A 144,179-nucleotide genomic window follows, 5' to 3' on the forward strand; every position below is an offset into this window, starting at 1 on the left:
AATCGTTGATTTTGTGACTAGTATGCTTATTTTGTTGTCTTCAGCTAGGAAACGTAGTGTCCATCCATGACTCAATGACTTGCAACAGTGGAAATCACAATTTCATTCACAACTTTGCCAACCCTGTTTAAAGTAGAGTGTAAATTGAAAAAATGTTTGTCATTTGAAAAAAATGTTTGATGTTATATTGTTGGATTATTGTTAAAAAATGTTAGAATTGTTGGTTAATGTTAAGTGATTTTGAATAAAAAATGTTGTGTTTTGAAAAAAATGCCTTTGTGGTTTGTTTGGTTATAAGAATGTTGATTTATGCTCTTTGACTTCTTACTATCCCTCTCATGACATCCATTGAACATTGCGGCTCGAAAACCGTGGAGGGATGTTTTCCTTCACGTCCGCGCTTTGACTTTAAGAACCGGGGGGAGTTTCCAGTCTAACCATCCATTGTCGACTCATCCTCCTACGAAGATGTGCTCCAAACTAGCTAAGCTAAACGAAGCCTACGTGAATTTGCATAGAGTCAGACACAGTCTGATACCGAAGCCAGAAGAGATAGAGAATGTGAGAATGTTAAAAGTTACTGAAGACCTGATAGAAGAGCTCTTCAGAGAAGAAGTGAACAGGGAGAAAGAAGAATGGACAGAGAAGTACAGACTTCAGAGACAGCAGCAGCAACAGCAACAACAACAGCAACAGCAGCAGCAGCAGCAGCAACCTGAACCTGACAGAGGCTTTGTCGATTGTCGTATCGACACCAAAGAGTTCTTCTTCTCTTTCCGAAGAAGCAGACCTATCGCCAGAAAGTCTATCCTCAGAGGACATCGCATTCTTAGAAACTAAAAGATTTCCATAGCAAACAAAAAAAAAAAAAAAACAGCCCTTTTCAGGGCTACCCAATACTCTAGAAAAGAAATAACCATCAATTTGCCAATGTGTGTAGGTAGAGTAGTGTGAATATAAACACTGACTCTTTTTAGTGTAAGGGTATGTGTTTGTGTATAGGATTGTGTGTTTGTAAGTGCTCACGTACGTTGGTGTGAATAGTAGATTAAGATCATGTCTTTTTTTTTTTGGTGTTTGAGGTGTGGGGAGAGTAGATTTGGGGTTGGATTACTTTGAGTATGTGGATAGTATATTGAAGTGATTAATGAAAATTTTTTTTAGAATAGTGATGAGCAGTATAAAAAAAGTGAGTGAGTGTTTCTTTTAGGTCCGCGCGTTGTTTGGTCATAATCTAGGTAAGATCAATTTTATGTTTTTAGGGGGATGTTTTCCTTCACGTCCGCACTTTTAGTATAAAAAATTGAAACTCGTTCGGCAGTCCAGCTACCCTTGTTGATTGATCAACACCAGAATGAACACCAGACTAGCGAAACTGTTGGAACTTCATGTGCATCTGGATTATGCCAGGCGCCTGTTGAACGAACTGGCCGCGGAAGCCATTGTGGAAGAGGGAAGAATGAAAGAGGAGGAGAGAAGAAACAAAGAAGAGGAGGAGAGAAGATACAAAGAAGAGGCGGACAGAAGATACAAAGAAGAGGAGGAGGAGAGAAGAAACAAAGAAGAGGAGGAAAAGGAGAGAAGAAATTTCAGAATCCCAGAGACAGAAAATTGGGATTCTGAAGCTATTTATTCTCCCTCTGCTCTCTGCCCAAAAAAAGTAAAAAGCAACTGGAGAACAAGATGTGTATGTGGCGCCAGGCCTGGAAGATGCCATCATTAACCAGGTGTCCATGAGGTTCCAAAAAAACAGCCCTTTTCAGGGGTACCCAATACTCTAGAAAAGAAATAACCATCAATTTGCCAATGTGTGTAGGTAGAGTAGTGTGAATATAAACACTGACTCTTTTTTCATAGTGCGAGTGTATGTGTTTGTGTGTTTGTGTTTGTAACCGCTCACGTAAGTTTGTGTGAATAGTAGATTTGGGGTTTGTTTATTGTTTCTTAGCGTATGTGGAGAGTATAGTTTGGGTTTTGTAACCGCTCACGTACGATTGTGTGGATAGTAGATTATGGATTTTGTTTATTGTTTCTTAGCGTATGTGGAGAGTATAGTTTGGGTTTTGTAACCGCTCACGTACGATTGTGTGGATAGTAGATTATGGATTTTGTTTTAGTGATTTGCGTGTGTAAATAGTAGATTTGGGGTTTGTTTATTGTTTCTTAGCGTATGTGGAGAGTATAGTTTGGGTTTTGTAACCGCTCACGTACGATTGTGTGGATAGTAGATTTGGGGTTAGTTTATTGCTGATTCACTTATGTGAATAGTATATTATATGAAATGAGAAAGTAGGGGGATGTTTTCCTTCACGTCCGCGCGTTGTTTGGTCATGATCTAGGTAAGATCAATTTTATGTCTTCGGGGATGTTTTCCATCACGTCCGCGCTTTTCGTATAAGAACCCACAGTATTAGTCGTTCAAACCATTCTACAGAGAAGATGGCTTCAAACCACCTGGATAAAATGCAAACATTGCAAGACGTCCTGGACAATTTGGGCATCATGGAACAAATGCTAGTGAGACTAAATGAAGACCACTATTCTTATAGTCCCCATCGAGTAAAGATGGAGATTAATAACTTAAGAAAAGTAAAGGACATGATAAGTGGTGTGATGAACGAAATAAAGGAGGAGAAGGAAGATGAAGAGGAAAGGATAAGGATAAGAGAATGGAATGAAAAAATTGAAAAAGAAGAAGAAAATGAGAATTGGAAGAAAGAAGAGGAGGAGAAGAAGAAGGAAGAGGAGGAGAAAAAAAAGAAAGAAAAGAAGAGAAAGAGTGTAGGAGAGAAAATAAGAAGTTGGTGGAGAAAAAGAAAAAATTAGAAGCAGAAGAAACCCAAAGGCCCTTTTCAGGGCCACCCACATTTCTCGAAAAGAGATAGCCTTTCGATTGCCTACCCCTTTTTTAATTTTTTTTTCAAAAAAAAATCCCATGTTCAATTCCCCTTGTCCCTAAAGTAGTTTTTTTTTTCTAACATGTTCAATTCCCCTTTGTCCCTAGACAAACCCAAACTCTATTCCCATGTTCAATTCCCCTTGTCCCTAGACAGACCCAAACTCTATTCCCCATGTTCAATTGCCTTTGTCCCTAGAATCGATATTTTTTCCATTGTTCGAATGCCTTTGTCGCTAAAATGGATATTTCCTTTTTTTTCCTTTCTCCAATGTTAAATTCCATTGTCGCTAATCTTACCCAGGGTTTTTTGCCCATGTTAAATTTCCATTGTCGCTAATCTTACCCAGGGTGGTTAATGTTAAATTTCCATTGTCGCTAATCTTACCCAGGGGGTGTTTTTAATGCTAATTCCCATTGTCGCTAATCTCACCCCATTCACTACTGAAGCGTGTTTTCACTCTTTCTTATATCACGATTTATATTTGTCTCATTCTGACCACCAATCAAGAAAATTTCGATTCTTTGCCTCCCCCCCCCCCCAAAGCAAAATATTCTTTGATGGGAATTTTTGACCGTATTATACAGGTAAATTTAAAAGACATGTCATAGACTTAGTGCAGTTTTACTATTTTATGATCCTTCTTTCTAATTTTTCTTATAATTTCAATAGGGCATGGCAGGAAACGGCTCTCAGGTAACTGACGAACAGTTCACCAAAACGTTGAAGCAGACGTTTCTGATCTGCTGCGTTTGCATTGAGGTTTTCGATGATGAATCTCGCCATCCGAGACTTCTCCCTTGTCTTCATTTCGTCTGTTTCACATGTCTGTAGAGCCTAGTCAAAGATGAGACGGTGAAGTGCCCTCTCTGCAATGACATTACTTCTGTCCCTGGTGGTGACTTCAGCACCATTCGAAAGGACAACACCAGACGTGATCTTCTGGACTTTGTAAGCGTCTGAACACTGAGCAGTTGAATAAAATGTAAACAGTGTGAAACGGACGTTGTCATCTCCCGACGTGCCAAATGCAAGAACTTCCTCTGTAAACGCTGTGCGCATGCGCACGATGTTACTATTGTGACGAAATCTCATTCCATCTCAACTATTGAGGAATTAAAGAGTATCTCACTGACGGATTTCTGCGGGAAGTTAAAATGACGACTGTCTGGACATGATCAATATACTCTGGATCTATACTGCTACAAGGAGGGATGCATACTCCCTATATGTACATTATGTGCCCTGACCGAACACAAAGAGGGATGCAAACTCCCTATATGTACATTATGTGCCCTGACCGAACACAAAGAGGGATGCATACTCACTATATGTACATTATGTGCCCTGAGCGAACACAAAGATGGATGCAGACTCCCTATATGTACATTATGTGCCCTGACCGAACACAAAAAGGGATGCAGACACCCTATATGTAATTATTTGCTTTAACCAAACACAAGAAGGGATGCAGACGCCCTATATGTACATTATGTGTCCTGAGCAAACACAAGGATGCTAACGGACATACAGTAAGAAACTGCATTTCAAAAACGGATAATAAGGATTACATTATATTTTATTTTATTTTATTTTATTAAAGTTTTGAAGGGTAAGTCAGGTGATCTAATTATGCAAAGCAGACCTGAATCCCGTATAAAGCACATATCTTCGTGAATTCATGAGCAGGGATAAGGGAAGTCATAGGAACATCAGTCAACTTTTCTAATTCATCTATTTTTATAAAGTTTTAGAAGGATAACGAACTTAGTTTACAAAGATTTATGTTGGAAGACGATGATAAATAAGTATGTCTAAGACGACGATGATGATGATGGTGATAAAGGAAATAAACAGAGTCACATAATACTGTTCATGTTTCAAGGGACATTTTATGATATTATAAAAGCATAAAAGTGGTTTAATACTTCTTTAATCTTTTTTTTATTTAGATAAACGGCGACAATTCGACTTATGAACAAGAGAAGAGAGAGACAGATGCGTTTCTGGCTCAAGTGAAAGAACGAGAGAAAGAAGTGGATAAGATAAAATATTGGGTCAAATATGTGAGTGAGTTATAAGCTGCGTGAAACGTCCATGCACTTGAAGAGAACATAATAATAGCTTTCAGGTATGACTGCAAATTTTATTTTATATACTGACCACCCATTTTCATCTTATTCAGGAATGTATGTGTTCGACAAAGTCACAGCCATTTCGTCCAAGTCTATCAGCACCTTGTACAAAACAAATCTGTAATTTTTCTTCAGTTATGTGTCACTGGCAATCGCCATTGTATTTGAAAGAGTCCTCGGAATAAGCAGGATGTTACCTTTCTGGTTCGTTATCCTAGATAATATAGCAGAGAATTGATTTAATGAATAGTTGTTCTAATCTTCGATAAATTCTCCTTCTTTTAGTATACATTTAACTTTTATTTCTGACTCTCAGGTTTCATGAGAGCCGTGATGAAAATTGCTTATCGTTAGATTTCGATAGAGTGCAATGTTACCGATTTGGATGATTTAATAGGTCAATCCTTTCAGCAACTGCAGAGAGATTTTGGACAAGCGAGAGCAAGAACTGATTCTACAACTCAAGCAGCACTGTGAGAATAAGGTGAAGGTCATCAATCAACAGAAAGCTCGCTATAAAGAAATTCAAGACGGATATTGAAGGCTTACATCTCTTTCACAGATGGTGTCTTTATGGGATATAGCAAAACAGGTTTTTTACAGGTGAGAAGGAATAAAATGCAAGTGGCGATTGTAGATGTTTGATACATTGCAGAATGTTATGTTAAACACATTGTTCATCATGTTCAACCTACATGTGTTTGGAGAAAGGTTTGTGCCTATGATAAATACTGGTCATAATGTTTGCTCTTTATTCTTCTTTTTCTCTGAGCCCTGATGCCTCTATCTCACTCATCTTGTATCCCCATTTCTCTGTCTTAAATTTTTCCTTGCTGTTCTTATTGTTGGTTTATTTTGCTTTTTCCACAACATTCCTTTTAATTAGCAACGCTAAATTAATTTCTCCTTTCATGTGTTTGGGTGCAGACTAAGTTTACTATCTTAATTTCTTTACATAATCATAAACCTGAGAAGCTATTTTATCTTGGAAAGGTCCATGAGGAGCCAATAAAAGACATGAGAATTTATATGCGAGACGGTTCGACCAACGTCCACATGCAACAGCCAAAATGACTTTCAACACAGTCAACATGGGCGCAGATTTTCAAAAGCACATCCTTACCCTAGGAATTAAGACCTCTACTGGCCACGTGGGTCAACCATCCAAGGTTATCAATGATCCTTATTCGAAGACCATTCCCAGAGGAGAAGGCCAATGTACAAGTTAGGATTCTAGATACACCAAATCATCCACTTACCCCTTTTTATAATGATGTACACTCCGATAAAGACAACTCCTTCTTCCAAGAACTGATAAGAGACGTGCCTGGAGTGTTTATTGCAGAAGTTTATGTGTGTGGGATTGAGATAGGAGAGAAAATAAAGTTCACAATCAAGGATAACAAGCCATTTCCTGTAGAAGAAGAGAAAGGCCCTCATGCAATAGAGACCGGAAGAAAAAAGACCACCAAAGCGGAGAATACCAATATGTTTCCAGAACTAATTTCTGTAATTGTTAAACATAACGAAACGTTTGGAAATTTCCTACTGCTTCTAATTAAAACAATTGGATAAAATGTATTTCAAAATATTTATATGAAGTGCTACCGAGACTGATTTAAAAGTACACAATTTAATATTCTTTCTCGACTGTTATAACTGTCTAATTTTAGGTACCTATATAGGTCAACTATATTTTTATTTTCATTTTTGGGTGGATAAAATAGTCGAAACAGCCTTTCTAACTTTTTATGAGTTCTACTAATGTAAGTGATGACAGAACTTCAGTCACATTGATGGGCATCATTAATCCTGCTATTACAACCGTTATCCTATTCAAAGGTTCAGCATCCAAAAAGAACGGTAAGGTTATGACAGATAATCAGCCTTGAGGTAGTATGGAAATACAAGTGGAGAAGAACCTAAGTCTCCCTGGAAACGACGGATGTGGAACTATCGTAATAACTTACACATTCCAGATTGGCATACTGGCGGTAGGAAAAATTTCTTTAGAATATATCATTTTCCTAAGCTTACACAATTTAGAGCATGGAGATTTTCAGTTGTTATATAGACGGTCCCTTCATCTAGAGAGATAGCGCATTCGACATGCGTATATATGAAATATGGTGCTATAGTAAAAACAAACATCTCCACTTCACGTCACATAATTACAAATATTACAAATGCTGAAAAAGCATTAAAAACACAATGTATAACGTATTAGAACCATGTATTGTGTGGCGTTAAATCAACTTAATACATCTTTTCCTAGTTAAAGGTCACTTGCAACCTATATTGTACAAACGTGTGATATTATTAGTCATAAAAGAAACGCATAGCCTATATATGCGCACTATAAAATGTTTAATTAGACTTAAAAATCTTCTATTTTAAATGAGAAAAAGTATTCGGCAATTTCCGTAATCTATCTGTAGTTTCTGCGTGCCAAACACGAATATGAGGTCCCTTCTATTCAAAATAGCCATTAAGGTGTTTAATTTCCCCACGTAAATGTCTATTTGATATATCTTATGATCTTGATTAGGTACAGCAAATATGGTGCACTATTTTGCACATGGATGTATCCAAAAGAGTGATTATGGGACAACGGGGTTCTTTCTTTTTACGAAAGACCCTAGGACAAGTTGTCGGATCAATTCAATTCTCCTAAATTCCATTGAACGCTCTATAGTGTGCATGAGAAGAACGATAGAAAGAGCGTAATTAAATGGTATCAAATAAAAGATTATATACAGTAACCTTGCTGCACATGTAAAACATTAATGTTTAAAATAATCATAATACTTTTTTGAACGTGCATAGTCTACTCCTTTGATCAACCTTTATATTTATCCATATTCTAACCAAAATAAACTCAAAAGGATTTTTTAAAAAGAAATATGATGTATTACTCTGTGACTTTTATCATTAATAGGTGTCAAAAAAGTCTGTAGAATCAGTCATATATACCATATTTACCGTCATATATATTCCATATTTATTACCGTATATATCGGGACACGGTAAAATCATTTTGAAAACTTCCTGTTCCAGTTCTTATGGTTAAACTTTTTTCATCAAGGTATATGTCTCAAGACATAAGAAAAGCAATAATAATGTATTGAATTTGTAACCCCTCCCCTTCACGGTACAATAAAATAGATAAATAAAACTTGTATTTGAAAATAAAAAGAAAGAAGATCATTTTGCATTGTTATAATTTATTCCTTTATTTTTCATCATGAGTAATTTAATAAACAAAAAAATAGATATCCAAGAACTCAGTATATGTAGCAGATGCCGGCTGGCGTATGCATCCTTACTGTAGTGTGAATCGCTTATGTCAGATAATAAAATCTCGAATGAGACGGGAATATCACCTATTGGTTGAAGACACCTGCCTTTCACGAATGATACGTTATAATGTGCGAAACGACCAAGATTGTATTGTATCAAGATTAGCTGACGATGGTATCTCGCAAATAAATATTTTTATTTGAAATACATTCAATTTGAGTGCAAATGATAATCTTTTCGCTAGCATGGTTTACAGATGTATTGTTAATGCAAATTATTGCTGTGTATACTATCTACATTATGATCATCATCGAACGTGTTAATCGATTATGATTGCATATTGTAAACAAATAGAAGCCTGGGTGATGAATAAACCCAACAGACAGCGAGCAATAAACTCCTTAAACTTGTCGACAGGATATCAAATACAAGGTTTGTTTTATCACAAAGAAAGCGAATCTGGGACACTGACTTTGTAATTGTTTAGTGTGCTGATTTTTGTATGAAGTCGGACGACATAAGGAAGCCAAATTTTGTTTCCTTTGAATTCTTTTAAGTTTGCCGATTTCAGATTATTTACAAGTCGGCCGACATAGGAAAGCCACCAACGATGCCTTTCTGCCTGTATTAACGGGAGTTTTTAAAAATAATGGAAACAACGGAACAGTTTTAAAAGTGACACGAAGTGAACGCATATCGATATAAGGTTGAAGGTAAATGTGTTTTTAACAGTTTCATCTAAATGTTCCGTAGTCATAGTGTATAGTGTTTTATTTTTCGACAACATGAACCGTGTACTTCGTCTTGTGGGGTTGAAGTCTTCGATAAGTTGGAAATCGTAGCTAAGGGGATGTAACAGCGTTGTATAATTCTATTTATACTAATTAAATTATTTGTTCTTTACACTTGCTTAATATTTTTTATTCATTTAGTGCGAATATAAATACTTTTAATCATGTAATGCAAATCTGAAAAAAAGAAAAATGTTAGAGTGTGGCCAGTGACCTTTAAATGTCGAGTTTGCTCGTAAAAGATGTATTCTTATGTTAAAACAAACAAATGACTGGTGTCAGCAATAACAGTTAATGGTCGGCGACAATAAATAGCGTGACTGGGCGTACTGTAATTTTTTTTATATAATAATTATTAAATATTATTAATATATGGGAATTTAGTCTCGATTTAAAAATGTGCATAGGGCGAGATTATTTATTGAATCATTAGATGCCTCATAGATCTCGAGTATTGAAGTATTTCGTTGTAACACCTATGAAAATATAAATTCACAGTGTATCCAATATGCACAAACAACAATAAAAATGTTGCGATTCTATAAACTTAGTAACAGAAAGAAGCAAAACCATCAAGTTTTTTTTATAAAAATAAATAAATAACTTAGTTATGAAAGTTGTAAATGAAAATATGAGAGAAACTTAGGTATTATTAACTAAATCCAAAATAACCCTGATAAACTTATATCGAAGTCAAAAGGAATACAAAGGTCCGCATAAATTTCAAAACCGAAAATGTACCGGTCCGCCAAGAATCGTGAAAATGCCAAAATGGCGATGGAGTTGTCCAGAACTCCTTTGAATAGTTCACAACAGTTCCAAAATGCTATTATAGTCCAAGAAAATAAGCACTTTTTATCTACACTGAACAGAAAAAACAAATATTTACCTCTCGAATAATATCTAAGTACAACATAAAACATACTTGAAGACTTACAACAGGAACAGAAGAAATGAGAATGACTAAAATCGGAATGAATCTGATTATTTAGTTCTCTCTTTGTATACACCCTATATTACTACTATGGTTCACAAATAATCCCACGTGACAGATCACACTACTCACTCTATTTTGAAAATGCCTATTCATGTGACCTAACCCAACCAAATGGAAAGTGCTTAAATCTCCAAGAACCGTCCAAATCCCACCAGTCAATGAGACTTTAACCCAAAGTCGTCAATAAGTCTTATTATTTGTAATTCCCAACACATACGGTAGCATCTATTTATAGATCCTACGTAATTTTAATTTTCCTAGAACCTACCCTAGTCACGTAGGCAAAATATAATTAAGGATAATATGAAATTACTACAATTTACAGCCATGAATGAAAATTGCAAAGTTAGAGAAACACATGTAACCGGAGTTACAGACGATATAGATCTTCATATTCAAAAGAGATACAGAATATTATAAATGACTAATATTATAAATTTTAAAGCTTTACTACTTTGCAAACGAATGAGTAGGTACTATACTTAATACTAGCAAGAGTAACTTATCATTGGGTAAGATGATAATATCATCTACACAGGACAATTAATTTTCGATTTGCTATGCGGTTGAAAAATAAAATTCATGTCTAAAATTAGTCACATGATGCCAGCCACTGTGAATGCATCTAGAATGTTCAGATTTGTTGAAATATAATTCAGTAATGATTGTGCACTAAATGTTAAATGCAATAATGTTGCGTAATAACCAAACAATCGTACCATCTTCAAAATGACATAGATATATAGATAGAGGTGGCTATAGCTATATCTTTAGTTAAAAGTACCGCGTGAAATCACAATGTCTCACTCTTATTAGCCAATGTCCAAGATCATGACAAGTTTAATAAATGAGTCAAAATGATGGATTAGTGTTTCACACTTAGCTGGTAACAAATTATAATTTCATGCCAATGAGAAGAAACTAGACTGCATCACAAAGGCATCTGAAAAAAAGTCAATTCATAGGCTGTCGGATTCATACATTGACCCAATTCAGGCATGAAATATCCTCTTTGTCAATAACCACAGCAATTCACAAAGCCACACACAATTTAGTTTGGAAGTTAATAATCTCATAAGCGCATTCTAATAAATGTACCTCTATTCGCAAAACATTGCGAGTGAAAAAGCTGAGATCATAAACAAATATATAATTTTAACAACTGTAACTTTGTTTACGAATGCTTGTAAATTACATTATTATCTATAACTTTCTATGTACATGAAAATCTCGTGACTTTTAGAAATTATTTCAGTTTTGAAGTTGATATATATGCTTAACACGAGAACCAAGATAAGCAATCGCTGATCGTGGAAACTGTCTAATCTTTAACAATACGTCCTTTCACATTCCATTTCGTTCCGACATCATACGTGGGAGTGGAGATGATTGGTATGTTTGAACTGATTATACATTACGATTGTACCATTCATAGTCTAGGATATAGTAAACATGATATATTTTACTTGATTAATTTGCATCTTAACTTCAAAGTATACATAATATAACCTTAACCTCTACTTCTTTGTCTTTAATATGTACTGGTTTGTCGCGTGTCATTTTACACAGCCCTAATAAATTGCATCAGTTGTATCTTTGTTGACTATTTCAACAGGGGACATTGGAAGAAAACATGTAAACTTGTTTAAATAAGAGATTTGTTCTTTGCACAAAACTTTATATATATATATATATATATATATATACATATATATATATATATATATATATATATATATATATATATATATATATATATATATATATATATATATATATATATATATATATATATATATATATATATATACATATATATATACATATATATATATATATATATATATATATATATATATATATATATATATATATATATATATATATATATATATATATATATATATATATATATATATATATATATATATATATATATATATATATATATATATATATATATATATATATAAGCAGCATGTTTTAAAATGTGTCTCAGTTGATGAGATACTGATTTGTTCAAGACTATGGTGGCATTTGATGTAATGTTATTATTTTCTTCCAGGAATGCAACACATTTTCGTAGCCTTTCTTTTGGTGCAGCTAATGAATGCGAAATGGCAAACTCACGGTACGATCTCATTTTTCATACAAACAAGATTCAAAATTGATTCCAACACAAAATGTATTTACTTTACAAAAATACTTTATTAAATTATATTTGCAGTAACAATATTAAATTGTAATCTGTCATTTATGGTCACTTTCAATATTAGTGTCGGTGCATGTGTCCATTGGTGTCTTTTTATAAATATAAGTAGAAGACAATATAGATTTTCCATATTCCATTCAGCAAAACAAATATTGTCGACCGAGAATGACAGTGCTATAATTAGCGGATATCAGCGGTGGCTTCTGTATATTGCTTAAAAGTAATGGTTAAGATTTAATATGAGATATCTTTTCCCTGTATTAAAATAACAAACTCTCATATTAACTCTATATTGAAACCTGAAATGTATGTTTGCGGTGGGGACGGGGTGTGGATCAAGAAATATGTTATGTTAATGTGTATCATGTTTTCTGTCCGTGGAATATGTTTTATATTACACTAGGCTGAACGCATCAAAGATATTTTACGACAAAGGTAAAGTGACACTTAAAAAATTGTCGTTATAACAAAACTGCCAGATGAGACAAAAGACGAGAAATGTTAAATAATCATCTCTCTTTCTGCACACACTCACACAAATATATACACAAACACGCACACACACACACACACACACACACACACACACATATATATATATATATATATATATATATATATATATATATATATATATATATATATATATATATATATATACAAACCGCTGGCACCGAACAGTACATACTAGAACTAGTCTTCAACAGGAAAAGCGCATTATATTCACAATGAGTCTTTGTCAAAGTCAAACTTGCAACAGAGAAACAGAAAACAAAACATGCACACTAAAAACGTTGACTTTGCTATGTTTTATGAATAGAAATGCTATTTCAAAGTTTTTTTTGTCCCCAAGTATCCACACTTTTGAACCTATTTCAAGTTCGTTGTCCGTTTGTTGCATTATCGTAATCGATCACTTATACATATATGAAATTTTATCTATTGTATTTAAGAACCATATACGACTTAGGTGACCTGGAATCATTTCATGATTTTAAAGAAAAAGAAAACGAATCCTTAACATTGTGTTTCTAGCGCGGACCGGTGCTTATGCTCGCACATATTTTATTCATTGTAACTCTGTTACAACTTAAGTATTTCTGTTTGACACGACATTTAAGCCACTGATCTAGCTTGAAGAACAATGACCTTATATTAAATCAGAGTTACATCTAGGTGCTAACGAAGACCCTTTGCTTCCAGCTCTAACCTGTCTTCAGTGTAGAGAAATATTTCAACCTAGGCATTGCCACGTGGCCGTTGAATGTGCACAAGATGAGGTACGTTAACCCAAAATTTATTATTGAAGAAAGGACAGCAGATTCTATCGAATAGATATTTACTTTGTTGTATCAACATTCTTTCAATTAAAGAAGAGAAAATAATAGGTTTCGATTTCTATCTATGATTCGTGCCTCTGTTTGGACGGCTATTTAGAATGACTATGTATAAATACCAGATATTTCAACATAAATGCATGGAAATATTGTTGCAATCAATGACGTAAAAGCCATTACTCGAGAGATCGTTTCCATTACATTCGTGCATTTTATTTACTTTTCTTTTTCAAATGACAGTACTGTGCAGTGGAGAGAACCCTAAATCTTCAAGACGAAATCGTCTATAACATTGGATGCAGGACCAATAATGTATGTAATAAAATTATCATGACTCTATATATATATACCACATACATTAAAAATATCATGGCCTTTGAAGTGTTGATATAAAGCAACTTGATATACCAATAGCATTGGTATATCAAATTGTGATTTGCCCGTGTCGTATGAATACGCATAATGAGCATGTTTTTATAGCTATTATACTCTCTAAATATGGATATGAATTTCTTGTAATATTATATTTAAAAAGGAAACAATAACAAGAAAGTGATTTTCTTGTAAAATATTTTTAATAGAAACTAGCATTTTTATACAACAATAAAAACAACCATACTCAATCCAGGAAATAAATATTATTGAGATCAACCCTGTGTTATCTACTGTCATCTCTGTCAACACTGCAGTTTCCAGTCTCTCCTGCTGGCAAAAATCAAACACTGCAACTGGAAAAAAGAAAACAATGACATCAGATATGGAGCAAGATGATGGAGCAACAGTTAATTGGAGCGTTTGATAGAGACATGGCTGAGACACTTGTAAATGAAAATGATCATTGTGTTAGAGAAGACATATTTGTACACCATGAGCCTGACGATATGCTGAAATGTATCGAAAGTAAGCAGAATGCAAATACTTTAGAAAAGGCACTTTGCGATGTAAGGCTAGTGACAGAATTCGTGCAGTCAAAACATGAATTCAGAAATTAACACAAGATACACCCATCTGAATTGGATCAGCACCTGGCTGGTTTTATACTCAGTGTTAGGAGAAAAGATGGATCTGAGTTTTAACCGAACAGCTTAAGAAGCATCATCAGCTCCATTGATTGCCATCTTAAAATATATTTTAAAAAATGAAAGAAAATGCAAATATTACAGAAAGAAAGAAAGTTAAGAGACAAAAACATTCCCCCAACTGATATCATGCAAATTTCAGGCGACAAAAACGTACAGTCTATAAACAGCTACTCAAACATTAGTGAAAACAACAAACAGACGTACTACAATTACCTGAGCAACACCGGTCACCAAAGCAATGATGCTGTCAACCCCCACCCCCACTGCAAGGAAAATTCCAACTGCACAGCAACAGGCTGTAGTATATCAAGTTCCCAAACGTGTAATATCCAGCAGAATCAGATTATGAGCAACCCATTCTACGGATCAAATATCACCGTACAAAATATGCTTGTTATGCACCTAACGGAAAACATGAACGAGATCCCTAACTGGGTCAACTTCTTTCAACAGGCGAATTCTCAAAAAGGACCTACACAGCGGAAACGTAAGAGAATTATTGAAAGTGACACTGACACTAAATAGGAATAGAGAAATATGGACATAAACGATATCAAGGAAACGTAGTTAAGGTTAAATTGTTTACTTACCTATTGTTCCTTCATTATTTTGATGTTTCTGGCTCGAATCATACTCTTACTATAGATGCAAATGGCCGCCCTGTTACTATTCATAATAACGAACGCAAGCCTCGTTTCCTTTTCATGGAAAATGTATACATCTCGTGGTATATCATTGATACAGCGCAAATACTATACACACACACACACACACACACACACACACACACATATATATATATATATATATATATATATATATATATATATATATATATATATATATATATTCGCAGTGTTCTGTATAAGTATTACGGATACAGATGATTAAATAGGTAGCTAGGTCGGCAGGTAGATGACATCATCGATATTCATAATTATTTTATGATATGGCTGAAGAGATAAATAGCTATAACTCTGAACACACGTTGATCAAATCCCAAACTACATCTTGAGATATGTAAAGGACAGACCTATAGTATCCATCGACGCTGGAATAATAAAAATACAAAGGTGGGTTAAGAAAAGGACGTTTTTAACTTTGATAATGTTTAATATAAACGTGTTTGTCAAGAGATACGTAATGCTGTATCTTACAAGGGGCTAACATCGCAACTACGATTTGCAGGAACAACGGTACTGTCAAGGACTTATGTACTTCTAAATCATAATTACGATGCCTTGGCTACGGTTTCCACTTTAATAAATTGCCTTCAACAGACATGTGCAATACCAACGAATATACTGTTATGAGATATAACGAGATACACGTTATCTAATACATAAACTTAATATATATGATATGACTTTAGAAATATGGTAGCATTATCTGTATAAAAAAATGCATTAGCAAGGGAACGAACCTGTGTATTATTTATGGTACTGCATAATGGCATTGTTACTAGCACTGTGATATCTTTCCAGTGCACCATGAAGATGTAAACCTTTATCTCAGAGGCAGCAGTTCCTTAACAATTTTCTTTTATAACTGAACAAGTTTAACTTCAGTCTTCCTGTATTGCATCCTGTAGTTGCTATGGATGCTGTTGTTAAAATCAGATTGATTTTTCTGCGATATCTTCAATTATGCAAGTCTGTCATGCCAGTATATATATATATATATATATATATATATATATATATATATATATATATATATATATATATATATATATATATATATATATCTGTGTGTTTGTGTGTCCATGCGTTTCTCTGTTTCCACACGCGGTGCTAAGAGCCTTGCCCCTATCGATTCTAATTCAATTCGGAACAAGGTACCGATATCATACGCATCCGATGTACAAGCATATAATACCTAGTATCCTGATCAGGCTTCGTGCTTCGAGTTACAGAAGAATTGCAAGTAATTGATCGTCATAGTGTTGAGGTCCTCTCGCATTTTATGGCACTGGATGATTGTAAATATATTTATACAAAACCTACAAGCTTCGTCTCGTCGGAAGGTTATATAATTCTGCATTTATTAAGTCGTTTTCGCATGAATTAGATTGTTGTTATGGTATCTTCTTCTTGATCGATATCCTTGGAATCATAATTTGTCTATTTCGGAACCACTCATTTAAAACAGCTATATCTTCCCCGAATATATCATGATTTCTGTTTCTGTTAGGTTGTTGAAAAAATGGCTTGGCTTGTTTTAATTCTTCTTCTTCTGACAAGAGTTATTTTGCATCACTTCTCATAACCCACTAGTCTATTTCTTTTCTTGCTTTGTACCACCGCCATGGTTTTCTTCTATTGGATCGGATATTATATATTTTGCAAGTTGTAGCAACAGTCTTAGTAGTAGTAGTTGTAAGAGTAGTAGTAAACGTACTATTAACAAGAGTAGTAGAAGCAGAGGAGTAATATTAGCAAAGGTAGTAGTATTATAAGTACTATTAACAAGAGTAGTAGAAGTAGCAGGAGTAATAGTAGCAAAGGTAGTAGTATTATAAGTACTATTAACAAGAGTAGTAGTAGTAGCAGGAGTAATAGTAGCAAAAGTAGTAGAATTTTAAGTACTATTAACAAGAGTAGTAGAAGTAGCAGGAGTAATAGTAGCAAAAGTAGTAGTATTATAAGTACTATTAACAAGAGTAGTAGTAGTAGTAGATGGCGCAGTAGTAGTAGCAGGAGTTGTAGCAGCGGCAGATCGGTAATAGAAACATTATTTGCAGTAGCAGGTGTAGTAGCAGTAGTATTAGTAGTAGGAGTAGTAGTGGTAGCAGGATCAGTAGCAGTAGTAGCATTAGTAATAACAAGAACAGTAGTGTTAACATGATTAGTAGTAGTAGCAGGAGTAGTGTTAGCAGTAGTAGAACTAGTAGTAGTAACATGAGTAGTAGTAGTAGCAGGAGTAGTGTTAGCAGTAGTAGAACTAGTAGTAGTAACATGAGTAGTAGTAGGAGGAGGAGTAGTAGTGGTAGCATGAGTAGGAGTAGTAACATAAGTAGTAATATTAACAGGAGTAGCAGTAATAACAGAAGTAGTAGTAACAAGAGTAGTAGTAGTAGTAGTAGTAGTAGCAGTAGTTCATTGTATTAGTAGTAACATGATTCGTAGTAGTAGCATGATTAGTAGTAGTTGGAGGAATAGTAGTAAGGGGAGTAGTAGTTGCATGATTAGTAGTAGTAGGGGAGTAGTAGTAGCATGATTATCAGTAGTAGGGGAGTAGAAGTATCATGATCAGTAGAAGTAGGGGGAGTAGTAGTAGCATGATTAGTAGTGATGGGGGAGTAGTAGTAGCATGATTAGTAGTAGTAGGGGGAGTAGTAGTATCATGATTAGTAGTAGTAGGGGAGTAGTAGTAGCATGATTAGTAGTAGTAGGGGGAGTAGTAGTAGCATGATTAGTAGTAGTAGGAAGAGTAGTAATAGCATGATTAGTAGTAGTAGTAGGGGGAGTAGTAGTAGCATGATTAGTAGTAGTAGGGAGAGTAGTAGTAGCATGATTAGTAGTAGTAGGGGGAGTAGTAGTAGCATGATTAGCAGTAGTAGGGAGAGTAGTAGTAGCATGATTAGTAGAAGTAGGGGGATAGTAGCAGCATGATTAGTAGTAGGAGGAATAGTAGTAGCATGACTAGTAGTAGTAAGGGACAAGTAGTAGCATGATTAGTAGTAGTAGGATAAATAGTAACAGCATGATTAGTAGTGGTAGGGGAGTAGTAGTAGCATGATTACTAGTAGTAGGGGAGTAGTAGTAGTTGCAGGTGTATTAGTAGTAGTAGGGGAGTAGTAGTAGCATGATTAGTAGTTCTAGGGGATGTAGTAGTAGCATGTTAAGTATTGTAGGGGAGTAGTAGTAGCATGAATAGTAGTGGTAGGGGGAGTAGCAGAAGCATGATCAGTAGTAGATGGGGAGAAGTAGTAGCATGATTAGTAGTAGTAGGGGAGTAGTAGTAGCATGATTAGTAGTGGTAGGGAGAGTAGTAGCAGCATGATTAGTAGTAGTAGGGGAGTGGTAGTAACATGATTAGTAGTAGTAGGAGGAATAGTAGTAGCATGATTAGTAGTAGTAAGGGAGTAGTAATAGCATGATTAGTAGTAGTAGGAGGAATTATAGTAGTATGATTAGTAATTGTAGGGGAGGAGTAGTAGTAGTAACATGATTAGTAGTAGTAGAAGGAATAGTAGTAGCATGATTAGTAGTAGTAGGGGGAGTAGTAGCAGCATGATTAGTAGTAGTAGGGGAGTAGTAGTAGTTGCAGATGTATTAGTAGTAGTAGGGGAGTAGTAGTAGCATGATTAGTAGTAGTAGGGGAGTAGTAGTACCATGATTTGTAGTAGTAGGGGAGTAGTAGCAGCATGATTAGTAGTAGTAGGAGGAATAGTAGTAGCATGATTACTAGTAGTAAGGGAGTAGTCGTAGCATGATTAGAAGTAGTAGGAGGAATAGTAGTAGCATGATTAGTAGTAGAAGCGGAGCAGTAGTAGCATGATTAATAGTAGTAGGGGGAGTAGTAATAGCATGATTACTAGTAGTAAGGGAGTAGTCGTAGCATGATTAGAAGTAGTAGGGGGAGTAGTAGTAGCATGATCAGTAGTAGTAGGAGGAATAGAAGTAGCATGATCAGTAGTAATAAGTGAGTAGTAGTAGCATGATAAGTAGTAGTAGGAGAAATAGTAGTAGCATGATTAGTAGTGGTAGGGGGAGTAGTAGTAGCATGATTAGTAGTAGTAGGTGCAGTAGTACTAGCATGATTAGTAGTACTAGGGGGAGTAGTAGTAGCATGATTAGTAGTAGTAGGGAGAGTAGTAGTAGCATGATTAGTAGTAGTAGGGGGAGTAGTAGTAGCATGATTAGCAGTAGTAGGGAGAGTAGTAGTAGCATGATTAGTAGAAGTAGGGGGATAGTAGCAGCATGATTAGTAGTAGGAGGAATAGTAGTAGCATGACTAGTAGTAGTAAGGGACAAGTAGTAGCATGATTAGTAGTAGTAGGATAAATAGTAACAGCATGATTAGTAGTGGTAGGGGAGTAGTAGTAGCATGATTACTAGTAGTAGGGGAGTAGTAGTAGTTGCAGGTGTATTAGTAGTAGTAGGGGAGTAGTAGTAGCATGATTAGTAGTTCTAGGGGATGTAGTAGTAGCATGTTAAGTATTGTAGGGGAGTAGTAGTAGCATGAATAGTAGTGGTAGGGGGAGTAGCAGAAGCATGATCAGTAGTAGATGGGGAGAAGTAGTAGCATGATTAGTAGTAGTAGGGGAGTAGTAGTAGCATGATTAGTAGTGGTAGGTAGAGTAGTAGCAGCATGATTAGTAGTAGTAGGGGAGTGGTAGTAACATGATTAGTAGTAGTAGGAGGAATAGTAGTAGCATGATTAGTAGTAGTAAGGGAGTAGTAATAGCATGATTAGTAGTAGTAGGAGGAATTATAGTAGTATGATTAGTAATTGTAGGGGAGGAGTAGTAGTAGTAACATGATTAGTAGTAGTAGAAGGAATAGTAGTAGCATGATTAGTAGTAGTAGGGGGAGTAGTAGCAGCATGATTAGTAGTAGTAGGGGAGTAGTAGTAGTTGCAGATGTATTAGTAGTAGTAGGGGAGTAGTAGTAGCATGATTAGTAGTAGTAGGGGAGTAGTAGTACCATGATTTGTAGTAGTAGGGGAGTAGTAGCAGCATGATTAGTAGTAGTAGGAGGAATAGTAGTAGCATGATTACTAGTAGTAAGGGAGTAGTCGTAGCATGATTAGAAGTAGTAGGAGGAATAGTAGTAGCATGATTAGTAGTAGAAGCGGAGTAGTAGTAGCATGATTAATAGTAGTAGGGGGAGTAGTAATAGCATCATTAGTAGTAGATAGGGAGTAGTAGTAGTTGCAGGTGTATCAGTTGTAGTAGGGGAGTAGTAGTAGCATGATTATTAGTAGTAGGAGGAATAGTAGTAGGGGTAGTCGTAGTTGCATGATTAGTAGTAGTAGGGGAGTAGTAATAGCATGATTAGTAGTTGTAGGAGGAATAGTAGTAGCATGATTAGTAGTAGTAGGAGGAATGGTAGTAGCATGATTAGTAGTAGTAGGGGAGTAGAAGTAGCATCATTAGTAGTAGTAGAGGGAGTATCAGTAGCATGATTAGTAGTAGCAGGGGAGTAGTAGTAGTTGCATGTGTATTAGTAGTAGTAGGGGAGTAGTAGTAGCATGATTAGTAGTAGTAGGAGGAATAGTAGTAGGGGGAGTAGTAGTTGCATGATTAGTAGTAGTAGGGGAGTAGTAGTAGTTACAGATGTATTAGTAGTAGTAGGGGAGCAATAGTAGTAGCATGATTAGTAGTGGTAGGGGAGTAGTAGTAGCATGATTAGTAGCAGTGGGGGAGAAGAAGTAGCATGATTAGTAGTAGTAGGGGGAGTAGTAGTAGCATGATTAGCTTTATTAGGGGAGTAGTACTAGCATGATTAGTAGTAGTATGGGAGTAGTAGTAGCATGATTAGTAGTAGTAGGGAGTAGTAGTAGCATGATTAGCAGTATTAGGGGAGTAGTAGTAGCATGAATAGTAGTAGTAGGGAGAGTAGTAGTAGCATGATTAGTAGTAGTAGGGGGAGCAGAAGTAGCATGATTAGTAGTGGTAGGGGGAGTAGTAGTAGCATGATTAGCATTAGTAGGGAGTAGTACTAGCATGATTAGTAGTAGTAGTAGGGGGAGTAGTAGTAGCATGATTAGTAGTAGTAGGGGAGTAGTAGTAGCATGATTAGTAGTAGTAGGGAGAGTAGTAGTAGCATGATTAGTAGTAGTAAGGGAGTAGTAGTAACATGATTAGTAGTGGTAGGGGGAGCAGTAGTAGCATTATTAGTAGTGGTAGGGGGAGTAGTAGTAGTATGATTAGTAGTAGTAGGGGAGTAGTAGTAACATGATTAGTAGTAGTAGGAGGAATAGTAGTAGCATGCTTAGTAGTAGTAAAGGAGTAGTAATAGCATGATTAGTAGTAGCAGGGGAGTAGTAGGGGATTAGTAGTAGCATGGTTAGTAGTAGTCGGGGGAGTAGTAGTAGCATGATTAGTAGTAGTAGGGGAGTAGTAGTAGCATGATTAGTAGTAGTAGGGGAGTAGTAGTAGCATGATTAGTGGTAGTAGGGGAGTAGTAGTAGCATGATTAGTAGTAGTAGAAGGAATAGTAGTAGCATGATTAGTAGTAGTAAGGGAGTAGTAGTAGCATGATTAGTAGTAGTAGGAGGAATAGTAGTAGCATGATTAGTAGTAGTAGGGGAGTAGTAGTAGCATGATTAGTCGTAGTAGGGGGAGTAGTAGTAGCATGATTTGTAGTAGTAGGGGGAGTAGTAGTAGCATGATTAGTCGTAGTAGGGGGAGTAGTAGTAACATGATTAGTCGTAGTAGGGGGAGTATTAATAGCATGATTAGTAGCAGTAGGAGGAATTGTAGTATGGGGAGTAGTAGTTGCATGATTAGTAGTATTAGGGGGAGTAGTAGTAGCATGATTAGTAGTAGTAGGGGAGTAGTAGTAACATGATTAGTAGTAGTAGGGGGGTAGGGGGAGTAGTAGTAGCATGATTAGTAGTGGTGGGGGAGTAGTAGTAGCATGATTAGTAGTGGTAGGGGGACTAGTAGAAGCATGATTAGTAGTAGTTGGAGGAATAGTTGTAGCATGATTAGTAGTTGTAGGGGAAGTATTAGTAGAATGATTAGTAGTAGTAGGGGGAGTAGTAGTAGCATGATTAGTAGTAGTATGGGAGTAGTAGTAACATGATTAGTAGCAATAGGGGGAGTAGTAGTAGCATGATTAGTAGTAGTAGGGGGAGTAGTAGTAGCATGATTAGTAGTGATAGGGAGAGTAGTAGTAGCATGATTAGTAGTGGTAGGGGGAGTAGTAGTAGCATGATTAGTAGTAGTAGGAGGAATAGTCGTAGCATGATTAGTAGTTGTAGGGGGAGTAGTGGTAGAATGATTAGTAGTAGTATGGGAGTAGTAGTAACATGATTAGTAGTAGTAGGGGAGTAGTAGTAGCATGATTTGTAGTAGTAGGGGAGTAGTAGTAGCATGATTAGTCGCAGTAGGGGGAGTATTAATAGCATGATTAGTAGTAGTAGGGGGAGTAGTAGTAGTTGCAGGTGGGGAAGTAGTTGAATTAGTAGTGACAGGAGTAATAGTAGCAGTTCCTGGAGAAGTCGTAGGAAATTGAGTAGTTGACCATTTTATGATTTTGCCTTATTTAGTGTGCATAATATGATTAGTTTTTGATCGACCTTAAGTAATTGGGATTGGCTGAAATCTATATTTATAAAAGAGCTACATATCAGTAATTTAGATTTAACTCCGTTTACATCTTGCGTTTAAAACGGATTTATACAGATGAAGTAGGTTCATTTAGTTAATAAAAACTAATATTTAGGGAATCATAGGATTTGTCTCTAAAACTAATGTCTTCCGTCATTCATTGACCATTTCACTCTGTACCCTTTTAGTACTTAATTGTCTCCTGCTAAACTGATTATTTGTAAGTTGATGCGGATACGTTACTGTTTTCTACCGTCCGTTGTTAACTATGTGGTTATATTTCTTACAAGTTGTAATCCTCTATCATTATTCTGTCGAGGTTGTGACAGTAATCTCATACATTGAAGGTCTCTCGACACCAATCCCAGAATGTTATTTACTTATTTTGTGTGCGTCTTCCTTGAGACCTGTTGAGTTCACCATACTTATATATAAATATACGTTGCAAACACAAGAATTTTGTTTATTTTCGCTGGAGCCACTGTGGATAAATTAATAAATTCACTCTATCTTACCGCTATGAAGTTTTTAAGGAAAATGTTTGAGATTTGTGTGTAGAGTTATTCATGTTTTCCCATTTCAGCTTTGTGGTAATCGCGTTGCCAGTTCTAGCGGAAGTATCAATAATGCCTGTCTTGAGTGCTGCAAAACCGATCTCTGTAACGCGCAGGGATGTGAACAACCAGGTGACAACATTGATCAGGACCATTGCAATAATGTTTATCCACAGGTCACAGATGGGTATAGTCTGTTGCTAATTATGTTGACTTGCATGAATTTATAGTATTACTGTACAATTATCTCCGATCCGAAATGGTCTTAAATATCAGGTGTAAATTCTACTGGATATAATTTTCCAAGTACATTGTAATCATATGCCACCAACTCAAGTTGCTGTTTTACACATTCATTCTCAAAGAGTGAAAATGTTAACTCTCAGGATAATAGACCAGGAGATCTCATGGGATGGTTTCGGTCTGTTGTCTTTTCTTAGTCGTCCGTTCTTCTGTTTGTCTTTGATACTCCTCCTAACCGGACTGGCGGATTGTCATGAAACATTGTATACACATGCATTATATCCTCAATTGATCCAAAATCAAAATGGTTAAATTCAGACATCCAATGGGGCCAAAGACTTTGTATGATACCTGCTTCAACCGTTATGAAAATGGTGCTGATGTGATCTCAAATATGGTTGACTGGTGCAATTTTTAAAGCCTGTATAGCCGCCTTTCCTGAACACATTTAATATTATAATCCATAGACATTTTATGGTGTCCATATGGTATGAGTAAACTGATCAAACATCCTGTATGGTCGATACAGCGGCCATCTTGAACATCTTATCTCCACAGTTCTTAAATGAACGATCATATTAGCATGGCGGTTTTTGGTCGTAAATGAAAGATGAGACTTCAAATATGCCCTCCAAAAGGGTCCTGTTGGAAATCTTTTTATCACTACGTCTCCTAGATGGTTGGTGTTACGACTCTATGATCACAAAATTTAATTAACAGAAAAGAAGCATAACAAATAAATTATTTAATACTTAACAAACAATTTCAAATAAGAAATGAAAAGTGTAAGGAACTTGCAGCATTGTGAGATGAATCCAAGCTAATCTTTATAAAGGTATATGAAAGCCCTAAATGAATGAAAAGTACCATTTACATTTTAATGCCGGAAATACAATTGTCCTCCAAGAACAGTGACAATGTGAAGATGGCGTTGTCAAGATCTCCTTCATATAATTTATAACAGTTCTAGAACAATGTCATTGCCCAAATAATGAGCAATTTATATCACCACTAAAAAGTCAAAACAAATATTTTCCTCTCAACAAAATGTCTAAGTACAACATAAAAAATAGATCTGCAGGCTTACATCAGGAACACAATATTTGCGAACGACTCCGTAAGTGAAAATGAAGTTGAAAGCTTAATTATTTCTTTATATACTCTGTATATTGCAACTGTACTTCGAAATAGACTCCATGTCACAACATACAAAATTCAGTTTGATGAACTAAGCATATTCACGTGACCTCACGCAACTAATGGGAAAATACATACTTTTTCTCGGAAAATCCATATCCCATCAATCATTGAAAAACTACGCCTTAGGCTCCATTTTAAGTCTTATTAATACAATTATCATTACAACTTGTCAACACATACGTAAACATCTATTTATAGATCCTAGGCACTTTTGCGTTCTTAACATATTAAAAGTACGTACACAAATTATGACAAAAAAAATTCTATACAGTATACAAACTTGACGAAAATTAAATAAAATTAAATATAATGGGGTACTAGGAGTCACAAAAATATAGATATTCATAATAGTGGTCTTATCGATGTATAGTTTTGTCGTAAATGGAAATGCTGCCAATGTGATATTCAATATGGCCACCATGACAGCTATCTTGAATATCTTTGTATCATTGCTTCTTCAAAATGAAAGTCATATTAAACATTGGGTTTCCACCAAAAATTCTTGTTATGTCTTGTTTTAATGTCTTGTTGGTCCTAAATAAAACTAGTGACAACCTGACGTCCAATATGTCCACCACAGTAGCTAATTGTAAAATCGTGTTGTGTTTTCTCCCTGAAGAATATCAGTGATAATTTCAGCAGTCAGCAATTAAAGAAAAGAAAATGTTTTATCATGGACTCCTGCAAATTATTTTCGGCGTTATTAAGGTTAATGTCTTTGATGTACTTTGGTTTTACGTTTACGTCGCTATGATGTATGCTTTCTTGCCTTCTTACTTCGTAACTGTTCGGAATCAATGATGAGCATGAGAGGCCCAAAACCTGTGGGACTAGCCATACGTGTATCAGCAATAAATATTTACATCATGACACTGTCTTAAATTATCTGAAAAATACAATTTGAACACTACATTTGTATTTTAATTGCCTATGTGTCTACAATTAGGTAAAGAGTGCTTTGGCGGTGCATCGACTTAGACTGTGCTTTACTTTGATCATTGGTTGCCTTTTCTGGCGTCTTTGTTGTAGTCCTAAGTTCATTAAGGTAACAACATGGACGATATGTCCTGGAAAATATGAGTTGGATCGTTTGCATATTTTCTATTTAAGAGGGCACCTTAACAACTGAGCCAGGCGTATGAGGAACGAAACCTCCAATGGCGGCCCAGATTCCGGAGCCCATGGAGCTGTTGCATTTTAACCGTTTCAGGGCGTAATTTTAACATTTTAACTGTAACAAAATGAGCTTTAGGAAAACATTTCGGTTGCGTCACTCTCGTTGTTTCTTCTTTTTGTGGTTGTGGAGAGGTGGCAGGGATAATCCCCTCCTCTCTTGTCAGCGTTTTAGAAGCTTTTCGGAAAGAAATGAACACAATCTATATGCAATACATGTCAGCACTGGAAATAATTGGAGTAGCCCCGGGTGACCGAGTATTGTAAGAGGCTCGCCTTTGCAGATCGCATATGTCCACGAGGGTTCAAATATCGGCTCGACCATTATAGGTATGTGATAGAGCTTAGCAGTAGCTTCTCATTCGTCAGTGGTTCTTGCATGGTTATTCTGAGCTTCTTCCTCCACTAAATATACCGGCCGTTGTGTATATCATATCATCTAATTAAACATGGCGTTTAACCGCAAAGCGAAAGAGAACAATTGGGTTGATCATTTACCTGTAAAGTGAAACAGTATTATTCTCATCTACAATGTGAGTTAGGAAAATGTGCATGATGATTTTGATTTGTACCACAGTGTGTCGATGACAATGAAAACGTATCTTTCCAAGGAACAACGAACCTTTCGTATAATATTGATTACGGTAACATCATCGTCTAAACAGGGTCGCATGTACCGGTTTTCTCTACTTCTTAATAACCGCGCCCGGAGTGAATATACAGGCACCAGAATTGACGTTTGGTACAAATCAGGACAAAAGTAGATAAAATATTTCATATCGTGTATACACTGTAACCTTGCTACAATGCACTTTACAAGTGTTTAGTTAAGGCCAAACCAGCAACTGTAAAAGCTAAATGGAAATGAATATTCGTTATGTTAGAATTCAATCAAGTAACGAAATATTTGCAATAGCTATTAAATAATGTTTCATCTAGAATTCGAATATATACATACGTTGCTCTGTCTATTTTAAATGTTACTGAATTCTACTTAATAATTGCCATTTAATTTGGTGGATGCATTTCAATTCACATGGGAATTTGAGCATTTCAAAGAGTTTATAGCTTTCATACTCCATATTCTCTTGATATTTCGGACGTGTCTGTAACTTGAATTATATTTCTACATCCCTTTCCAATTTCAAAGGCTATCCACCTACAAGAGGTCCAGTATGTTATTACTGTGGGCCGACCGGACATCTGACCACATGTCGCACGGTGCAGGCATGCCAAGGTCATGAAGTGAGTTCATTTGTATAATTTATCTATACATTTTGCATTTGAAATAACAAAATTAGATTTGATCTTCATTAAAATATATTTTGATATATAACTCCATTTTCACGTGTGTATTGCTAGTATTACAGTGTTATATACAAACACATAATTTCACATCTTATTTTGTTTATTTCTTTTGTTGAACTGGTATTTCATACGATCAACTGTGTTACTCGTACCAGTCAGGATGGTTAGGACACTTAATGATCAAGTACGGAGACTGTTTTCATTGTTTTATTTACTCTATTGTTAAACATTATGTTTTGATTAATATTTTTTCTGGCTGAATTTATCCAACCCAATTCCTTCAATTCAGCGTTACAATTATTGAATAGTACTTGCTCCATTGCATCCATTATGTAAGTCACGGTGTACGTTTGTGTGTGATGTGATTCTAAAACAATACTTCCAGCCATTAATGTAGAAGTGGATTTGCTGCACGGTCATTTCAAGCAAAAGTTGATGATGATGTGCGTTATAAAATTACAAATTGTGATCAAAACCAAAAAGAAAAGCAACACTATGTATTTGTTTCAGTTTCGAATGAAAAAATCTACTCATGATGTGATTTTGATTTTTAACAAAGCTTTAACAATTTTTCAGTCATATCGCTACGATGTCTGCAAAGTGGCAGTTTATAGTGATGTCTAGCACTGGGACATCATGCCGCAGACATGTAGCATGATGCCCCACCCAGTCACATTATCCTGACACCAGGCCGACCAGTCCTAACACTAACCTCTTAATGCTGAACGCCAAGCGAGGCAGCTGTTAGTACCATTTTTTAAGTCTCTGGTATGACTCGGCCGGGGATCGAACCCACGACCTCCCGCATCCGAGGCGGACACTCTAACCACTAGGCCACCGGAGCGGTCATTATTATAGGAAGTGTTGTAAATGCCTTGCAAGTAGACTTATTACTCATTATGATTTTTTTCTCCAAGCTAATCCTCACAGTAAATGCAAATGGTGATACGGGTGTTTAGACACATCATTTAGGCAATAATCCAGTGAAAATGAGTATGGAAAAGTACTTGAAACCTTCCATTTCACAATGCGAAGGGATAGTTCTGCAAGCACAAGTCGTATCAAACCTTTGCGTTATAGACTTAGGATAGAGAAATGAGAGCAGCAAATATCAAGCAGAACAGTTTCAAATGTTATGCTAAAATATCAAAGGTTACATTTAAAGAGGGTGGATCAAGCATGTACAATTTAAGAGAACCTTAGTTTATTATAGAAGAGTTTTTGTCGATGACTGTGACCGTTGTGTTTATTTCTCACCATGTCTTATTTGATATAACAGAACATACGCCTAAATCGTGCTTGTACATGTTAATGCATGTGGAATCTTGGAAATTGTTTCCAATACATGTCTTCATTTATTTTCATTTCTTCTCCATCAAAAGACTATATTTACCGCATGTGTAACAAAGATCGTTTCAATTTATTAAATATTTCCACAGGATTATTTTCATTTCATAACCTATCACAAATTCACTACTGCATAAACTCTCGGTCATCGAGTTCTTTAATTGAGTAAAGTGTCGTTTCTGTGTAAATATCAGAGGCAGGTAACACTTGCGCCAACTTTTGACAGAGTCTGACTTTTAGCAAAGAAAAACACAAACCAATCAGGCTAGGGCTCATTAGCCTCTTGTTCACAGAGCATCGGATTTTTATCGGCGACATCTGATACTTGATTGGTATGATTCATTTATTTTCTAATATTGTTACTTACCTTTTTGTCACATATAATAACATTTTTAAAAAATAATGAGTCTCTAGTCACACAGGTGATATCAGCCGACACGTAAGCCCGTGTTGGTAAATCCATCGAGAGAGAATATCTAACACACCCAATCTTGCATGCCCCAACTAATCTTCCACTCGGCATAACAATTGCTATCGAGAAGAAAGGTCGAGTTAATCCGTCCTGAATACTCTCAAAAGGAGCACCATTTACCTAAACACGTCCCATCCCAACCCTTCCTGTCAAGAATGTGTGGCTTGGCACCTGGAAACATGGACCTCATGATCATTATGAGCAAACATTACATGGATAAACATATGCTAAGTTCTGAGATTGAACTGACCTTCCAGTCATTTAAATTCTCGCACTTGTACCTGGTGAAGAATTTACGGTATAGTTTACGTAAATAAAATATAAAATGATATCGTGCCATTTTACTATGGACTCTACAGATGGCAGAGAATTATCCAGTATGACTAAATATCATCTTAAACAGATTAGATTGTTGTTATTGTTATTGGGTTTCACGCCATTTTTCGGCACACGATAGGCTATACATGGCGGCCAGTATTAATGGTAGAGGAAGAACCCGGAAAAACCCGGAAAGAACCACCTACCCACGAGAAGCTACTGGCACGCTTTCTCGTATACCTACATTAGCCGAATCCGACACTCGAACCCACGCATAGGTGAGATGGCAGTGATTCGTAACGGAGAGCGCTTTAGACCACTCGTCCACTCGGCGCCCCAAAACAGATTAGGTAACATTCATTTAAATTGGTTCTGAGAAACAAGATCGATGATTACAAACTGAATCTCTTCTTGCAATTGATCACATTTAACATTCGTCTTGTAATCGTTGCCTATATTATTTAATTTATTCAAGCAAAACGTTTGCTGCTGTCACAAAATAAGGGTAAAGATATAAATGGTTGGAGTGACGAAATGTGTATACTGCCAGCACTATCACCACTCCAATATTTTCAGTGGCTTGTGCCTTTTGATGTTATGGATACTTCCCTTCTCAATCATTATACTTAACTAAGCAAATCAAAGCCAATTTGTTCGTGTACTTTCTAAGTTGAAAGTTATGTCCCTTACACGAAATACTAGACTTCAATAACGTTTGGTGGATTCGGCACATACCATCGTTAACGCCGCCTCGGATGCGGTAGGTCGCGGGTTCGTACTCCGTCTGAGTCATACCAAAGACTTGTACAAATGGTACTAACAGCTGCCTCGCTTGACGCTCATCATTAAGAGGTTAGTGTTAGGACTGGTCGGTCTGGTGTCAGGATAATGAGACTGGGTTGGACATGATGTTACATGTCTACGACATTATGCCCCAGTGCTTAGACATCACTAGAAGCTGCCATAATGCAGACATCGTAGCGATATGGCTGAAAAAGTGTTAAAGCTACGTAAAAAAAAGCAATCACACACATACCATCGTTCATGAAGCTGTAGTGAGTCTCTACGGCATATCCTCAAATTGACCATCCAATCAACTATTGCTGGCCGCCCTCTGCAGAGGAGGAAGAGCCTCGAGCCTAGATAAGATCACCTTGAATCAGTACCAGTTTTCTAGTCTGCCGCAATATAATAGCTCCTCCCACCTTCAAAGAAATTACATTCACGTGGGTACGACTAAGCAGCAATATCCACGCGCTCAATATTTGCATTAATGATTAACGCCTACAGTCTGAAAGTGTAAATAAATGCAAATATATAATATGCATCAGTTGTTTACTATACAATACATATTGTAGAAAGACTTATATCCCCTCCCCATTTTGTTCAATTCTGTAGCAAAACTTTTTCTGTGATCTATTTCGATATAAATGTCACCATCCATAACATTACTTTAATCATACACCACCACAATCATCATCATCATCATCATCATCATCAACATCACCATCAACAACTAATATGAGAGCATTTAAATAGCATGTGCTACTTGTATTAAACGATGTTTATTTCAGAGGGAATCTTCCTAAAGATTATTAAGGGAATGACTCTAGAACCCATTCATCTTGAAGCACGTGGGTCTCAAACCCATGCGAACATTTGAATCTTTACAACAATAAGCATGCGCTATATTAAACATTAGCTAAAATAATAATAGACTGATATTCATGTAATATCTTGTAAATTTGCTACATGGGTACGGTTATAGATACACAGGCGAAATGGAAAGGAAGCATATCCTGAACATTGTTGAGGGCCCTCTCTACTATAGCCTCTCTCCCATCTGATTTTAGGAACACTGAGATGACTTTAATGAGATAACCACGCTGTAGCATTTTTTGTTTTAATCAGTCTCATTCTCCACACCTTATAAGGTTTGAATATGTAATCAATCCCGCATTAGCAGCAGTCTATTTTATATATGTGTGTTGACAAAAAGAACCAGAATTACTCAAATATATTTAGGCGCACGTCATTTGGTTTTCCTGTTTTTCATTGGTGTCTCTTTATTCCAAATGGGTCGAAGTCTCCATTTGGATACATTTGAGTCTTGGATGAGTCCATCTACATTGATTTGAGTTCAATAGGCACAGTCTGGGTGAATTGCTGCACCTTTCGCAGCAGTCTTCAAGACACTGAGTTTCCACCATTTGCCATCAAAACCACATAATGCGAGATCAAAATATATTCAGATTGTTTTCTGGAACCTCCTTTTTGGACGCTTTACTATGTACCATCACAAATCGTCTTTCTAAATTGCATTGTCAGAATCCGCATCAGTAAGCAACAGCCTAACGTACCAGAATTGTTTTAGTGAAAATATCTGATCCATTTACTAAGTCTAAATTATTGTAATTGCTATTTTTCGACCTCATCCAAAATGGTTAATGGTTTTGAAGTTTAAAAACGAGTTGAATGCGTTTAAAACCATGTGTTATCAACGTTGCTTCTCCGCTATCATACTTTTGTTGAACCAATCAAACCAATCAAATCAAACGCACACATATAACTTCGACGTTTGTTAGTTACAAATATTTGACCAAATTACTGTTTTCAAGATAGTTAATACCCCTAAAGTATCATAAATCCTCTCATATTTGTTTAACTTTCATTAAAAAGCGATTATGAAACACCGAAAAGAGCTATTATATACAAATATTACGAATAGAAAAAATTGTGGCTTCCAATTCCTACTATTCAAATTGGCAGGTGTGCTATACGGAAATAAACACAGAATTTTCCGACACAATATATACCAGCGGGTGCAGGGACAAGCACGTAAGTTTACTAGTGTTAATAATGAAGCACGAACAGTTAAATGATATCTGTGTGTGGATGATTCCAAAGAACCCTATTTTTAACCGGTCGGGTTTTACTAAATCCTTATTGGTGTTTTTTTTTTCTCGACTTTGTAGTGTAAAACAGACATTGTTTGCGATAATGCATTATTTTTATGCAAGTTATATAACTCACTGAAAGTGTCCCGGATTCATGCTTATCAAACGTTAATACTTGAAATCAATTTTTGTTACTACTTTGAATTTGCTTCTAGGGAATTCGTATCAGCAGCTCATTGACTGCACACATGTACACTAGAGGGTCTATAGTAGCACATATTAAGATGTAAAAAATACAGGTTTTAATAACATATATCAGGGCAGCTATGTTTCTTAAATGGGAAACAATGGTATCGCCACTATCCTCACATCATTTCTCCCAGTGATACATTTTAATACCTCGTTAGGAAACATAATATAAACAAGATTTATTTTCTAATTATAAGGTATATTGTGCACTAGTGTCTTACAATACAGAGAGCTTTATTGTGTGCATTATTAAAACAAGCCGAGGATTAATAGAATTCCACTGATATTATCCTTTCATCCATGTAAGTAACATTCTCGTTTCTGTTCGAGTATATCATATTTTAGAACATTTGCAGCTTTTAAATAAAACTGTGAACACTACCATATAATTGAATTTGCTTTCGCATTTGCCAAGAATAAAGTGATAGCCCTGATTACAAGACGTACAAGAATGTACAAGATGGCCGCTATCGCTTAACCGGCTTGAAGCAGCAGTTCTGTTATTTGTGTCGTTTTTCATGACATATGTGCTTGTTGTCTGTCTTCGTCTGCATTATTGTGTTTATCATGCATTGGCTGTTCAGTTCGTATGTGTTTCTTCATCTCCTTGTTTTGGAAACGAGAACAATTAGACATTTTCTCATCTTTCTTGCTCCACTGCTACAGCTTCCTTTGTTGTTGAACAAACCGCCAACACATCATACTCGCCAGTCAACCTGTTTATGCTATGATGGACCCTCAATGATTGCTTCAAATGACCACTCCTTGACTCTCCACACATCATTGTGCTCTAGACTAAACGAACTGGGACTACATTCATCATTACTTAACTGCAAACAGAAGTGAGAAAAAAAAAAAAAAAAAAGAAAACGCTGTTTCAAAGCTGGCCGGCGTAGAACAGGACGAAGAATTGAAGTTATCTCCCTTATGCCATTTCCGGCTCAACAATTTCAAAATTCGACCGTTAATTCCGATAACCTAATTCAAATCCCCATTAAATCGTCAACGTTTGTGTAAAATATCCAAGAGATATCTCTGCGTATTGCATTAATCAATGCCCAATAAGTAGGACCACCGGAAAAGCACAGATAAATAGTTAATTTTATCAACAATCAGAATATCGACGTCTTTTTCCTGACAGAAACATGACTAAAAACATCAAGTACGCAGATCGAACACACACTGGTTACTCAATCAAGTCGTTCTCCCGCCGCTCTCGCGGAGGTGCAATTGCTATCATCACAAAGAACTCCACGATCAAACGTCTTAACCACACCACAACTTTCAATTTCTACAACACATCGTTTGAACTATTCCAAACCACACTTACACTGGAACAAAGGTCAGTCCATTTTTTCTGTCTATACCGCCCTCCTCCTAGTAGAAAAAAAAACAAGATGACTGAATTTCTCTTTTTGGAGCAGCTTCCGAATCTCCAGGAGTAATGGAACCTGATTATTCTTGGAGATTTCAACTTTCACTTTGACTGTCCCGGAAACCCAAACACATCAAAACTCCTAGATTCCATTAATATTTTCAACCTCAAACAGTCGGTCAACCAAGCCACCCATACACATGGTCATATTTTAGACTGGATTTTTCATAGACCAGATGATAATATAATACGTTCCTCCCTGGTATGCCTAACCCTCCACCTTTATTTGCTACTATGATAAACAGAACCAAACTAATGCATGACATCCAAGCAAACCTAACAACATGCGTATCTCCTACAGCAAAACAACTCGATAACTGCATGCGTTCATTGCTCGACAAACATGTCCCAGCCACCAAGTGCAGAGTATCAATTCAAAAGTGTTCTTCTTGGTATAGCAGTGTTAGGGACCAGCTTTGCACTGCTGAAAGAGACCGCCGTAAAGCTGAGAGGCTTTGGTTTTTCACCAGACTCACTATTTATAAGAAAATCTATGAAGCCGCTAAGAAGAACGTCACAAACATAGTCCATGCAGCGAAATCCGTCCACAACAGTACTAAGATCATGGAAAGTTCCAGCTGCAAAGAGCTCTTCGAGATTTCGAACAAGCTACTGTCAAGAAACAAATGTATACCACTTCCAACTACCTTCTCTCTAGTTGACCATCCAGACCTATCTGCAAATTTCTTTCGTGACAAAGTACAGACCATTAGAGATAAGCTTGACAGCACTATTTCAATTGACTCGAGGTCACCATACAGTTAGGATACAGAATTTCAGCGTCAACTATTAGCAGCATTTGAACCTGTCTCTATGGATTTAGTACGTACAATTGTGATGTGAACTTGATCCAATTCCAACATCACTGCTGCTTGAATGCTTAGATCCAGTATTGCCTTCACTAACTGATGTTATTAATACCTCTCTCTCATCCGGGGAATTCCCGTTATTTTTCAAAACTGCCATTGTAAAGCCTCTGCTGAAGAAAGCAACACCCGATAATAACGATTTAAAGAACTACCACCCAGTTTCTAATCTCCCATTCATATAAAGATTCTTAGAAACGATTGTTCTATCCGAGCTGGTATCTCATCTGAATTGAAACAGTCTTTTTAGCCATGTACAATCTGCATATCGTCCTTGCCACAGTACTGAAACTACTCATCTAAAAGTAGTTAATGGCATTCTATCTGCTTTGGATAACGGAAAGATTACAGTCCTCACCCTCCTTGATTTTTCTACAGCATTTGACACAACAGACCATGATATATTACTTTACCATCTCCAGCACGTATTTGGCATTCATGATACAGCCTTACTGTGTTTCATGTCCTTCGTGGTCAACTGGACACAAATTGTGTCTGCAAATGGAATAAACGTCAGCCCAGTTAATCTATGTTGTGGCGTTCCACATGGGTCTGTTCTTGGACCTGTTTTCTTCATTATATACACTCAGTCTCTCTCAAATGTCATATATCATTATCCAGTGTCTCGCCAAAGGTACGCTGACGACATCCAAATATACAAATCGAGCCACCCAACTGAAGTTGATGCTACCATCCAAGGTGTAAAGAGGTACATTACTGATGTGAAATCATGGATGACATGTAACAAGCTGCAGATGAATGATGATAAAACTGAGGCCATTCTGATCACAACACAAAGACTTTCTCATTCACATCCTTTACCTCACACAATGAATATCAGCAAAACCAACATTAAATTCACTTGGTCAGTATGAAACCTAGGTGTCACTTTTGACAGTACCCTCACGTTACACCAACATGTTATGAACATATGCAAGGCTGCATATCTTGAGCCGAGACGCATCAGCTCCATTCGCAAATATCTTTCAGTGGATACCCTTAAAACATTTGTATGTTCATTAGTACTTTCAAGTCTGGACTACTGAAACTCAGTTCTGTCTGGTTCATCTCAATATCTACTTCAGAAACTTCAAAAAGTTCAAAAGAGCCGTTCTAATCATACTTAGAGTACCACGATCAGAGCAGACCTCCCCGCTGCTCAGTACTCTACACTGGCTATCCATTCGATCCAGAATCAAACACAAAATTTGCTCTATGTGACACGTCTCACTGACGGACTCCAGTCCAACATACCTATCCGACCTCACCCATGTGTACACACCAGCAAGATACTTACACTCCTTTTCTGACAATCGTATACTCATTACACCCACTACAAAAACGAAGTCATATGGACAACGTTCTTTTGCATACCAGGGCCCAGCAACGTGGAATAAATTGCCCACTGAATTTAGACACAAAGACAGTGATTACATTCAAGAGTGCTCTTAAAACTCACTTATTTCGACTGCAAGAACAAACTTAAAGACATATTAATGTTCCGTAACTTAAATAGTTTCAACATGTTTTTAAGGGGTTCTTTTTTTAAAATTTCATGGTGTTTGTTTTTTGTAATAATATCATTATATATGTTTTTATTGTTTTTTATGTTATAGGTGTTGTTTAATGTTGTAAAGCGCTTAGAGCTTCTAAAGATTAGGCGCTAACAAAGTCCTCATTATTATTATTATTATTATTATTATTACTATTAGAAAATGTTTAACACAAACTTCCAGTTCAATTCATATTACCACATATTGATATATTACGTCACCACTGGATGACTTCAGCTATGCTACAATCGACGATCAAGTCGCGAACAGAATGGAAAGCGTCTGAAAAAGTTTATTCTGTCTGGTAATCATGAGAAGGAATGCTGCACAATGGATCTATGCAATGCAAAAGGTATCAAATATTATGATTCAATACGAAATACTTTAACAGTTAATTATGGGCCATCAGTCAAACCGTTTTCACTTGTACAATGTTCGCTTTGTAGCTTACAACTATTTGTATGATTCAGTTACTTACACAGTCTATAACTTTTTATTTTTCCTCTTACAATTTTCCGATAGTAAAACAATGAATATTTGAAGATGATAGCATACTTACATTCCTAAGCTCAATCGCAGATGGTGGCGTATACATGCCCATCCATGATCATTTCTGACCACCAATGTTTCAAAGATCAACGATGCCGATATTATTTTACGTTATTTATTCACACTTGGTTTTAAAACATGTTTATCACTTACTCAAGTTTATAAAACAGTCAAATGTATAAACACTGTATCTCATTTTTGGAAAATCATAACAAAAATACGACTGACGGTAAAATTGTGTTAAAAAGTGGTTTCCTTTTCGATATTTGTTAACAATATGTATCGATATGAAACATTAAATAAATATTTTTATGTATTCTCACTATATCAAATAAATATTCATATGTATGTGCCTCATTTAAAGTTACTTTAGTTATTTTAGGCATTTTTCATTATTATTTTTATTAACATTATTATTAATGTTGTTGTTATTATCATTGTTCATATAATACTTTGCTGCACGAAAGTTCCTTTTTAGACACAGAGGAAAATGAAGTATGATAATCAATGTCTATAAAAGATCATGACATTGTGTTTTCTTTTTCTTTCAGGACGTACAATGATCACTTACACCACAAGCTCGGGTCTTTCTACACTATCCACATTCACAAAATTAACAACTACATCAACTTCCACACCAATTACAATATATACCAACACCGACTCAACAACGACAGGTTCTCTCTCTCTCTCTCTCTCTCTCTCTCTCTCTCAATGAAATAATCAGATGAAAACTAAATCTCCACTTTCCTACGCGAAGATCTGGCAGCGACCGCTTAGATATCATGTTCTGTCGACCTATGAACTAGCCAATGGAAATACAGTTTTTGGAAATCTAAAAGTGAATCAAATCGTTCGGAACACGTTGATGTACTTCAGCCATACTGCTCAGCCACCCAGACGCGAAGATATAAGACTTCCTCTAATTTGCTGATAAAAAAATTAGCGATTATGGTGATAACATAGGTCACCAGAACATGATCCCTAAGAAGTCGTTGTCAGGTCTTCACATATGATAGTGAAGATGCGAGTTTAATCAGATTGGAAATTGGTAGAAAATATATTTATTTGTAATGGGTAAAGATGTGAAATTTGAGACAATGTCATTCAAAATCAAATGTCACGTTTGTCAAAATAAATAAAACACTTTCAGTAAACGATAAAAATGTGTGAAATAGCAAAATTAAATTCCGTAAATTAAGCCAAATCTGTCAATAGCGGCCATTCATGGGAAAATGAAAAGCTAGCATTTCTACGCAATGACCTCTGTGCCTATCATTATCATATTTCTTCTTCATCTTCTTCTTCTTCGTCTTCTTCTTATTATTATTATTATTATTATGAGATTTTGATGCATCAAAATCCCTTTTCAATTATAGAGAAAAATGGATTGTAATAATCCAATTTTATAGAAGACCATAACGTTTTTTCCAGGACGCACAATGTTTACTTGCTATATAACTAGCTTTGGTACATCTATAAACTCCACAATGTTTACTTGCTATATAATTAGCTTTGGTACAGCTATAAACTCCACAATGTTTACTTGCTATATAACTAGGTTTGGTACATCTATAAACTCCACAATGTTTACTTGCCATATAACTAGCTTTGGTATAAACTCCACAATCACAACTTTAACAACCATCTCCACTTCCTGAGCAATTACAATATACATCACCACCAATTCAACAACAACTGACTTCTCTCTCTCTCTCTCTCTCTCTCTCTCTCTCTCTCATTAAATTCTAAACTCGTTCACAATAATATAAGGCTGTATGAAATAACGTTGCAAAATTTGTAATAATATCCTTCCAAATGTTTCATTTGACGAAATAAATTAATCACTGTACTTCCAACTAAAAAGAATGCTAAATAGCGAAGTACACCTTTCTGAACACCGCCTACTGAGGGTAATAAAATTCTCGTAGAGAAAATTATAACAAATATTTATAGTGGTACATCTGATTCAGTTTTGTCACTTGTTTCATCATTGCTTGGTCTTACAACAGTTAAATCAGTTTGTCGGGAGTGATGGATGAGAACTTCATCCAACCCCATTAAGGCCAGTGAAGACGTTTGCAGCTGAATCAGATGTAGATTTACATTATCAGGCAACACAAATTAATATTAATATTCACATTGGACATAATACAAACTAAACTAAATGCTTCTTTATGATCTTTGTTCAATATATAAAGATCTTAAAATCCTCAAAACAGTTGGTGAATACGACATCGATCTAATCTTCGAATTGCCGTCATTCGTTCAGTTAAGACTGAATTTAGTATACATACCTGCGACCAACGCTAAAAAAGATACGTAGACAAGATCTCATCAGTAGAGGTAGATTAATCCAGATCGATAAGTTCAAAATTATATTAGTAGAAGATATCCAAAAATGCAAATCATACCATGTATGTGGGAGGGAGACTGCAGATTACTCCGTTATCACATATTTAAACCACTTTCCCTGTAAATTTTTAAATCCTAATGTTTAAATCCTAATGTGGACAGTTTGCACCCTTTAATGTTATGTCGGTCTTTCTGATGAAGTTATTGCTCTTTTGCTCTTGTTCTTTCTTTTTCAAACAACTTCGTGTTTTTCTTGTAACGTGCACCGCTCTGCTATCATTTTATATACTTCCTTATCTTAAAGTCTGAAAAGTCTAGCATAGATGTAAATTTATTAGGAAGTGTAGGCTTATCTCCTCTTTTTAACAGCGGTTAGACATTGTATATTTACATTTGGTTTTCATCAACAATTATTTGCATGCTATAAGCCACCATCCGTTTCATCATTTTTGGTTTAACTATACCACAGCCCTTTCATTAATCTATACATGTTTCCTCAAATCTAAAGCAGTTAAGTTCTAGTTTCTTATTCTTTCCAAATAGCACACTGTATCAACCTGTACATTTTATATGCTCTTTTGCTTAGGTCAAATAAACCTAAAAGTAATTTAGACTAATTACTTAATTTGCTCACAGCTTCTACTTTGAAAGAATGCTTATTTGGGTTTTTCGGAGGGTTTCATAATGGTCAATCTTTAAAATTTCGATTTGTATTGCATTTAGAGGAGAGATTTTAAAAAATTTCCTCGCAATGCAACTCAAATTTTGACCTAGAAGATGTTGGACACGGGTTGCAAAAAGAAGGAAGGTTCCTACGTGTCCTCAACTACTGGTACTAATACTACTCTGACTAATTACCGGAAGTGCCTTTACAGGCTGTTAACATGACTAACTTCAAAAACGATATTTCCTCAATTCTTCAGAAAGGGTGCAATTTCAATCTAATATTTTTCGTTCCAGGGATACCTAAGACATCTTGCCTCGAGATAAAGAGAACCTATCCGAATAGCAAAAGTGGTGTATACAAGATAATGCCTGGCAGCCGGAATGAGTACATTGACGTCTTCTGCGATATGGATACAGCTGGTGGGGGTTGGACAGTGAGCATAGTTCTCTTACTTGATCCAATCAATATAATAAATTAACAAATACATATCTAAAAGGTTAGCTTGATTTAGCCAAGAGTATTGTAAAGCAAAAGCTCTAGTATAAAATACATCTCCTTGTCACACACACACACACACACACACACACACATATATATATATATATATATATATATATATATATATATATATATATATATATATATATATATATATATATATATATATATATATATATTACGTTCTGAGGCGAGGCTGACTCTATTTGGACTAGACACATTTAGTCAAATAGCTGCTCATAAATTTAAATAACATTCCAAAATATTGATTATGTCACCCTTTTGGTCATTTGTCATACAAAACCGAGGAAAAAATATCATTAATTTGTTACCTGCAGTCAGATAGTACATACGTACATACATACATATTCAACACACAAGGATATATCTCTCCGTCTCTGACTCACCATATATCCCTGCAGTTACACAGGTTTTAAGGCATTTGAGACAACATATGCCATATTGTGTATTTGTAGTATTTACAAAGCTTATACATGTATATTGACATGGACCGCTCCTGTGGCTAAGTGGTTAAAGCGTCCGCTTCTGATGCGGGGGTCGCACGTTCGAAACCTGTTTGAGTCATATCAAAGACTTATAAAAATGGTACTAACAGATGCCTCGGTTGGCGCTCAGCATTAACAGGGTAGTTCTATAACTGTTCGGTCTGGTATCAGGATAACGTAACAGATACGAAAATGTTCTTAAATAATATATCTTTCATTTATTTGCAATTTAATGCAAAATTGGTATTGAAAATGTAATCTTTGAGGTGACTTGAAAAATGCCTCTGAATTAAACTGAAACCTTTGCACTCCTAAGTCCTCATCTTATTGTTCATGTATCCCTGGCATATCTCTGATGTTAATTTTAATCATTTGAATATATGTATAAATTTGATTTAAAAAATGTTTCGTTTAGATTTTGTTACCTGTAAACACTTCATGCAATTTGAGTATTTTTAATATCATGAAAGTTGCACGATTGTACACAGCGAAGTCAAAACCCAAACCTTGTAGAATTCTGATTGCTGAGGATTTCGAAAACTTGCAGTAGTACAAAAGTGTGTCACGTATAGGAATTCATCTAAGACCTGATTTTTTTACCAAGAGCTATCCATGTGTTCTCAAGACCCAGCTCCTTCAGATAATGCAGAACATATATTTCCATGCTAACCACATCTGTATCATCTGCTTTAATCATAAAGACATTGTTACACTCCGTCACGTCAAGTTTAGCATGTACACAAATGCGAATGTCCGTTTTTTATGAGAATAGAAAGGTAATTTGATGTTTTAATTGATTCGGGCAATTTGTCCATTCGTGTCGAATATCGTTTTGGTATTACATACATGGGCTATAATGTCTGAATAAAAATAGTTGGAATTTGTCATTTAATTATCATCACTGAAGATACTTCGCCGATTTCTTGGTATCGTACTTGTTCCTGTTACCCTTCTCTTACCTCCTTGAGTTGGCATGAAACTTGTTTAGGCGATGAAGCTGGATGATAAATCTACGTCAAACACAATGTGAATGCATTTGTATTTGGTGCAGTATACATCTATTGTGGGAATGACATTCGTCTTGGCGCACACAGCAAATATCTTTGCTCTGTTGTCAGACTATTTACCGAAGTTAAAGCATTAATAATGAGAGCATTTACGTTTGGCTCACTGTTTGCTATTTTCCCCCGAGCTTCAAGAATGTCAAGCAGCAGAGATTTGTGACATACGGCGAGCCTAAAATGTGTCGATCAAAGCGACTAGAATTTACTGGTTTTCACACTAGAGGAATTCATGTAGGTCGCACAGTAGCACTCACATAGGATGAAGATTTGAAAAAAGAGTTCGCAGTCTACTATCGTTGTCTTTTGCTTAGGGTGACTGGAAATGGTTAATTATTTGTTGTTCTTGTCGTTGTTGTTGTTGTGGGGTTTAACGCCATTTTTCAGCACACGATAGGCTATGCATGGCGGCCAGTATTAATGGTGGAGGAAAAACCGAGGAAAACCCCGGAGTAGTGAAAGGGGTCACCCTAGCGACAATGGGAATTAGCATTACAGAGACCCCTGGGTCACTCTAGCGACAATGGAAATTTAACATGGAGAAAAATCGTGGGTCACTCTAGCGACAAGGGGAATTAACATGGGATAAAACCCTGGGTCACTCTAGCGACAAGGGAAATTGAACATGGGATTTTTTTAAAAATTTTTTTTAAAAAAAATTTTTTTAAAAAAGGGGTAGGCAATTCAAAGACTATCTCTTTTCGAGAAATATGGCTGGCCCTGAAAAGGGCCTTTGGGTTTTATGTTAATCTATTCATTAACATAAATGGCACTGCATTGGTCTTCTTCTTGTTCTTAGGCTACGTCTCACTGTTGGTCCGTACATCAGCACTCTTTTTAGGCATCCTTGTCTTTCGACGTAGATCCTACGTATCCACAGGCTGGTGTTTGTCCTGTGGACAACGGTCCACTTCGATCGGACATACATGAGCAAGTCTGTCCGAAACATCATGGAAGACACAAGGGTGGATGACTCAACTGTGGTCCACATCTTGAAGCGACGAGAACAGGTGAATCAATGCAGTCAACGGCGCTTATTTATAGGTACAGGTAGGATTGAAACGGATTGAGTTCATTCACCAATCCAAACACGCGTTACGAAATTCAGCCAGCCGCATCCAATCCGAAGAGAGCAGTCTGTGACGTCACCTAGTCAATATAGATCTGCTAGCGCTTGTGTGCAGTCAATCTATGCGACAGTCATTCAACATGACGGAAACTCAGAAAACGATCCATTGGGGTGCACCAGCAGGGGAGACTGCCCAAGGGAACTCGGACTTACTTTCAGAAGAGGTGAATTGGGATTTTGTGGATTTTCTCTCTTCGCAAGAATTTGTTCCGGAACCTGCGTTACCTTCTTCATTACCGCAAGTGGAAAATTTTAGACAGAGACAGAAAGAAGAATTGGAGAAATTTATACAACGACAAAAGGAAGCGGAACAAGCTTTTCTCCTACAGCAACAGCAACAAGAAGAAGAGGTAAGAAAAAAACAACAGCAAGAAGAAGTAGCAGCAAAGAAACAAGAGGGTGAAAATCAAACGGTCACGGTACTGTTGGACATTTTAGCGGAGTTAAGAAGTCTGAAACAAATGTATCAGACTTCTTTATCACGACCAAAGAGAATACGACCTTCCCGAGCTAAACACGTCAACCCTGTGACTAAGCCTACCGTACCACCCTTAGTGATTTCAACCCAATCATTATCATCATCATCATCATCAACATTACGCAGTCCTGAAGTAGGCCTTGGCCGTGGCAAAGGCATAAGGCAGTTAAAGCTGATTGCTTAAACTCACCCCTACACCATGAAGAAAAAGGCCCTTTTCAGGGCCACCCACATTTCTCGAAAAGAAATACAATTTCAATTTGCCAATAACTCAAAAAAAAAAAAAAAAAAAAAAAAAACCCACCCATGTTACCCTTATAGTACGTGTCTGTGTATGAGTGCGTGAGTTTAGCTTCTTATTTTAAAATCACAACTCAAAGACTCTTACCTTATATCATTCATTTATTCTTTTCTCCATTTTTTTACAATCCAAATCACAATTCACATCTCAACACTTTAATCAAAAGTTCATTTATTTCTTCTTTTCTCCTTCTTTAGTCTCTCTGTTTTTTTAATTTCTTCACCGTCACACTCTTTTCCTCTTCTTCTTCCTCCTCACTTTCTTCCCTTCTTCTTTTTTTCTCCTGTTTCTTTTTCTTCACCTGTCTTCTTTCTTCCTCAGAAGAATCCCTCTCTTCCTCCGAAGAATCCCTCTCTTCTTCTGAAGAATTCCTCTTTTCTTCTGACTCCTCTTGTTTCTTTTTTGGGCAATCTGGAGACCAATGTCCTTTTTCTTTACAATAATAACAGGTATCTTGACTTTTGTCTTTTTTATCCCCTGTTTTTTTTCTTTTTTGACGGTCTGGACACTCTGAAGACCAATGCCCTTTCTTCTGACAGATATAGCAAGTATCTTGACTTTTATCTCTAAAGGAAGGAGAGTAGTCCGTAGGCTGGTCTGAAGAGAATTTTCTAATGACCCCTCGCAAAGCTCTGACGAAACGTTCCATCTGGTTAGTCTCTTCCATCGTTGTGCTCGGCTTGAGAGTGAAATGAATAGTGAAAGGACAAGACACACACCCTTTTTATATACGCTGGTCTGCCATGACTATAAAGTAGTTTATGGTGTTTGAACTTGAGTCATTTGACTTTTTGCTTTCAAGATGAAACGATCTCATTCATTCGAGAAGAAAGAAGAAGAAGAAAGTAAGAGGCAGAAACGTGATCTATCGCCTCGTACCAGGGCTGAAATCTTGGCACAAATTCATGTCAGTGATTTTGAAGAGGACATGAGTGAACCAGAATCCGAACCCTCTAAACCAAGTTCATCACCCTTAGTTAACCCTGAAAATTACTATTCCATTCGAGAGACGGAAAAGCGCTCCTCTAGAAAATTTAGAACTACGGCTTACAAATACACGGTGAAGTTTAAAGATTTCAAGGCTGAAGTGCCGTTAGAGAAAGCAGAAGTGTTCATCACTGAGGTGTGGGATTCTTTGCTCACTGCACTCAAGCGACAATGTCAACCCAAAGAAGACGATCGCTTGAGACTTTCCATACAACACGACGGTTTGAAATCCCCTGTTTGGATCGAGTTTAGCACCCCTGCAGAATTGACTGCTTCCAAAGTCATGGACAAGATTCAACACGTACAACAATCTAATGATCAGTTTGACATCACCGATGGTAAAGCCACACTGGACATGACCCACGTCTCTCCTCCTCAAGGGACAGGACGCAAAAAGATGTTATTGGTGGACGACCTTCGCAACACCAAAACAAGTCTCGTCCGAATTCACAACCCTCAAGACCAGATGTGTTTAGCCCGTGCCATCGTGGTGGGACGAACCTATGCCAACAAGAACGACACGGTAGAATGGAAAAGAACCTGGAAAACTATTCAACGATCCGACCGAGCCAAACAACGAAATGAAGCAGAACTCCTGTTACAACAAGTCGGACTGTCCAAAGACACACCCTGCGGCATTCCCGAGATGCAAAAATTGCAAGATGCCCTAGCTCCACGCTACACCTTGAAAGTGCACCCTCAAGAAGTGCGCGGACCTCTGTTGTTTCGAGGCCAAGACTTTAAGGACGGAAAATACATTCATGTCTATTATCACGATGAACATTTCGATACCATTACCAGTATCACTGGATTCCTGCGATATGTTTATTATTGTGAGAAATGTGACTATGGTTATAATAATCGAGAGCAACACAAACATTGTGGATGGAAATGCTCAGGATGTTTGGCCTCTCCACCCTGTCTGAGCGAAGAACCAGTGCCTTGTTCAACTTGTCTGCGCACGTTTGTCAGCCCTACCTGTTACCAACAACATTTGAAGACGCAAGGTTCACAGAAGAAATGCGCTTGTCAACTGCTGAGATTGTGCCCTACGTGTGGACAAGGCATACGTACCAATAATACCAAGGCACACGCATGTTCAGGAAAGAAAAAATGTCACATTTGTCACCACATCGTGGACTTGGAACACGAATGTTACGTGCAGAAATACCAACCCCCACCAGAGAAAGAGGACGGTCACAAGAAGAAAGGCAATTTCATCTTTTTCGATTTCGAATGCATGCAAGAAACCGGCATTCACATTCCTAATTTCTGCGTGGCTCATCGAGCGTGCGAGAAGTGCATTCAAGAACCTATCTTCAGTCATTGCCCTCACTGCAGCAAGATTCCCGGAGGGCGTGAAAAAATCTTTCGGGGACCCAACACGTTAGCCGATTTTGCCCAATGGGTCTTAGACCCCGTCGACAAGACGTGGAGCCAAGAGGACATCGAACGTTACCGAGATTGTCATCGCCATGCCACGGTGATGGCTCACAATTTCTCCGGATACGATGGACAGTTTCTTCTCAGATACTATACGGAACAAGGCACCGAGCGTCCTAAAGTGACTTTGAACGGAGCCAAAATCATTTTCATGCAAGTGGGACAAGTACAGTTTAAAGATTCGATGAGCTATTTGGCCATGCCTTTGAGTCGAATGCCTAAAACGTTTGGAATGACAGAAATGGCTAAAGGGTACTTTCCACACTTTTTCAATACGGAAGCCAATCAACACGCCGTTCTACCCCATTTGCCTGAGGCTCACTATTACGACCCCGACAACATGCGTACCGAACAACGAGAAGATTTCTACGCTTGGTACCAGGCTCACGCCTCGGACCCTTTCGACTTTCAGGAAGAAATGCTAAAGTATTGTCGTTCCGACGTGGACATTTTACGACGTTGCTGTGGAAAATTTCGAGAACTGTTCATGGAACACGGAGGGGTCGATCCTTTGAAAGAAGCTTGCACCATTGCCAAAGCGTGTTCCTTAGTGTATCGACAACGATTCATGCCTGAAAAGACCGTGGCTGTCATCAGTCCTCAAACGACCCACTTTGTCAAACGTCAATACTCGGTCAAAGCCCTACGCTGGTTACATTACTTGTGCGACAAGGAAGACAAGTGGATTCAGCATGCCCGCAACGGAGGGGGCGAAAAGACTATCGGAACGTATTCGGTCGATGGCTGGGACTTAGAAAACCCCAAGATCGTGTACGAGTTTAACGGTTGCTTATTTCACGGATGTCCCGTCTGTTACCCTGACCGTGGCACTAAAAATCAGTTTTTGCAACGAACCATGGAAGACTTGTACCAGGACACTTGTCAGCGGCGCCTAAAGTTAGAACAGCAAGGATACCAAGTGGTGGAAATGTGGGAACACGAGTACGATCACCGTATGAAAACCGATCCCGAGTTTAAACGCCTCGTGGAAAGTTACCAGTTCATGGACCCGCTGAACCCGAGGGATAGTTTGTACGGAGGAAGGACCAATGCCACCTGTTTGCTGTACCAAGCCGACGAAGAGAAAGGAGAAGAAATCAAATACTTGGACGTGTGTTCGCTGTATCCCTACGTGTGCAAATATTGTCGCTTTCCTGTAGGGCACCCGCAATTGTTAACGGAACACATCGACCTGAAAAACATTCGACAATACGAAGGCTTGATCAAGTGTAAAGTTTTGCCTCCCACGAACCTGTACCATCCCGTCTTACCTCACCATTGTCAAGGCAAACTGATGTTTCCTTTGTGCCGTACTTGTGCTGAAACGTGCAACCAAGACCAAGCTTGTCAGCACAGCCAGGAAGAACGGGCCTTGACGGGAACCTGGGTCAGCGTGGAATTGTTCAAAGCTTTGGACATGGGATACCAACTGTTAGAAGTGTACGAAATTTGCCACTTTCCCAAGACACAACAATACCGCAAGGGTGACCCCACGCAGAAAGGCATTTTCGCAGACTACGTGGATGCCTTTTTGAAACTGAAGCAAGAAGCCAGCGGCTATCCTTCCTATTGTCACACTCCCGAAGACCAAATACAATTCAAAGAGAAATACTACGAACAAGAAGGCATCACTTTAGACCACATCGAGAAAAACGAAGGTAGGCGATCGTTTGCCAAAGTGATGTTAAATTGCTTGTGGGGCAAAATGGCACAACGACCGTGTTTACCCAAGACGGAATATTTGACAGAACCTTCCCGCTACTTCCAGATGATTCACGACAAAACCAAATACATGAAACACGTGGACGTCGTTCGAGAGAATTTGATCTTGGTCAATTACGAAGAAGATCTGGACTTTGTACAAGACGACCCTTTTGGAAATGTCATCATTGCGGCTTACGTGACAGCCCATGCTCGCTTAAAATTGTACGAAGCTTTAGAACTGTTAGAAGAACGCGTCCTGTACTTTGACACGGACAGTTGCATTTACATCCATCACCCGATTCAACATCACCCTAACATCGAAGGAGACCGTTTAGGAGCCTGGACAGACGAGCATCCCGACGACAAGATTCTAAGTTTTGTCAGTGGCGGTCCCAAAAATTACGGCTACGAATACCGGGACAAACAAGGAGAAGTGCACACGACGTGCAAAGTGAAAGGACTGACTCTGAATTATCGTACCAGTCGAGTGGTCAACTTTGGGGTATTGAAAGAAGCCTTGCAATCGGGAGAGGATGGAAACTTTAAAGTGACCACCTATCAACCTAACAAGATTGTACGTTTACCCACTCACCACATCGTCAGTCGACCCTTGGAAAAAGTCTATCAAATTGTATACCAGAAGCGAGTTCGACTTCCCAATCATTTCACCTTACCGTACGGTCACGTCGGTATTGGTCTGTATATAAAAAAGGAACCCTAGGCAAGATCGATAGTTCATTGTGACTACCAAGACCGAGCGAACAAGATGAATACTTTGAAAGAGGCATCGTTCCAGTTTGGGGATTGTAAAAAAGTTGTATCTTCCTCTAGTGTGACTAATATTGGATGGATAAGACCCATGCATTGCGACGGAAAATGTCCGGAAGGAAACTGCGATTGTCCATGTGGTTACCATTGTAATTGCGTAACGGAGTTTGCTGACGAGTGCGATTGTGAGCCTTGCGATGGATACGATGCTGTACCTTGTGACCTGAGCGATGCCGTAAAGCATCATGGGAACTTTGTTCTCACTGCCCCTATCATGGAAAGTGATGCTGTGCGTGTCAAACCTGAGGGATGCGAAAGCGATGCCGCTCGTCCTCTTAGACATTTTACCGGGTTTAAAGGGGAATGTCGACCTTCACGTTTACCTCCCTACGGATGTCATCCAGCCCTGAGCAAACTCCTGTTCATGTCACCCAACCCTCATCGAAACGAACCTGTGAAAGACGAATATTCGTTTCCTGTGCGTTTGTCGGAATACTGCGACTTTGAAAATCGTCTTCAATCGTTCAAAGGAAAATGGCCAAAGTATCTGGGAGGACCGACCCCCGAAGAATTAGCCAGAGCCGGATTTTTCTACTTGGGCGAAGGAGATAAAGTCAAGTGCTTCAGTTGCGGTGTGTCACTTCACCACTGGGAACCGCAAGATTCGGCCTACGTAGAACATGCTCGATGGTCACCGAATTGTCATTACTTACCCTTAGTGGGACCGAGACATTGAAGTAACTTCTTACCATAATCATTTGTTCATGGATACTTTACAAGAGAACATTTGTGCTTTGCCCGTGGAGTTGAGAGAACGCATTTATCGAGAGCTGGTCAAAATACAAGTGAAACGTAAAGAACAATTGCATCCGTTACGTCACCGGTGTTTGAACCACTGGTACCTGAAGGCTATACAAGGACTGATTCAATTGAAAGTGTTCCATTGGACAGACATTGATCAACGACCTCCTGGTTATAAAAAGGAATGGTTTGGTATGGACGATTTTATTTACTACATTGTAAACGTACTGCATCGAATTCCAGAGGAAGAGTTAACGAATTACCAACATCTTGAACACAATGTCAACTTGGTGAAAGAGGAAACTTCTGAACGAATTGTAATGTGTAGATTAGTGACTCAACGATTTAAATTCGACACTGAAGTGAAACCATGTTTGTGCAAAGAGTACATTTCTTGTGTCAGACCAAAGAGGATTTAGTATGACCTATTCATGGATACTTTGCTAGAGAACATTCGTGCTTTGCCTGTGGAGTTGAGAGAACGCATTTACCGAGAGCTGGTGAAAATACAAGTCAAACGTAAAGAACAATTGCATCCGATACGTCACCAGATCTTTAACCACTGGTACCTGAATGGTATAAGAGAACTGATTCGTCAGAAATTCTTTCAATGGTCAGACATTGTTCAAAATTTTGAGGTCGCTAATGATCGACATGTTCATGATTATGGTTACTTCGAGATTCACCTAGTGCAACGCATTGAGGAAGACAAGTTAAAGGATTACAAACATATTTTACGTGGAATCTACTTAGAGGAAGAGGAAACACCTAAACGAACTCTGACGTTTCGGTTACAGTATGCAAGATTTAGATTCCCTACTGGAGAACGAAGATCTCTGGCTAGAAAGTACGTCTATTGCATCCGAAAAAAAGAGAATATAAAAACAGGCTGCCATGCCACGGTTTATGTCACATGTCATCCAACAGATTCCGTGGAAGGAACTCAATGACCATATTCAAACCGTGGATCATTACCATCGATTATTGCAAGAACTGTATCCATTCAATTTGGGACGACAAGTGGTGTGTGTCTTAGTGACTTGTTTTTTGGGATTTCGTTTACCAGCCGATTCTTTGTGGACTCTTTACGATCAGTACTTACCACCTCCATGGCCTTAAATGGTCACGAAAAACTCCTTTTGTTCAAAGCCTTGCGTTTTCATCTGGATACTTCTCGACCTCAACAGGAAAAAAAGATTCGTCAACTTTTAGCGACCCAAGACGTGTATGACGATGTGTGTGTAGCTTGTGACTTACACCCTCATTGGACAGATGTTCGTGATTGGAAAAAGGGGGGTTTTGAGGCTTGGACCCAAGAAGTGGCCCAGTATGCACAAGAGTTGTTCAAGGAAAAAAGTTACTTTTCAACCTGTGTTAGTGACGGTGCCAGAAGAACCCGTCACCGAGAACAACCACTCGCTTCAGGACAGGACTGTCATGGACATGCCTGAAAGGTCATTCCGGGAGGACACTTGTGTGACAATACCTCATGTAGAGACTGTAAGAACATTACACACTGTCCCTAGGACATCTTGGTTACCCAAAACATGTTGTACAGACACTTGTTTATATTTCACTTTGATCGCTTTGCTGTGTTTTATATTCCTGTACATCACTATTTGGGTTGTATGTATTTTTGTCTTTCGTGTTCATATTTGAAACATTCAATAAACGTGTTCTGAAAAAGTATATAAACTCTTGTCTTGTTTGTTTTTCGTGTCACAAGTGACATTTCTCACACCATGGCTACCTCTGCTGTCTCTGCTCCCTCTTCCTCTACTGTCAAAGTCATCGACGAACACTTAGATCGTGCCAGTTGGGAGGCTTTGTATCTTCGCCATCCCTTTAACATGCTCATTGCTGGACCTAGCGGTTCAGGCAAAACCGAATTCGTCAAACGTTTGATCGAACATAAACATCATTTGATCGATCGGCCCCCTCAACGGATCGTGTGGTGTTACAAAGAGTGGCAATCGGCGTACAGCCTCTTGCGTGAAAGTCAAGGCGATTCCATCGTGTTTGTGGAAGGCATTCCTAAAGAAGACGACAGCATCGTCTCTGACTCCTGTCTAACCCATTTGGTCATTTTCGACGACATGTTAGGAGAAGACGAAGAAGAAATTAAATTGTGGTTCACGCGCAAAGGGCATCACCGTAATGCCAGTGTCGTTTACATCACCCAAAATTTGTTTCAACAAAGTAAAGCCCATCGCACCATCAGTCTCAATGCGCATTACGTGGTCTTGTTTAAAAGCCCTCGAGATAAATCGCAAGTGCAAGTCTTAGCCAAACAGTTAGGAACGCCTTGGCTGACTCAGGCGTACGACGATGCCACTCAAACGCCACACGCCTATTTACTCGTCGATTTGAAACCTACGACCCCCGAGGATTTGCGATTTCGTACCCACTTGTTTCACCACTGGTGCCAAGACGGAGGGCCTGTCCTGTACACGTCTCCGTCCTCGACTTCATTTCACTCCTCCCATGAAAAAAATCTATAAAAACCTCAGACTCTTTTTCGTCTGTCTCACACAGTGTGAACATGACGTCCCTTCAGTCGCATCTTCCCGTCAAATTGATTCGTGCCTTGTATGGCATCAGTCGAGAAAAAGATCCACAAACACGAGCTCGTGTCTTAGAAGCTAGTCTCAAAGAAGTCTTACGATGGTTCACGGTGACGGCACGTCAAATACTCCAAGGAATCATTCAGATTCCTCATCAAACCCAACGCTTTTTCGATCGAAACAAAGTCGCTTTGGTCCAACTGGCCGATCCCCGCATCGACACTCAAACCAAAAAACAAATCATTTTGAAACCTGGAGGGAGCGGTACTCTAGGAGGGGTCATCATTCGCTCACTCTTAAGATGGGATCCTAATGCCCCCAAAGTTATCCCTAAGACAAAAGTCCAACGAAGCCCCAAGAAGAAAAAGAAAAAGACCAAGTCCCCAAGAAGAACTTCTCCAGTGGCGGGACCCTCCTCTTACCAGACACCACCACCATCACCCCGGAAAAAGAAAAGAAGCCCCAAGAAAAAGAAACAGAGAAAAAGTCCTCAAAAAAAGAAAAGTCCACAGAAGAAAACTAGTCGCAAGAGAGGCACTTCGGCCAGGACGCAACCTTACACTCGCAAGCCACGACCTGCCACAACGTCTCCGGCAGCCTCACGTTTGTCCACTTCTCCGTTGATGTCACCAGGAACTGAAGAGTACTTGGAGACGTTGATTACACCAAGAACTTCTCCGTTGATGACCCCCAAAAGAACTTCCCCAGTGGCAGGACCTTCCCATTTAGCGGCAGTGGCTGCTGCTCACAAAGTACCTTCTCCCAAAATCAAAGTTCAAGAAAGATCGGGCATGTTACAAAGTTTACTGGATTTGTCCAAGCAAGAACTGGCTCGATTTAGTCCGTTACGTACCCCTGCACGACGTGTCATGCCTGTCCTCAAACTGATAAAACGTAAAGACAATCAGTGGCGACGCGTTCCAGTATAAAAAAGGCCTGTGACCGAGTAGGGTATCAGTGTTTTTAGGTGCTCCTAAAGACTCAAAGATGTCACCCTCCAGAAAACCCCAAGGAAAGAAAAGGAAAGGACTACCACCACGTTTAGCCAAACATGGGGACCTGTTATCTGTCCTGTCCAAAGCTTCTCCACCCCTACGAAAAAAACTCATTCAAACGGCCTCCAAAGAGGTCATCGATACCGTGTGCGAATGTTGATTGAACGTTTTGAAAGGCACGATCCCTTTGTCCAAACACCAGAAACAATGCTTAGGCAAACATCGTCACGTTCTTCGGAAAATGGTTCAAAAGAAAGTTCCCATTCGTCAGAAAAAGAAGATGTTGGTCCAACGTGGAGGCATTTTACCTCTCTTGTTAGGCCCCATACTGAAAGGAGTCTTGGGAACCATGTTGGGAGGACTGATGGGAGCAAGATAAAAAGGCCTTCGGAAGTCCCAAGATCTCAGAATCGACCCCTGACAACCCCATGGAAGGACGAAAACTAGCTTTAGTGCCTTACAAACGATGGATGGAATACCATCGGTGGCAAGAACAACGCACCCCGCATTTACCTCCCAATCCCAATTTGAGCGAAATGTCCCAGTTACAACACGAATTGCAGTCCTTGATGGATCGCCAAGATTTGTCCGAAACAGAAAAATCGCAAAAGTACGGTCAACTCTTGCAACGATTGCAACTCTTTCACCAGAAAGCTTTAGACGAAACAGCTCTACCCACTTTGAAAGATTTTAAGACCTTGATGAAAAGTCCAGCACCATCACCAGTACCAGTACCAGTTCCACCACTACCCGTGACCAAGACAGAAAAAGGAAAAGAAGAAGAAGAAGAAGGATTTCAAACTCCACCAGAAAAAGTACGCAAGTTAACAACACCACCTACCTCCAGAATTGGATGGATTAAAAAGATGATGGCCACCCCTTCTTCCTCACAAGAGAAAAAGAAAGTGAAGACAGAAGTGAAGACAGAAGTGAAACAAGAACCGATATCCCCTGCTCAGACATCCTCCTCCTCTTCGACACCTATTGCCGGTCGCACACGCAAAGCCTTGCAATCCAAGAAAATACCCCAAGAGAAAAAGAGTAGCCTCTTCCAAGAGTGGGTGCCTTATTAACACACCAATTCACACAAAAAAATGGAAAAAGTCTTAGCCAGCATTTACTACGATCCCTCGCATCCTGCAGGTTACGCAGGAGTTCAAAAATTGTATCGTGCTGCCAAAACGCGACTGAAAAGTCTCCGTTTACCTCAAGTGCAACGATGGTTACAAGAACAAGCTACCTACACTTTACACAAACCCATTCGACGCAAGTTTGCCAGAAGTCGCACCCGAGTGGAAGGCATCGATCATCAATGGCAAGCCGATTTAGCCGATGTCTCTCATTTGGCCAGCTACAATCGTGGTTACAAATATTTGTTTTGTGTCATCGACGTCTTTTCCAAATTTGCCTGGGTCGTGCCTTTGACTTCCAAATCGAGCAGCGAGTTAGTGCGAGCCCTGCAACGGGTGTTGAAACAAAGCGGTCGTCGCCCTCTTCGATGGCAAACGGACAAAGGCACCGAATTTCTGAACCAAGCTTTCCAAAAAGAATTAAAGAAACGTGACATTCATTTTTTTACCACCGAGAATCCCGAAACCAAAGCCAGCATCGTGGAACGTTTTCAACGCACTTTGAAAGAACGCATGTGGAAATATTTTACGCATCACCACACTCTGAAGTACATCGACATCTTACCGCACCTGGTGCAAGCGTACAACCAATCTTACCATCGAAGCATCGGACGTGCCCCGCAAGACGTGACTCCCGACAACGAAGTGCTGGTGTTCGAGCGCCTGTTCGGTACGTCCCCGACGAGGGCTGTCCCCAAGAAAAGTGGAGAGTTGACCGTAGGAGATTGGGTGCGCATTGGCAAAACCAAACGCACTTTCGACAAAGGTTACTTACCTAACTGGACGACCGAACTGTTTCGCGTCACTGGACGAGTACATGGCCGTCATCCTGCCGTCTATAAATTGGAAGACATGAACGGAGAAGTACTCAAAGGAACGTTTTATTTGCCCGAGTTACAACGTGTCACCAAAAAAGAAGACGACGTGTACGACATCGAAAGCATTCTCGAACGCAGAACCCGTAAAGTGGGCAAACGACGTGTCAAAGAAGTCAAAGTACGTTGGAAAGGATATCCACCCAGTTTCGATTCTTGGATCGACGCTTCGCAAGTCATCGACTATAAAAAGAAGAAGTGACCATCATGCCCTTTCACACATCAGACGCAGCTACGTCGACCAGTCCTTCTTCCCCTAGTTCTTCTGTGCAAGATTTACAAAAACAACCCTTGTGGGTGTGGTGTGGAGAACGTGTGCCTAAAAGGCAAATCGTCTTTTTCTGCCAAATCTTCGTGGTGTATTGTGTCATCGGGGCAGCCATCGCCAATTTGAGTTTGCAACAAGGAGACAAACAATTGTGGACCATTTTATTGAGCAGTTGCATCGGTTACCTACTTCCCAATCCCTCCCTGAAATTCTCCTCGAACGGGAACGTTGTGTCCAGTGCCAGTGCCAGTCACCACTCCAACAACAACCACAACCAGAACCCCATTTTGGGCGGAGACACACCTCTGACATCCACTAATATTCCCTCGGACAGCCACAGAACTCTAGAATTATGAGTCACCAAAACCAATTTTACTTAACCTTACCCAGTGACAGTTCCATGGAGGTGTTTCCCAACAACACGTTGTGCTGTTACACGGCCAAATTACCTCAAGCCATCCCCTTAGATCACGAAGCCCATTGGGAAGTGGCTTTGGTAGAAATGATTCACCCAACCCAAGTCCTCAATGTCATTCCACAGCAAAATTGGTTTAAGGTGGAAGTTCATGACAAACCATTGCAAGAGGAGTTAAATAAGATTGGCACATATACCAATAAAACCTATGATGACAAAACTCAAACGTGGACCTACAACTTGATCATTCCCGCAGGCTATTATTTCAGCGGTCAACATTTGGTCAGCACCATAGCCACCAGGTTTAATAGCGTGTTCCATAAAGCTTTGGGGAATGTCCAAAAAAGTATCACCCTGGAATACCACAAAATAGCTCGTCGCTTTCTGATGAAATTTTCTGAGGGGTCCAAAAAATTCATGTCTTTCTTATTTTGTCCTGAATTGTTTGACATATTGGGCGGTGACACGGAGCTGAGGAAGACAGGAGAACAAAAAAAAAGCCCCGAATTAGCAGTCATTCATGACAACGACTCTTTTGCGAGGTATTTTCGTTTCCCGGTAGAACTGAACCAAGGACTGAATTTGATCTTTGTGTACTCCGATGTGGTGGAGTACAACGTGGTGGGACACACCTCCGCGCCGTTACTACGTGTCATTCCTTTCAAAGTGGATTCTGCCACAAACGCTGACGAGGAAGGTGGAAACACTTACCACGTCCACCGCGAATTTGTCCATCCTCACTATTTGCCGGTCAGCAAGTCGTATTTGGACACGGTCAACATTACTATAAAAGGAGATTTGGGACAAAATATTCCATTCACCAAAGGAAAAGTCACGGTGAAACTCCATTTTCGAAAACGGTTCTCTCACGACTCGTAAGTCATGTATCCAGTGTACCGAGGGGTGGCTCGACAGCGAGGACACGGTTTAGGAGACATGTTAAAATCGGCCTTTCGTTCGGTGGCCCCAGTGTTGAAACCGATGGTGACACGCGGATTGCACGCCTTGAAAGATGCGGCACTGACGCAAGGCAAAGAATTTCTCCAAAATGTCATCATCGACAAACAAAACCCTAAAGAAGCCTTCATGAGGGCTGGCAAAAATGTCTTGCTGCAAACGGGAAAAGACATTTTGGGTCGACGAGAGACACCTATAAATGCCCTGCACGCTACCGAGTCTGGCATTCAGCAAGGACAAGGCAGAAAGAGACGACGAATAAGAAAACACCCTTTCACCAGACTTCAAGCGAGAAAGGCCAAGAAAAGAAGAACCGTTCGAGACTTAGACGTTTTCGATTATTGAGACACAGAGAAAAAATGATGCACCGAGAGTCTTGCGCTTGTTCCAAGACGGAACTGGATCTGTTTGCCATGCCCCCAACCATGATGACGATGCAAGAATCTCAATGGGTGGAATTTCATCCCGTCTCCTCACTGACCGATTCCGCTCCCATCGAGTTTGAAATCAAAGGACAGCCCGAAGATTACATCGATCTGAATAGCAGTTACTTGTACTTGAAAGTCCAAGTTCTAGAAAAAGATAATGGTGGAGTAGATGACACTGACGAAATAGCTCCCGTCAACAATTTCATGCATTCCTTGTTCAGCTCAGTGGATTTGTACTTGAATAACAAACTAGTCAGCAGCAGCATGGATACATACCCTTACCGTGCCTACCTGGAAAATCTCTTGACATACGGAACAGATGCCAAGGATAGTCATCTCAATGCCTGTGTGCTGTGGGTAACTGACGTAGCGGGCAAGTTCGACACAATAGATGGAAGCAATTCCGGCTTTCAGTCAAGAGAAGAAAAAATCTTAAACAAGAAAAGTTTAGAACTGATGGATCGTTTGCATTTGGACATGTGGTTGCAAGAGAAATATTTGCTGAACGGGGTGAATGTCCGCTTGAGACTGAATCGCAGCAGTGCCGCTTTCCATTTGCAGGCTGCTGATCCTGCTAAGGCTCCTAAAAGCATAATCCAGGAGGCCAAACTCTACGTACGACGCGTGGAAGTGTTACCCAAAGTAGGTAACGACATCAGTCAAACGTTGAGCAGAACGACCGCCAAGTATCCCATACGACGTGTGGAAGTGAAAACGTTCACCATTTCTGCTGGACTGCAATCCATAACCGAAGATCATCTGTTTCAAGGACAGTTACCAAAGCGTTTAATCCTTGGTATGGTCTCGAATTCAGCCTTCAACGGAGCCATCAAAGAAAATCCTTTCAACTTTCAACACTTCAACGTGAAGAAAATCGAAGTCAGTCGCGATGGCAAGACCTTGTGTACCCGACCTTTCGAACCTGACTTTGTCAACAAAAATTACTTGAGATCGTACTTGTCCCTGTACGAAGCCACCGGCCAGTTAGGAACCAACACCAGTCACGGCATTGAGTACGACGATTATGACGGAGGCTATGCTTTGTGGGCTTTCGATTTCACTCCAGACCAAGGCAGCGACGAGGGACATTTCCACCCTATAAAATCTGGCCAGATTCGTGTGGAACTTCAGTTTGCAAATCCTCTGCCAGCAACAGTGAACGTCATCCTGTATGCCGAATTCGATAATACCATAGAAATCAACAGTTTGAGAGAAGTCATTCTAGATTATTAGAAGCTATGGAAGACTGTTATCCCTCTTTACCTAGTGAAGAAACTTTGGAGATGGAATGTAAGGAGACCGTGGAAGGAGAAGAATCTCAAGACAAAGACGAAGAAGATATCATGATGAAGTCGAGATGGCCAGAACAAGAAGCCCATTTAGTCTCCTGTTTTGCCAAACACTTGGTCGACAAAATGACGGAATTGATCAAGAAAAATTGTTATGGATGTCAAAACGATCATCCCAGTCAAATTCAACACGATAAATGCCTGATGTTGAGTCAAGAAGAAAAATTGGACGAGTATCTGGACGAAGCTTGGAGCCTCATCTCGAACAAAGACGTGTTGCACCAGTGGTATAAAGACTTGCGTGAACATTCTTGTCCACCATTAACCACTCAAGAGATCCATCGTATCGAAGCTCTCCTGAATCAGAGTGAGGAAACAGAACGAATAACCGTTTATTCGTCAGACATTTTCAAGCAAAAAGTCAGGATCGAATTGACGACTTATTATTACCTGTGAAGAAGAAAAAAGCACACACAAATCAATGGATACCTGGGAACTTTATTACCTTTTGAACCACAGTTCGTATACGGCTTCTTGGAATCCTGTCGTCTGTGCTAAAGATGAACTCCCTCATCGCAAACCTAAAGACCATCAAGCTTACGTGATCAACACGGACGAAAGTCATCTCCCAGGAACCCACTGGGTAGCCGTCTACTTTCCTCAAGAAGGATGTGTGGAATATTTCGATTCGTACGGATTGCCCCCTTTGGAAGACGATATCATCGACTTTATGAGAAGAAATGCTCAAACCACCCAATTCAATAACGTGAAATTACAAGGCACAGATTCCTTGGTGTGTGGACAGTACTGTGTGTATTTTCTGCATCATCGCAGCCTGGGCTATTCCTTAGAACATTTAGTGACTCATTTCGATCCTCGTTCTTCTGCTAGAAACGATGTGAAAGTAGATCGATGGTTTTGTGACCATTATGCTTATCTTTTGTCTCAAGCTAGGAAACGTAGTGTCCATCAATGGCCTAATGATTTCCAACAGTGGAAATCACGATTTCATTCACAACGTTGTCAGCCTTGTTTAAAGTAGATTGTATTTGAAGAAAAAAATGTTTGTGATTAGAAAAAAATTGTTTCATGTTATGATGTTGGATTATTGTTAAAAATGTTGTTGTTTAGTGTTAAGTGATTTTTGAATAAAAAATGTTGTGTTTAGAAAAAGATGCCTTTGTCTTTTGTTTAGCTATAAGAATGTTGGATTGATGCTCTTTCATTTCTTACTATCCCTCTCATGAACGTTGCGGCTCGAAAACCGTGTGGGGGATGTTTTCCTTCACGTCCGCGCTTTCACTTTAAGACCCGGGTTGTTCCCAGTCTAGCCATCCATTGTCGACTCATCCTCCTAAGAAGATGTGCTCCAAACTAGCTAAGCTCAACGAAGCCTACGTGAATTTGCATAGGGTCAGACACAGTCTGATACCGAAGCCAGAAGAAATAGAGAATGTGAGAATGTTAAAAATCACTGAAGACCTGATAGAAGAGCTCTTCAGAGAAGAAATGAACAGGGAGAAAGAAGAATGGACAGAGAAGTACAGACTTCAGAAACAGCAGCAACAGCAGCAACAGCAGCAACAACAGCAACAGCAACCTGAAGCTGACAGAGGCTTTGTCGATTGCCGTATCGACACCAAAGAGTTCTTCTTCTCTTTCCGAAGAAGCAGACCTATCGCCAGAAAGTCTATCCTCAGAGGACATCGCATTCTTAGAAACTAAAAAAGAATGCCATAGCAAAAACAAAAAAACAGCCCTTTTCAGGGCTACCCAATACTCTAGAAAAGAAATAACTATTAATTTGCCAATGTGAGTATATAGAGTAGTGTGAAAATAAACACTAACTCTCTCTTAAAAATGTGAGGGTATGTGTTTGTGTGTTAGTGTGTTAGTGTTAGTAAGAGCTAAAAGTAAGTTGGTGTGGATAGTAGATTAAAATGATTTTTTTGGGTTATTGAGGTGTATATTTGGAGATAGATTGGATTGCTTTGCTTATGTGGATAGTCTATTGAAGTGATTTATAAAAAATTTTAAAATAGTGATGGGTAGCATAAAAAGTGAGTGAGTGTTTCTTTTAGGTCAGCGCGATGTTGTTTTTTTTGGTCATGATCTAGGTAAGATGAATTTTATGTTATTAGGGGGATGTTTTCCATCACGTCCGCGCTTTCAGTATAAATTGAAACTCGTTCGGCAGTCCAGCTACCCTTGTTGATTGATCAACACAGCCAGAAGAATGACTAGCAGAATAGTGAAACTGTTAGAACTCCAGATGCACCTGGAATATGCCAGGCGGATAGTAAACGAACTATCAGCGGAGGCTATAGTAGAAGAAGCAAGAATAAAGAAGGAAGAAGAGGAGAGAAGACAGAGGGAAGAGGAGGAAAAGAAAAGAGAAGAGATGATGTCGTTTAATATTCCTGAAACAGAGGATTGGGGTGCTGAAGCGAATCATCCTCCCTCTGCGCTCCCCAGAAGAAAGGTGAAAGAAGACTGGGGAAGAAGATGCGTGTGCGGCGCTAGGCCAGGAAGGTGCAACCATTAGATAGGTGCATCTGGAGTTTAAAAAAAACAGCCCTTTTCAGGGCTACCCAATACTCTAGAAAAGAAATAACTATTAATTTGCCAATGTGTGTAGGTAGAGTAGTGTGAAAATAAACACTAACTCTTTATTAATAGTGGAAGTGTATGTGTTTGTAAGAGCTCAGGTATGTTTGTGTGAATAGTAGATTATGGGTTTTTTAGCAAATGTGGAGAGTATAGTTAGGGTTATATTATATGAAATGAGAAAGTAGGGGGATGTTTTCCTTCACGTCCGCGCGATGTTGGGTCATCATCTAGGTAAGATCCATTTTATGTTTTAGGGGGATGTTTTCCTTCACGTTCGCGCTTTTCGTATAAGAACCCACAGTATTAGTTGTTCAAACCATTCTGCAAAGAATACAAAGAAGATGGCGTCAAACCAAATGGACAAATTACAAACCTTGCAAGACGTTTTAGACAACTTAGGAATAATGGAACAGATGCTATTACGACTGGTTGAAGACCATTATTCCTATAGTCCCCATCGTGTAAAGATGGAAATTAACAATTTAAGGAAAGCAAAGGACAAGATTAGTGGTGTTATGAAAGAGATCAAGGAGGAGAAGGAGGATGAAGAGGAAAAGATAAGAATAAGAACATGGAATGAAAAAATTGAAAAAGAAGAGGAAAATGAGAAGAGGAAGAAAGAAGAGGAGGAAGAGAAGAAAGAAGAGAAGGAGAAAAAAAAGAAGAGAAAGAGTGTTGGAGATAAAATAAGAAGTTGGTGGAGGAAAAGAAGAAATTAGAAGAAGAAGAAGAAGAAAACCCAAAGGCCCTTTTCAGGGCCAGCCATATTTCTCGAAAAGAGATAGTCTTTGAATTGCCTACCCCTTTTTTAAAAAAATTTTTTTTAAAAAAAATTTTAAAAAAAATCCCATGTTCAATTTCCCTTGTCGCTAGAGTGACCCAGGGTTTTTTCCCATGTTAATTCCCCTTGTCGCTAGAGTGACCCACGATTTTTCTCCATGTTAAATTTCCATTGTCGCTAGAGTGACCCAGGGGTCTCTGTAATGCTAATTCCCATTGTCGCTAGGGTGACCCCTTTCACTACTCCCCGGGAAGAACCACCGACAAACAGACTGTTCTGAAGTAATTACATATTTTTGTCTTGGATTCATAGATGCAATACTACTGTGGCTCTGACTATCCTGCACATGCTGGCAATATAATGCAAGTTATGTCTGACAAGAGGCGACATTGATGAGATGGTGACTTTAACTTTCTGGTTTCTCTTCTGCGTTTATGGCGATTTCCTAACAGCGTCGTTCTCAATATAATTTATATTAACATTTTCAAGTAATTCTTACTCGGCTGAAACACGTTGTCTTTGCAACTTATTACATGGCATCAACAAAACAAAGGGTTCGTGATTGAGGTAAATTAGCAGTATTATGTGTGAAATAGTGTAAACGAAAGTCATTTTAACACGAACAAAATCAGGAACGCTTATGTTCCCCTCCTGCTACAAGTTGGCTTTGGTACCATCGACTGAAATAAATAGATTGGGGGTAACATGTAGTACAGCCATATTTTATGTACACAACGATTACCTCTTTCCTAATTGACAAAACAACAGGAGCGTTTGATGTTTTAGTTTAACATTCCAAAATACTTCACAGTCTTAAAACATATCTAGGTGATATTTGTGGTCGTTCTTTAAATAGATTCTACATTTTAGTCGTACATTCCATTTAGAAGGACTTAACCATCATGTGTGTCAGATAGAAAGTACTTTAAATCCTTTGAGAAAAAGTAATTAATTTACTCTCTTCATTTTTTAACCTTCCTCGAGAAAGAATCACTGCCGTTTTCTAGAAATAAAAGAAGCACAAAAATAAAAATAATGCCAACATGTACGTGGCATTTTAACTTGCCTTAATTCCTGTTTAATGCATGAGTACAAATGTACAGTTTGACTTCTGATATCCTATTTTGTGGGAGTAATTATCTAATATTTGGACCAACGAATAATTATCGGGTAAACTTAACTTTAAATATAAATACTGCTATTGGCATAATGTGCCATCAGTTGGTGGATATGATTCTATGAGTCTAGAATTCGTCATTGCACTCTTCAGTGGTATAGGAAATACCCGTCATTTAGTAAATGTGCACGAAGGTGCTAAATTCTACTGTTTGCAAGAATAAAATCCAGCTAAATTTAGAGAGCGATAATTGGGACTATATTTATTTTCGTAATTTAATGATCCTACATTATTATCGACAACTGACAATAAGACTGCATCGATAACTACAGAGTGGCAAGCGAAGCAATACATATCATTCTGCAAAATGAGTTATTAACTCTGTTGTATTATATTATGGCGTCAAAACTACGTAGCAGCAATATAAGATATGGTGTAGTCCGCTGCGTCTCGGAGGCTGGCGAAAATTCAATACATTCATGGTTTTATTCAACAATATGACAGTTACATTTCTTACATTCATGTCAGTTTTCTCCAAGTTGTATGATGTGCTACTGCAGTCATATTGCCATCGCTTACAGTGAAATTCCTCCAAATGATAACAATTTAAACTCCGCACAGAAATGGATCCTGCTTGAAAACGAGGCTGCCGCGACACTTCGTTGTGTTCATTGCCAAATATAGGTTACATGCTGATTTTGTCTTCAGTAAATCTCCAGATTGTCAAATTAGTTGAATACTCACCGTTATAATCCTTCACCAAAACTAGGTCACAGTCGATGAAATATATATGGGGCACTGCTTGGCCGTGTTGTCTAATGCGTTCACCGTTCGGGATCACTGCCATATCACCTATGTCCGCGTAGGTTCGAGTCTCGGGTTCAGTTCATGTGGGTACGTGAGAAAGCCTGCCAGTAGCTTCTCCTTGGCATATCTTGTGCTGAAAAATGGCGTTAAACCCTACAACAACAACATAAAACCTATAATAACAATAATAGCAGCATCAACCACCTAATATATATTAACGAAACATAGACAGCTATGTTTATTTTCATTGAAATAACAAAAAGAGAGGATTAATACAAATTAAGTTTAATGCAATTATTATTGAATCCTTTTTCGTTTAGGTTAAAGTACTTGATACTTATTCATGTACATTGCATGGAAATTTGTTCTAGAAGTACAAAATCACACGCAGATTCTTTGCTCTAATGAATGATTTTTTTTAATTTTTAGTATCATTATTATTATCATTATGATTATCATTATTATTAAAAACATCTTCCGTGCATTTGAGCAAAGCTTATGTTGTTGTTGTTGTAGGGTTTAACGCCATTTTTCAGCATACAATAGGCTATGCATGGTGGCCAGTATTAATGATGGAGGAAAACCCCGGGAAAACCCCGGAAAGAACCACCGACCCACGAGAAGCTACTGGCAAGCTTTCTTACATACCCACATTGGCTGAATCCGAGACTCGAACCCACTCTGACAGAGGTGATGGCAATGATCCGTAACGGAGGGCGCTTTAGACCACTCGGGCAAAGCTTATGTTGGTTAAATAGTTACTTTATATATTCATATATATGTGTGAGTATGTGTCTTTTTGGGACGTAGTAGCTGAATATTAAAGAAGCAAAGATCGATATATTACACGATGCTTTATTTTTTGTGTTCACATAACTGTAAATATATTCAAGTGTCAGTATGAACGAAAATCATATTGTACTCATTTTGACATGACATATTCCTCTGTATCTGTCCTTCACAGGTGTTCCAAAGGCGTGTTGATGCTAGTGTGTCATTTAACCGGAACTTTGCAGAATACGAGATCGGATTTGGGAATTTGACAGGCAATTTTTGGTTAGGTAAAGTATACAATGTGCATGAGGTTTTGCGATATATCAATGAATTGACAAATCTTTGATTGTATTTTGTTCAAAGAATATATTACTTCCAGATCACGATATAAGATATCTAAGTTTTGCACAAACAAAAAGATAGTCTACATGATGGAAGAATAGGTACATCCCATCATTTTTCAAAACTGCTATTGTAATGCCTCTGCTGAAGAAACCGACACTAGACCATAACGATTTAAAGAACTACTACCCAGTTTCCAATCTCCCATTCATATCAAACATTTTAGAAAAGGTTGTTCTATCCCAGCTTGTATCTCATCTAAATTCAAACAGTGTTTTTAGCAATGTGCAATCTACATATCGCCCTTGCCACAGTACTGAAACTACACTTCTAAAAGTAGTTAATGACATTATCTCTGCTTTGGATAGCGGAAAGATTACAGTCCTCACCCTCCTTGATTTGTCTGCGCATTTGAGAAATAGACCATGATATATTACTTCACTGTCTCCAGCATGTATTTGGCATTCATGATACAGCCTTACTGTGGTTCAAGTCCTACTTGGTCAACAGGACACAAATTGTGTCTGCAAATGGAATAAACTTCAGCCCAGTTGATGTATGTTGTGGCGTTCCACATCGGTCTGTTCTTGGACCTGTTTTCTTCATTATATACACTCAGTCTCTCTCAAGTGTCATATATCATCATCCAGCGTCTCACCAATTGTACGCTGATGACACCCAAATATACAAATCTAGCCACCCAACTGAAGTTGATGCCACCATCCAAGGTGTAGAGAGGTGGATTTCTGATGTGAAATAATGGATGGCATGTACCAAGCTGCAGATGAATGATGTTAAAACTGAGGCCATTCTGATCACAACATAAAGACTTTCTCATTCACATCCCTTTACCTTAAACAATACATATCAGCAACACCAACATTAAATCCACACAATCAGTACGAAACCTAGGTATTACTCTGGACAGTACTCTCACACTGCATCAAAATGTCATGACCATATGCAAGGAAGCATAACTTGAGCTGAGACGCGTCAGCTCCATTCGCAAATATATTTCAGTTGATGCCATTAAAACACTTGTGTGTTCATTAGTACTTTCAAGACTGGACTATTGTAACTCAATTATGTCTGGTTCATCCCAATATATACTCCAGAAACCTTAAAAAGTTCAAAACACAGCTGCACGGATCATACTTAGAGTACCACGATCAGAACACACCTCCCCACTGCTCTGTACCCTACACTGGCTATCCATTCGATCGAGAATCAAACACAAAATGTGTTCTCTGTGCTACGTTTCACTGTCGGACTCTAGTCCAACATGCTATCCGATCTCACTCATGTGTAGAAACCAGCAAGAAACTTACGCTCCTCTTCTGACAATCGTATACTTATTATTCCCACTATGAAAACAAAGTCATATGGACAGAGTTCTTTTGCATACCAGGACCTAGCAACGTAGAATGAATTGCCCACTGCACTTAGACACAAAGACACGGTGATCACATTCAAGAGGGCTCTCAAAACTCACTTATTTCGACTGCAAGAACAAACTTAAAGACCTGATAATGTTTCCTACCTGAAATATTCTCAGAATGTTTGTTTTTTTAGAAATATTTTTCTAATTTCATGGTGTTTGTTTTTGTAATAATATTATTATATGATTTTTATGTTATAGGTGTTGTCTAATGTTTTAAAGCGCCTAGAGCTTCTAAAGATTAGGCGCTATACAAAGTCCTCATTATTATTATCATTATTATTATTATTATTATTATTGAGGAGCCTACTAGATATGTATATATTCCATTTAAACAATAACATTTTAATTGCAGACAGAAGATTTTATTGTTGTTGTTGTTGCTGTGGGGTTTAACGCCATTTTTTCAGCACACGATAGGCCTTGCATGGCGGCCAGTATTAATGGGGGAGGAAGAACCCGGGAAAACCCTGGGAAGAACCACCGACCCACGAGAAGCTACTGGCAAGCTTTCTCACATACCCACATTGACTGAATCCGAGACTCGAACCCACGCAGATAGAGGTGAGATGGCAGTGATCCATAACGGAGAGCGCTTTAGACCACTCGGACACTCGGCCAATCATCGGCCCCAGAAGATTTTAATGCAAATAAAGACGACGTACGACGACTATTTAGACTTCCTTATTTCTATACGACAGGGACAAATTGAAGAAGTATCAGCTACATGTCTCAAAGAGGTTTACTTTTATATCGTTGGTACAATGTAGAGAAGCAATTTGAAAAAGAAATGTATTAATCGCCATGGAGACATTAGAAGTTGGTATATTGTTGGAGCTGCATGTTTCAATTTATAATATATGCGTGTCAACGGGTCTCAAACTTCAGCTAGAAAAGCGACATGAGATGTGAAAACAAATCTATGCTATGTTAGGTTACCTACGCGACGAGACAAAGCTTTCTTCGAGGTAACTCAGCATACTTGAATTCGTAAAATCACAATCAACCGTTTATAACGTAACATCCAGACATGTAGAAAGAAAATCTTGCTAGAGTCACAGACCATGGGTATCAAGATCACGTAATCGACACATAGTTATCGGTATACAATAATACCTACAGAACATTGACTTCCGACTCTGCTGCCGACGAACAAAAAAGACATGGGCTATATATATATTATTAGTGGCTTTTTTCAAACTCATTCACTGTAAGGTAGGCAATAACAGGCTGATGTTGTTGTTGTTGTATGGTTTAACGCCATTTTTCAGAACTAGATAGTCAATACATGGCGGCAGGGCCGGCGCTACCTTATAAGCAAACTAGGCGGCCGCCTAGGGCACTGATTTCAGGGGAAGCATTTCTCCAAATCAACAACAGTTTTGAAAAATAAATAAATAAATTTCAGTTGTATTGATGGTCGTTTTTTACCCTGGTTTATTTCATGCAGGGACAAATAATCGGGTAGATTCATTCTGACCGAAACATCAGATATTCTCGGGGGGGGGGGGGGCCAGAATCTAACCTTGCCTAGGGCGCCAGATAGTCTGGCGCCGACCCTGCATGGCGGCCAGTATCAATGGTGGAGGAAGAACCCGGGAAAACTCCAGAAAGAACCACCGCCCCACGAGAAGCTACTGGCAAGCTTTCCCACATACCCACATTGGCCGAATCCGAATCCGAGACTCGAAAGCACGCAGACAGAGGTAACAGACTGATGAGAGGCTGATTCTGATATAAAGCTGCCTAATTCAAACCATCATTATACAAAACTGTTTATATTCATAATTACAAATAGACTGAATATATTCTATATTTGGGTTACTTTCTATACTGGAAACGATTGCTAACGAAAGTATAGAACGTTATGTCTAAACCAAGACTATTATTATAGCCAATAACTAGTTGTCTTTTCATACATTCACTAAAGTTTGTCCACAGAGGAGCACAATACATAGTGATGCAATAAGATCTGAATAATCTAATTTTGATATTCAATGAACAATTCTTAAATTAACGTAGAAGCATGTTTGTTCGAGTACACACAAATCGGTAAATATACAGCCTACCTGGCATCTTGAATCTCTGCAAACTTAAACCATCTTTGGCTATGTCATATAATCGCTACAAGGATACGTTATTTACCCATTGTGGGTGTTATTTCAGCTGAAGAATGTTTTTCAGTCTGTGAATACGTGAAGGGCATCTTCTCAAGCATGCGGCAGAAATAAACGTGCCCTACAACGAGAACGACTGAGACTTTACAGAACTACAAAACGGTCACACCTATGTATCAGCGAAATAATGTCTTGATGAATCGTGCACAGAGGACAGAATATCTCGCTGAGTAATCTTGAAAGATTCATATTTGAGATTATGGTTCTAACTTTGTGAATTATTCACGAGTAGTCCTGCCTATCTTGTTTATTGATACAACAATATTCTCAACCAAATGTTGCTTCTAAAGACTGGTCGAAGCTTGTCCTTAATCAGAAGCATATCACATCGCTTAATAAATCACTTAATAAATATATTATCCAGCGACTCATATGGCTTGCCAGGAGACTTCATAATATAGAAATCACGTCGTTATATTATCTCCTTTGGATACGTTTTGAAAGTTGTTATTGGAATCGGCGTCGGATTACGAAAGTATCCAATAATACTGGTAAAGCCGAGATTTAAAAATCATGACCTACTTGCCGATATTATGCAGCCTAATATCAATCGCTAAAAATCTTTACCTTGATCTAGCCAAAATAATTCCGTGTACTAAACAGTGAAAGACTGTTTATTCTTTTAAATAAAAGACCTTTAAGCAATCGATCTTAACATGTTTTGTATCGTTGCCAGAGTAACAGAAATAAGTATTCATAATAAACTATCTAACAAATATTGTAAAGTTACGGTTAGTTTCATCAAAGTAACTTCGACTTTGGCTTATAGATACATACATTAAAGAATATATCCCATTTATATAACAAAGCATTTTATCAAACATAGATTTGGATAAAGCATTATATGTTCATTATTCTTTGCAACATACCTATGTAACAAATCCATCCGACGGACTATTTGCCGGTCCTGGTCTACATGATTATCCAGACCATAGATAATATGCAAGTGCATCTCCATTACTATTCTTTTTATTTTCATAAAAATGTGGGTAGAAACAAACCTGCCGAGTGGCTTCCATCTCCATAAACTTCCTCGGATTCAATACGGATGAAATTAATGACGACGGAAGTAGTCTGTCCTTTGGCTTTGGAATGACACACCGAAATGATGATTATGCTCCCTTAATTTGTGCTAATTGATGCCGTGAATCACATAATCATCTAAATGAAACATAGAACACAATTTTCGATATATGCCTTGCGACATATCATCTTGCGACATCATCTGAACATGCCGCATGAAGACAAATCACCTAATAGCCGCAATTTTTTCCGTGAATAATAGTTCTGTCTTTCAGATGAATGCACTGTATAACAAATCTGCTAAGAGCAGCTAACTATTCATTTAGAAATACGTGCTCCTGTGAATTTGAGTTATTTCTTGTCTCAGTCGCAGCTGGGTGCAATATATGGCACAAACCATTGAGTATCGTTAATCTTGGAGTAACCTCACGATTTTAGTGATGAATCATATAAGGATGCTTCGTTGATTTATATACAAGTTTGCGACTTGCAGCTAGAGAAAACAAGTCTCACTGTTGTTTTAAACGTAAATAGTACTATATATTCATGTCTAACATGTTCTTAGAGGCTGGATTATGTAAAGGCGGGATATGCTTAAGTGAGCAAATCGCTCGCACTTACAATTTTGATAGTGGGAATGCAAATGGAATTCCATGCATCGAAAGTAATTTAAAAAACAAGGTAATATATTAGAACATAGAAGTTTAGGCCATCATCTATATCATACGTAAATGCATGTACACTTGTGCAGGATAGGATGATACAGTGTGCCCTTATTAGGTTGCGTATTCGACTGAAATAGAGTACTCCTCGAACCAATATCTAATAATGTATCTAAACATGTCCCCTCTGGTAAATAGTCCCACTGAGTAGTATAGAGGCTTACGCGTAAAAGTAACCTGGACAGAAAATTCATTGAAAGGACAGAGGCTGGGTAAAGCAGAAACCAACGAATTCTCCACCTCTTTTTGCAATTATAGGTCTCGTCATCATATATGGTCTTCACTGTAAATTTGATTCATCACAGGTTTATCGCAACACCTTTTTCACAATGTTGCATGTTAATAGCTTTATTGGCCCTCAGTGAAAATTATTTTTTTAAATACATTTTATATTTTAAATGGATCGTTATCTTGTGTTTTCTTTTCGTATCCTAGTATTTGAATGCTGTCTAGGCATTTTCGATTTACGGAGCTGTGACAGATCAACTTCTTCTATACCTGACGACTTTGTCACTTTTTACCTCGAAGGCCAAAAGCGAGTGCAAAAGTTGGATATATATATATATATATATATATATATATATATATATATATATATATATATATATATATATATATATATATATGTGTGTGTGTGTGTGAGTGTGTGCGAGTGTGTGTGTGTACTCATAATCTGTGTGTGTGTGTGATTTGAATTTTTAATGTGGCTTTAATGTCCCTAGAATGCCTGTAGTGTGTCAGTCAATGGGGCATCATGCCGAAGGCATGTTGTATCATGTCCCACTTAGTCACATTATCCTGACACCAGGACGACCAGTGCCTAGATAGACAGATGTTAGTACCATTTTTATAAGTGTTTGGTATGACTAGGTCGGGGCTTGAATCCGCAACCTTTCGCATCAGTGGAGCACGCTCTAAACACGTATGCCACTGGAGCGGTATATATATATATATATATATATATATATATATATATATATATATATATATATATGCAATATACATATTTTACCATTTTTCCTTATTTCTCTTCACTATATTTAGCCAAATTAAGCTCAAAATCGCGTAAATTGGATTTAGCATCTAAATGATGTTTACTCTGAAATCTGTGTTTCCTAACATAAAAATGAAATACCTTAATATTTTTATCAGATGTTAATAAATATATTTTCCAATAAGCTTTATAAAGATATGTGCACATATTAATACGAACGTTTAAGCTGCTTATTGTGTAAGCATTATGTATTGTTTCTTCAGAATGCACCAAATGATATACTTGCTTCACAAGGTTATTTTTGCTTATGTATGCAAACATAAGAGAGCTTATAACAATAATTGTCGACAGTGAAGGTTAGATAAGATTTCAAAACATTAAGTTCAATATGCTGTTTCAAAAATAATACAGTCGAAATAGAATGTAATTGTATTTTGTTTCACATAGTTTTTTATTTTACGGTCTAAATGTAATTACACTCGTTTATTTTGAAAACAACGATCCCCAATATTCCCAGATTTTTCGATGAATATGTTTTTAAGTCTGCGCAAATACTGTTATATATTTACACCAGGTCTGCGTGCGCTGTACATGCTTACAAGGCAGCATAAAACTCTCAGAGTAGATATGAAGACGGCCAATAATACGAAATACTATGCGGAATATTCCCAATTTTACATAGATAGTGTGCCGCTCTACACAGTTCATTGTCAAGGATATTCAGGAACGGCAGGTATGTATGAGGGGTTAACGAGCACTTGACTATCGCTCTCCCCATTAAAAAAGGAATAGATAAAAATATATGAGAGCATATAATTATCACATTAAACCAGAGTTGTTACTGTACTGTGTCCTCCTTGTATTTCTCGATAATGCGATTGTGTTTAAGATTATATATATATATATATATATATATATATATATATATATATATATATATATATATATAAGACCATTGGAATAAATAATTTGTTTCCCAAGATTTATTTTGAACGCTCAGGTAAACAAATCGCAAATATGTGTAATACTAGCTTGTTAAGGATTTTGTTTCTTTTCATTAATTTACTGAATGCATCCATAACCTTTATGGGTGAATATAAACATGTTATATCAGCCATTACGAGTTTCAATGATTTCCATAATCTTGCTGTTATATTAGCTTACCCAAAACCTACTGTCTGCGGATGTTTTTTTTAGGGAAAGTCTCACTAGTTGTAGTTCAATGTGCTTGAAAAAAAAATTATATTCTCAACAAGTAAATCACGTTCGAATCGGTGCGGGTCTGATCCAATTCATTTGTAGCTTGCATATGAAAACAGTAAAAATGTTTTCGTTCCATATAACCATATCGTAACGAAAAACTGTCCCTCATTTGTTTTTGAACATAAGATGAAACTACGCATCTCAACATAATATTTTGGGTATCAAACACAAAAATTCTACATTTTGTGATTTCTATTGAAGGAGACACCTTTCACTCTCACATATCCAGCAACAATGTTCAATTTGATGGTATGGACTTCACAACACCAGACAACAATCGAGGAAATAACTGTGCTCATAGCTTTTCTGGAGGATGGTGGTATGGGAGTTGTTTCAATGCAAACCTGAACGGAATATATAGGATTCCTGGAGAGGACAATACTAATTCAATAATATGGTATGATCATTTGAGAAACGAGGGTTCTTTGAAATTTGTTGACATGAAATTGAGATAAGGACTTGAAATAATATGTCAAAGTAATCTTTCAAAAATTAAATGTTAAGCTGGTTTCCAAAAGAAATGTTGTTGTTTGGTTATTTTTGCTGATATCTTAAAATCAAGTGTTGTCCATTCTTCTTATATGTTATCTATTTCTCAGGCTCCATATCAGAATGAATATCCCTATGTAAGAGTAATCGCTCTTCACCTAGACTCGGAAGAGCCTCAGACCCAATCCTGTGCAATACAGTTACAGTGGTTAATAGAAACCTAGCTCTGTGTTTTTCCTGTGATACAACGGCTTCCACCACTGAACAAGATTACTCAGCTCGACAACTGAGTCTCCACAAAAGCCACTCAATAAACAGTAGACTTCACGCAACACTCTCTCTCTCTCTCTCTCTCTCTCTCTCACACACACACACACACACACACGCTGTCAGATTTCATGTATAGAAATTTCGTATTTCTACATTAAGCAGAGAAGTGATATTCACCATGTGCGTGCGTTTGTCTTAATTTGAATCAGCATATTAAGTGTTCATTAGCATCTGGTGGTATATGCTTGGTTAACAGCATAATTATCTTTCAGCATGTTTTTGTGTCATTTTCTGATCAGGTAAAAATATAAAGACTAATCGTTGTATTAGGACGACCAGACAATCTTACTCACTACCCATAGACCCCGAACTAGCAAAATGAATACAAAAAGCAATTTTGTTGAGGCAACATAATCGATTTCATCATCGAGTACCTAACTCAAGGACCTATCAAATAAATCATCATCGTCGTCAAAACAGTAGGACTGAAATCAGAAACAATCCCCTTGTATATGAGTAATGCAGTGTTTCGAGATAGATTACTAAACGTTTACCACATCTATTTGTGACATTCAGATAAAATTTAATATATAACCAATCTACAAATTCCACTTTGCTAAAATCAACACTGTCCGACTTTTTATAACCCATCAGAACAAAATCGCTTATCATCATAATTACCCAGATCAGATTGTATGATAATATTAGACTCAATTTTAGGACGATAAGATTTTATTGTGATCATCTCAACAGCCTTATAGTTATCAAAACCGATTACCTTATCTACTACATTTCTTTTGACGCCTTTACCTCTTTTTTAACTTTATTATCTGACAGTTTTTAACGATAGGAGCATCATTTGTTTCATCCTTAAACTTTAGTATAACTGTTGTGTTATTTTCACAGTGAAATAAGCTGTTTTATGGATAATCTGAAAGACCAAATAATTCTCGGCTATCGTAAAACTCTTGATAAATTTCATCAGATTCTATTTTGTTCGTTGGCGAGTCAGAATCTGTAAATAACAGCTCTGCATCAGGCCACTTAACCTTAACACAATCATAGTGAAACCAATAGATCAGGAACTTTGATATCTCAAGTACTGCCATCCCAACATAAACCGGCTTGTTCAACCTCAAGTTTGTCTTTCAATTATGAACGGCTACTAGATTTTCAGTAACATTTTTCATACTAACAAAATCATCAGATGTAGCAAGTATATATCGACGTGCCACGTTATTAACGATCTCAATATTGATTCGCTTTCTAATATGTTCCAAGGTTTTGCTAAAGACGTTGTTGTTCATGAGCTTGAAAAAGTTTATTTCGAAATATGTTGTTGCAACTGCTAATCGGCTATCATTAACATCGATACAATTATTCATCCAATATGACAGATTCAATTTTAAAACTCGATGAACTTTTCTTAATGCAAGATCGTGATCAAGTGCCTGCTTTAGATTTTTGTACTGCTAAACGTATCTTTGCCTGTTAAGGAGATTAGCAACTAGTTTATAAACAAAAGATTTATACTGTGAATAATTTTGTTGTTTTTCTGATAAATTACTGTAGTCGATTAGCCTTGATTCCAGACAAAATGGATGATCATTACGCTTATCATGAACAGGATAGTCAAGATCAACTTAATAAAACAATAACTAATATCGTCTGTTACGATTTCATCAGTTTCGTCAACAACAAAAAACAACTTTATTTGAATGATCCATCTTAAACCACCATATGGCATAGATTCAGACATTGAATACACACAAAGATTATTGTTATCAGGATAACGTATAAAACTTGATGGTGCTGTATTGTCATAGTTGTGTAAATATTTATATTGTTAGCCTTGGTATACATTTTTGTTATGACACTTATTCCGTCTCTGATTTCCCGCTCGATGAAACAGAACATATCCGGGTCTAATAACAACTCCAATTTTATTTGGCTATGTTTCAGTAATCATCCAAGCTTAGTCCAGGTGCTGAATAACAACAAGCTGGGTCAAGTCCGTAAACTGTAAACTATCAATAAATCTTAACTTGACAAATGACATATACTTTTCTGTGTTATCTGGGATGCATTTTCTTTCTATCGTTGTTGTTAATTTTCAGACGATTTATTTTATCCTTATTGCCAAACGCCTAAACAATAATGTGAGAATCATAACCACGAAAATTGTGAAAGACAACAGGAACAATATCTGGTGTGGTATATTTTAAATTACATTTGTCATGTACCGGACCGCGATACTCACCAGTAGCATGACAGTGATATTTTACACAATCTCAAGGCGCAAGCGCAGTCGTAAACGCCCGCTCACAAATATTACATTTTTCTGCTGCAGCAAAATCAGCTTCTTGTTTTAGTGTCAGCGGTTGCATCGTTGTTGTCTTATTGAACAACATCATTATGACATCAACCTCGCTGATAAGATTTTTCAGAAGAAAAGGAACAGGAGGTTTCGCTCCAAGATACATTTGACTTTGATAAACTTTTATCAATAGCACAGGCAACTTTATAAGCTACTTCACAAGGAATATGATCTTGAGTTGTTCTTGTCGAAGATTTATCAGGATTGTTTTTCTGCTCCTTGAACTGGAAATAAGATAGACTCGAAATTTGCGTAAATATTAAAAGGAAATTTTATCTTGTGTCTGTATTTTGTAAATTGTAATATCTCTCTATCTTCGCCAGGCGTATATATATATATAGACACAGAAATACTTTTTCTTTATGGTTGTTGTACTGACTTCCTACTAGCCAGTTCAAGATTTTTATCAACACTTAATGACTTTTATAAAACAATTAGTTTATTATTGTTTATGGGGATCTCACGAGATATAATCATGCTCGATCGCTGATTATCTTGGAGATATCTTTTGTGTTTCGTCATCAACTCCAAACAGGTTAATACATTAAGTAGTCTATGGTATTGCATCTTTCATACAATGTTAAGCTGTAGCACATTCAAGACACTAAACTCAAATTTTGTCAGAAAATAACTGCAGTTTCTTCTCACGAGATATATATATGTGCTTTAATCGAAACTTTTGGAAAAAATTGTAAAACATCTGAATTCAGTTATAATTTTGAAATGCATGGAAGGGCTAATAAAAGCAATTAATTTGTCTATGTCTGTCTTTTATTCTCGGGCTCCTGTTTTTCTGAACCACAAAGTATTGAAGTCTATTCTGCGATGGGATTATTAATTATTTTCCAAAGAAAGAGAAATACGTAAGAAGCGAGCAAATCCATTGGTAGTCCGATAAACCATCCCCCCAAATACTGATGGACAATACCAGGGTATGATGTCGCCTGTTCATTAAATTGTGCTATATTTTGTTGCCTGAAAATCTTTCCTGAACAAACCTAAGTACACTTTATACATATACTGGTAATTGGTAACAGCTATTTCGACCGCGAAATTCAATCTTTCCGTATGACAGAGGGTTGTGCTATTCCACGTGGATTTATAGGTCACCAAATACATTTGGTCCGGAAATATAACGAACATGCCACCAAAAGTACCCTTCAGCCGACAGCAGCACCACAGCCGCGAGAAATACTGGTAAGTGTATTAAATGTAAACCGATGTGTGCAGACAAATGTGTATGCAGACTTTTGCATGTTTTAATGAGTAGGTGATATCAGCCCCTAAACCGGGGGATGGGCTGGTTTATCGGTCTAATCCATTGGTTGTTGTCATCATTTGTATCTTGTAGCCACACTTATTGGATATATGTTACAGACCAAGACTGTGTACAATATAATTAGTTACCCTGCAAGGTTTGCAAATTTGCTATTCAAACTCCGTTCCCTCCCAGATTTTGTGTACAATATCTTCTGCTATCTATTGGACTTTTTTGAACGTCGTTTTTTTATAAGATATTCAATGAGGTTTACAATAAAGCGTCCGGATAATGCTGAAAATGTTTTAAGTATTATGAGCTTATTTAATGGTTCAAATAGACCATATTCCATTTCTGGTATCATTTTATCCATATCAAACAATTTTATCTCCATACCATCGAAACCAAGCACTTTTGCATGAATACTCTAAGGTATTGTCTTTAAAGCATTTTTTTCGATATAAGATTTTTAATGGATTAATACTATCAGTAATAGGCTGTGGATGTTTCTGGTTGATATAAGATTTTGTTACAGCTGGGCAGTACTTCAGAAGATTCAGTATCTGATACAATCTGGTTGAGATTTTTTCATACATTATTTTGATTTATGCAGTAGTGGAGCCATACAGGCATTGTATTTCGTAGTTTGCGAAGGAAGGTCAGAGTTTTTTAGCATTTATATCAATTTTCTGTTTTAACGGGACATTACTCGACTTTTCCTGTCTGTAAATCCACTACCCTCGTTTATGTATATATGTTCTAAGTTCCCTGTAGTTTTCCATTTCCGCTAACACGGTCTCGAACTCAACCACTGTAAACATTTCATTCTCAGTAGCCATGAGAACGGTTTGGTATTCGTACACACACGCGATTGTATTTCACGAGTAGCGCTGTTCTCTTCTCACATCTGTTGTTCCGCTTAAATTTTTTGCAGTGTTGGTATAATTAGGCGTCGATCATATAACATTTATTAATATTGTCATCATGGAAACTATATGCTCAAAATGCTGACTTTAACAGAAGCAATTTGTGTACGCACTTCCAGCAAAGCCCTATTCTTTTCTTGTTCAACCATCACAACATCATAGAAAATATTTCGGAGGTGGGGGATATTTAAGTCTCAACACAACGATTACGTTTCTACTTTTGTGCCTGTACCGAGCGTTTTTGTCTCAGAACTGTTAAACGGACAAGTGCGTTCTTGTTAAATAACATTCGAGATATTTCTGTTCTTAGATGAGTCAATATTGGCTTAACATGTTCAACAGAAAATATATCCCAGTAGGATTCAGGGTTTAAGCTCACTTCTTCGTTTTAGAAACAGTCTTTGGTTGATTTCAAGCCCGACGGTGGTGCATCCTATTATCTGGCATTTTCACGCACTAATACATTATGAGCACAAACTGGCCCCTAGTTGGTAGTGGTACATTAGGGTGGTTCAAAACACCATTTTGAAACATATATTCATCACGAGTGGACAAAATTAATATCCATGTTAGTAACTGCTGTACGCTGGTCCAACACATCGTCGCCAAGTCCGCAACTTCATCACAGCGGTCAGAATTCATCACTTTTATGTAATAACAAATCTTAAACTCAGAGACCAAAGACAGATAAGTACCCGACTGGATAAATGTTGTTTCCTTCCAACTGAGATTCATCCCCGCTGATTAATGATGCTTTGATTGTCAGTGTGAAATAATCGTAAAAAAATACCAAGGCTGGTTTGGTCTATAACTGACATATAAGGTAGCAAATCACGAAGCCAATGACTATTTATTAACATCGCCATTCGACCTCACCAACCTTTATGTCCCATAATGATAAACACGTATGATCCGGACACGCGCATTTATAAAATATGGCGTTTACATCAATCAAACCGTTTTCAAGAGAGCTGAAAATAACTCGACCATTTGCTAAGATTTTCCGTCAGTTTGTTCCTGTGTTTCACATTTTAATATTCCACAAAATCTCCTCCATGAAGTTACTTCACGTGGTGATGGGTGCACCTCTGTGATCATTATAACCACGTATTGTTTCATCTCTGTATTGGCAATATCAACGTAGCCTTTGATAGATGCAACCAATACACCAGAGTCTCTGATTCGCTGATTCACAGTGATTTCCTCAAGGTATCTTACAAAGATTCTTCGCGGCTTCACAAAAACACCTGCTCAATGTCGACATTTCACGTTTGCAGTTTTCAAGTTTGATCTTCATAACTCACAGCTGTTCCCATGTCGACATCAGCGACAACCCGGCTGGTAAATTCGGTCAAATCGTTGGCAGCAAAGCTGCTCAGATCCAAATCAGTTCTGCGTCAGGCTAAGTATGGTCTGTAAAGATTTATTTGCATTTCGTATACTATTAAGTATAGTTTCTAACTGGCAATGGTATCTCAAGAAGCGCGTGTGGTGTTGGTGAATGATCGCGTACTTGCAACGCTTTAATACGATGTCCACATATTGGATGGTCCAGCCGAGTTCACGAAGAGATGGTTGAATGAAACAGAGATTGACCTCCATAGCATCGGGTTAAGTAATCAGCAACTTCAAGAGAAGGTGCAAGCTCGTGCGAGTCAATATACAAAAGATATTTAGGCGTTACTATGCATGCGACACAATGAGTACCACATCATGTTGTTAAATCTAAGTCGATGCTGACATTTTCCCTTGTATGTGGAATCATTGATCAAAGTTCATGACGTATACAGATACATCGGAAGTGCTTGACTGATTTTGCCATAGCTAGTAAATCAAATGGGTGAGTGGCCACGCGGCCTTTTGTTAGGTGTACCGAGAATCGAAGACCTCTGCTTAGGAGGATCACGTCAGTTGTACCGCGTATCGAAGACTTTATTCACCGGTCTATATTTTATAGTAATTCAGGACGCAGTTCTGATGGTCCTTAGCGTATCCATTTTGCAACCGCGGAAGCTGCAGCCGCTAACATTGCTGGGATGTCTGCTAGGAAAGGAAACATTCCACCAGTCTTTTGCATTGGTTTTGCCTCTACTTTGAATAATTTTAATGTCAACAAGTTGGTCCGTTTTCGTTTGGCTTCATTCCGATGATCAAGTTATCTTTGAACCCACAAAACGGGAATACTTCTCGTTCACATTGCCGGAGAATGCTTCAGTGTGATCCCAAACTTGTTTGGTATTCGCTTTGTATGTTAGCAAGCTCCGTTGCGCTAACGCCAGCCTTACAATTTCTGCCTTGTCCTTAATGAAAAGACTAATATTATGGAACTTATTCAAGAAATCGTTTAAAAACTAATTCGTGAGGAAGCAAATGCAAGATTTTTCAAATAAATATTAGTAACATATGTAATGTATATCTATATGTTATGTAATTTTTGTTCATGACTGTAAATTGTCGTGATAATCTATAATGCAAAGGTATTATATTGCTAACTTTTTGTCCATGGGAGTAGGTTCTATTTTTAAAGGTTTTGAGCTATACATATGTGTATACAAGATCAATTCAACCCATATATTGAAGTTTAAAGTAATTTGACATTGGCTAGTGGAGCCAGGTGGGTTCTAAGAAGCTTTCTATTATTCCCAATGTTTGGGTCGGTCAGGTGTGGTATTGTGCATTGTCACGTAGTTCGTAGGTGAGATCTGAGCAACTAATCCATTCCTATTTCATATTATTTTATATATTCTTGTGTTAACATCTGCCTACAGATGTGTTCAATGTTGTGTTTAGATATAATCTGACATTTGTTTGGATTATTCTTTGGACTTACAAAGTGTTCATTGCACTAAAATATTATTCTGGGACTAGTTGGAATTTATTCAAAGGAGTTCTTGACAATGCGATTATGATATATCAGAACTGTTGGCAGACTAGTACATTGTTAAATATGTTCGGGACATTCAATTATTTTGTACTTGTGTGGAGCTTTTACGCTTATTTTCGATTTAATTCATAATACTGTAAATTCGTCTTAAATTTTCATTATATAACTTTCCTAATTCGATTATTTCTTTAATACCTACAAAATATAATTTGTTTTAGTTATATATGTTACGTCCCATATATATTCCAATGCAGCCCTATGCGAGAGCACTGTGTTGTTTGGACAGTACTCTGAGAACAAAAGTTCTTACCCTTTGAAATTCTTAAAACTTTCAGTATCTTTCAACATCAAAAATCAAATGATTAAACGAGCAACCTGTGGTCTCAATATCTCCACCACCCAGATATAAAACATATATTGATGAATTCAGAGAACTTGCCTCGTTTGAAAACTTCTATGTATATAATGTTGTGTAATAATAAACGATCGTGGACGAAATGTGGTACATATTTCATGTAACTCAAATTTATAGAATTCAAATAAGATATCAAAAGATCACTTTACATACATGCATACATACATACATACATACATAACACCCTCACTGACAAGAAATAGGTTATCCATATTCAAACGTCCGGCTACCCAGTCTTTCGTTCATGGCGATAATCAATAACTCGGTTTATTTTCACATAACCCGAATTTTCGCACGATATCAGTCTTGCTTTTAAAAAAGAGCATAACTGAACGTCTAAATACTGAGTTGTTTTCGACAAACTTGGCATTTTACGCAAGGAATGACCCCTTTGTGTCAAAATAGCAAGTATAAAGTTGATTATCCATATTCTACCAATATATGTATATCGTAAGCCGTGTAAGTCTGATGGAGATCCGTTTAAATAAAACGTCAGTGTCCGAGGAATCTTGACTTAATCTGAAAAATAAGCGAAGATAACTTCATCTCAATTAACGTTCTTGAAAACTCTCAAAGGAAATAGGGAGAATCCGTATTGAAGAATATCAAAGGCGATTATAATGAACAAGAACATGAAAAAACGTATCCATAGTTTCATTCCAGTTTCTTCCGTTTTGAAATGAACACAAGACGTAAATGATAGGTAGATAGATAGACAGACAGATAGATAGTGCAGAGCCAGATAAAGAAAGAAACACACGTTAAAATCTTTGTGCTTAAATGGTTGAAGTAGATGTAGTGATTTCTATTTTTGTTAACACTCATGCGGGTATTGTCGACAAAATCTCATATATATATATATATATATATATATATATATATATATATATATATATTGCATTTTTGGCGCAGTTCTTATCATTGTCAGCAAACAGTATACACAATATAGTCTGTTCCTGGAGAGAAAAATACTCAGCTCTCAATAGACTTCTGGACAGGGTACATAAATTATACTTAAATAAGGACTACAGTATTGAACTGATTAAGGACTCATTGTACTCAGGGAAGAATTGGAAATAGTCTTTAAATGGGTGAACATTACACAGAGTAAATATGAGGCAGTCTGGCCAGTATTAGTTGCCAACGAAAGTAAAATTTTACAAACTTGACTTAGAACACTCATTACTGAAAACAGCACCTGATTTGTTAGTTGAGAAACTGAAAAACAACTGTAAATAAAAAATGCCTCAGCTCATAGGATTTTCTCTACACGAAAGCATGCATAAAGAATGAGTCTATATTGAAGAACGTGGGTTTGAACAAGAGCATTCAGCGATAAATCCAAAACAATATATGTGCGTGTTGATTAAAAGGTAATTCGTTAACTGTAACACGAAAAAAGTGATATATCTTCAACAAAACCTCACTAATTAAAGTTTTTCCCATAGTGTCAGTGCAGGTGTTGGCTGCTTAATTGTAAACAATATATTATGTAAATTTACCAAACATCATCAGTTACCATGTAAAATTCTATAAATAATTATACAAATAAGGTATTAAAGTAAATAATAACAACTTCATATAATTTGATAAACTGCACAGCTATTCTTCATTTTTATTGATTTCATTTGTGGTGAAACTATTTAAATTAGCGAAGAAAATTGAAGATATAATTTTCCTCGTTTCATAAATAACCCTGTTCATAGAGAAAGCTTTTCAGTAACTTTAGTTGCTTAAAAAAATCCACTCATGATGTAAATTAGTCTTTTCGTAACGGAATAATGATTTTGCAACGGAATTATTTCCTCGGGGGAAAAATTATTTTCTTGGGGTTAAAACTGGATACATTTTGTCGTTTTCTTCCTAACGAAAATATTTTATGCGCACCTAAAACATTTCTGTTCGCGACCGAAGACAATTTTTACTATGAAAAAAATAAATTATTTTCCACAATGTTTTTATATCTTGTCTTTCCAGCATAAAGTTTTATTTTTTAATTGCAATATTGATGTTGTAATCTATGCAGTAAATGAAATGTGAACCGGCCATGATAGATAGATAATTAAGATTTATAAAATATAATATTAGGTAGAATAGGTAACTAAACTAGAGATTACGGTATTTTTCGACAATTTTATTTTAGATACAAAGAATAGTTTATACTTTCGTTCGCATTAGTGGCATATAAATATGCAAACCACAAGTCGTCGTTTGTTTTCTAAACATCACTTCTATAAACAAGTGGTGCAATAGCTATGATGAACATATATAAAGACATTCTCGAGATTACAAAATTGATCAATTGATTTAACATTCAAGATATACATGGTGCAAAATAATATATAATGATTTATCACACAGTCGGTATAGTTTTCCTATAACATGTGCAGTTTCATATTTTTGATATTGCCACACGTTAGCATATCACTTTATGTGATTCTGATTGGCTAAAAAAAAGACCATAAAATTATTCCGTAGTATTCTCTTTACTGATAGGATGCGACGGTGGGAAAACGTTTTTCAACGTAGCCTTCTGGAATGTTTTGTTTTCAATGAAAGTATTTGGCCGCCATTCGACTCGCGCAAGAGAATTTTGGAAAAATGTTCTCGTCTACTTCAATATAGCTAATTCCACCACCACCCCCACCACCCCACCACCCGCTTTTTTTATGTCGACAAAGAGCTCCTGCCACGCATTCTAGAACCTACTATAGATGCAGAAATGCATACACACACGGCCAACAAACTCTGATTAGCTCTCAACGTTCATTTTGTCAAGGAAAAAGAGTGAGAGAGAGAGAGAGATACTGGGAGAGGAAGAGAACCATTTGCGATAGGGTCTGTCAGGAAACGTTTTCTGAATTTTCACAATTCTTCAATATATACATGGTAAAAGGTCATTGCTTTAAGCCACATGGAACTAATAGTATTCATATTTTAAAGGAACATATCATTTCAAATTGAGAGAAGTAGCACCGACATTGGAGATAATTACCATTTTAGGACGCTTTTTCTTTCATTAATTCCTCGCCACTTCAGTTTGTTCAGATATATTTGATAGTTTAATTTTAAAATGGCATGCAGTACAAGCAGGGAACACACAAGAAGTGGTGAGTTTTAAAAGATATTTTCAATGTTTAGAAAGACAAAAAAATGGGCGCAGGCTTTATCTATCTTCATATCCTGAACTATGACGAAAGTTCTGTGTAATAGGAAACAATTACGTGGTCAGCACATTTTCCGAAAATGACAGTGTCATTTTCGTGAAACACTCAAAGTTTACTTTGCGATGCACTATTGGAGCGAATCTTGTTCATTGTTTAACTCCGTATTGCTCAACATTATTTTGTACCCATCACATGAGGCCACCCTTTGTATGAGGAATCATTGAATTGCACAAGTGGTCGCAGTATTGAATCTTTCTCCATGACCATATACGCCTATTAATAGGTACGTTCTCATCTTGATTTTGCTAATGGCGAGAGATAACTGAATCTTAATCAATGTCTCATTGGTTATATTGTACTCATTACTGAACCTCACAACAATCCTATCTGGATTGTCCTTGATGGAATGCACGTATATTGAATATTGGTCTCAATGTTTGACACTCAGTTCTGGCTGTGATGTTTACATTTAGTGCTTTTAGTTACCGTCTGTGGCGTAAATGTAAATACGTAAATTACGCTGTGAAAATTTAATATTGTTAATAGTCTTGCCCATACATTATTATATTACATTACCCATTCTCGCTTATTCTTCTTCAGATATGTGATGGGTATTTATTCAAAAGAAGACCTTTTTGTTATTTCACTACATTAAGAACATTTATGCATGGACGCATTGCCATGATCCATTTTCATATAACAAGCCGACATTCAATAACTTTTCTATCTTTCCTGCACAGCACAGGCAAACCAAATGAGTCACTGTGCTAATGGTGTTGTCAGGGCTTTAGAAGTGTACGACCGAGAGCCTTTCAGCCTCATCCTGAGGGTCCAGGAGAATAAACTGATTGTCCCTGAGGAAGAATGAAGCAAGCTAGTGAAATACTGAAAAAATGAAGCAAAAGAGAGAGAGAGAGAGAGAGAGAGAGAGAGAGACGGAGAGGTTCAAGTAACATTATAATCTTGGTGTTTTTTTGCAACCGTTGACTTTGGTTTTGCGCGGTAATAAAACGAACACACTGAGATTTCACATACTTAATATAATTTAATCATTATCTATTCCCAAACCAAAACATTTATATCCACTCATGCAAACACAAAGCAGATAAAATTCCAGCTCTTAATCAGTTAGATTATTACGTCACTTTTAGTGCATTTCATTGACATTGTATCCCTGTGTAATGACACACATCTCTACAATATTGTATCAATTAATTTCTCGCGAATCCACCCGAAAAGTACATGCTAAACAACCTTCGCTTCGCGTTTTACAAACAAAAACCCCACAAAATCCCAAGAAAATAACGATATAATCTTGATACATTACGTTTCTTTCTAAATTGGGTAAAGAGGGAGAGTGAGTGCGATTGTGACAGAGAACTTTGCTCTGTTTCGTAGTTAGTGTTGCATCTGGTTTGTATGGTGGCATTGACATAGGTAATACTTCAAGATGGAACAGGTTTTTATGGTATCAAATTAATGCAAGCATTTGCAATCTGTCAGGTCAATTTAGTATAAATCAAGCAAACATGGTTATCTCTGAAAAGATTTCGTGGACATCCAATGTGGTATATGTGGCTGTAATATTGACAATCATTTTACCTATTCGCCTCCGGAGTGGATGGTCACACCAACATGATGTTTTAACGAATAGACTTCTTAAAATATTTGATTATCAACAACTGAAAATGTTGCGAGTATCATCTCTAATCTAAGCTTCTATTACGACCTCATAACAGCGAATATGCATCAAAGGTTGAATCTATCAACAACTTACAATATCTTCCTTACACAGGACAGCCACGTGCAGCAACAGATAAAGTACTTCAGTATTTATAGGGAAAAATTCTGAATCGACGACCAGATGACAAGCAGCGCAGATGCTACTCCATCATCAGAAAGGAGACGATAATCCACGAAAGGTATAGCAATTTCGCCTAATATTTGCGTTATCGCCTGTACAGATTGAATTAGTTGTCTGTCTTACACAACAGATGCACCTGGTGGAATGACACACGTATCAAATGTAAACAAGCAAGTACTCACTAATTTTGTCAGCCTGTTTTTCTGAATTTGTTTGTAATTTTAGGAATAGATCTTCTGTTGTATACGTTTCAGACCGTTTACTTACTATACCAAGTTTTATTCACAGTTGATTGTAAAGAAGTGTTTCCAGGGAATTCGAGCAATTGACAAATCTCGGTTTCAAAAGTTGGAACTACATGATTTTAATTATTAAGGTATTAAGATGGCTGATCTACATATTTTATGCGTAATTTATATTGAAAATATTACAGTTTTCAATTTGTCAAACTTAATATATATACCCAAACAAAACTAGACCACTAAATCAGGATGGATGATAACTGTTTTATATGTGTCTTATTATATGTCTCTAACTTGTCAATTTAATAATGGTCATTTGTTTATCTTTTTATATAATTTTCTATTCCAGAACTTGTGAAATAAACTAACAAGGTATTGCCTGAACAAACAGTTAGTTATGGCTGAAATATTTGTCATCGTGACATGCATTTCTGATGAAGCGAAATTCTGTTCAAGATAGATCACCTTAGAAGTATTAAGATATCTCTCCAGATTACCGAAAATATGAAGAAAAAGCTTGAGTAAGAATGCACAACTAATGTTTACTTATGCGCACAATTATCTCCATTAGCTCATTTAAAGTACTTTTAAATCTCTCCAAACCGATGCCTACGATGAAGAAAGAATGGTCTACATACAGTTCAGTTGCGCGAACCCCAACGTCATATCCGGCGAAAGTACAATAGCTCACCACTGCATTTTCTCTACGTCGTATATGTGAGCTAATAAAACGATGTTGAGAGTACCAGATTCCATCAATTTGACAATACTGAAATTCTTTTTTATGTATTTGTTTATCTGTTTTACTTTATATTATTAAGCTTCGTGAATGCCTTCAGATTATACATAAATTAATTCACAGCTCTGCGTGTCACTTAAACCTATTCAGTGGACTAAATGCAAGTTTAATAAATATGTCTTAACTTTCTGAATGCTGACTTTCATTAGTTAAACTTTCAGTCATTTATCATGTGCCATCATTTTACGGTGCATTAAAGTTGTAAAATGTTTATTGAATTTATACTGTACCACGACACAAGAAATTCCTCATCGCCGCCTCCGGATTAGATTTATGCCTAACCAATTTCAAGTACCTGTACCTAGGTATATAAAATATTGTTTGGAAGCGACTGATGGTGCAACGCAAGTACAAATAAAAACTTAAAAGTTTCACAATCTCCGTATCTAGATCTGTATTATCGGTAACTACTGAGTATAATTTTCAAACCCAAACCAAAGTTTCGAAATAATCAATGTCATGTCTCTCAGTTAGAATAACGTTAAGATAAGTACACCTTAACGATTTTCTAAAAATGGCACCCATATTCTTAACGGGATAAATTTCATTGATGAAAACCTGATTTCATGGTTTCATGTTCGAGTTTGACAATCGCACCCAAAATGTTTTACCAATACAGGGCCAGGTTTGTACACCTAACCTATCACTGTTCAAAAAGTATATTAAATAAAGACAAGTCTGAAACACAAACAGGTTATTATAAAGAATGGAATATGCACATTTTCAGTTGTTACTTCGACGGTCCCTTCATCTAGAGAGACAGTGCACTCAACGTGCGTGTATAATGAAATATGGTGCAATAGTAAAATAAATATCTGCACTTCACGTCACATAATTACAAATATTACAAATGCTAAAAAGGCATTCAAAACACAATTTATAACGTATTAAAATCATGTATTGTGTGGCATTAAATAAGTATAATACATCTTTTCCTAGTTAAAGGTCACTGGCACCTATATTGTACAAACGTGTGATATTATTAGTCATAAAAGAAACGCATTTCTTATATATGCGCACTATAAAATGTTTAATTAGACTTAAAAATCTTCTATTTTAAATGAAAAAAGTATTCGACAATCTCCGTAAACTATATTTAGTTTCCGTGTGCATTTATCCCTTCTATTCAACGTAGCCATTCAGGTGTTTAATTTCCCCACGTAAATGTCTATTTGATATATCTTACGATCCTGATTTGGTACAGCAAATATGGTGCACTATTTTGCACATGGATGTATCCAAAAGAGTAATTATGGGACAATGGGGTTCTTTCTTTTTGCGAAAGACCCTTTTACCTCAAAAAAGTGGACTGAAGTTGTGGGATCATATAGTGTGAGGGATGGGCAAGTCTTAAATTCTCCTAAATCCCATTGAACGCTATATAGTGTGCATGAGAAAAACGATAGAAAGAGCATAATTAAATTATATCAAGCAAAATATTACAGTACAGTAACCTTGTTGCAGTTGTAAATTATTAATATTTAAAATAATCATATAACATTTTGAACATGCAGAGTCTACACCTTTGATCAACCTAGTTATTTAGCATTATTATAACCAAAATAAACTCAAAAGGATGTAATAGGTGTACAAAAGTCTGTAGAATCAGTCATATATATATATATATATATATATATATATATATATATATATATATATATATATATATATATATATATATATCGTCCCGCTTGCCAAAGGAAAGTGAAGCGTCTCTCATAGCCTCTCCTTCCCAGGTGTAGTGATCGCCGCAGGACCACTGTCTCGCTCTGCGGGGCAGGAGGTTACTTGCATATGGCCTCTCCTACACTATTGTGTCCACAGCAGCACCTTCACGCGGTGCCCCCTGTTTTAACAGAGCCTGCTGTGTGGCGCGACCGAGTACCCGGCGGTATAACTGGGTGGGCAGACTGGGCTCATTAGCCTTGGCAGGCAACCAGTCTAAGAGAAGGGAAACTCTGACCCCAAACCCGGGCAGATGAAGCTCGTTAGCCTTGTCAGGCAGTTCATCTAGGAGAAGGAAACTCTGATTCAAAACCAACCAAGTCCCATCCATTGGATTATGGCTCCACTGCCTTGTGGATATCTTCGGGAGAAGGAAAGGCTACGGGAGTAAACCCAGACAGAAAATCAGGAGTGGAGCCCCTAAGGCGGCTGGGGGTCGACTACGACCTCCTTCCGGCAGCTCCTGCATCCAAACTGGTGCCAAATGTCATGCTCAGCATTCCTTTGGACCCCACCAGCAAGGACGAGAGGGGGATCCTGACGTCTGGGCAGCCCAGGATCTCCATATTCCACGCCCAGGCTTGCGCCCTGGAGAGGACACTCCAGTCTCGCTACTGAGTGAGGAAACAACACGGAAGCTGACAGTTTACGGGTTATAAGTCCCACCCGATTGGCGTAGGGAAGGGGCGCCACGGGTCAGCTTTGACGGTGGGAGGGATCATCGTGTCCCACTGGCCAACTATCGCCCGCCTCAAGCCGGGCAGCCCCCGGTCAATAAGGTGTTGACCCGCCATCGTCTGCCTGCTCCAGTGGGTGTCTGGAGCTCAGTGTGTTGTTCAGCATGACAAGCAGACAGTAATTCCACACCAGACAAAAGAAACAAGAAACCAATAAAGAAGACTCCAGCTCTTCGATTTGCAAGCTGGAATGTGCGCACCATGTGTACAGGCATCTCCGACGACCTCAGAGAAGTGGACGACACCAGAAAGACGGCCATCATCGATAGAGAACTCACCAGACTAAATATCAGCATAGCTGCCCTCCAGGAAACCAGGCTCGCCTCTAGTGGCTCCCTCAGAGAGGAAAACTACACCTTCTTCTGGAAGGGTCGAGAACCTGAGGAGCCCCGTCAGCACGGAGTGGGCTTTGCCATCAAAAACAATCTCCTGGCCTCGGTTGAACCTCCAACAGGGGGCACTGAGCGTCTCTTGTCCATCCGCCTCACCACTACTTCAGGTCCTGTCAACATCATCAGTGTCTACGCCCCAACCCTCACGTCATCAGAAGACGTGAAGGATCAGTTCTATGAGCAGCTGGACGAACAGATCAAAGGATGCCCCAAAAATGAACCACTATTCCTCCTCGGCGACTTTAATGCCAGAGTAGGTGCGGACCATGAGTCCTGGCCTACCTGCCTCGGATATCATGGCACTGGAAAGACCAACGAAAACGGCCAGAGACTGCTGGAGCTATGCACCTACCATGGCCTGTGCATCACAAACACCTTCTTCAAGTGTAAGCCACAACACAAAGTGTCATGGAAACACCCCAGATCTCATCACTGGCACCAACTCGACTTGGTCATCACCAGGCGCTCTGCCCTTAACAGCGTCCTCTCCACCAGAACCTACCACAGTGCAGACTGTGACTCCGACCATGCCCTTGTGAGCAGCAGAGTGCGACTACAGCCACACGTGCTACACCGCACAAAACCAAAAGGATGTCCTCGCATAAACACTGCACAGATGTCAGTCCCTGCCAAGGTGGAGGAGTATGTGTCTGCCCTGAACAAGGCTCTCCAGGACCTGCCTGAGTATGACGCTACAGCCAAGTGGAACGCCATGAAGGGTGCCATCTATAGTACAGCTATGTCAACGTTTGGCAAGAAGGAACGACCCAGCCAGGACTGGTTCAATGCACACCTATCAAGGATGGAACCACAAATCGAGGAGAAACGAAAAGCCTTCATAGCTTACAAAAAATGCCCTAATGAACGGACGCTTGCTGCTCTCAGAAGTGCTCGAAGTAACACCCAACGCATTGCTAGACAGTGTGCGAACGAGTACTGGCAACAACTGTGTGAAGGGATCCAGCGCAGTGCCGAGTCCGGACACATCCAAGGCATGTACAGTGGCATCAAGAAGGCTCTAGGCCCTACAAGGAATGGGGTCGCTCCCCTGAAATCCCTGACTGGAGAGAAGATCACAGACCGTGGGCAACAGATGGCCAGATGGGTGGAGCACTACTCAGAACTATACTCCAGAGAAACGTCAGTCACTGATGCAGCCCTCAGCAGCATAAAGAATCTGCCCACCATGGAAGAGCTCGACAAAGTGCCAACCTTAGAGGAGCTCAGCAAAGCAATCGACTGCCTTCCAAACGACAAAGCACCAGGTAGTGACAGCATCCCGCCCGAAGCTATCAAACGTGGAAAACCAGCATTGATTAAACCACTGCACGAGCTACTTTGCCGCTGCTGGGAGGAAGGAGTAGTCCCCCAAGACATGCGTGATGCCACAATTGTGACCCTTTACAAAAACAAGGGCGACCGCAGTGACTGTAATAATTACAGAGGGATCTCGCTCTTGAGTATTGTTGGTAAAGTGTACGCCCGCATCATACTCAACAGGCTGCAGTTGCTGGCAGACCGTGTGTACCCGGAATCACAGTGCGGCTTCAGAGCAGGCAGGTCGACGACAGACATGATCTTCTCCCTACGACAACTCCAAGAGAAGAGCAGAGAGCAAGGTCAACCACTCTACATGATGTTCATCGACCTCACCAAGGCCTTTGACTTGGTCAGCAGGAAGGGCCTTTTTGAACTTCTGAGTAAGATCGGTTGCCCCCCAAAACTCCTCAGCATGATAATCTCTTTCCATGCAGATATGAAGGGAACAGTCCTGTATGATGGATCATCCTCAACTTCCTTCCCAATTAACAGTGGTGTGAAGCAGGGCTGCGTGCTGGCACCAACACTTTTTGGGATCTTCTTCTCCCTGCTCCTGTCCTACGCCTTCGACACGTCCACGGATGGCATATATCTACACACCAGGTCTGATGGGAGCCTGTTCAACCTGGCACGACTGCGCTCAAAGACCAAAGTGAGAGCTGTGCTCATCAGGGAGATGCTTTTTGCAGATGACGCAGCTCTTGTGGCCCACACCGAGGAAGCCCTCCAGAGACTGGGAGACCGTTTTGCTGTTGCCTGCACGCACTTTGGTCTCACAATCAGCTTGGAAAAAACAAATGTCAGCGTGCAAGATACCACCATTGCCCCTTCAATCAAAATCAACGGTGTCACCCTGGAAGCAGTCAACAACTTTACCTACCTAGGGTCAACCATCAGCAACACTCTCTCGATTGATATGGAGCTGGACAGAAGGCTTGGAAAGGCAAACACCATCATGGCTCGATTAACAAAGAGGGTTTGGGAAAACAGCGCGCTGACAGAGCACACCAAGGTCCGAGTCTACCAGGCCTGCGTTCTCAGCACCCTTCTATATGGAAGTGAGACGTGGAGTACCTACATGAGGCAAGAACGCCGGCTCAACTCCTTCCATATACGGTGCCTAAAACGCATCCTGAAAATCAGCTGGCAAGACCGTGTTCCACACAGCGAGATCCTGCAGCGTGCAAGTACCCCCAGCATGTACTCCCTGCTAATTAAACGCCGCCTACGATGGCTGGGTCATGTCCGACGCATGGAGGATGGAAGGCTGCCAAAGGACATCTTATATGGACAGCTGGCCACTGGCATGAGAAGAGTCGGACGACCCTCACTCCGTTTCAAAGATGTGTGTAAGAGGGACATGAAGGCATGCAACATTTCTCCCGATGGCTGGGAAGAGCTGGCTGAGGACCGAGGCACCTGGAGACTGATGGTAAACAATGGCATATCAGTCGCTGATGCGAGGAGAGGCCAGTTGGTGGCAGAGAAACGTAAGAGAAAGAAGAACGCAACAGCAACCACAGTAATGCAGACTTCCCAGTATGTCTGCACCAACTGCAGTAGGGACTGTCACTCACGTATAGGCCTGCACAGCCACAGCAGACGTTGCCAACAGAGACAGGCAACACCCCAAGGGCGCTATTCGCATGGTCTTTCGAGACCGAGTCGCCAATGATGATGATATATATATATATATATATATATATATATATATATATATATATATATATGCGATATATATACCATATTTACCGTATATATCGGGACACGATGAAATAATTTTGAAAAATTTATGTCCCAGTTCTTATGGTGAAACTGTTTTCATCAAGGTAAATGTCACAAGACTTAAGAAACGTCATAATAATGTGTTGAAAATAAAAAGAAAGAGGCTATTTTGCATTGTCATAATTTATTTCTTTATTTTTATCATGCTAATTTATTAAACAAAAATAAATATATCCAGAAACTCCGTATATGTAGCAGATGCTTATGCATCCCTACTGTATTGTGTATCGCTTATGTCAGATAATAAAATCTCAAATGAGACGGAAATATCACCCTTTTGCTTGAAGGCAACTGCCATTCACAAATGATACGTTATAATGTGCAAAATGACCAAGACTGTATTGTATCAAGGTTAACTTTACGATGGTATCTCGCAAATAAAAATTCTTATTTGAAATGCATTCAATGTGAGTGCAAATGATAATCTTTTCGCTAGCATGGGTTACAAATGTACTGTTAATGCAAATTATTGCTGTGTTTACTATTTACCCTATGATCATCATCAAACGTTTGAATCAACTATGATCACATATTGTAAACAAATAGAAGCATGGATGACGAATAAACACAACTGACAGCGAGCAATAAACTCCTTCTTAAACTTGCTGACAGGATCTCAAATACAAGGTTTGTTTTATTACAAAGAAAGCCTACCCGGGTCACTGACTTTGGAATTTTTCTAGTGTGCTGATCTTTGTATGAATTCGGACGACATAAGGAAGCCATTTTTTTCCTTTGAATTCTTTTAAATGTGCCGTTTTCAGTTTATTTACAAAGTCGGCCGACATAGGAAAGCCACCAATGATGCCTTTTTACCTGTATTAACGGGAGTTTTGAAAACAAATTGAAACAACGGAACAATTTTAAAAGTGACCCAATCTAGTGCGTAGTGCAAGCCGATGGATATAAGGCTGAACAGTAAATTTGTTTTCAACAGTTTCATCTAAATGTTCCCTATTCATAGTTTATAGTGTTTTATTTTTCGACAACAAGAATCGTGTACTTCGTCTTGTCTTCGATAGGTTGGAAATCGTAGCTAAGGTGAAGTAACAGCGTTGTATAATTCTATTTCTACTAATTAAATTATTTCTTCTTTATACTTTCTTGATATTTTTGTATTCGTTTAGTACGAGTATAACTACTTTTAATCATGTAATGCGAATCTGAAAAAAGAAAAATGTTAGAGTATGGCCGGTGACCTTTAAATGATGTATTATTACGTTAAAACAATGAAATGACTGGTGTCAGCGATAACAGTTAATGGCAGGCAACAATAAATAGAATGACATACGGCGTAATCCTTCAGGGCGTACTGTAATATTTTTTTTATAACAATTTTTAGTTTTCATGATTTTACGGAAATTTAGTCGGGATATAAAATTGTACACAGGGCGATATTATTTATTGAATCATCAGATGCCTCATAAAAATATCGCAAATCTATAAACTAAGTAACAGAAAGAAGCAAAACCATCAAGATTTTTAAACTAAATAAATAATTTAGTTATGAAAGTTGTAAACGAAAATATAAAAATAATCCTGATAATCTTATATCGAAGTCAAAAGGAATGAAAACGTCCGCATAAATTTCAAAACCGAAAATGTACCGGTCCGCCAAGAATCGTGACGTTGCGAAAACGGCGATGGCGTTGTCCAGAACTCCTTTAAGTAGTTTACAACAGTTCCAAAATGCTATTATAGTCCAAGAATTTAAGCACTTTTTATCTACACTGAACAGTCCAAACAAATATTTACCTCTCGAATAATATCTAAGTACAACATAAAACATATTTGTAGACTTACAACAGGAACAGAAGAAATGAGAATGACTAAAATAGGAATGAATCTGATTATTTAGTTCTCTCTTTATATATATACTATATTACTACTATGTTTCAAAAATACTCCCACGTGAAATATCACACTACTAATCATTTTCGATTTGCCATGCGGTTGAAAATACAATTCATGTCTAAAATTAGTCACATGATGCCATCCATTGTGGATGCATCTAGAGTGTTCAGATTTGTTGAAATATAATTTAATAATGATTGTGCACTAAATGTTACATACATTAATGTTGCATAATAACCAGTTATGCCATCTTCAAAATTACACACACACACACACACACACACACATATATATATATATATATATATATATATATATATATATATATATATATATATATATATATATATATATATATATATATATATATATATATATATATACATATACATATCTATCTATATATATATATATATATATATATATATATATATATATATATATATATATATATATATATATATATATATATATATATATATATATATATATATATATATATGGGGGGGGTGCGTGGGTGGATATAGCTATTTCTTTAGTTAAACGTACCCCGTGAAATCACAATGTCTCACTCTTATTAGTCAATGTCCAAAATTATGACAAGTTTAAGTCTAGCTGGTAACATAAATTATAGTTTCATGCCTTTGAGAAGAAACTAGCCTGCACCACAAAGGCATCTGGAACTTCCTCTTTGTCAATTACCACAGCAATTCACAATTCATACGATGTCGGATTCATACATTGACCCGATTCAGGCATGAAATGTCCTCTTTGTCAATTACTACAGCAATTCACAAAGCCGCACACACTTTAGTTTGGAAGTAAAAAATCTAATAAGCGCGTGAAAATAAATGTCCCTCTATTCACAAAACATTGCGAGAGAAAAAGTTGAGCCCATAAACAAATATATAATTTTAACAACTGTAGCTTTGTTCATTTTGAAGATAGAATTACGAATGCTTGTAAATTATATCAGTATCTATAAATTTCTATGTACATGAAAATCTCGTGACTTTTAGAAACGATTTCAGTTTTGAAGTTTGATATATATGCTTAACACGAGAACCAAGATAAGCAATCGCTGCTCGTGGAAACTGTCTAATCTTTAACAATATGTCCTTTCACATTCCACTGCGTTCGGACATCATACATGGGAGTGGAGATGTTTGGTATGTTTGAACTGATTATACATTATGATTTTACCATTCATAGTCTAGGATATACTAAACATGATATATTTACTTGATTAATTTGCATCTTAAATAAAAAGTATACACAATATAACCTTAACCTCTACTTCGTCTTTAACATGTCCTGGTTACTGTTATATTCTGCACCACATGACACTTTCCGGCTGGTATGTCGCGCATCATTTTACACAGCCGTAATATATTGCATCACCTGTATCTTTGTTGGCTATTTCAACAGGGGACATTTAAAAAAACATGTACACTTAGTTAAATAAGAAATTTGTTCTTGCACAAAACTATATATATATATATATATATATATATATATATATATATATATATATATATATATATATATATATATATATATATATTAGAAGCTGCCGATTTAAACATTAACTATATAAACGAATGTAGAAAATTGATTTAAGCTGTATGCTTAAAACTGTTTCGCAGTTGATGAGATACTGATTTGTTCAAGACTATGATGGTATTCGATGAAACATTATTATTTTCTTCCAGGAATGCAACACATTTTTGTAGCATTTCTGTTGGTACAGCTAATGAATGCGAAATGGCAAACTCAAGGTATGACCTCATTTTTCATACAAACTATATTTAAAATGGATACCAGCAGAAAATGTATTTACTTTACAAAAATACATTCTTAAATTATATTTGCAGTTTCATTACTAAATTTTAATCTGTCATTTATGTTCACTTTTAATATTATTGTCGGTGCATATGTCCATTGCTTTCTTTTTATAAATATTAGTAGAAGACAATACGGATTATCCATCTTCCATTCAGCAATACAAATATTGTCGATCGAGAATGACAGTGATATATTTAGCGAATATTAGCGGTGGCTTCTGTATATTGTTTAAAAGTAATGGTTAATGATCATGAGTCGATACAAATGGTAATTTTAGATTTTAAATGAGATATATTTACCCTGTATTAAAATAACAAACTCTCATGTTAACACTTTATTGAAACCTGAAGTGTATGCGGCGGGGACGGGGTGTGGATCAAGAAATATTATATGTTAATATGTGTGATGTTTTCTGTCTGTGGAATATTTTTTATATTACACTAGGCTGAACGCATCAAAGATATTTTACGACAGTGGCTAAAGTGACACTTTAATGATAAATGTCTTTATAATAAAAATGCAATATGAGACAAAAGACGAGAAATGTTGAATAATCATCATATATATATGACCGAACAGTATATAATAGAGCTAGTCTTCAACGGGAGATGCGCCTTCTATTCACAATTCACAATTGTTCTTTGTCAAAGTCAAAATTGCAACATAGAAAAACAAGACAAAACATGCACACTGAAAAAGTTGACTTTGCTATGTTTTATGAATAGAACTGCCATTTCAAAGCTGTGTGTATCGCCAAATATCCACCCTTTTGAACCTATTTCAAGTTCGGTGTCCGTTTGTTGGATGCATCTTAATCGAACACTTACACATATATTAAATTTCATCTATTTGTTTAAGAACCATAGACGGCTTAGGTTCCTCGTGTGTTTAGCACGCATTGGTGCCTAGGCTCGCGTATATTTTATTAGCTGTAACTCTATCACAACTTTAGTATTTCTGTGTTGCACGACATTTAAGCCACTGATCTAGCTTGAAGGACAATGACATTATATTAAGTCAGAGATACATCTAGTTGCTCACAAAGACCCTTTGCTTCCAGCTCTAACCTGTCTACAGTGTAGAGAAATATTTCAACCGAGGCATTGCCACGTGGCCGTTGAATGTGCACAAGATGAGGTATGTTAACCCAAAATTTGTTATTGACGAAAATGACAGCAGATTCTATAGAATAGATATTTACTTTGCTGTGTCAACATTCTTTCAATTAAAGAAGAGAAAATAATAATTTTCAATTTCGATCTATGATTCGTGCCTCTGTTTGGACGGTTATTTAGAATGACCATGAATAAGTACCAGATATTTCAATATAAATGCATGGAATTATTGTTGCAATCAATGACGTAAGAGCACTTACTCGAGAGAACGTTTCCCATACATTCGTGCATTTTATTTGCTTTTCTTACAGTACTGTGCAGTGGAGCGAACCCTAAATCTTCAAGATGAAATCGTCTATAACATTGGATGCCGGCCCAATAATGTATGTAATAAAATTATTATGATTTGAATTATATATTATAAATGTATGCAATAAAATTATCATGACTCTAATATCTATATATATTCGCAGTGTTCCGTATAATTATTACGGATAGAGATGATTATATAGGTAGCTAGGTTGGCAGGTAGATATGTCCATGACATCATTCATATTCATAATTCTATTATGATATGAATGAAGAGATAAATAGCTATAAGTCTGAACTCACGTTGATCAAAGTTCAAACTACATATTTAGGTATGTAACGCATGGACCTATATTATCCATCGACGCTGGAATAATAAAATGCAAAGGTGTATTAAAAGATAAGGACGTGTTTAACTTTGACAATGTTTAATATAAAAGTGTAGGTCAAGAGATAAGCAGTGCTATATCTTACAAGGCGCTAAAATCACAACTACGATTTGCAGGAACAACAGTAATGTCAAGGACTTCAGTGCGACTAAATCATAATTACGATGCCTTTGCTGCGGTTTCCACTATAATAAATTGCCTTCAACAGCAGTTAGTAATTCTATAGACATGTACAATACCACCTTGTGTGTCAACGAATATATTGTTATGAGATATAACGAGATGCAAATTATCTAATACGTAATTTATTTTAGATATATAAGAGCATTTTCTGTATAAGTAATGCATTAGCACGGGAAAGAACCTGTGTATTATTTATGGTACTGCATAATGGCATTGTTACTAGCGGTGCGGTATCTTTCCAATGCACCATGAAGATGTAAACCTTTACCTTAAAGACAACAGTTCCTAAATCATTTTCTTAAATAACTGAACTAGTTTTACTTCAGTCTTCCTGCATTGCATCCAGCCGTCGCTATGGATGCTGTTGTTAAAATCACGCGAGTTTAGCATTGCTGACTTAAACCACTTTCTTCGCATTGAGACCGTGCCACTTGTTTGTGCACTCAGATTGATTTTTCAGCGATATCTTCAATTATGCAAGTTTGTCATGCCAGTATATATCTGTGCTTTTCTCCTTTATGTTTCCACACGCGATGATTAGAGCCTTGCCCCTATCGATTCTAATTCAATTCGGATGTCAAGGCACCGATATCATAGCAGCCTATGTACGGGCGTATACTACCTACTATCCTGATCAGGAAGTCTAGATCAGGCTTCATGCTTCGAGTTACAGACGAATTGCAAGTAATTGATCTTCATGGTGTTGATGTCCTCTCGCATTTTATGACACTGGATGATTGTCAATGTATTTAAACAAAACCAATAAGCTTCGTCTCGTAGGGAGATTTCTAATTCCACATTTGTTAAGTCGTTATCGCAGGAGTTCGACTGTTGTTGTGGAATCTTCTTGTGAATCAATATCCTTGAAATCATAATTTATCTTCTTCGCAACCACTTTCCCTGTTGCTATGGTGATTCCTCTGTTTGCCAAATATACCTTTTCTAGAATATTTTTGGCATACTTGACATGGCATTTAAAACATCTATATCTTCCCCGTATATATCAAGTTTTATGTTTCTGTTAGGTTGTTGAATCAACGGCATGGCTCGTTTTAATTCTTTTTCTTCTGACAAGAGTTGTTGTACATCACTACTCTTAGCCCATTAGTCTATTTCTTTTCTTGCTTTGTACCACCGCCATGGTTTTCTTCTGTTAAATCGATTGTTTTGGATATTATTTCTTTTGCAATAATAATGATGACAAAAAGTTGTAGCAGCAGTCTTAGTAGTAGTAGTTGGAGTAGTAGTAGTACAGGAGTTTTAGTAGTATTGGAAGTAGTAGTATTAATAGTAAAAGTACTAGTAATAGGGCTAGTAGTTCTAGCAGGAGTAGCAGTAGTAGTAGTAAACGTACTAGTAACAGGATTAGTAGACGTAGCAGGGTGGTAGTAGTAGCAGGAGTGGGACTAGTAGTTAGTATTAGTAGTATTAGTAAAAGTACTAGTAACAGGGTTAGTAGTAGTAGTAAAAGTACTAGCAACATAGGTAGTAGAAGTAGCACGGTAGTAGTAGTAGTAGCAGCACCTTAGTAGTAGTAACATCAGTAGTAGTAGCAGAAGTAGTAGTAATAGCAGGAGTAGTGGTGGTAGCAGGAGCAGTATACGTAGTAGCAGTAGTAACAGTAGCAGTAGTGGTAACAAAATTAGTAGTAGTAACAGCAGTACTAGTAGTAACAAAAGTAGTAGTAGTAGTAGCAGGAGTAGTAGTGGTAGCAGGATTAGTAGTAGCAACAGGAGTAGTAGTAGTAACAGGAGTAGTGGTAATAGCAAGAGTAGTAGTTGTAGTAGCAGTAACACTAGTATTAGTAGTAACAGGAGTAGTATCAGTAGTAGCAGGAGAATTAGTAGTAGCATGATTAGTAGTAGCTGGAGACGTCGTAGGAACTTGAGTAGTTGACCATTGATAGCTGATAGTTGATAGCTGGAGACGTCGTAGGAACTTGAGTAGTTGACCATTTTATGATTCTGCCTTATTTGGTGTGCATAATACGATTAGTTTTTAATCGACCTTAAGTAATTGTGATTGACTGGAATTTATATTTATAAAGGAGCTACATCTCAGCAATTTTGATTTAACTCCGTTGTCGTCTTGTGTTTAAAACGGATTGATAGAGTTGAAGTAGGTTCTTTTGGTTAATACAAACTAATGTTTAGGGAATCGTAAGAAGATTTGTCGCTAAAAAATGCTGTGAACTGTCATTCGTTGACTATTCCATTCTGTACCCTTTTTGTTCTTAAATGTCTCCTGCCAAACTGATTATGTGCCATTTGATGCGGGTAAGTTACAGTTTTCTACCGTCCGTTGTTTACTATGTGGTAATATTTATTACAAGTTTTACTCCTCTACCATTATTCTTTCGAGGTCGTGACATTAATCTCTTACATTCAAGGTGTCGTGACAACCATCCCAGGGTGTTTTTTTACTTCAGTTTTGTGCGCCCTTCCTTAGGACCTGATGGGTTTACCATCCTTATATATGAATATACGTTGTAACCACAAGGAGTTTGTTTCTTTTCGCTGGAGCCACTGTGGATAAATTAAAAAAATCACTCTATCTTACCACTATGAAGATTTTGTGTGTAGAATTATTCATGTTTTCCCTTTTCAGCTTTGTGATAATCGCGTTGCCAGTCCTAACGGAAGTATCAATAATGCCTGTCTTGAATGCTGCGAAACCGATCTCTGTAACGCGCAGGGATGTGGACAACCAGGTAACAACATTTATCAGGACCATCGCAATAATGTGTATACACAGGTCACCAGTGGGTACAGTCTGTTGTTGATTATGTTGTCTTGCATGAATTTATATTATTACTGTACAATTTTCTCCTATCCGAAATGGTCTTAAATATCAGGTGTAAATTCTATTGGATATAATTTTCCAAGTACCTTGCAATCGTATGCCACCAACTCAAGTTACTTGTTTACACCTTCATTATCGACGAGTGAAAATTTTAACTCAAATGATAATAGACCAGGAGATATAATGGGATGGTCTCGGTCTGTTCTCAGTCGTCCGTTCGTCCGTTTGTCTTTGGTACTCCTCTTGTCCTGCCTGGCGGATTCTCATGAAACATTATAGGCACATGCATTATATCCTCTATTTGATCTAAAATAGAAATGGTTGAATTCGGACATCCAGTAGGGCCAAAGACTTTTTATGATACCTACTTCAACCGTAATGATAATGGTGCTGATGTGATGTCCAATGTGGCTGACTGGTGCACTTTTTAAAGCCTGTATCTCCGCCCCTCCTGAACAAAAATAATATTATTATCCGTAGACATTTTATGGTGTCCAGATGGTATGATGAAACTGATCAGACATCCAGTATGGTCGATACAGTGGCCATCTTGAAATTTTTATCACTACATATCCTAAATGAATGATCATATTAGAATGGCCGTTTTACTAAATGACTTCTTATTAAATCTTTTGGGTCGTAAATGAAAGATGAGACTTCAAACATGGCCTCGAAAAGGGTCCTGTTGGAAATCTTTTTATTACTACTTCTCCTAGATGGATGGTGTTAGGACTATATGGTCACAAACTTATTTAACAGAAAAGAAGCATAACCAATAAGTTATTTAATACTTAACAATTTGAAGTAAGAAATGAAAAGTGTGAGCAACTTGCGGTATTACGAGATGAATCCAAGCCAATCTTTTAAAGGTCTGTGAAAGTCATAAATGAATGAAAAGTCCCTTATACATTTTAATGCCGGAAATACATAGGTCCTCCAAGAACAGTGACATTGTGAAGATGGCGTTTTCAAGAATTCCTTCAAATAATTTATAACAGTTCCAGAAAATATCATTGTCCAAATAATGAGCAATTTCTATCACCACTGAAAAGTCAAAACAAATGTTTTTCTGTCAAAAAATATATAAGTACAACATAAAAACAGGTCTGCAAACTTACATCAGGAACACAAAAGGTGCGAACGACTCCAGAAGTGGGAATGAAGTTGAATGCTTAATTGTCCCCTAATATACATTGCATATTGTGATGTACTTTGAAATACACTCGATGTGACAACATACACACTTGAGTTTGAAAAACTCAGCATATTTACGTGACCTCACGCAACCAATAGGAAACGACATAATTTTTCTCGACACGTCCATATCCCATCAATCACTGAAAAACAATTCCATAGGCTCCATTTTAAGTCTTATTAATACGATTATTATTACAACGTGTCAACACGTACGTAAACGTCAATTTATATATCCCACGCAGTTTGCGTTCTTAACATATCAAAATTACTTACACAATTTATGGCAAAAAATATTCTATACAGTATACAAACTTGATGAAAAATAACTAAAATTAAATATAATGATGTACCAGGAGTAACAAAAATGTAGATATTCATAACAGTGGTCTTATCGATGTCTAGTTTGTCGTAAATGGAAATGCTGCCAATATGATATTCAATATGGCCACCATGGCAGCTATCTTAAATATCTTAGTGTCATTGCTTCTTCAAAATGAAAGTCATATCAAACATTGGGTTTCCACCAAAAATTCTTGTTATGTCTTGTTTTAATGTCTTGTTGGTCCTAAATAAAACTAGTGCTAACCTGACGGCCATTATGTCCACCACAGTAGCTAATTGTAAAATCGTGTTGTGTTTTCTCCCTGAAGAATATCAGTGATAGTTTCAGAACTCAGCAATTAAAGAAAAGAAAATGTTTTATCATGGACTCATGCAAATTATTTTAAGGGGTTATTATGGTTGATATCTTTGATGGACTTTGGTGTTACGTTGCTATGATGTATGCTTTCTTGCCTTCTTTCTTCGTAACTGTTCGGAATCAATGTTGAGCATGAGACACCCAAAACCTGTGAGACTAGCAATACGTGTATAAGCAATAAATATTTACATCATGACACTGTCTAAAAGTATCTGAAAAATAAAATTCGAACACTACATTTGTTTTTGAATTGCCTATGTGTCTACAATTAGATATTGGGTGATTTGGCAGTGCTTCGACTTAGAATGTGCTTTACTTTGATTATTGGCTGCCTGTTTTGGCGACTTGTTTGTTGTAGTCCTACGTCCATTAAGGTAACAACATAGAGGATGTGTCCTGGAAACTTGCATTATACATTCCGTTAACGAAAATATTAATTGGATTGTTTGCATATTTTCTATTTAAGAATTGTGGCCTGAAAGAATCTAGTGGTAAACTGGTGTGTTTGTGTGTGTGTGTGTGTGTGTGTGTGTGTATGTGACAGATTTTTTACGTAAATTTAATAATTAAGTATTATTATTATTATCATTATTATTAAGCACTTATTTCAACATTATGTTATTACCACTGCGATTTTATAAGAGAATGAATACACCCTCTCTCAGAGTAAAACCAAACTTTACAAATGTAGACCTAATAAGTATTCCAGACGTTTTCTTGAAATACTGCAAATGTGTAATGAGACAGTAGAGGATCCAGAAATATCGTTGGTAGGATATTTGTGGGTGAGGGTGTCTTAACTAAGCCAGGCTTTTGAGGGACGAAACCTCCACTGGTGGCCCAGGTTCCGGAGCCCATGAAGCTGTTGCATTTTCTCTGTTGCCAGGGCGTAATTTTAACATTTTAACTGTAAAGAAAATGAGCTTTAGGAAAACATTTCGGTTGTGTCACTCTCGTTGTTTCTTCTTTTTGTGGTTGTGGAGAGGTGGCAGGGATCATCCCCTCCCCTCTTGTCAGCGTTTTAGAAGCTTTTCGGAAAGAAAAGAACACAATCTATATGCATTACATGTCAGCACTGGAAATAATTGGAGTAGCGCCGGGTGACCGAGTATTCTAAGAGGCTCTCCTTTGCAGATCACCCACATCTCGCCTCTGTCCATGAGGGTTCAAATATCGGCTCAACCACTGTAGGTATGTTATAACGCTTGGCAGTAGCTTCCCATTTGTCAGTGGTTCTTACATGGTTATTCTGAGCTTCTTCCTCCCTTAATATACCGGCCGTTGTGTATATCATATCACTGCTGAAACAAGGCGTTTCACCGCAGAGCGAAAGAGAACAACTGGGTTGACCATTTACCTGTAAAGTGAAACGGTATTATTGTCATCTACACTGTCAGTTAGAAAAATGTACATGATGATTATTATTTGTACCACAGTGTTTCAATAACAATCAAAACGTATCTTTCCAAGGAAGAAAGACCCTTTCCTATAATATTGATAATATTGATTACGGTAATATCATCGGCTTAACAGGGACGCTTGTATTGGTTTTCTTTACTCTTAATGACTGTTCCCGGGGAAACTACACAGGCGCCAGAATTGACTTTTGGTACAAATCAGGACAAAAGTAATCAAATTTTTCATAGCGTATATACACTGTAACCTTGCTACAATGCACTTTACAAACGTTTAGTTAACACAAAACTGTAAATGCTAAATGGAAATGAATATTCGTTGTGTCAGAATGCAATAAAGTAACCAAATATTAGCAATACCTATTAAATAATCTTTCATCTATATATATATATATATATATATATATATATATATATATATATATATATATATATATATATATATATATATATATATATGCTCTGTCTATCTATTTAAAATGTAACTGAATTCTGCTTAATAGTTGTTCTTTAATTTAGTGGATGCATTTCAAGTCCGATGAGAATTTGAGCATTTCAAAGAGTTTGTAGCTTTAGCTTTCATTCTCGTTATTCTATTGATATTTCGGACGTGTCTGTAACTTGAATTATATTTCTACATCCCTTTCCTATTTCAAAGGCTATCCACCTACAAGAGGTCCAATATGTTATCACTGTGGGCCGACCGGAGATCTGACCACTTGCCGCACGGTACAGGCATGCCAAGGTCATGAAGTGAGTTCATTTGTATAATTTATTTGTACATTTTGCATTTGAAATAACAGAATTAGATCTGATCTTTATTAAAATATATTTTGCTATATAACTCCATTTTCACGTGTGTATTGCTAGTATTACAGTGTTATATACAAACACATAATTTCACATCTTATTTTGTTTGTTTCTTTTGTTTAACTGGTATTTCATACGATCAACTGTGTTACTCGTACCAATCCGGATGGTTAGGATACTAAATAATCAAGTACGGAGACTGTTTTCATTGTTTTATTTACTCTATTGTTAAACATTATGTATTGATTAATATTTTTCTCTGGTTGAGTTTTCTCCAACCCAATTCCTGCAATTCACCGTTACAATTATTGGATATTACATGCTTCATTGCATCCATTGTGTAAGTTTTTGTTTGTGGGAGATTCTAAAACAATCCTTCCAGCCATTAATGTAGAAGTGGATTTGCTGCACGGTCATATCAAGTAAAAGTTAATGATGCTGTGGATTATAAAATTACAAATTGTGATCAAAACCAAAAAGAAAAGCAACACTTTGTATTTGTTTCAGTTTCTAATGAAAACATCTACTCGTTCTTATAGGAAGTGTTGTAAAGAGCCTTGCAAGTAGATTTATTGCTCATTATGTTTTTTTCTCCAATAAAATCCCCACAGTAATTGAAAATGGTGATAAGGGTGTTTAGACACAACATTTAGGCAATAATCCAGTGAAAATGAGTATGGAACCTTCCATTTCATAATGCGATGGGATTCTTCAGCAAGCACAAGTCGTATCAAACCTTTGTGTTATAGACTTAGGACATAGAAATGAGAGCAGCAAATACCAAGCAGAACAGTTTCAAAAGTTATGCTAAAAGATCAAAGGTTCCATTTAAAGAGGGTCAATCAAACATGTACAATTTAAGAGAACCGTAGTTTATTATAGAAGAGTTATTGTTGATGATTGTGACTGTTGTGTTTAATTCTCACCATGTCTTTTTTAATATAACAGAAAATACGCCTAAATCGTGCTTGTAGGTGTTAATGCATGCAGTATCTTGGAAATTGTTTCCAATACATGTCTTCATTTATTTTCATTTCTTCTCCATCAAAAGACCATATTTACCGCATGTGTAACAAGAATCCTTTCAATTTATTAATCATTTTCACAGGATTATTTTCATTTCATAACCTATCACGAATTCACTACTGCATAATCTCTCCGTCATCGAGTTCCTTTATCGAGTAAAGCGTCGCTTCTGCACACATATCAGGGGCAGATAACTCTTGCGCCAACTTATGCGAGAATCAAACTTTTAGCAAAGAAATAAAGCATACCATTCAGGCTAAGGCTCATTAGCCTCTTTTTCTCACAGCATCTGTTTATATCGGCGACATCTGATACTTGATGGGTATGATTTATTTGTTTTCTAATATAGTTAATTACCTTTTTGTCACATATAACAAACTAAAAAAATAATGAGTATTTCGTCACACCGGTGATCTCAGCTGACACGTAAGCCCCTGCTGGCAAATCCATAGAGAGAAATTATCTAATACACCCAATCTTGTATGCCCCAACTAATCTTCCACTCGGCATAACAATTGCTATCGAGAAGAAAGGTCGAGTTAATGCGTCCTGAATACTCTCAAAAGGAGCACCATTTACCTAAACACGTCCCATCCCAACCCCTCCTGTCATGAATGTGTGGCTTGGCACTTGGAAACATGGACCTCATGATCATTTTGAGCAAAAATTGCATGGACAAACATATGAATGTTCCAGTCATTTAAATTCTCACACTTGCACCTGATGAACAATGTATCGAATAGTTTATCTAAGCAAAATATAAAATGATATCGTGCCATTTTACAATGGACTTTACAGATGGCAGAGAATTATCCAGTATGACTAAATATCATCTAAAACAGATTAGATTGTTGTTGTTGTTGTTGTAGGGTTTAACGCCATTTTTCCGCACACGATAGGCTATACATGGTGGCCAGTATTAATGGGCGAGGAAGAACCCGGAAAACCCCCAGAAAGAACCACCGATCCACGAGAAGCTACTGGCAAGCTTTCTCACATACCCACATTAGCCGAATCCGAGACTCGAACCCACGCAGACAGAGGTGAGATGGCAGTGATCCGTAACGGAGAGCGCTTTAGACCACTCGGCCACTCGGGGCCCCAAAACAGATTAGGTAACATTCATTTAAGTTGGTTCTGAGAAACAAGATCGATGATTACAAACTGAATATCTTCTTGCAATTGATCAAATTTAACATTCGTCTTGTAATCGTTGCATATGTTATTTAATATATTCAAGCGAAACGTTTGCTGCTGTCACAAAATAAGGGTAAAGATATAAATGGTTGGAGTGACGAAATGTGTATACTGCCAGCACTATCACCACTCCAATATTTTCTGTAGCTTGTGTCTTTTGATGTTATGGATACTTCCCTTCTCAATCATTATACTTAACTAAGCAAGTCAAAACGAATTTGTTCGTGTACTTTCTAAGTTGAAAGTTATGTCCCTTACACGAAATACTTGACTTCAATAACGTTTGGTGGATTCTGCACATACCATCGTTAACGCCGCCTCGGATGCGGTAGGTCGCGGGTTCGTACCCCGGCTGAGTCATACCAAAGACTTGTACAAATGGTACTAACAGCTGCCTCGCTTGACGCTCATCATTAAGAGGTTAGTGTTAGGACTGGTCGGTCTGGTGTCAGGATAATGTGACTGGGTTGGACATGATGTTACATGTCTACGACATTATGCCCCAGTGCTAGACATCACTAGAAGCTGCCACACTGCAGACATCGTAGCGATATGGCTGAAAAAGTGTTAAAGCTACGTCAAAAATCCAATCACACACATACCATCGTTCATGAAGCTGTAGTGGGTCTCTACGGCATATCTTCAAATGGACCATCCAATCAACTATTGCTGGCCGCTCACTGCAGAGGAGGTAGAGCCTCGGGCCTTGGTAAGATCACCTTGAATCAGTACCAGTTTTTTTTAGCCTGCCGCAATATAATAGCTCCTCCCACCTTCAAGGAAATTGCATTTACGTGGGTACGACTAAACGGCAATATCCACACGCTCAATATTTGCATTAATGATTAACGCCTACAGTCTGAAGGTGTAAATAAATGCAATTATATAATATGCATCAGCTGTTTACTATACAATACCTATTGTAGAAATACTTATATCCCCTCCCCATTTTGTTCAATTCTTTAGCAAAGCTTTTTCTGTGATTTCGATATAAATGTCACCATTCATAACATTACCTTAATCATACACCACCAGAATGATGATCATCATCAGCAACATCACCATCAACAACTAATATGAGAGTATTTAAATAGCATGTGCTACTTGTATTAAACGATGTTTATTTCAGAGGGAATCTTCCTAAAGATTATTAAGGGAATGTACTCTTGAACCCATTCGTCTTGAAGCACGTGGGTCTCAAACCCATACGAACATTTGAGTCTTTACAACAATAAGCATGCGCTATATTAAACATTAGCTAAAGTAATAATAGACTGATATTCATGTAATGTCTTGTAAATTTGCTACATGAATACGGTTATAGATACACAGACGAAAAGGAAAGGAAGCATATCCTGAGCATTGTGGAGGCCTTCGTTACTATAGCCTCTCTCCCATCTGATTTTAGGAACACTGAGATGACTTTAATGAGATAACCACGCTGTAGCATTTTTTGTTTTAATCAGTCTCATTCTCCACACCTTATAAGGTCTGAATATGTAATCAATCCCGCATTAGCAGCAGTCTATTTTATATATGTGTGTTGACAAAAAGAACCAAAATTACTCAAACATATTTAGGCGCACGTCATTTGGGTTTCCTGGTTTTCATTGGCGTCTCTTTATTCCAAATTGGTCGAAGTCTCGATTTGGGTACATTTGAGTCTTGGATCAGTCCATCTGCATTGATTTGAGTTCAATAGGCACAGTATGGGTGAATTGCTGCACCTTTCGCAGCAGTCGTCAAGACACTGAGTTTGCATCATTTGCCATCAAAACCACATAATGCGAGATCAAAAGGTATTCAGATTGCTTTCTGGAACCTCCTTTTTAGACACTTTACTATGTACCATCACAAATCGTCTTGCTAAATTGCATTGTCAGAATCCGCATCAGTAAGCAACAGCCTAACGTACCAGTATTGTTTTAGTGAAAATATTTGATCCATTTACAAAGTCTAAATTATTGTAATTGCTATTTTTCGATCTCATCCAAAATGGTTAATGGTTTTGAAGTTTAAAAACGAGTTGAATGCGTTTGAAACCATGTGTTATCAACGTTGCTTCTCCGCTATCATACTTTTGTTGAACCAATCAAACCAATCAAATCAAACACACACATATAACTTCGACGTTGGTTAGTTACGTATATTTGACCAAATTACTGTTTTCATGATACTTAATACCCTTAAACTATCATAAATCCTTTCACATTTGTTTAACTTTCATTAAAAAGTGATTATGAAACACCAAAAAGAGCTATTATATACAAATAATACGAATAGAAAACGTTGTGGCTTCCAATTCTTACTATTCAAATTGGCAGGTGTGCTATATGGAAAAGAACACAGAATTTTCCGACACAATATATACCAGCGGGTGCAGGGACAAGCACGTAAGTTTACTAGTGTTAATATTGTAGCACGAACCGTTAAATGATATCTGTGTGTGGATGATTCCAAAGAACCCTATTTTTTAACCGGTCGGGTTTTTCTAAATCCTTATTGGTGTTTTTTTTTTTCTTCTCGACTTTGTAGTGTAAAACAGACATTGTTTGCGATAATGCATTATTTCTGCAAGTTCAGTCACTGAAAGTGTCCCGGATTCATGCTTATCAATCGTTAATACTTGAAGTCAATTTTTGTTACTACTTTTCATTTGCTTCTAGGGAATTCCTATCAGCAGCTCATTGACTGCACACATGTGCACTAGAGGGTCTATAGTAGTACATTTTAAGATATACAAAATACAGGTTTTAATAACATATATCAGGGCAGCTATGTTTCTTAAATGGGAAACAGTGGTATCGCCACTATCCTCATATCATTTCTCCCAGTGATACATTTTAATATCTCATTAGGAAATATTTAATAGAAACACGATTTATCTTCTAATTATAAGGTATCTCGTGCACTAGTGTCTTACAATACAGAGAGCTTTATTGTGTGCATTATTAAAACAAGCCGAAAGATTAATAGAATTCCTTTCTTCCATGTAAGTAACATTTTCGTTTATGTTCATGTATGTCATATTTTAGAACATTTGCAGCTTTTAAATAAAACTGTGAACACTACCATATAATTGAATTTTCTTTCGCATTTGCTAAGAATAAAGTGATAGCCACGATTACAAGATATACAAGAATGTACAAGATGGCCGCTATCGCTTAGTCGGCTTGAAGCAGCTGTTCTGTTTTTGGTGCCGTTTTTCATGAAATATGTGCTTGTTGTCTGTCTTCGTCTACGTTATTGTGTTCATCATGCATTGGCTGTTCAGTTCGTATGTGTTTCTTCATCTCCTTGTTTTGGAAACGAGAACAATTAGACTTTTTCTCGTCTGTCTTGCTCCACTGCTACAACTTCCTTTGTTGTTGAACAAACCGCCATCACGTGATACTCGACAGTCAACCCGTTTATACTAAGATGGACCCACATTAATTGCTTTAATTGACCACTCCTTGGCTCTCCACACTACATTGTGCTCTAGACTAAACGAACTGGGACTACATTCATCATTACTTAGCTTTAAACAGAAGCGAAAAAAGAAACGTTGTTTCAAAGCTGGCCGGCGTAGAACAGGACGAAGAAGACATTCCAGTTATTTCCCTTATGCCCTTTCCGGCTTAACAATTTAAAAATTTGACCGTCAATTTAGTTAACCAAATTCAAATCCTCATTAAATCGTCAAAGTTTGTATCAAATATTCAAGAGATACCTCTGCGTATTATATTATTCAATGCCCAATCAGTAGGACCACCGGAAAAGCGCACATAAATAGTTAATTTTATTCACAATCAGAATATCGACGTCTTTTTCCTGACAGAAATATGGCTAAAAACATCAGGCGATGATCCCAAGTGAGCTGATCGGACACCCACTGGATACTCCATCAAGTCGTTCCCCCGCCACTCTCGCGGAGGTGCAATTGCTATAATCACAAAGAACTCCATGATCAAACGTTTTAACCACACCACAACTTTCAATTTCTACCACGCATCGTTTAAACTAGTCCAAATCACACTTACACTGGAACAAAGGTTAGTCCATTTCTTCTGCCTATACCGACCTCCTCCTAGTACAAAAAACAAGCTGACTTAATCTCTCTTTTTTGAAGCAGTTTCCGAATCTCCTTGAATATGGAAATTCGATCGGTGGCAACCTGATTATTCTTGGAGATTTCAACTTTCACTTTGACTGTGCCGGAAACCCAAACACATCAAAAACTCCTAGATTCCATTAATATTTTCAACCTCAAACAATCAGTTAACCAAGCCACCCATACACATGGTCACATTTTAGACTGGATTTTTCATAGACCTAATGATAATATTATACGTTCCTCCCTGGTATCCCTAACAATCCACCTTTATTAAGAGAAACCTCGGTATGATAAATAGAACCAAACATCCGAGCAAACCTAACAACTTGCCTACCTCCGACAGCAGAACAACTCGATAACTGCCTGCCTTAATTGCTCGACAAACATGCCCCACCCACCAAGTGCACAGTATCAATTCCAAAGTGTTCTCCATGGCATAGCAGTGTTAGGGACCAGCCTCGCACTGCTAAAAGAGACCGCCGTAAAGCTGAGAGGCTTTGGTTTTTCACGAGACTCACTATTCATAAGCAAATCTATGACGCCGCTAAGAAGAACGTCACAAACATAGTCCATGCAGCGAAATCAGTCCACTAAAATACTAAGATCATGGAAAGTACTAGCTGCAAAGAGCTCTTCGAGATTACTAACAAGATAATGTAAAGGAACAAATGTTCACAACTTCCAACTATCTTCTCTCTAGTCGACCTTCCGGACCTGTTTGCAAATTTCTTCCGTGACAAAATACAAACCATTAGAGATCAGCTTGACAGCACTATTTCAATTGACTCGTCGTCACCATACAGTTAGGATACAGAATTTCAGCTGCAACCATTAGCGCATTTTAACCTGTCTCTATGGATTTAGTACGTACAATCCTGATGAAGAGAGCACGAAAGTCATGTGAACTTGATCCAATTCCATCATCACTGCTACCTGAGTGCTTAGATCCAGTATTGCCTTCACCAGCTGATGTTAATAATACGTCTCTTACATCCGGGAAATTTCCATCATTTTTCAAAACTGCCATTGTAAAGCCTCTGCTGAAGACACCAACTCTCGATCATAACGATTTAAAGAATTACCGCCCAGTTTATAATCTCCCATTCATATCAAACATCTTAGCAAAGATTGTTCTACCCCAGCTGGTATCTCATCTGAATTGAAACAGTCATTTTAACCATGTACAGTCTGCATATCGTCCTTGCCACAGTACTGAAACTACACTTCTAAAAGTAGCTAATGACATTCTCTCTGCTTTGGATAGCGGAAAGATTACAGTCCTCACCCTCCTTGATTTGTCTGCAGCATTTGACACAATATACCATGATATATTACTTCACCGTCTCCAGCATGTATTTGGCATTCATCATACAGCCTTACTGTGGTTCATGTCCTACTTGGTCAACAGGACACAAATTGCGTCTGCAAATGGAATACACTCCAGCCCAGTTGATCTATGTTGTGGTGTTCCACAGGGGTCTGTTCTTGGACCTGTTTTCTTCATTCTATATACTCCGTCGCTCTCAAGTGTCATAGATCATCATCCAGTGTCTCACCAATGGTACGCTGACAACATCCAAATATACAAATCGAGCCACCCAACTGAAGTTGATGCTACCATCCAAGGTGTAGAGAGCTGAATTTATGATGTGAAATCATGGATGACATGTAACAAGCTGTAGATGAATGATTATAAAAACTGAGGCCATTCTGATCACAACAAAAAGACTTTCTAAGTCACATCCTTTACCTCAAACAATAAATATCAGCAACACCAACATTAAATTCAAACAGTCAGTACGAAACCTAGGTGTCACTCTGGACAGTACCCTCACGTTACACACACATGTCATGACATATGCAAGGCTGCATATCTTGCACTGAGACGCATCAGCTCCATTCGCAAATATCTTTCAGCTGATGTCACTAAAACACTTGCATGTTCATTAGTACTTTCAAGACTGGGCTATTTTAACTCAATTCTGTCTGGTTCATCTCAATATCTACTTCAGAAACTTCAAAAAATTCAAAACACGGCCGCTCGGATCATACTTAGAGTACCACGATCAGAGCACACCTCTCCGCTGTTCTGTACCCTACACTGGCTATCCATTCGATCCAGAATCAAACACAAAATTTGTTCTATGTGCTATGTCTCATTCACGGACTCTAGTCCAACATACCTATCTGACCTCACCCATGTGTACACACCAGCAAGATACTTACGCTCCTCTTCTGACAATCGTATACTCATTATTCCCACTACAAAAACGAAGTCATATGGACAACGTTGTTTTGCATACCAGGGCCCAGCAACGTGGAATGAATTGCAAACTGAACTTAGACGCAAAGGCACAGTGATTCCATTCAAGAATGCTGTTAAAACTCACTTATTTCGACTGCAAGAACAAACTTAAAGACATATTAATGTTCCATACCTTAAATATTTTCAAGATGTTTTTAGTGGGTCTTTTTTAATCTCATGGTGTTTGTTTTTTGTAGCAATATCATTATATATGGGTTTTTCTTGTTTTGTTATGTTATAGGTGTTGTCTAATGTTGAAAAGCGCTTAGAGCTTCTAAAGATTAGGCGCTATACAAAGTCTTCATTATTATTATTATTATTATTATTATTATTATAAAATGTTAAACACAAACTTCCAGTTCAATTCATATTACCACATATTTATATATTACGCCACCACTGGATGACTTCAGTTATGCTACAATCGACGATCAAGTCGCGGACAGAATGGAAAGAGTCTGAAAAAATTTATACTGTCTGGCAATCATGAGAAAGAATGCTGCACAATGGAGCTATGCAATGCAAAAGGTATCAATGATTATGATTCAATAGGAAATACTTTAGAAGTTAATTATGGGCCGTCAGACAAACGTTTTCACTTGTACAGTGTTCACTTTGTAACTTACAAGTATTTGTATGATTTAGTTACATACACATTCTGTAACTTTCTATTTTTCCTCTTACAATTTTCCGATAGTAAAACAATGAATATTTGAAGATGACAGCATACTTGCATTCGTAAGCTCAATCACAGATGTTGGCATATACATTCCCATCCATGATCATTTCTGAACCCCGATTTCTCCATTTCAAAGAGCAACGATGCCGATATTACTTTACGTTATTTATTCACACTTGGCTTTAAAACATGTTTATCACTTATTCAAGTTGATAAAACAGTCAAATATATAAACACTGTATCTCATTTATGGAAAATCATAACAAAAATACGACTGACGGTAAAATTGTGTTAAAAAGTGGTTTCCTTTTCGATATTTTTTAACATCATGTATCGATATGAAACATTAAATAAATCTTTTTATGTATTCTCACTATATCAAATAAACGTTTATATGTATGTGCCTCATTTAAAGTTACTTTAGTTGTTTTAGCCATTTTTTATTATTATTATTATTAACATTATTATTAATGTTGTTGTTATTATCATTGTTCATATAATACTTTGCTGCACGAAAGTCCCTTTTTAGACAAATAGAAAAATGAAGTATAATAATCCACGTCTATAAAAGATCATGACATTGTGTTTTCTTTTTCTTTCAGGACACACAATGATCACTTACACCACAAGCTCTGGTCCATCTACACTATCCACATTCACAAATTTAACAACTACATCAACTTCCACACCAATTACAATATATACCACCACCGACTCAACAACGACAGGTTCTCTCTCTCTCTCTCTGTCTCTCTCTCTCTTATGAAATTGGTATAATCAGATGAAAACTAAATCTCCACTTTCCTACCCGAAGGTCTGACAGCGACCGCTTAGAGATCATGTTCTGTTGACCTATGAACCAGCCAATGGAAATACTGTGTTTGGAAATCTAAAAGTGAATCAAATCGTTCGGAACACGTTTATGTACTTCAACCGTACTGCTCAGCCACCCAAATGCGAAGATATAGGACTTCCTCTAATTTGTTGATAATTTTTTTAGCGATTATGGTGATAACATAGGTCACCAGAAAATGGTCCCTAAGAAGTCGCTATCAGGTCTTCACATATGATAGTGAAGATATGATTTTAATCAGATTGGAAATTGGTAGAAAATAAATTTATTTGCAATGGGTAAAGATGTGAAATTTGCGACAATGCCATTTAAAATTAAATGTTACGTTTGTCGAAATAAATTATTCACTTTCAGTAAACGATAAAAATGTGTGAAATAGCGAAATTAAATTCACTAAATTAAGCCAAATCTGTCAATAGCGGCCATTCTTGGGAAAATGAAAAGCTAACATTTCTACACAATGACCTCTGTGCCTATCATTATCATATTTATTCTTCTTATTCTTATTATTATTATTATTCTTATTATTATTATTATTATTATTATTATTATTATAGTGACATTTTGATGCATCAAAGTCCCTTTTCAATTATAGAGAAAAATGGATTGTAATAATCCAATTTTATAGAAGACCATAACTTTTTTTCCAGGACGCACAATGTTTACTTGCTATATAACTAGCTTTGGTACATCTATAAACTCCACAATGTTTACTTGCTATATAACTAGCTTTGGTACATCTATAAACTCCACAATGTTTACTTGCTATATAACTAGCTTTGGAACATCGATAAACTCCACAATGTTTACTTGCTATATAACTAGCTTTGGTACATCTATAATATCCACAATCACAACTTTAACAACCATGTCCACTTCCTGAGCATTTACAATATACATCACCACCAATTCAACAAATGACTTCTCTCTCTCTCTCTCTCTCTCTCTCTCTCTCTCTCTCTCTCTCTCTCTCTTAATAAAATTCTAAACTCGTTCAAAATAATATAATGCTGTATGAAATAACGTTGCAAAATTTGTAACAATATCATTCAAAATGTTTCATTTGACGAAATAAATTGATCACTGTACATACAAACTAAAAAGAATGCTAAATAGCGAAGTACACCTTTCTGAACACCGCCTACTGAGGGTAACAAAATTCTCGTAGAGAAAATTATAACAACTATTTATAGTGGTACATCTGATTCAGTATTATCACTTGTTTCATCATTGCTTGGTCTAACAACAGTTAAATCAGTTTGTAGGGAATGATGGATGAGAACTTCATCCAACCCCATTAAGGCCAGTGAAGATGTTTGCAGCTGAATCAGACGTAGATTTACATTATAAGGAAACACAAATTAATATTAATATTCACATTGGACATAATACAAACTCAGATAAATGCTTCTTTATGATCTTTGTTCAATATCTAAAGATCTTAAAATCTTCAAAACAATTGGTGAATACGACATCGATCTAATCTTCGAATTGCCGTCATTCGTTCAGTTAAGACTGAATTTAGTATACATTCCTGCGACCAACGCTAAATAAGATACGTAGACAGGATCTAATCAGTAGAGAAACATTATTCCAAATCAATAAGTTCAAAATTATATTAGTAGAAAGATAGACAAGAATGTAGATCATACCGTGTATGTGGGAGGGAGACTGCAGATTACTCCGTTATTACATATTTAAACCACTTTCGCGGTAAATGTTTAAATCCTAATGTTTAAATCCTAATGTGGACTGTTTGAACCCTTTAATGTTATGTCGGTCTTTCTGATAAAGTTATTGCTCTTTTGCTCTTGATCTTTCTTTTTCAAACAACTTCGTGTTTTTCTTGTAACGTGTATCGCTCTGCTATCATTTAAAATATACTTCCTTATCTTAAAGTCTGAAAAGTCTAGCATAGATGTAAAGGTATTAGGAAGTGTAGGCTTATCTCCTCTTTTCAACAGCGGTTAGACATTGTATATTCACATTTCTAGTTATCCTCAGCAATTACTTTGCATGCTATAAGCCACCATTCGTTTCACAATTTTTGGTTTAATTTTATCACTGCCCTTTCATTAATCTATACATGTTTCCTCAAATCTAAAACAGTTATGTGCTAATCTCTGATTATTTCCGAACAGCACACTGTATCAACCTGCACATTTTAATATTCTCTATTGCTTAGGTCAAATAAACGTAAAAGTAATTTAGACTTATTACCTAATTTTCTCACAGCTTCTACTTTTGAAAGAATGTTTATTTGGTTTTTCCATAGGCGCGGTTTCATAATAGTCAAACTTTAAAATTTCGATTTTTAGTGCATTTAAGAGGAGAGATTTTAAAATGTTTCCTCGCAATACAACTCAAATTTTGACTTAGAAGATGTTGGACACGGGTTGTAAAAAAGAGGAAGGTTCCTACGTGTCCTCAACTACTGATACTAATACTACTCTGACTAATTACCGGAAGTGCTTTTACAGGTTGTTAACATGACTAACTTCAAAAGCGATGTTTCCTCAATTTTTTAGAAAGGGTGCCATTTCAATCTAGTATTTTTCGTTCCAGGGATACTTAAGACATCTTGCCTCGAGATAAAGAGAACCTATCCGAATAGCAAAAGTGGTGTATACAAGATAATGCCTGGCGGCAGCAACGAGCACATTAACATCTTCTGCGATATGGATACAGCTGGTGGGGGTTGGACAGTGAGCATAGTTCTCTTACTTGATCCAATCAATACAATAAATTACCAAATACAAGGTTAACTTGATTTAGCCAAGAGTACTGTAAAGCAAATGCTCTAGTATAAAATATGAAGCCATACGAAGAAGACAAGAAAAGTCTCCTTGTCTTACTTTAAAACAGGTATATATATATATATATATATATATATATATATATATATATATATATATATATATATATATATATATATATATATATATATATATATATGCATATTACGTTCTGAGGCGATGATGTTTCTACTAGAACTAGACAAATTGAGTCAAATAGCTGCTCATAAATTTCAATAACATTCAGAACTATTGATTATGTCATCCGTTTGGTTATTGGCATACAAAACAGAGGACAAAATATCATTTATTTGTTACTTGCAGTCAAATAGTACATACATACATATTGAGCACAAAGGCATATACCTCTCCGTCTCTGACTCACCTTATATACCTGCAGTTACACAGGTTTTAAGGCATTTGAGACAACATATGCCATATTGTGTATTTTTAGTTATTTACAAAGCTGATACATGTATATTGACATGGACCGCTCCTGTGGCTTAGTGGTTAGAGCGTCCACCTCGGATGCGGGGGTGTCGCGCGTTCGAAACCTGGTTGAGTCACACCAAAGACTTATAAAAATGGTACTAGCAGCTGCCTCTTATTGGCGCTCAGCATTAAGATGCTAGTGCTAGGACTGGTCGGCCTGGTGTCAGGATAATATAACAGATATGAAAATGTTCTTAAATAATTTATATTTCAGTTATGTGCAGTATAATGCAAAATTTGTATTAAAATGAAATCTTTGAGGTGACTTGAAAAATGCCTCTGAAGTAAACTTTGCACTCATTAGTCCTAATCGTATTGTTCATATATCCCTGGTATATCTCTGATGTTACTTTTAATCATTTGAGTATATGTAGAAATTTAATACAAAATGTTTCGTTTAGATTTTGTTGCATATAAACACTTCATTCATTTGTGTATTTTTAATATCATGCAAGTTGCATGATTGTTCACAGCGAATCCAAAACCCAAACCTTGTAGAATTCTGATTGCTAAGGATTTAGGAAACTTACAATAGTACAGAAGAGTGTTACGTATCGGAATTCGTCTAAGACCTGATTTTTTACCAAGAGGTATCCATGCTTTCTCAAGGCCAAGCTCCTTCAGAAAATGCAGAGCATATATTTCCATGCCAACGACATATGTGTCATCTGCAACGATCAGAAGGACATTGTTGCAGTCCATCACATCATGTTTAGCATGTACACAAATGCGGATATCAGTTTTTATGAGAACATAACGGTAAATTTATGTTTAAATTGCTGAGGGCATTTTATCCATTTGTGACGAATATCATGTTGGTATTACATACATGGGCTATAATGTCTGAACAAAAATAGTTGGGATATGTCATTGAATTATCATCACTGAAGATGCTTCGCCGATTTCTTGGAATTGTACTTGTTCCTGTTACCCTTCTCTTACCTCCTTGAGTTTGCATGGAAGTTGTTTAGGCGATGAAGCTGGATGATAAATCTACGTCAAACACAATGTCAATGCGTTTGTTTTGGTGCAGTGTACATCTATTGTGGGAATGACATTCATCCTGGCGCACGCAGCAAATATCTTTGCTCTGTTGTCAGAGTATTTACCGATGTTAAACCATTAATAATGAGAGCATTTACGTTTGGGTCACTATTTTCTATTTTCCCCTAAGCTTCAAGAATTTCAAGCAGCAGAGATTTGTGACACATTTAGAGCCTAAAATGTGTCGATCAAAGCGACTAGAACGGATTTGTTTTCACACTAGAAGAATTCATGTAGGTCACACTGTAGCACTGACATAGGATGAAGATTTGAGAAAAGAGTTCGCAGTCTACCATCGGTGTCGTTTGCTTAGGGTGACTGGAAATGTTACTTATTTGAAGAATGCGGTTTTGTTCTTCTTAGTGGATTGATATAGCAAACATTAAAGAATTATTTAAACTGCTACCAGCTTCTCTTGTAATGTAATCCATTGGCAATATCATTTGCATATCATGCTTGCCGGTCACTTGACTCTTCTTCAGGAATGTTAAATATGTTCTGCATTACTACAGTAAAGTATGACTAATTAATAATATTTGGGTTCACTTCATATCTTCATGGTGGCTGCTCTCGGCTGTATTTTCAGCTCCTGGTGCTTCCTTGTACTCTGACAAATAAGATTTCCCAGTCACATTTAACAACTGTTTTGGAGGCTGGTCAATGGACATTGTTAGAATATACTATCTGAGTCGTGCGTGTAGAACAAATTTCCCATGTGAAACTCCTTAGCTACTTGTGGTTGTTGATGTTCCAGGGACATCATTTCTAAGGTGAATAGGAAGCCCCCGTGCACAATTAAAACTGTTGCTGGCATAAAGTATTGGATCTTTTCAAATAGTGCATCACAGTTTCACGGTAGAGTTCAACGTTTCATTCTCAACATGATCGTATCAGTATGCAAGTTGTGAGCTTTACTTCAACACAAGATACGAAGATCGGAACTGAATACTCTTCTGTATACGTCGTTTACACCCGTCACCAAAAGTAATGAGGTTGGATGAGTTAACTGCTGCTTCGCAGCAGTATTCAGTCCATGATGTCTTCATGAGATCGTAAAGTTTGCTTCTTGTTATCTGATGACTTTGTGTTTTCTTGCGATATTTGGCGCTGACGAAGAATTCTGCAGTTTCATATGAGGCTTCTTCTGCGTCAACGAAACGCTATTTCGAAGCTGATTTCAAATCTCAATATATAATCCTTCAAATATGAGGACAAACACCATAGGAATCAGGACAGACTGTTCTGGAGTAATTATATGTTTTTGTCTTGGATTCATAGATGCCATACTACTGTGACTCTGACTTTATCCTGCACATGTTTCATGCTGGCAACATAATACAAGCTATGTCTGAGAAGAGGCGACATTGATACGATGGTGACTTCAAATTTCTAGTTTCTCTTTTGAGAAACATAGTGGGTTTATCGCTATTTCCTCAGAGCGTCGTTCACAATATAATTGTTATTTACATTCTCATGTAATTCTTACTCTGCTGAAACAAATATTCTTTGGAACTTATAGCATGGCATCAACAAAATAAAAGGTTTGTGACTGAGGTGAATTAGCATTATTCTGTGTGAAATAGTGTAAACGAAAGTCATATTCAGACGAACATAATCAGGAACGCTCATGTTCCCCTCCTGCTACAAGTGTGGGTTTGGTACCTTCAGCTGAAACAAATAGATTAGGGTAACATATCGAACCGTCATATATTATTTACACAACTTTGACCTCTTACCTTTTTGGCAAAACAACGAGAGCGTTTGATGTTTTAGTTTAACATTCGAAAACACTCCACAGTGTTATAAACATGTTTAGGTGATATTTATGGTCGTTCTTTAAATAGGTTCTACATTATAGCCGTACATTCCATTTAGAATCACTTCGCCATCATATGCGTCACAAAGAAAGCAATTTAGATCCTTTGAGAAAAGGCAATTAATTTACTCTCTTGATTTTTTTAAAGTTCTTCGAGAAAGAATCACTGCCGTTTCTAGAAATAAAAGAAGCATATCAATAAAAATAATGCCAACATGTACGTGACATTTTTACTTGCCTTAATTCGTGTTCAATGCATGAGGACAAATGTAAAATTTGACGTCTGATATCCTATTTTGTGAGAATAATTAGCTAATATTTGGACCAACGAATAATTATCGGGTAAAATTAGCTTTAAATATATAATACTACTATTTTCAAGACTGGACTATTGTAACTCATTTCTGTCTGGTTCATCTCAATATCTACTCCAGAAACTTCAAAAAGTTCAAAACACAGCGGCTCGGACCATACTTAGAGTACCACGATCAGAGCACACCTCCCCGCTGCTCTGTACCCTACACTGGCTATCCATTCGATCCAGAATCAAATACAAAATTTGTTCTCTGTGCTATGTTTCACTGTCGGACTCTAGTCCAACATACCTATCTGACCTCACCCATGTGTACACACCAGCAAGATACTTACGCTCCTCTTCTGACAATCGTATACTCATTATTTCCACTATGAAAACAAAGTCATATGGACAGCGTTCTTTTGTATACCAGGGCCCAGCAACGTGGAATGAATTGCCCACTGAACTTAGACACAAAGACACAGTGATCACATTCAAGAGGGCTCTCAAAACTCACTTATTTCGACTGCAAGAACAAACTTAAAGACCTAATAATATTTCCTACCTGAAATATTCTCAGCATGTTTTTTTATTTTTTAATGTTTTTCTAATTTCATGTTGTTTGTTTTTATCATAATATTATTATGTTTTTTTATCTTATAGGTGTTGTCTAATGTTGTAAAGCGCTTAGAGCTTCTAAAGATTAGGCGCTATACAAAGTCCTCATTATTATTATTATTATTATTATTATTATTATTATTATTAATAGTGTGCCATCAGCTGGTGAATATGATTATATGATCGTTCAAACACTGAGTCCAGAATTTTTCATTGTACTCTTCAACGGTATAGGAAAATACCCGTCTTTTAGTAAATGTGCACAAAGGCGCTAAAGTCGGCTATTTGTAAGAAAATATCCAACTAAAATTGGAGAGCTACAAATGGGACAAAATTTATTTTCCTAATTTAATGATCCAACAACAATATAGTCGATAACTGACAATAAGACTGCATCGATAACTACACTGTGACAGGCGAACCAATAAATATTGTTCTACAAACTGAGTTAATCATTCATTGTGTGGTTTAAGATTGTAAGGTCACCGACTCTGTTGTATTATATTGTGGCGACAAAACGCAGCAGCAATATAACGTATGGTGAAGTCAGCTGCGCCTCGGAGGCTTTCACAAATGCAACACAGTCATGGTTTTATTCAACAATATGACATTTACATTTCTTACATTCATGGCAGTTATCTCCAAGATGTATGATGTGCTACTGCACTCGTATTGTCATTGCTTGCAGTGAAACTTCTCCAAATGATGACAGTTTAAACTCAGCACAAAAGTGGATCCTGCTTTAAAACGAGGATGCCCCGACAGTTCTGTATTTTCATTACCAAATAAAGGTTACAAGCTGTTTTGTCTTCAGTAAACCTCCAGGCTGTCGAAATAGGTGAATAATCACCGTTATAATCCTTTACCAAACTAGGCCACAATCGACGAAAATCCGCATACAATTTGTTATATAATTTAATAACATTTGTGCAATATCATCCTTTATAGAATGCAGACAGAATGAGGCACGGTCCCTCTCACTCCCATCCATTTCCATCTATGTATCCTGTAAATAATTTTTGATTCCTGACGGAAAAGGATGGGAGTGAGAGGGACCGTGTATCATTCTGTCTGCATTCTACAAAGGATGATATATGTGCATATATATATATATATATATATATATATATATATATATATATATATATATATATATATATATATATATATATATTAAAACCTATAAAAATGGGGCCCCAAATGGCTCAGTGGTCTAAAGCGCTCACCGTTCCAGATCACTGCCATCTCACCTGTCTGGTTGGGTTCTGGTCTCAGGTTCGGCTAACATGGGTACGTGAGAAAGCCTGCCAGTAGCTTCTCGTTGGTCGGTGGTTCTTCCCGGGGTTTTCCAGGGTTCCTCTTCCACCAGTTATACTAGCGCCATGTATAGCCTATCTTGTACTGAAAAATTTCGTTAAAGCCTACATCAACAACAACAACATAAAACCTAAAATAACAATAATGGCAGAAACCTCAACAACACATTTTTACTTAAGGGACAGCTATATTTATTCTGATTGAAATAACAAAAAGAGAAGATTATGAAGAATTAGGTTTTATGCAATAATTGTGGAATCTTTTTTCGCTTATGTTAAAGTACTTGATACTTACTCATGTACATTGCATGGAAATTTATACTACAAGTACAAAATCACGAGCAAATGCTTTGCTCTAATGTACGAATTTTTAAATTTTATTCTCATTATTAATATCATTATTATTAAATGCACCCATGTTGCATGCATTTGAGCAAAACGTATGCTGGTTAAATAAAGGTACTTTATATATACATATATGTGTGTGTATGGGGGTGTGATTTGTGATGTAGTAGCAGAATTTTAGACAACCAAAATCGATATTTTACAAGGTACTTTATTTTTTGTGTCGACATAACTGTACATATATTCAAGTGTCAATACGAACGGAAATCATATTTTACTCATATTGATATATTTCTCTGTCTCTGTCATTCACAGGTATTCCAAAGGCGTGTTGATGGTAGTGTGACATTTAACCGGACGTTTTCCGAATATGAGGCCGGATTTGGGAATTTGACAGGGAATTTATGGTTAGGTAAAGTATATAATGCGCATAAGGCTTTGCGATATATGAACGAATTTACAAATCTTTGATGGTATTTTATTGAAAGAATATATTACTGCCAGATCACGATATAAGATATATAAGTTTTGAAGAATCAAAAAAGACAGTTCACACGATGGAAGGATGGGTATATCTTTTGTGAAGTAAGAAGACTGAAAAATATGCATATATTCCATTTTTGCAATACAGTTTTCATTGCGGACAGAATATTTTAATGCCTATAATGACGACGTACGACGACTATTTACACTACCTCATTTATATACGACATGGACAATATGAAGGAGTATCAGCAACATGTCTCATACAGGTTTAAGGGGCCCCGGGTGGCCGAGTTCTAAAGCGCTCTCCGTCTCGGATCACTGCCATCTCACCTCTGTCTGCGTGGGTTCGAGTCTCGGGCTCGGCCAATGTGGATATGTGAGAAAGCTTACCAGTGGCTTCTCGTTGGTCGGTGGTTCTTTACGGGGTTTTCCCGGGTTCTTCCTCCACCATTAATACTGGCCGCCATGTATAGCCTATCTTGTGCTGAAAATGGCGTTAAACCTTATAACAACAACAACAACAACATACAGGTTTACTTTTATTTCGTTGCTACAATGAAGAGAAGCAATTTGAAAGCTGAATTTACTAATTGCCATGGAGATATTAGAAGTTGGTATATCGTTGGAGCTGCGTGTTTCAGTTCATAATATATATGTCAACGGGTTGCAAGATTCAACTAGATAAGCAAAAAGAAACGAGCTATATACATCTTATTAGTAGATTTTCAAAACTCAGTATCTGTAAGATTGGCAATAACAGGCCGCTGAGAGACTGATTATGATATCAAGCTGCCCAATTCAGACCATCATTATACAAAAATGTTTATATCAGTGATTACAAATAGAATGCATATATTCTATATTGGGTTACTTACTAGACTAAAACAGATCGCTAACGAAAGTACAGAACGATACGTCTAAAACAGAGCTCTAATATGGAACAAGTGAATGACTCTGAACCATATCTGTCATTTAATATAATTTGAAACATATTTTACATTGTGCCCACATACTGTGAGGCTCATCGTGCACTAGCTGGCTGTTTTCTCTGCCCTGTGACGTGCTATGATAACCCGGTAGGCATCAATGATCATTCTTCAACCAGCAACCACTAGGACACATATGTATCCTACCTAGCATCTTGAATATCTGCAAACTTAAACCGTCTTTGGATATGTCATATAACCGCTACAAGGATACGTCATTTGCCCACTTTCGGGGTTATGCCACCAGAATGATGCGTTGCAGTCTGCGAAAACGCGAAGGGCATCTTCTCAGGCATGCCGCAGAAATAAAAGTGCCCTACAACGAGAACGACTGAGACTTTACAGAACTACAGAAGGGTCACACCTGTGTATCAGCGAAATAATGTCTTGATGAATCGTGCACAGAGGACAGACTGTCTCGCTTAGCAATCTCGAAAGATTCGTAATTGAGAGTATGGTTCTAACTTTGCAAGCTAATCACGAACAATCTCCATGCAACAAAATTTTCAACCAAATGTTGCTTCTAAAGATTGGTCGAAGCTTGTCTTTTTCCAGAAGCATATCACATTGCTTAATAAATATATCAGCATGCGAAGCATATCACATTGCTTAATAAATATATCAGCATGCGACTCAAATGGCTTGCCGGGAGATTTCATAAATAGAAATCACTCCCAGATATTCTCTCCTTTAGATACGTTTTAAGAGTTGTTTTTGAATAGGCATCAGAATACGAAAGCATCCATTAATACTGGTAAAGCCGATATAGCAAAAGCATGACCTGCTCGGCTATCTTTTACATCCTGAAACATATCCCTAGAAATTTTATCTGGATCCAGACAAAATAATTCCGTGTATTAAACAGTGAAGGAAGATTTATTCTTTTAAATAAAAGCGCTTTATGCAATCGATCTTAACATTTTTTACATCGTTGCCAGTGTCACAGAAATAAGTATTTATAATAAAATATCTAACAAAAGTTTAAAGTTACGGTTAGTTATACCAAAGTAACATCGACTTTGGCTAATCATTCTATACATTAAAGAATCTAAAACATTTATATAACCAAGCATTTTAACAAACATAGATTTGGATATGGCATCTACACGATTATCCAGACCACAGATAATATGCAAGTGCATAGCCATTACTATTCTTTTTACATAAAATGTGGGATAGGAACGAACCTGCCGAGTGGCTTCCATCTCCATATACTTCCTCGAATTCATTGCAGATAGAATTAATGACGAAGAAAGTAGTCTGTCCTTGGGCTTTGGAATGACCCACCGAAATGAGCGTTTTTATTCATGGCTATCAAATAACTTTGGTGCAACAGCTCTTGGTGACATAGTCCTATGACGTTTCACGCCATATATATATATATATATATATATATATATATATATATATATATATATATATATATATATATATATGATTATCCATTTTGATCCACGTTGACCCTAGTCATATGTTACAGGCTGAATCAGTGTTTGAAAGAAGTGCCCTTTTGGGGATTAAAGGCTTCTAACAGTACCAAGCAAGATCAATTGAACGAAAGTGGTGAATAGGTTACTCAAGAAATGTGCGGTCAAAATGTTTTCTGTTTTCTAGGTCCACAGTTTCACTTCCCAAATCAACAAGCCGTCAGCTTGTGAACAAATGTTAGCTACAATAATCTTCGCTACCTATCAGCTCCTAGCAAGTTGGCCTATACCAAAGCTGCCATGACAAAACATTGCAACATTGCTTGCTACAGTAAATCTACAAGAAAGAGTCATATATGGAATAAGGGTTAGGGTCTAACAATTGATATACCAACAACCTTTCGCGAGAGGGATATACGGGATACCTCAGGTTCGTTCTTCCCTGTCACACAATCTTGCAAATGCAACTAGCCTTGCAGATTGAGAAGAATTATTGTGAGACTTGTTACATTTACGGTTATCGTTTATTGATGCTGATACCGAGAAAGCATTATGCTCCCTTAATTTGTGCTAATTGATGCCGTGTATCACATAATCATCTAAATGAAACATAGAACACAGTTTTCGATATATGCCTTGGGACATAAAAATCATCATCTGAACATGCCGCATGATGACAAATCACCTTATAGCAGCAATTTTTTTCCGTGAATATTTCTGTCTTTCAGATGAATGCATTGTATAATAAATCTGCTAAGGGCAACTAGGTCTGAATTTGAAAATACGCATATTGACATTTTGCTCCTATGATTCTGAGTTATTTCTTGTTTCGGTTGCAGCGGAGTCCAATATATGTTACAAACCATCGATTATAGATAATCTTGGAGTAACCTCACGATTTTAGTGATGAATCATATAAGGATGCTTCGTTGATTTATATTCAAATTTGTGACTTGCAGCTAGAGAAAACAAGTCTAGCGGTTGTTTTAGACGGAAATAGTACTATATATTCATTTCCAACATGTTATTAGAAGGTGGATTATGTGTAGGCGGCATACACTGAAGTGAGCAAATTGTACACATTTATAGTTTTTGATAGCGGGAATGCAAATGTAATTTCGTACATCGAAAGTAAGTTAAAAAACACGGTAATCTATCAGACCATACAAGTTCAGGCCAGCATGTATTTCATACGTAAATGCATGTACAATCTGTGCAGGATAGGATGATACAGTGTGCGCTCATTAGGTTGCGTATGCGACTGAAATAGAGTGCTCCTCTACCCAATATCTAATAATTTAATCACGTCCATATTACATGTCCCCACTGGTAAATAGCCCCAATGAGTATTATGGAGGCTTACGCGTAGAGTAACCTGGATAGAGAATTCATCGAAAGGACAGATAATTGGTAAAGCTGCAACCAACTAATCCTTTACCTCTTTTTGTAATTACAGACCTAATCATCATATATGGTTTGCACTGCAAATTGGTTTCGTCACGGGTTTGCAACAACACCTTATTTACAATGTTGCAACTTAACAGTTTCATTGGCCCTCAGTGAAATTCAATATTTTTAAGTAAATTTTATATTTTATCTTGATCGGTACCTTGCTTTTTCCTTTTATCTCATAGTATTTGAATGCTGTGTAGGCAATTTACATTTATGGAGCTGTATTCCTTCTTCATAATGCACTAAATCATCTGCTTGCTTGAAAAAGCTATTTTTGATCATGTACGCAAATATAAGAGAATTTATTAACAATAACTGTCGACAGTGAAGGTTAGATAAGATTAAAAACCATATGTTCCATATGCTATTTGTAAAAAAATAACAATCCAAATAGAATGTAATTGTATTTTGTTTGACATAGGTTTTAGATTTTACTTTCAAAAATGTAATTACTCTCGTATATTTTGAAAACAACGAGCCCAAACTTTCCCAGGTTGATCGATGAATATGTTTTTAAGTGTGCGCAGATATTGTTATATATTTAAACCAGGTCTGCATGCGCTGTACATGCTTACAAGGCAGATTACAACTCTCAGAGTAGATATGAAGACGGCTAATGATACGAAATACTATGCTGAATATTCCCGATTTTACATAGATGGTGCCCCGCTCTACACAATTCATTGTCAAGGATATTCGGGAACGGCAGGTATGTGTGAGGGGTTAACGGGCACTTGACTATCGCTCTCCCTATCAAAAGTGGAATAGATAAAAATATATGAGAGCATATAATTATCACATTACACCAGGGTTGTTACTGTACTGTGTCATCCTTGAATTTCTCGATAATGCGGGATTGTGTTCAAGATATATATGTATTTTAAAACATTGCTTTCCGATTATTTTGAAATTAAAATAAAAATCGCAGATATGTGTAATATTAGCTTGCTAAGGATTTCGCTACCTTTTATTAATTTACTGAATGCCTACACAATTTTATGTGCGAATATAAGCATATTATATCAGCCATTAGGGGGTTCAATGCTTTCCATAATCTTGATGTTAGATTAGCTTATCCAACGCCTACTGTTTGTGGATGTTTTGTGGAAGTCTCACTAGTTGTAACTTACTTAATGTGCTTGAACTTTTTTATATTCTCAACAAGTAAATGACTTTCGAATCGGCGCATGTCTGAACCAACTCATTGTAGCTTGCACATGAAAAAGGCAACAAGTTCTCGTTCCCTTATAACCATTTCGTAACGAGAAACTGTCCCTCATTTGTTTTTGAAAATAAAAGCAAACTCTGCATCTCAACAATATATTTTGTGATTTCTATTGAAGGAGACACCTTTAACTCTCACAAATCAGGCAGCAACGCGGAAGATTTGGATGGTAAGGCCTTTACAACACCAGACAATAATCATGGAAATGACTGTGCTAATACCTTTTCTGCCGGATGGTGGTATGGGCATTGTTTCAATGCAAACCTGAACTTAAGATATGGGATACCCGGAGATGACAATGTTCGTTTAATAATGTGGTTTGATCATTTGGAAAGAGAGGGTGTTTTGAAATTTGTTGACATGAAGTTGAGATAGGGACTTGAATTATTATGTGAAAGTAATCCTTCCAAAATGTAATGTTAAGATGGTTTCCAAAAGAAATGTTGTTGTTTGGTTATTTTTGCTGATATCTTAAAATCAAGTGTTGTCCATTCTTCTTATATGTTATCTATTTCTCAAGCTCCATATCAGAATGAATATCCCTATGTAAGAGGAATCGCTCTTCACCTAGACTCGGAAAAGCCTCAAACCGAATCCGTTGTAATACAGTTACAATGGTTAAAGGAAATCTAGCTCTGTGCTGTTGATTTGTTGGGGGGAGTGGGGGTGAAACACCTTCCACTAGTGAACAAGATCTCTCAACTCGACCGCTGAGTATACCACAAATGACCACTCACGTCATAGTAAATGTTACGCAATACACTCTCTCTCTCTCTCTCTCTCTCTCTCTCTGTGTCTCTGGCAGACATCGTGTATAGAAACTTCGTATTTCTACATTAAGCATTTAAGTGATAGTCACCATATGCGTGCGTTTGTTTTAATTTGAATCAGCATATTAATTGTACATTAGCTTCTGGTGGCCTATACTTGGGTTACAGCACAAGTATATGTCAGCATGTTTCTTTGTATCATTTTCTGATCAGTTATAAAATAGCGAAGACTAAACGTTGTATCGAGTCTGATATATATATATATATATATATATATATATATATATATATATATATATATATATATATATATATATATATATATATATATATATATATAATCTTTTAATAAAGAGTTTCTGAGTCAAACCCCTATTTTGTATTAGGACGACCAGACAAATCTTACCCATAGACCCGATCTAGCAAAACAAATACGAAAATAATTTTGCTGAGGCAACATAATCGATTTCATCATCGATTACCAAGCTCGATAATCTATCAAGTAAATCATCATCTTTGTTAAACAAAATAGGGTTGGCTCAGAAACAATCCCCTTGTTTGTGATTACGGCGGTGTTTTGAGATCTATTACTAAAAGTCTACCACATCTAAGTTTGATAATCATACAAAATTTACCGTATATAAAAATCCACCTAGTTAAAATGAATACTGTCAGACTTTTTTTAACCCAACGCGAATGTGTTAATTTCATCAGAACAAAATCGATTATCATCAAAATTACCCAGACCAGATTTTATCATAATATTAGTTTCGATTTTATGACGATTAGATTTCATTGTCATCATCTCAACAGCCCTATAATTATTGAAACCGATTACCTTACCTACTACATTTCTTTTGATGCCTTTTTCTCGTCTTTTAACTTTATTATCTGACAGTTTTAAACTGTACATTTTACTTTGCAATCCGATAAACTCAAAGACAGGAACATTCTTTGTTTCATCCTTAAAGTTTAGTATAACTTTTTTGTTATTGTCACAGTGAAATCCGCTGGCTTTTCTTGGATAATCTGAAAGATCAAAAAATTCTTGGCTATCGTAAAACTCTTGATAAATATCACCAGATTCTATTTTGTCCGTTAGCGAGTCAGTGTCTGTAAATAACAGCATCAGGCCACTTGACCTCAGGGACTTTGATATCTCACGTAATGCCATTCCAACATAAACTCGTTTTGTTCAGCTTCAAGATAGTCTTTCTTTTACGAACAGGTACTACATTTTCAGTAACAATTTTCATACTAACAAAATCATCAGATGCAGCAAATTTATTCCGACGTTCCACGTTATTAACACTCTCAATAATGACTCGCTTTCTGTTATTTTCCATGATCTTGCCGAAGATGCTGTTTTTCATGAGGTCGAACAAGTTTATTTCGAATCTGTTTTCGCAAATGCTTGTCGGCTATCATTAACGTCGATATAAACTATTATCCAGCATGACTGATTCAATTTTAAAACTCGACACACTTTTCTTAATAAAAAATCATTATCAAGTCCCTGTTTCAGAATTTTGTTATGCTAAACGTATATTTGCTCGTTAAGAAGATTAGGAACAAGTTTATGAACAACATATTTATACTGTGAATAATTGTTTTGTTTTTCTGATAATAATCTGTAGTCGATTAGCCTTGATTCTGGAAAAAATTGAAAAATCATTATGCTTATTATGAAGCTCAACAGGATAGTCAAGATCAACGTCAACGAAATAACTAATATCGTCTGTTACAATTTTGTGTTTCATATAAAAAAAAATGTTTTTCACTGATTTATATGAAATCACCTTTCAGCAAAGAATCTGACATTGCATATGCATAAAGATTATTCGGATTAAGATAAATAATACAATTTGATGGCGCTGTATTATCATAGTCGTGTAAATATTTATTGTTGGCATATTTTTCTGTTATGACACTTATTCCGCTTCTGATTCTCCGCTCAATGAAATAGAGCTTATCTGGGTCTGTTAACATCTCCAATTTTACTTTGCTGTATTTCAGTAATGCATCCAAGCTTAGTAGCGATGCTTGATCGCAATACTTACCAGTAATATGACAGTGATCTTTTACATAATATCAAGGCGCAAGCGCAGGCGTAAAAGCGCGCTCATAAATATGACATTTGTCTGCTGCAGCAAAATCAGCTTCTTGTTTTATTGTCAGTGGTTTCATCGTTGTTGTCTTACTGAGCGAAATCATGATTACATCAACCTCGCTGATAAGATTTGTCAGAAGCAAAATAGCAGGATCCGCTCCACGATAAATTTGTATTGATTTTGATAAAAGTTTATCAACAGCACGGGCCACTTTATAAGCTACTCCACAAGGAATATGTTCTTGAATTTTTCTTGTCGAATATTTATCAGGTTTTTTTCTGCTTTTTGAACTGGAAATACAATAGAGTAGAAATCTGCGTAAATATCAAAAGGCAATTTCGTCTTGTGTCTATATTTTGTAAATTCTAATATATTTTCATCTTCGCCAGGTAGAGATATCAGCTGTGCGTCAGAGCAATACTCGATATGACGAAATCTTGATCATGTTACTCCGTAAGAAAACAGTAGGCGAGGTAATGCTGGAAATGCTGATAACTTTAAAATTCTTAGATCTGTTGTAGCACCTAACTCTGTCACAGGTGAAGAAATATTATCTCCTTCATTTTCATCAGCAGCAAGACATTCTAACATCTATTAAATGTCAATAACAATATGTCGCTGATGGTATTACAAAATCAGCTATTTCTAAAGTAAGCGGAGATATAATCGTATTTCGATACTAATCAACCGCTATTTAAAATATTTGCCACATCGTTGTTTGTCAGACAACAATTGACGTATTTGTTTAAAGTTTCCTTATCGTAATCAACAAGGATCTTGCCGTATCGAGCTCAACTTTGTTGAGCAAGATCAAATGATTCATTTTTTCTCGTTCTTTTTCGAAATGGGCAACAACGTTGCTGTCACAGCGAAACATTTCTTCTAACTGATAAGAATTCACCATATTAGCTCGAGTAACAAATGTATCCATTATTTGATATTTCACATAAGTTTGCTGTTCACAGATCTATCCTAAGAACGTTTCTTATATCTTCCCTTGTCAAACACAAGTAGGCCTACTTCATCACCGTGTCTCTAACAACGATTTGTTTATATTTCTCAAGTTCTGATACCTCAGAATCTGTCATCAGCACATTAAACGCCTAGTAAGGATCTACGTGCACATATTTTTTAATTTTGTTTTCATTGTTTATAAACATCTTGACAAATTCTAGGAGCAGGTTCATCTTTAAGATTTTAGCTATGACGATGCTTCTTACTTTGTCCGGCATTTTATTATGGTAATTAGACATAAAAGATGTATCTGATGAAAATATTGTCAGATCTTTACTCTGATCTCGATCATGATACTGGAAAGAACAAACATTTTGGAGTGTAAATTACATCATGATACACAGCATCAGGATATTAAGAATCCAAATATTACTAGCAGTTCAAAAATTTGTCAACAATTCAAAGTTCGATCTTGAAACATATATTTCCTGTCCTCGAGGACAAATTTGCTGATGAACCAGGTATATTACCTCAATATGAGCAAGTGTATGTCGCAGCGCAATCACGTTATAATGTAAAATATCATCCTGTTAAAACAATTGAAAAGCTAGAAGTTTTGGTCGTCAAAAAATATGAAATTTGATTTTCTCTTTGTTAAGAATTTTAACCTGATGACGGATCTAACAACAAAGTGAAAACAACATTTTATATCATTGTGCAGGTCAGTGAAATGTAGGACTGTCCTTTTGAAATACGAAAAGATTTACTGTGATCTTATCGAGTCGTGGGGTGTATAACACCCTGCGATTTCATCAAAGATATTTGATTTCACTAGTTGGTATCCAACTATTAAAACTGTCACTATAAAGTCACCATCTGACCAAAACTTCGCTTACCTATTCTTGCTATTACTCGCTCAATGACGAATATATCCTGCTCTGTCCGCCGCTGCTCCTGTTTGTTAAAACTTCTAATAACATCCTCTCCTGCTATATCTTTCCGCATATACGTAACAGGTATTGTTGTCAAAATTGTATCCTCAACAAATACTTCTTCTGACCAATTTGGAGTAAATCCTTTTTCGAATGTTTCCTTTACTAAAGAAATTCTAACACGATCATCGACTTTAAACTTGTGTCTTCGGTACATATTCACATTCACCAGTAGTGGGGTCTTAACAGCTTCGTTTTGCGACATTCCAAGTGTTTTATGTTTAGTGTTATAATTTCTGGCAGATCATCAACATACCTGTTAGTGTTTTTAGCTGTGAGTAGCGTATAGATCTTTACTTTTAACGTGCGACTGAATCTCTCTGCAATAACATTTTACTTTCATTTCCAGTGACATACTTGATGGTATTGTTCTGCGTTAGAAACTGTTCGAATCGCTTATTAAAAAAGCTCCGCTCCGTGATTAGTCCAAGTTCTACTTGGTTTTCTTTCTGTTTTGTTAATAATATCACTTAACGCGTTAGTTATAGCTTTTCCTCTTTAATCTGTTACAGGTATGCAAAACGCGTATTTACTAAAAATATCAACTACGTTTATCAGGTACCTTTTGTTCTCCTATTACTGTCCAACGTTGATTTCTCACCCAAATGTCATCAACCGCATTTTTCTTTTAGGTCTAAGCAGTTCATGTGAAAATACATCTCCAAGCGGGGGCTGAGGCGCATGCGCCTTACCGAGTTGGGACTTTACAAAACCAAGTTTATAGTTTGCTCCAATAATATCTTGCACTAGTTTACAATCAGTTCGCTCTCTTATTCCATTCGGTTGCATAACACTTAGTTCGTCAAGCTTAATACGATCACCTCCAGGCTTATCGTTTTTGTTATCCTAGTAACATATTTCATGACGCACTACAATTGCATCAACCTGATATAATGTTCTTGTCCTGATATCGGGTTGTCATTTTCATCAAGCTGTTGACCGAGCGGGTCCAAGGTCCAGTGTGCTTATGACGTGGCAATATCCATCCTCGGCTAAGTTTTGGTAATTTGCCAATAAGTTTTTGTATATCTAAGCCGGACCCGACTACAGTTCCTTGATTACAACACTGACAGCAACTTACTTTTTTTGTGTTCTGCTCTATACACAGATCGTAGTCAGCTTTACATTCGTAGTTCATCTTATAATCGACTAAAATAACATTAGGAATTCTTTGCATTCCATGATCTCCAGTTAGTGGAATCCGGGCGATTTCATCGCCGGTGACCGAGTTACCTAGGACGGAGTCACTCAGTTTTGTTTTTAGAACATCCTACTTTTCTGCCACATGTAGCACAAACACTTTTTAGCATTAGTGTATTATTTTTAGATGTTTCCGACATCTATCTTCAACGAAACAGACTGTCGTTTAGCAATATCCTGTGTTCGGTTTTTTTTAAACGTTTCCCGGCGATAAGTTTATTTCATGTATAATATATTTCAATGTATTATATTTTTCTTTTGTTTGATAAGATGGTGCCTCTTCCTGTGAATTTATAATACTTCACACCTGGTTAGTCATCCTGTCATTTGTTAGAAAATAAATACATTCTGTATTTTGCTACACGCTTGCATCAAGTGCTGAGCACTTCACACCTGGAGAGTCACTTTAGCTTTTGTAGAATCGATTGTAATGAATCTGTCAGACCCAATTAGCGAATACGCATAATATGCATCAGCTCCTGGAATCCCTCATGGTGTTCATGTAACCTCAATATCAGAAACTGACCAATAGCTCGCACCGAATGTCTTGATACCTCAAAGTGAATATCGAATAATGTATTCTAAACTCTTCAATTGAAATTGACGATCCACATCCACTATCAGCATCTGGATATTTTCCCATTGCTTCCATCAAATACATATACGCACGAGATACGTTTTTATCACCTGCATCGTCAACACCTGCAGTATACATCAGACATTCATGTAAGTGTATGTTTGATAGGCAAGAAACTTTGTTGTATTCGCGGCAAAATCCGAATAGTGTGCGGCAATATCATCGTTATTTTCGTCGTTTAGCATAACCTTAGCTGTACGCTCTATTTCTATTTTGTTTATAAATGGTATCATCTCAGTTTATGGTGCAGTAATTCCAATAATATTACACACAGTAGTCAAAGTCCTTACATAATAAACATTTGCACCTGCAGCTGGTGGAGTAGTTACAAGAGCTGCAGCGGCATTAATAGAAAATATCTTACCAGAACTGTATCAGCAGCAGCGTTAGTGCCAGCTTTAATTGTATTTTTTTTAAATCATTTGCAAAAGCTCCAGTTCCAGTATCTTTAAACCAGAGTATATTTCTTGCAACAGATCGAGAGTAGTCATTGCTGAACGAAACTACGTTAAAAATTGTCCTTGCAATTGGCGTGTACTTTGAAATATATTCTACGGTTTGATTAACTTGTTGATATCTAGCGCTTTTGAACTAACTCCAGCCGTTGGTCAAGAGACATGCTTGAGTACCGGCAGCAATGTCAACAGGTGGATTAGCAGGTGTTTGGTTTCTACCTTGCGCTTCGAGAAAAGCTTTATGCTGCAGCAGAAACACATTTTAATTACGTGAATTAAACGTTCGTATGCCCATCTTGTTAGGTTCGTTTGAGTTTTCATCGAGGAACTTAACAGTCAAATTCTGTTGTTGAGTTATCAAATGTTGTTTCCTCGGTCAGGTCAAGGTAAGTTTTGATAAAAAAATGTTTATTTGTAATTATTAGATAAAATCGCGAATCGCTTTGCGGGATATAGCTAAACTGCGGCTACATCAACAAACCTCGCCGCGGTTTGAGGTCTTGTTTAGTAATACATTTTCTAATTTCTTCTACCAACGGAGATAGCTGTTTCTGATGATGGTGCTATTTCATAAATTACTTGTTTTAAATCTGTTCAATTGGGGTTCCCTTAATTTTATCAGCAATCTTCCGTCCAACACCTGGACCTGCTGCAGATGCAGCCACATTAGCAAAAGCTTTTGAAGCGTCTAACTCAGTTGGTGCTCCTTTATGGGTTCTTCCATGTACATGTTGAATATATGTCTGAAGAAACCTAATACGATTTTTCTGCGATAACTTTTTCATTGTTTCATTGGTATATTAAAAAAAACTGTCTAATAAAATTGATTTTGTCAAACCCTGGTTAGCTAGCTGACTGTTGTCGGTTAAACTGACTGTAAATGCAGATAATTTGTTGCAATTTCATTCTTCGGATCAAGCTGTTGACCTGGCTGATATGTCAATGTCATTGTCATAGACGATATATGATTTTCGACACTAACAGAATAATATATTATCCGTCTCGGATTTATTTGCATTAATGGACCAACAGGGACTAAAAGAATAAATTGATTATCCTTGGCTATCTTGTGGTCAATACGATCCAGTTTCAATCGAGCATTTTATCAAACTTGAATTTACATATGTGATGCTGATAGCTGATTCTCTTTCATACGATATTTTTTCAACTGTTGCAGATCAATGCTGTTATTTATTGAATCCTTGTTTATTGTAATCCATGAACAAGCTATAGTTGGAATGAGCTCAAAATCCTATGATGAGATACCTCTGTATCGTATTAAAAGCTTCATTAGACTTATCAGATCTGTTAGTTTTATTCAAAATAGATTTTGTAATATCCAATCGTTCTGTCGTTTGTCTTTATTAGATCTTTTCGAAGTTCTAAATTTGTATTAATAGGCCAGTTATCCATTTTGGTAAGAGGAGATTTTAAAAATTCTATATAAAAGGTTCCTCAAATTGATTATATTCAATTTCATCATTAACATGACTCTGATAATAACTAATTAATTTTTCTTCCTCTACATTTTCGATATATTGCTCCTGCTTTTCTTTTTGCACTTTAGCTAATCTTTTCTGCTCATTAATTTTGTTGCATAATTTTTGCTTCTCGTGCAGCTGAATCTCCTTTTTGCTCAATACTTTTCTTCTTTTCTTCTTCAGCTATACTATTAATCCTTTCACCAGTCATTTTCTGGGACCGTCTGGTGATGAATCAGAAATAACTGGTTATTTGCCAAGTAACAATTTGAAAAGCTTAAGACGATCGACAATAGCAAGTTATCGCCGAGAGGTGCAACAACGACTGGAACGATAACGTGGCAGGTAATAAAAAACAAATCGGAATACCCTCCTGGTGATGTAAATAACACACAAGCTGTAGGTTAAGCAAAGCTTTAGACGATCGATAATAACAAGTTGTCACTAACTGGTGGAACTATGACTGAATTTTTAAATATGGGCGGAAAACTGATAACTGATACTCAACTTGATAACACATCGCTGACCGACGAAACGTTTGTAGCAAATGTAAATTTTGTCAAAGACAATTTTGTAATAAAATCTGGCGACATTATGGTGGGAAATCAAGATATGAGCGTGTCAGTGATAACAACAACAAATGTACCTGTTAGTGGTTCTGACCTAATAAAGAAACCGTATATATTACAGCTGCAGATACTGCTTATCTGCTTAATGGGACTTTGAAGCAAGCTCTGAAGACGTTGTGCGAAGGTCGACCCAAGGACTGGGATCGACGCCTTCCCGCGAAGTACACCAAGCTAGTCTAGGATTTTGACATTTCGAACTAGTTATGGGAGGACAGTGAGATGAACCATGGCGGTATTGAAACAATTATGGACGGATACAAAGGCATCCGAGTAAGTACGAACAACGTGTCAGTATAGTGTTGATCTCCATAATAAGCTGGAGGGAGTTTGCAACTTTGCCCAGAAGAAATGTTATGACGCACCGGGACGTCTTGGCAAGTGCTGCGACAAAAGGGCGAAGGAACGGAAGTTTGAAGCGGGTGACAAGGTGATGTTATTGTTACTGTTGGAGCACAACATACTGCAAGTATCCTGGATTGGACCGTTCGTTGTAACCGAAAAGAAGGGTGGAAAGAACTACAGTATCCAGGTAGGAGATAAACAGGAGTTGTACCACGTTAACCTTCTTAAACGCTATAGTGAGAGGGAGACACCCACTGAGTTCTTGGCTGCTACAGATGTGACTGAATATCCCGACGACAACGGAGGAGTGCCGGAAGTAATTCCTATGTGTCCTTTGAAGAGGCATGAAACCTACGTCGACTTTGTCATTGACGTAACGTTATCGTCAGGACAACGTGAAGAGTTGGAGAAGATACTTCACGACTACTCAAGTGTCTTGACAGAAAGACCTGGCATGACCGACGTGGAAGTGTTCAATTTGAGGTTGCTGGATGAAACGCCTGTGAAACTGAAACCTCATTCACTACCTCATGCGAAGTTAGAAACTGTACGGGACGAATAAAGAACTATGATTGACTTGGGGGGTCATCGAACCAGCCGAATCTGCACATAGTTCACAGGTTCTATTGGTCCAGAAGAATGATGGTGATCACCGCTTCTGTGTCGACTATTGGAAATTAAACAGGATCACATAATTTCAGGTCGAAATAAATCCGGATCCTGAGTCCATATTTGCCAGAGTAACCAACGCCAAATATTTTTCTCAACAATATTTGTCCAAGGTATACTGGCCAGTTCCAGTTCGTAAGAAAGACCGTGCAAAACTTGCTTTTGCAACACTAGATGGGTCATACCAATGCGTAGTCATGCCATTCAGGGTCCAAAATGCACCCAGCTTTTTCACGCGAATGATGAGAAAACTGCTAGAACATTTATGAGGGACCGGAGTTTCAAATCTCATAGACGATTTGTTATTGGCGACACCTACTTGGGAAGAACACGTTGTCTTACTGAAAATGTTCTAGAACGACTTAGACAGGGCTCACTGCCCGACCATCTAAATGTCGCATAGGATTTCGGAGACTGACTTATTTCGGACATAGTCAGTGAAGATGTATTAACCCCAGACAGTGCCAAAGTGGACCAACTTCGGAACGCAGCACGTCCAAGTACGAAAACAGAAGTGCGATCTTTTTTAGGACTTGCAGCTTTTTATCGTAAGTATGTTGCAAACTTCAGCGCTAATGCTAGTCCGTTGGCTGACTTTACAAGGAAGAAGGCTCCGACGAAGGTTATTTGGACAGACGCTTGTGAGAGCATTCAGGACGTTGAAGGATAGGTTGACGTCAGACGCCGTAGTGAGACTACCGAACGTGAAAATGCACTTTTACGTACCGACGCTTATGACAGGTGTCTTGGTGCTGTTTTACTGCATGAGCATAATGGGAACTTTATTCCGGTTGCCTGTGGTAGCAGGAAGTTGTCGCAAGCAGAGCGTAATTATTCTGTTACCGAACGAGAATGCCTAGCAGCTATCTTTGGGATCTCTAAATCCAGCGCTATCTGTATGGGCTAAAGTTTATTCTGGAAACTGATCACCAACACTTGCTTATTTGGCCCAAGCTAAATTGACAAATGGACGTTTAATGAGATGCTCATTACTTCTTCATTAATATCAAGTTCAATAGCGTTACATTAAGGGAAGAGCTAAAATAGGAGCAGATTGTCTGAGTAGATTAATTGATTCTGAGGTGAAGGGGTCACTTCAGGATATGTAAACAATAATTTGAAATGCAACTTCAAAATTCGGAGAGCAAATCCCAGATTTTACTCTCAAAGGGCGGCCTATGTAAAGTGTCGATTTTTGAACATGTATTGAACATTAGAGTTGAATGCCTTACGCATTAAAATTTTATTACATTTAAGCCATAAAAGTCACTGAGACCTTCCCCCCCCCCCCATGTTAGTGTTAAACTTGAAAGGCCAGCATCTACGACTCATTGAGATTTCACCGGGGCATAGCAACGCTGTCCTGAGAAGGTACAAATTTGAGCTACCAACCATAACCGCTTGATAGAAACCCATGTCAAATAGTTTATTTTCAAAGAGAAGTGATATGCAACGTAGTTCAGACATTCTAGACTATCCAAAACATGACAAAAGAAATGATTATGTTTGGGAAGATTTAGAAACCGCAGAGTATGATTGATCAGATTAAATTAAGGCGTACATTTTGGCAGCAATGTGAATTTAAAGTGACTACCTTGGTCGAAATTCTTTAGTCCGAAAATTCTGAGAGAGGAGAAGTTTGGAGCCGATGAAGCCTAAAGAGAATAGTGCCTTCCTCGTTAAACAAGAAAAGGGGACCAGGTGGTTGTCTTGTAAGAAAAGACAGGGTTCTGTGCTAAGATACACACTTTCTGAAAGAGAACAGCATTTAGTAAAAAGCTTTCTGGGAGAGACGGGCCAGTCCAAAGACGGTAGTCCGGAAATATATGACGTGTTCAGAATTAAAGACTAGGAAGTCAAGAAAGAGATGAAGCGTTCAGAACAGGAAGACTAGAGAGAATAGGAAGACGTGTGATACACGGGTCAAGGAGGAAAGTGATACAATCAGTCGTGGACATCGCGCTCCTGTCACCACTCGTTAGTATGTTGAAATAAATGCAAATTAAACACTGCTATTAAATTATGTTGATATAACCTAGGTTGAATTGGAGTTGCCGCTATTAATTGTTATTGATTAAATTTGTTATTTTTAATTGTCTAAGGGGGCTTGTATTGGAATATTTCTTCCCAATAGTCTTGCTCAGTTCTCTGCTGATATTCTATCTATTCACTCACACCGGGCCATACAATCGAGGGAGATCATCACCGAGATAACGCCAGCTAAATCCAATTAACCACCCTCTTACTCAGAGGGCGACGTTACACACAGTAACCTTCCCCTAAGCGAGATAACTCCCAGTTTCAATTTGTAAACCTGGTAGAGCCACCACAGATGTCAACATAAAATATACTGCAACTCTCTTAATAAAAGTCAAAGTATTTGTTACGTTTGTCAGATAAAGGCCATTCGGTTTCAAAATGGCTACAACTTCAACGGAAACTATAAAGATGGGGAGAAGATGGAAAAACGTAAAGATACTTGTTCTAATTGCCAAGACATAGGTCACTGTTTAATGGAATGTAGGAGGAAAGTGAAACAAAGAAAACGGAGGAAATTTCAGACAATGTCATAGAAGAGGAGCTTTTTCCAGCAAAGACATTTAAAACAATATCAGCAAAACAAACATCATACGAAAGCATTACTGTTTAGGAAAACAAAAATAAAGAACATGTCTGAAACGAAAATTTGACTTTTGTATTTTTAAGTATGAACAAGCTTTCCAAACCTACGTAAGCATCTTTTATAATGGAGGGTTTATAGTGTTAGATTTTGACGTTTTGTGTTGGGTTTTTGTAAGGGGTGTCTTCTTTTGTGTTATTTTTTTGTGTTGAATTTGACAATTGTCTGAATAGTATCGCATTTACAAGAGCAATGCGAATAGACGGCAAAATGACAGTGTACTACTCTGTCAGACTTTGGTTATGTAGTGTGTGTGTTGGATAGTAGATGTCTGGATTTTAGATAATAGATAGCTGGGTGATGGTTATTAAATAACTGGTGGTGAATATTAGATAACTATGTGTTGAAAACTTGATAACTGATTGTTAAGTAGTAGATACACTAATTATATTTCCGGCTGACACTATATAAAGTTTTCGACATGGATCTCATACAGACCCGCTCGTGTTAAAGCTATGGGCTAACGGTGTAATATTGAGTTTGCATAAAACATCTTACAGACCCACACATATTAAACTTAGGAATGTTTTTAACACGGCGTTTGCCTTGTATTATATAACCAAAACGATAAACCTATGAACTAGAGACACAACTTAATTTTCACATTATTGACCAACATATGTGCTCTGTATGGCGTAATGTTAATCCGAGTTATATCCCACACAGGCCCA

At 37.3% G+C, this 144,179-nt stretch overlaps 2 protein-coding genes and 1 long non-coding RNA gene across 6 annotated transcripts; all 3 read left to right on the forward strand.

Moving 5' to 3' along the window:
* The first annotated feature begins 13,559 nt into the window (after nucleotides 1–13,559).
* LOC149793667 (uncharacterized) lies at nucleotides 13,560–23,721 on the forward strand. Its single transcript, XR_016422866.1, has 3 exons — nucleotides 13,560–13,612; nucleotides 13,910–13,981; nucleotides 23,619–23,721. It is a non-coding gene; the product is annotated as an uncharacterized LOC149793667 (long non-coding RNA).
* Nucleotides 23,722–27,359: 3,638 nt separating this feature from the next.
* Nucleotides 27,360–73,321, forward strand: LOC149793668 (techylectin-5B-like). The gene is made up of 8 exons (XM_089969033.1): nucleotides 27,360–27,450; nucleotides 32,420–32,488; nucleotides 36,888–37,002; nucleotides 37,751–37,876; nucleotides 40,515–40,654; nucleotides 65,098–65,194; nucleotides 72,178–72,336; nucleotides 73,068–73,321. The coding sequence occupies exons 3-8, from the start codon at nucleotides 36,981–36,983 to the stop codon at nucleotides 73,319–73,321; spliced, it is 798 nt and encodes a 265-aa protein (XP_089825159.1). The 5' UTR covers nucleotides 27,360–27,450; nucleotides 32,420–32,488; nucleotides 36,888–36,980.
* A 23,117-nt stretch (nucleotides 73,322–96,438) lies between these two features.
* Nucleotides 96,439–131,293, forward strand: LOC149793669 (uncharacterized). Of its 4 annotated transcripts, none has more exons than XM_089966451.1 (13): nucleotides 96,439–96,539; nucleotides 97,083–97,148; nucleotides 98,276–98,352; nucleotides 98,642–98,713; nucleotides 101,819–101,921; nucleotides 105,984–106,078; nucleotides 110,683–110,751; nucleotides 115,173–115,287; nucleotides 116,041–116,166; nucleotides 118,857–118,996; nucleotides 125,328–125,424; nucleotides 130,022–130,072; nucleotides 130,707–131,293. In XM_089966451.1, the coding sequence occupies exons 1-13, from the start codon at nucleotides 96,521–96,523 to the stop codon at nucleotides 130,961–130,963; spliced, it is 1,287 nt and encodes a 428-aa protein (XP_089822577.1). In that variant the 5' UTR covers nucleotides 96,439–96,520; the 3' UTR covers nucleotides 130,964–131,293. The 4 variants fall into 4 exon arrangements, with proteins under 4 accessions (XP_089822577.1, XP_089822576.1, XP_089822575.1 ...); XM_089966449.1 differs by having other exon boundaries at nucleotides 96,445–96,539; nucleotides 129,914–130,072; nucleotides 130,707–131,030; XM_089966450.1 differs by lacking the exon at nucleotides 98,642–98,713 and having other exon boundaries at nucleotides 129,914–130,072; nucleotides 130,707–131,292.
* Nucleotides 131,294–144,179: the final 12,886 nt, after the last annotated feature.

Source organism: Sinohyriopsis cumingii, chromosome 8, assembly GCF_028554795.1.
Source record: "Sinohyriopsis cumingii isolate HCF-2022 chromosome 8, ASM2855479v2, whole genome shotgun sequence".
Classification (NCBI taxonomy): Eukaryota; Metazoa; Mollusca; class Bivalvia; order Unionida; family Unionidae; genus Sinohyriopsis; species Sinohyriopsis cumingii.

Coding starts and splice junctions, on each gene's coding strand:
- LOC149793669 (XM_089966449.1), top strand. Junction 116,167..118,856: donor CACCGACTCAACAACGACAG/GTTCTCTCTCTC, acceptor TTTTCGTTCCAG/GGATACTTAAGACATCTTGC. Junction 118,997..125,327: donor CAGCTGGTGGGGGTTGGACA/GTGAGCATAGTT, acceptor TGTCATTCACAG/GTATTCCAAAGGCGTGTTGA.
- LOC149793668 (XM_089969033.1), top strand. CDS start 36,981: ATGGATCTATGCAATGCAAAAG. Junction 37,003..37,750: donor GGATCTATGCAATGCAAAAG/GTATCAAATATT, acceptor TTTTTCTTTCAG/GACGTACAATGATCACTTAC. Junction 65,195..72,177: donor GACAGGCAATTTTTGGTTAG/GTAAAGTATACA, acceptor TATTTACACCAG/GTCTGCGTGCGCTGTACATG.